At 37.1% G+C, this 113393-nt stretch overlaps 14 protein-coding genes across 15 annotated transcripts; 5 read left to right on the top strand and 9 right to left on the bottom strand.

Annotated features, from left to right (window-relative positions):
- Positions 1-345: 345 nt before the first annotated feature.
- On the bottom strand, positions 346-3286 carry LOC137722296 (cytochrome P450 714A1-like). Its single transcript, XM_068461263.1, has 5 exons — positions 2989-3286; positions 2450-2676; positions 2022-2272; positions 1145-1544; positions 346-774 (listed from the first exon to the last, which is right to left on the bottom strand). Exons 1-5 carry the CDS (start codon positions 3284-3286, stop codon positions 346-348), a joined length of 1605 nt encoding a protein of 534 aa, XP_068317364.1.
- A 9760-nt stretch (positions 3287-13046) lies between these two features.
- On the bottom strand, positions 13047-14443 carry LOC137723494 (calcium-binding protein CML42-like). Its single transcript, XM_068462686.1, has one exon. It carries the CDS (start codon positions 14158-14160, stop codon positions 13531-13533), a length of 630 nt encoding a protein of 209 aa, XP_068318787.1. The 5' UTR covers positions 14161-14443; the 3' UTR covers positions 13047-13530.
- Positions 14444-22456: 8013 nt separating this feature from the next.
- On the top strand, positions 22457-24137 carry LOC137723196 (uncharacterized). Its single transcript, XM_068462367.1, has 2 exons — positions 22457-22676; positions 23075-24137. The coding sequence occupies exons 1-2, from the start codon at positions 22501-22503 to the stop codon at positions 23826-23828; spliced, it is 930 nt and encodes a 309-aa protein (XP_068318468.1). The 5' UTR covers positions 22457-22500; the 3' UTR covers positions 23829-24137.
- A 962-nt stretch (positions 24138-25099) lies between these two features.
- Positions 25100-25708, bottom strand: LOC137722120 (uncharacterized). Its single transcript, XM_068461099.1, has one exon. It carries the CDS (start codon positions 25706-25708, stop codon positions 25100-25102), a length of 609 nt encoding a protein of 202 aa, XP_068317200.1.
- A 5146-nt stretch (positions 25709-30854) lies between these two features.
- LOC137722121 (uncharacterized) lies at positions 30855-31475 on the bottom strand. Its single transcript, XM_068461100.1, has one exon. The coding sequence runs from the start codon at positions 31473-31475 to the stop codon at positions 30855-30857; it is 621 nt and encodes a 206-aa protein (XP_068317201.1).
- A 969-nt stretch (positions 31476-32444) lies between these two features.
- On the bottom strand, positions 32445-33053 carry LOC137722122 (uncharacterized). The gene has a single exon (XM_068461101.1). The coding sequence runs from the start codon at positions 33051-33053 to the stop codon at positions 32445-32447; it is 609 nt and encodes a 202-aa protein (XP_068317202.1).
- Positions 33054-49026: 15973 nt separating this feature from the next.
- Positions 49027-55572, top strand: LOC137722612 (mediator of RNA polymerase II transcription subunit 33A-like). Its single transcript, XM_068461652.1, has 12 exons — positions 49027-49708; positions 50107-50217; positions 50517-50870; positions 51078-51394; positions 51530-51621; positions 51708-52089; positions 52259-52469; positions 52550-52664; positions 52850-53011; positions 53176-53818; positions 54001-54207; positions 54394-55572. The coding sequence occupies exons 1-12, from the start codon at positions 49455-49457 to the stop codon at positions 55488-55490; spliced, it is 3945 nt and encodes a 1314-aa protein (XP_068317753.1). The 5' UTR covers positions 49027-49454; the 3' UTR covers positions 55491-55572.
- Positions 55573-58865: 3293 nt separating this feature from the next.
- Positions 58866-62907, top strand: LOC137722490 (uncharacterized). 2 transcript variants are annotated; one of them, XM_068461504.1, is made up of 9 exons: positions 58867-59013; positions 59095-59308; positions 60115-60262; positions 60616-60766; positions 60863-60988; positions 61079-61159; positions 61328-61520; positions 61605-61875; positions 62455-62907. In XM_068461504.1, exons 2-9 carry the CDS (start codon positions 59111-59113, stop codon positions 62703-62705), a joined length of 1419 nt encoding a protein of 472 aa, XP_068317605.1. In that variant the 5' UTR covers positions 58867-59013; positions 59095-59110; the 3' UTR covers positions 62706-62907. The 2 variants fall into 2 exon arrangements, with proteins under 2 accessions (XP_068317604.1, XP_068317605.1); XM_068461503.1 differs by having other exon boundaries at positions 58866-59308.
- Positions 62908-64788: 1881 nt separating this feature from the next.
- Positions 64789-65794, top strand: LOC137722123 (F-box/kelch-repeat protein At3g06240-like). Its single transcript, XM_068461102.1, has 2 exons — positions 64789-65546; positions 65677-65794. Exons 1-2 carry the CDS (start codon positions 64789-64791, stop codon positions 65792-65794), a joined length of 876 nt encoding a protein of 291 aa, XP_068317203.1.
- A 3967-nt stretch (positions 65795-69761) lies between these two features.
- Positions 69762-71093, top strand: LOC137722124 (F-box/kelch-repeat protein At3g06240-like). The gene has a single exon (XM_068461103.1). It carries the CDS (start codon positions 69762-69764, stop codon positions 71091-71093), a length of 1332 nt encoding a protein of 443 aa, XP_068317204.1.
- Positions 71094-71366: 273 nt separating this feature from the next.
- On the bottom strand, positions 71367-73022 carry LOC137723723 (serine/threonine-protein phosphatase PP1-like). Its single transcript, XM_068462916.1, has 3 exons — positions 72719-73022; positions 72024-72583; positions 71367-71774 (listed from the first exon to the last, which is right to left on the bottom strand). The coding sequence occupies exons 1-3, from the start codon at positions 72885-72887 to the stop codon at positions 71598-71600; spliced, it is 906 nt and encodes a 301-aa protein (XP_068319017.1). The 5' UTR covers positions 72888-73022; the 3' UTR covers positions 71367-71597.
- Positions 73023-74842: 1820 nt separating this feature from the next.
- LOC137723430 (cell division control protein 2 homolog C-like) lies at positions 74843-76742 on the bottom strand. Its single transcript, XM_068462628.1, has 4 exons — positions 76031-76742; positions 75856-75925; positions 75605-75743; positions 74843-75205 (listed from the first exon to the last, which is right to left on the bottom strand). Exons 1-4 carry the CDS (start codon positions 76641-76643, stop codon positions 75113-75115), a joined length of 915 nt encoding a protein of 304 aa, XP_068318729.1. The 5' UTR covers positions 76644-76742; the 3' UTR covers positions 74843-75112.
- A 6658-nt stretch (positions 76743-83400) lies between these two features.
- On the bottom strand, positions 83401-87078 carry LOC137722484 (2,3-bisphosphoglycerate-independent phosphoglycerate mutase-like). Its single transcript, XM_068461493.1, has 10 exons — positions 86926-87078; positions 86563-86745; positions 86303-86430; positions 85984-86134; positions 85683-85886; positions 84877-85301; positions 84521-84713; positions 84341-84436; positions 84039-84194; positions 83401-83897 (listed from the first exon to the last, which is right to left on the bottom strand). The coding sequence occupies exons 2-10, from the start codon at positions 86722-86724 to the stop codon at positions 83733-83735; spliced, it is 1680 nt and encodes a 559-aa protein (XP_068317594.1). The 5' UTR covers positions 86725-86745; positions 86926-87078; the 3' UTR covers positions 83401-83732.
- A 4311-nt stretch (positions 87079-91389) lies between these two features.
- Positions 91390-92586, bottom strand: LOC137723669 (protein LURP-one-related 8-like). Its single transcript, XM_068462867.1, has 2 exons — positions 92230-92586; positions 91390-92105 (listed from the first exon to the last, which is right to left on the bottom strand). The coding sequence occupies exons 1-2, from the start codon at positions 92494-92496 to the stop codon at positions 91713-91715; spliced, it is 660 nt and encodes a 219-aa protein (XP_068318968.1). The 5' UTR covers positions 92497-92586; the 3' UTR covers positions 91390-91712.
- Positions 92587-113393: the final 20807 nt, after the last annotated feature.

A 113393-nucleotide genomic window follows, 5' to 3' on the forward strand; every position in this document is an offset into this window, starting at 1 on the left:
GCATCACATGTGAAAGAGATTTGTAATGATTTCGATCATTTATCGCATTTATCGATCATGCTGCAGACAAATAAGCTTATAATTAACATTACATTTATAAAATTTATTGACCACATTGCATATTGTAGAACTGGGAATAGGTTTCACTTTTGTTTACAAGTAGTTTAATATTGTAATCTTTGTTGATGCCAAAAAATGGTTCAACTGAGGTCGATCGGGTGATTGGTCAATTGGGAATGCTAGCTGCTTTCAAAGGTATTTTAACATTTCCGATCGATCAAGCACTTGACATAAATGGAACATTTTTTTTTCTGGCATCAACAACCTTTCTTGAACCAGCTTCCTTCATTGCACACGCCTAACAAGAAGTTTGATTCCATGTTCAGGCAACAACAACATTTTGTAAACAGGAGAGTGCTGGTAGTTTGGGGAAAGGGCAAAGGAGAACTTGGATAGAATAAGAGAGAGTACTATCTTGAGCTGCACCATGCTAAAATTCTGGCCTATACACAATCGGCTCCCATAACCAAATGGCATATATGCTTGGGGATATTTGCATGCTTCAGAGACCCCATTTGCAAACCTCTCGGGCTTGAACTCATCAGCATCCGGACCCCAATTTTCGGGGTCACGGTGCAGTGTCGGAATAAATGTCCATATGTGGACGCCTTTCGGCACATCCAAGTCCCCCAACCTCACCTTTTCTAGAGCTTCCCTTGCCACTAAAACTGAAGGTGCATAAAACCGCAGGCTCTCTTGAATCACCATTGTCAGCTGCACATACACAAACATTGTAGCAACAATTTTAAATCACTACTACACAAATGGCCTTTTCACATAGACATAGGATTTATGTGTATTGCTTTAACACACCAAACCGTGTGAAGGAAAAAGAATAATATTTATCAAATACCTCAGAGAATTGTAATTAGCACTATAAAAGAGTGTGTGATGGCAGTATTGTCAATAGCATTGTATGGTAATAACACAACAAATGGGTAATGTTAGCTTGTCAGACAAGACAATGAATATTGTTCATCCAAATTCACAGTCCAGCAACAAAACATCTTATGTCATCATATAGTATGACAAGAAAACAATTTCCCACAGTAAATAAAACAAGATGAGAAATCAACTTACGTACCGTTTTCAATTTGTTCAATTTATCCGTGTCTTTCAAGCAATGATGCAGTTGATAATCATCTCCACAGACTTCAGAAATCTCGGCACGAATACGTTCTTGCCACTTTGGGTGTAATGCCAATAGCATCAATGTCCAGGAAGCTGTAAGAGCAGTGGTCTCAGAGCCTGCAAAGTAGATACTTCTACAATTGTCTAGAATAAATTGGTCTGTTTTGTGAGTGTTTTGATGCATGTCACTGCTAGTACTTGCAGCACTTTCCAGTAGCATTTGTAATAGGTCCTTTTTACATATGCCACCCACTTGGCTTTGTTTTTGGCGATCCCTCACTAATTTGAGCAACAAAGCGTCCACCTCTTTCCTCAAAGTCCAAATCTTCCTGTCATTCTCTGTGGGAAAGAAGCTGCACGGAGGGCAGCAGATGTCAAATTTAACATTTACTTTGATAAAAACAGAATAGAAGAAAAAAAACAAAGGATATATACTTCCTTCCTTCCTTGCCAGTAAGGAAAGTCCTCCCTGATTTGACATTATTTCACGGTACAAACGGGTCATAATTAGAATCTCTAAAAAAAATTTCAATTTGGAGACTGTTGAATCTTTCACATGAATCGTCAATTTCTTCAGTTCGTATAAATGATTAAACCATCTCCAAGTTAAATGAATTTTTCCAAAAATGATCTTTAGATGATAACAAAAATAATAAAAGATTTTGATTATGACTTTTCCTACTTTATTAGAAATGAGGGAAGTATAATCCAAAGCCAAATATTTGTCCACGGCACTCAAAGACTAAACAACAAGAAGACAGCAAACAAAAGATGAAAAGAAAATTACAAAAACATGCATGTCGAAAGAAAAAGGAAAAAAAAAAACGAACCCAAAATTGATAACCCCAAAGAGCAAAATTGGATTTGACAAGGCCTCCTGGAGGAGAGCGATCTTTGAAAAAATCTGGTTGCCTTGGGAGTAAGTGCTACCAAAACAAGCTCTTGATATGATATCAGCAGAGAGGGTCTTCAATTCTTTATCGACTATTATCTCCAGAACACCTCCCTCACTTTTTAGTAAACGTCTTTCCCATGTCTTAAGAAGTGCCACTGCAGATTCCTCCATCATATCCATCATGCCCTACAGTACTCTCCAATATTTGAATTACCAAAACATGCCTTTATAGTTTTTAAAGAACAAGAATTTAGACTGCTTAGTCTACTTCTTTCATCACGTGATACTCATATGATAGGAGAGGTAAGCACATGGATGTATACAATATGTGCTACCTAGGGAAGCTCATTGAGTATATATTACCTTGACCTTGTTAAGGAAGAATTCGGGAGCGATGAGTTTCTTCTGGTAGGCAAAATCTTGTCCGTTGGCCCGAATTATGCTGTTGCCTATCAAGGGCAGGAGTGGCTTACTCAAATATTTCGGTACACCCAAATCCATGTAGTTTTGCAGTTTCAGCTCCTTTAACAACTTGGGATCACTCACATACATGTGTTGTTTGCTCCCCGTTGAGTACCTGTATACTGGACCTGCATATATATAATTGCATTCATCAAATTATATTATTAACTTTCGTTCTCAATCAATTTGGTCCAAATCCAGTTGCTCTGAGTGGTAGGAGGGTACGCTGCTGTAGCAATCAGACGAGATCCTAATGTGCAGTTATGCTCGCCTAATTCTCATCATACGTGTCTATAAAGAAGAACCTAATAATTAATGTAAAAATTGAACCCTTTGCTGTATATATACATATAGAAGTTATCAGAAAATATGTTTCCTGTAATTTACTTATTGTACTGTACAGTACCTACTGGGTTATGCAAGTATAATTAGTTTCATACCGTACTTCTGCTCCCACCGCTGAAGATACGGAAAGATGGAGGGAACCCAATTGTGCTGGAAATCTTTAGGATCAGAAGGTTCATGGATGATGTTGGTGGTGGATTGAATCTTTTGCATCTCTGTCATATTCCCAACAAGGAATGAAGGTGGTGGCCCTCCGATGCCTTGCTTCCGAAGCACTGACCGGATCCTTGCAGGTTTTAGCCACATCTCCTTGAACAATCGCATCACCACACTCAAAACACCGATCAACACAAGTGACCAACATATCATTGCTACCTGAAGACCCTGTGCCATGATCTCTCACTGCTTATGAGTTATGAGTGCATGGTTTTATATAGGGCCATTTACATTTAGGCCCTCACAACTCTTAAATTCTGGACATAAACTCACGTATATTAAAACTTTATTAAAACTTTTACAACAATGCCATGTAAGGTAAAAGATGTCCATAAATTTTATTTTACAAAACAATGCGATGTCTGTTACGTTTTTTTCTAGACATTAAATTTTGTTTTTGATGGTCAACAACATTTAATTTGTTTTTAAGTTCTTGTTTTTTTTTTTTTGTAAAATAAACTATTAGATGCATTGTTTCTAGTAAAAATTAAACAATAGCGACACTGTTTTCATAAAAATTAAACAGTAAGTAAAATATATTCGTTTCAAACAGTAGGTAGATTAAACAGTGATAAAATATAGGAAAATTAATTTTGAATCAAGGGACTAGCTATAATATTATGTATTTATTACAATTATTGTCTAACCATTGAGATAATGATTGTATTAGATACATGTCGAGATGGTGCTCATTAAAAAATGAGTTCAACCATCAATCGCCACATCATTTATAATTTACAAAAGATGATTTAAAATTTTGATTTCCCTAACATTTTTAACATTTATTAAATCAGTGACGCTAATAAAACTGTACATTAATATTATACACTTTTTTTTTCTTTGCTCTTTTAGGTTTTTCCCAAGCACCAAACACATTATATATTAGCTTGAGTAATTATATATTACGTGGACATGGAGGAATCCATTGACGTAAGAGTTTTTTATTTGCTCAAATGCTAGTGCTATACTGAGCAGCCTTGATTTCATTATTTGGCCGACGTGAGTTAAGCTGAAATTAAGGAATTTTTTATTCATCTTACCTCCTCTTTCGCTCGTTCTCAAACAACGTTGGGCTAACGATACACTTAAAAAAGCTCGTTCTAAATTTTCATGTATCCGTTGCTTATATTTTGAAAAATGTTAGGAAGACTATGTTTTTAGACTATATTTTGTAAACAACATGATGTGGTTGTTGAAGGTTAGATATCTTTTTTAATGATTTAAAAACGAATTCAATTCTCAATTGCGTGATCATATGATCTACAAAATATTATCTAAGTACATGAGATCTCTAGCATCACTTCTATATTTGAGTCACTTCAGATTTAATATGTCGTCATCGTAGGGTTGTTGTTGGTTACTTTAATTATTTTAGGCTAAATAGCCAAAATGATCCATGAGATTTGCATAATCAATAGAAATGGTCCCTGAGATTATCCACCGTCCATGATTTTGGTCATTCCGTTAAAAACTTTTCGGGCAAATTTCAAAGCTTTGTAACTCAATCGATTCTTAACCAAATTCAACCCATAATATATCAAAATGAAGATAGGAAAGTGTAGAACAAGATTATACCATTTGGAAGCCCAATGTTTGCCGAAGATAGCCGGAAAATAGCCTGAAAGGTAACTGGTCCGCGGAAAACTGGAAAACTCGCCGGAAACTAGGTAAACTTTAAGCGTTCATAACTTCTTCAATACTCAACGAAATCGTGTGATTCACAAATGAAAATTATACTTCTCGATGAGACGAAGAGAATGGTATCTTTATCGATGGCTAACTCGCAGTGTTTTGGCCGGAAAACGGCTCGAAAGTGGCAAATCATTTTCGAGTTAGCCACTTTCGAGCCGTTTTCCGGCCAAAACATGGCAATTTAGCCATCAATAAAGGTACCATTATCTTCGTATTGTTGAGAAGTATGATTTTCGTTTTTGAATCACTCAATTTCGTTGAGTATTGAAGACGTTATGAACGTTTAAAGTTTTACACAGTTTCCGGCGAATTTTCCAGTTTTTCCACGGACCAGTCATCTTTCAAGCTATTTTTTGGCTATCTCCGACAACCATTGGGCTTCCAAATAGGTATAATCTTGTTCTGTACTTTTCTATCTTCATTTTGATATATTATGGGTCAAATTTGGTTAAGAAATGATTGAGTTACGAAGCTTTGAAAATTGCCCAAAGAGTTTTTAACGAAATGACCAAAATCATGGGTGATAGACAATCTCAGGGACTATTTCTATTGATTTTCAATCTCAGAGACCATTTCTATTGATTATACAAATCTCAAGGACCATTTTGGCTATTTAACCATTATTTTATTTTATCATAAAGATTCAAAACTCATTATTTTATTATTTTACTTAAAACGTTGTATTTCATTTGAAGAGTCATAATTCTTTTTTAAGGGGGTATGAGGAGTTCTTTGAATAAGGAATCTCATATAGAAAACAACATACGTTAAAAATACTCTGTTTCCTTCACCCTTCATATTTCTATCATCATCAAATTTTCAAACCTACAATTCATGTGTTTTATCTTTGGGTAATTAATCACTATTTGGCAATTCCGTTTGTCACTGGCGTACATATATAGCAAATCAGACATCTTGTGAGGCTTTATGTTGTATCTTGGAGTTGTAGGAACCGCCATAACCTGCACGTGGGCAGACATCTACGACTTTAGGGCAGTAACGTAGCGCCTCTCTTTGGTTCACAGGCTAGATTTTCTAATTCTCTTTTTCTCATTTAATTTGTCATAAAGCTAATCGTAATTATACATTTAATTTGCTATATTTGATTATATAAATTGTTAGCATAATTTTGCAATATATTTCACAGTTGCAAGGGGGAAGAGGCCTATGAAAGAAAACGTAGCCCAAAATCCAATGAAAGAATAAGTTGTCCATATCATCCCCAACCATATTCATCTTTCTATAAATATGCTTGATCTCGCAATGACAAAGTTTGAGATAAGATCTCAACTAGCCAAAATCAAAGTGTACAAAAGCGTATGAAACTTAAGTAGCTGCTATAGTAGAATCTGACTCAATAAAATATTTAACGACCCCAAAACTCCATGCTAATTGAAGATAAAAAAGATGGCCACATCTCAACCACCAAAATTTCACTATCATAAAGTTGAATCTTTTCCGTTTATATCCATAATAAAAGTCTGTCAATAAGTGTCTACATATTATTTTAAAGAAATTTGGTGACTAGAGTTTTACAAAAGAAAATTTTGAGAATATATCCTTGGCAATCTGACGTTGTATTATACTTTTACTAAAGGTTGCTCGTAAGAGAAAGAGCTGGAGATAAAAATCTGATCGCAAATGGAAATAGAAGGTTAATGCATTCACGGTTAATAGAATTATAGAGGGGTTTGAGTCGATTTATAGACTAAAGGTATATTTGTTGAATATGAATGACACATCAAGTAGGCTGCAGCAAGTTGTCTTCTCCTCTCCGTCTCTTCTTCTCTCTTTTTTTTTATAAGATCTACCATCTGTTTATTTCCCTTCTTCCTAAAGCTTTTTTATCTTCTCAAACTCCAATTAGCTTCGTTGTCAGCAAAGATAACGATTGACAACTACAAGAGAGACACCTTGAGTGTTGTGAGCGGGGAGAGCGAGAAATTGAGACCTAGGGTTAGAACAAAAGGGGTTTACTTGTAATTGTAGAGTTGATTTGCCTTTGCTAGGTGTATTGATATTTTTCTTGTGGTTGATTTGGTTTGTTTGCATCATCATAGAGGCCGACAGAGGGCTGTTGTTGTTGCAAAAAATTAGGGTCTAATTGTTATAATAAATCACATAGAAAATCAAGAAATATTTTATGCAATTATATATCACAATAATGCATGCACATGAGTAACTAATGATAAATGAACATGATATAATGGATTAGAAAAACCTATAAAATACGGTCGAGGCAAGTGTTGGACACTTAGTCCTTAAGACAAGTTTACGTCCCACTACGGTGCTCATGGTTGATCAGCGCATGTCTTCCAAGATACATCGACCACGTCCTTGTAATAGTAGCACTCCAAATCACAAGGCTCCATGAACCACGGTTGTGTTGAAAACTCTCTTATATGGACTCAATGAGACTCTCTAATATTTAATGCACTATAAGTATGTATGATGAAAAGTTATCTTGTGATTATAGGGGGGCTTCCCTATTTATAGAATGTGAGATACCTCTTTGGAAAGCATATGACTATTTATGAAGAGTCAAAAGTTGCAACACTTCATTTAAGTAGACATATCTTTCTACCAAAAGGCTCTACTTCTAATTTCCATTCAATTAATACATTTAATATAATAATAATATTATTAAATTTTCTAACAGTTGTAAGCATTCATACTATTGAGGTATAAGAAATGATAAAACCACTTCCAATTGGCACTATAAATCGTTTTTTTTTTTTTTTTAAGGTGTGTTTGCTTTTGTTCGGTATTTTGATAACAAGATCTATGGAGAGATTTTGTACGACAAGTTCATTCCCTTATTTTACATAGGTTTTACAATATGTATGGCCTCACATTATGCCAATTAGGCCAGAAAATGACTTCTAAAGTATTTTTTGTTCCTAGACAAGTCCCTTCTATATTATTTTATGGTTATCATCGTACATACCAAAAGTGCAGGGACGATCGGTCGTTGGTTTTGGACGAACCGTTGTAACCTAAGCCTATAAATATAAATATAATTTTATGATGATTTTATTCTTTGTACGTGAAACACAAGGAAAATACTTTGAGAGATCGTGAAGGGGCCTGTGAGATATCAAGTAGGGTTTAGAGGAGCAAAGAGGTTCTTGTAACCAAAAAGACTTTTCATAATATAGTGAGGTATCTCAAGTAACACCAAAATGGACGTAGGCAGAATCGTCGAAACATTATAAATTCTTGAATTCTTGGTGTGCATTTGTGCCCTTTTATGTATGGCGTTTTGTTTGTTTTGTATTATTCTTCTTACTTGTTCGTGTGAGTAATGGGACATTTTGGTTGTTTATTAATATTCTTCTTACTTGGTTGTTCATGTAAGTGATCAAAGTCCATCGAAAACAAGATCTTGTTAGAAGAGTTTGTGCATAAAAAAATATTCATGTGAACCAAAACTAAAACCACACTACAACAAACATGTGTATACGTCAAAAGCCAAAATTAATCAGGACATGGATGTTTGTTCAAATGAAGTTTTACAGTGAGCAATTGCAGCCTGAATTGAGGTTTCTCTTGTATGAAAGCACACTTTATTACTATGGTCATCACCTGTAAATCCTTGGTGAATTGGGGAGGACTTAATAGAACTTGGGCAGCTCCTTGTTCTTCTTTGTTTCCGACCAGTACCACCTGTGCTCATGCTATTTCCTATAGCTTCTAAAATCCCTCTAACTGCGCTCAAGTTTATCTCCAATAATACTCTGGACTTGTCACCTCCTCCTACTGCTTCTGAAGAGTTCTTGGTCCTGCTGCTTTTCCCTTGCTTCTTTTGAACCGACCATGGAAGAGCATTGCTGCCACTCTCTTTCGATTTGTTATTCTTGCGTCGACGATTAATGTTTTGGGATCGGTGAGGATCGTCATCGTCGCAAGCAGCTTGGCGGGGTTTTGCAAATGAAGCTACCAGGGCTCCAAGATTCATGGCTCGGAACTTGAAGAGCAACTTCATGATGCCACCTTTTCTTGAGGTTCTTTTGTTTGATGTTTTCCTTTATTAGTTTCATGCAAACACATGCCATCTGGTAATTAGTAAAGGGTATTAAATCTATTTGTAAGCGGACATTGATTAGCCTTTTTCTGGAATTGACTTATTTTTTATTAATGCAAATTACATGTTGACAACATATATATCTATATGCAGACAAAAAAAATTATGCAGTGTAAAAGTGTGATTGAGCTAAATATGTAAAAATACCTACTTAAATTTAAGAATACAGCCAGATATCGGCCTCGTTACACATGTTGTTAATGATATGACTGTTGCACAATAACAAGTACATATTTTATAGTTTTGGTGCATTCACACTAATTTTCAACGAAATGAACAACTATTATAATAAAGACATGGGTTAATTAAGTTGTTTATTAGTATCGCATACCTGCTCCGTTCCAGGTCAGCGTCGTCCGCAGGGGTAGGTGATTCCGATGATGACCGGAGACCAAACAGCAGCGTGTTGACTAGCCGGTTGACTCTGGGCAATCTTTCTTTTGTACTAGTACTTCTGTTGAGCCTTGAAGGCTCATCCGATCCTAGCGGACCCCTACAACTGCCTTCCATGGAAGAAGAATCGAGAGGGCAAGAATATGATACTGTCGGTGACGACGGAATATGGTTTATTGGGTGATCAGAAGCAGGCTTAGAGACGTGATTGGGAGAAAGGGTGGTGGCGGAGAGCTCCGGGAGAAGACTAGACGAAAACGATATGCGCAAGTAATCCGCATGGTCTAATCCTCCACGATCACGATCTTCATCCTCATCATCATCTTGGTTTGATGGTTTAGGATGATCATGGTGATGATGGTCAAGCGCTATTTCGATGTACGATTCATCGTCGTCATCATCGTCGTCGGTGTAATGTGAGAGGGAAGAAAAGTTCATGTCGGACTCGGAGCAGCTGAAGGAGAAACTTCCTTCATGGTTCATGATTTCCATCGCACGTAGCTGCTAGTTAAGGCCAAATGTTACGTACACAATATACATCTGTAATTATTTATATATATTGGGATCACGGATCATATATATATATAAAAGAATAATAACAGCATAGAGATCTATAGATATAGATAGAGATATGATATTGCATGTGCATGGCCAAACCAAAGAGTGGGGGAGGAGGTTGGAAAGTCTCACTCCGAAATCCATAAATTAAGCTAGGAAATAAAATTTACAAGTAAGAAGTTAGGGTTGGTCCAAATAAGTACACTAGTACTAGCCGGTCACATAACGTGAACCGTCCAGATTCTTGTTTAATGTTTGAAAACTCAAACCACGCATATACTAGAAAACCATTGGCAAGTGGTCCAAAAGTTGGTTGCTTGCATCAATCGACCAGAACTTGAGGATCGAATCCACAAATTCATGCAATTTTTTTTTTAAAAAAAAGTTAAATGTTAAGAGGACTCTCTCAAATTAAAGTGAGATTTTTCATGAATTTTCTAATATATTTGACGTCAATTTTCATGTTAACATTGTAAAATATTATATCAAAAATATAAAATGATAGATAATACGTAAAGAGTTTCACTTTTGAGATACTCCCCGTAGCATTTGTCAACAAAAAAAAAAAAAAAAATATTAGTCGTCCTTGGATTGCTCTTGAAACTTTAACTTCTTGCTCACGAGAGATTATGAAAACTATGATGACCCCACTTTTTGGTTGGTCAAATAAATGACATAAGATGAAACCTATTGGATGGAAGCTTCTAATCTCGGTTATATAAAATCTTAAGCAATTTCCGAAATTTGAGCGAAGTTGCCTCTTATACAAAAGGAAAATATATAATTTATCAACCTGCGGGACACCATCTTGTTCATTAATTGCGATTAGCATATTTTCTTTGATCGCTTCTTCAAAAAAAATTATCAAATTAGAAATTGTTTAGTCATTTATATATATCAAGCAATGAAAAATTCAACATGACTACGTTACTTGATACTAAAATCGTCAATTTAATTAATATACATGAATGACAAAACGATGTGCAATTTTATTAATTTTTTAAAAATAATCTTTAAATGATGATTAAAAGAATGAATTGTCCTAGTTATATATAAAACTTAAAAAACAAACATATGCTGATCATAATAGATGAATCGGGCTCGATTACCAGCTAGTGCATTTGTTCGTTTCTTCCTACTGTCGAGATTTTCTAAAAAAATTTAAAAAAAAAAGATGAATAGGACACAAAAGAAGTTAAAGGACAAAGAGATCACAAACAGTTATCCTTCAATAGATTTCTGGAGCTCCAAAGAATAGAGATAAGCTCTCAAAATTTGATTAATAATATGAAAGATTACAAACCTAATTAACATCAAGATGACCTATTTATAATATAATTTAACCCTAAAAACTCTAGGAATCTAAATAGGAAAGGAATTAACAAATGAAGAAAAATATTAAAAATGAATTGTTTATAAGCATCCAGCAATGACGATTGAATGCATTATCAAGTGTATTTTGTAATGAATATTAACGATGAAAATGGCATTTAAACTACAAATTTGTCCCCACATTATTGTATAGTCTAAAGATTTACATAATCTAATTAAGATGAAATTAACCAACCCCTGGATTCGAGGATTTTATCAGAATATTTATTTGTATGTACGTGTGTGTGAAATAATGTTTGGAACAAATTCCAGATCCTACCAATTGGCATACAACCCTAAGCGAATATTGGAGAGGTTTTTTAGTGTGTTGGGAATACGGTCCGGTACAATGAGTGTCATAAGATAAGTGGCTGAAATTGTTTTCTAAATATTCAACCATTTATATTATAACACTTGTTTTACTGGATTGTATTCCCGACACACTGAAAAATTTATCAAGAACATGGACTTGTAATTATATCAGGATATTATTCCTCAACTTAAGGGATTGCGAACTTGCGATTGGTTTTTAACAGAGGCGACATTCTATTGTCATAGTGAGCAAAAATTCTGGAATAACAAGGAGAGCGTATAAAATAGAAGACAGTTAACAGCCAAGGGAAATTTATCAATGGAATTAGTTGTCGAATACTGGTGGAGACAGCAACAGTAAAACAGGTTCACCACCGACGTGTATCTCAGGCTACTAATATAAAGCTATGAGACTATTCTCAGTGGCGGATGCATTGAGGGTCAGGGGGGTTAGCTGACCCCTCGAACTTCGGTGAACGTTCATGGATGCCTTAGGTGCTGACCCTTTGAATTTCGGTGAATGTCCATGGATACCTTTGGTTCTGCCCTTTTGATAAAATGTTTGAAAGAAGAGTGAATGAAATGGTGATCTCAGTGAATAACAAAACATCATCATTCTTGGACAAACATATTAATGGGATGCAATGATATCAAACATTGTTAGTGTGGTCAAGATAAGTGTGTTTCTTTGTTAAGCATTCATATGGGAGCAGCCTTAGAACATGTTAGTTACCCTCTCAAATGAGGCATTAACAAGTGTGCATTATGCTTTTCCAAATGACTTCAGACCTACCAAGACTTTATGAAATGGCGATACGCGTGCTATTTCTGGTAAAAAAAATTTGCGCTCTGTGTGCACTATTCTTACTGACCCCCCTAATATTATTTTCTAGATCTGCCACTGCTTCTCAGGTGGCTTTGTATAGGAACACCGTGACAGTGGTGAACTTGTTCCAAGACTCTTCCTATGATCTTGTGTTAGTGATTTTAGACACCACAATAACATTAATCTTGTTCAAGTAAGTTTTTCTCTTCAAACTAACTAGTGGGGCGTTGCGTCTGTTTCAATCCTTCACAACAAGAGACAAGAGCCAAGCCAGCGAACTATTCAATTTTTAGTGATCAGACGACCTTTCACTTTGCTTGAAAGTTTACTTGCATTCATATAAAAGGAAAATGAATTGTTAAAGCCACTGCTAACGTTTATTGACTTGTTTTTTAATTGATCTACTAGAGACCACATGGAATATATGTGATCACTTTTCGAAAACACAATAATTTATCTATTTCCAAACGATAATAGGCATTCGTGTCAATAGCATACATGAAGGTGGACGTCCCAATTATATTTGATCAATTAATATACAGACTATTTCTCAATCATTCTTAATTTAAGATTAATTACTTTTGAATATAACCGGTGAAATATTATTGAATTAATCAACAATACCTCCAATACTATGTATTTAATTTATTTAAAAATTAATAACTTTCTTTCGTCGACATTAGCCAATCTAACTCACGTTGCATTATGTAAACATAAACAGGTTTTAAAAAAAAATCGCATTATATAATCATAACAAGGTTTAAAAGAAAACGACAAAAGGTAGAAGGAAGCGAACATTTCATCATGTATGCATAAATGTACACAAGAAAAGTTTAATGAAAGGCATGAGAGGTTGAGTACAATAGCCAATGGCCCAATACCAATAGGGATATACACTCTAATCACTAACTAAAAAAAAATTTAAAGAGGAGTACTTGTTAATCAATGCCATGAAAATGGAATTAAACTTGAGAAGCTAGCTAAATTACATGATCGAACCACGCATGTACGTAGGATCCATAAGCAAATGCATGTTGCATGTCAATGCATCGAGTCTAGTAGATTAAGAATATATAATTAAGTAAAAAACATTCAGTATACGAGAAATACAGCCGGATATACTAAATATTATAATATACTTAGTGTACGAAACCGTATTTCAAACACACTAAAAAATTTCTCTAATTAAGAGGAGGGAACAAGAACGGAAGTGCGCATCATGTGCTTAAACTCGAACAAGTCGACGAGGCCGTCATGATTATGGTCAACGGAGGTGATCATCTTCTGAACTCTATCAATCTCATTGCCTTCCTGGAATCCAAGCTTGGCAAGAACCGTCTGCAACTCTTTAGCCGATATGTACCCGTCGCCGTCCTCATCAAACACCTTGAACGCCTCCGAAAGATCCGACTCCTCTTGCGACAACATATTCTCCTTTGAGTTTCCGTCGCGTGCCGCTGTTGATGCTCCCTCAGCAGCGGAAGCAACAACCTCTTCGTCGTTGTTGTTATTGTCCAAATAGGTGTCATAGAGGGATTGGTGGAGGGAGAGGAAGTCGTCGAAGTTGAGGCCGTCGTTTGAGGGTTGGATGAAGGATTTTATCGTGGAATGGAGGTCGGAGATTTCAGTGTCTAACCCGAGAAGTGCTAGGGCTTGGCTGATCTCGTGGACAGTGATGAAGCCGTCTTTGTTCTTGTCGAACATATCAAAGATGCGGCGGAGGCGGAGGGAGTTGAGACTCGTGCAGCGGAGGCGAAACGACGCCGAAGGCCGTTTTAACGAAGGAGCACTAGTCCCTGAAACTGTAGAGGCCATATATAATTGAGTAATTAACTAATTATGTAGTAATCAGTAGGATAACGACGATGACAGCAACGCCGACGACGGTAACGAAGAGGATGCAGATAACAAAATGTACAAGAGAAGTCTGGTATGGTGGGATGATCAACAAGTGGTGGTATTATTATAGAGGGCTGGTGCGCGTGTGGCCGGCGTTTTGGTATTATTTTAGTTTGTGTGTTTGTTTAGACTTTGTAAATTGTACTATTACATGATGCATTTTCCGTTGCCAGTGACTATTGCTCGGTACAACTTCCAGATGTTTGCCATTGCTTTTACATGGTAGAACAAGCAACTGCGTGACAAATTCTCCAGCCACAAGTCGGTCGTTGTTGACCCAAGGCAAGAATAAAAGTCCGTGGTCGACAACCAATAAAATTTAAAAGTAAAAAGAAAAAAGAGAGATAGAAAATGACCTGAGATTGGACTTTTTCGGTGTGGCTATACTAGAGATATTAAAATTTTAAATTAAATTTTATGAATTAAATAATATGATTATTGATAATATGATTATTATTTAAATATTGATTAATATGTTTATTTTCTATTGATGATATATATTTTGTTTTGCACATTTGGTTGGTCTCTCTGGCATTATCCAATTTGTCTAATTAGAGGTAGACCAACATGGGTTGGTGAATCCTATCTCTATTAGGCATGTGGTATAACGTGATATAAAAATAGGGAATTTTAACGAAAAGATTACAGTACTGTTCATTTTAATGAAAAACTACATTTTTATACTAAAAAATCACTCATATTACTATTCACTTTACCCTTTATTTTGTCCTTATCGTTAAAACTCAAAGTTTTCAAACTCTTTTCATTAATTTTCCTATAAAAATATGGTAAGTGTAATATTACTCTTCCTTATGTTGCACAATGATCTAAATTGTTTACTTTTTTAATTTATTCTTTAAAAACATAAGCAAATCAAAAAACGTTTAACTGTTCAACTAAAATTGTTAACGTGATTTGTCTATTTTATTTTACTGAATAACCATAAACGACTAAACAATTTTAAATTTATTTTTGAATGGTAAAAAATTGATCTTAGAGTACAACTCAACAAATAAATTATTCAGATCAGGTGTGTAACATTGTAAAATAAAAAGAACACTCTGCAAATAAAACTAGAATGTTTAAATAAAAATGTCGGTCAATATAGTCGACAACGAATCTAGTTGAATAGTTGGGCCACGTGGCGCACATTGATGCAAGATATGGTCTAAGATACATGTCTGGCCCAATTGGGACAACTCGATTCGACCCGTACCCCTGCCTATACCGCACATGCTCAGGGTATTTATTTTAGGCGCGTTTGATAGTTGACTAGTCTTTTTAGACTGATATTCACATTTTTTTTTTTTACTTCTCACATATTCGGTAGCGACACGTCTTAACCTCGATATCCTCAAATATCAAGATAGACATGTGTTGGCCGACATCCGAGTCCGAGGATGACGAAACCATTAAAAACATGCATACCGATAAAATATTTAATTAGAAAGATATAAACCGATGCAGAATCGTGTTCAGAGCATACAACTACTAAGAATAATATGGAATGAATTATTATGAAAATGTACGAACAAAGAAATGATACTTATACTAAGAAGACTGGAGAATATCTATGTTGTAGAGTCCTGACGCCAGGATCATGTTCCTCGAATTTAAACCCTGAAGGGGGCGCAAAACCAGAAAAGGTGAGTAGTCCCTCAAACTATCGAAAATGTGATCACTTCCCGCCAACACGTCTAAACATAATTAGGGACCTTTTAGTAAAACCCTACTAAAACGTTATAATTTTGAAAAACAGATGGCAGATTTGGATTTGGCACGTCAAGGAAACTCAGGTTTTTCCTTCACGCGTCGCTGCGCGTGGCGGTCGGCCGTCCCTACTCGCCAGAAAATCCAATATCTCCAAAAATTCCCAAATTTGACAGGAATAAAGATCTTGATAAGTGGAACAACTTTCATACCTGTGACCAAGGCCAATTTTCCCGGAAAAAGCCCCAATTTCACAAAAACCCGCAAGAACCCTAGATTTGGGTGTGCTTTGATTCGAACTCCGACGCCCCCAAACTTGTTTGGGTTTTGTTCCTGGGTTCAAGGTGAGTGGTTTGATGGTGGTAATGACTATTTTGTCTCTATTTTTACTTGCCCATAACTTCTTCGTTATAGCTTCAAATCACGTTCTGTTTGCGCTACTACCTGAATACGCCAAGAAAACAGATTTTATGTGACATGACAAGGTGGTCAACAAAAGTTAACGTATTTGCCTCGAAAGGCAATTTTGTAATTTCACATTTTAAAATTATAAAAACTATAATTTTTTTGGAACGGGTCATTGCGGGTAGCCTGTTCTTTTAAGGCTTGGGAAGGCTCATAGAAAAATTTCAACCTTATATCATCATCGTATGATTTACCAACATTGAGAATCGAGTCAAAGATGTAACGTGTGAAATACGAGTTTGTAATTCTATTGACCCCAAAAACTACCAAGTGTACGTAGAGCGCAGGCAAGTAATTAATAAGCTAATTACATCCTTCGGTTGTCTGCGGGGTGTGCCAACTTATCGACCGAGTTTGATTGGGGAGTAAAATATATTGATGTGGCATTAGGCGCTATTGACTTCTTAATCTTGTGATTGTAGCCGAGGAAGGAACACGTCTCGGCCTTCGGGTTCTAGAGCCTAAAGACAAGGCTGCTAGTTCTGCGAAGTTCAATATCAAATTCAGCTGTCAATGTGCCGAATGTAGTAACCCGTAAGACCTTACTTTGCCGAGAAGGCTGATAAAATGACCTCTACCAATAAGGATTCAAAAATCCTTGTTGACCAAAACTTGGATAAATAACTAGTCAGTCTTGAAGCAATGCTGTTTATCCAAACTGAAGATGCCCCTTGATCGATTGATTCTACGACTTCAGTGTTGTTTATCCAAACTGAAGATGTCACCGGTTGCCTTCACAGTGCTGTTTATCCAAATTGAAGATGTGTTGGCGAGAAGAAAGAGGGAGAGAATAAAATCTCAAAAGTTGTTGAGAAGTTTTACATAGGGCAATTTGTGTGTTGAATTAAAGAGGGGGTTCTCCGTCGCAAAGTATATTGTATTTATAGCATTCTTATCTTTTTCTTGGCACAGCCAAATAATAATTTTGTAGAGTCCAATTGCATCTCTAACTCATGGAATGAAAGACTGACATAAGCTAAAGCCTATCTTCCGGATGGCTATCCGTGCTTTTCAAACAAAATAAAAAACCTATCCAAGATTATCACAGACCAAAAGCCAAGCCTACCTAGGCTTCTTATCTCATCATCTTTAGTGGAATTATCACATCATGACCAAAGGTCTAGCCTACCTAGGCCTTTTATCTCATCACCTTTAAACCCGTCCATGCATGCATCTTGATCCCCTTTCTTGAATATAAGTTTGCTGCATATCCAATCCACACGTCCACACACTAGACATCCCAACTCAATTTGAACTGTACCGCTTGCTTAGGGATATAATTCGCATCCTATTTATCCTGCTTAAAAATATGTTAAGATAATTCATATTAAAAGATAATTATTATGATAAAAACCATAATATTATCCTTTAACAATAATAAAATTATCTTCACTTTTCCATCCGATGGTTGGAAGCTATGCTTATTTAACAGCTTTGATTGCACGGGCCGATAATGTAATTTTGAGTCCAAACAAATTTGTAATCAATCAGTGAGCTACTTGTGGTAGTGCCTTTTTTTTTTTTTTTTTTTTTTTTTTCGGTCATACCTGTGGTAGTTATTAATCTCCCATCTTTTGCATGTGTACATTGTGTGGTGCCACTGCCAATCTATTTCCAAATACCTTTTTTTTATCAGTATTTCCAAATACATATATATTGAATTGGTGAGGTAACAAGTGAGCGGCAACTAATTAACATTTCCTTACTTATTTCACAAGATAAGTTTGAGGGAAAATCAAATAAAGGAAAGAGCGCTCCTATATGGTAAAGTTTATCTTTTTTCCTAATTAACTTTCTAAAAACTTTTATATTACCGTGTATTTTGTTGCGCCATAGTTTTTATTCATACAATAATTTTAGAGTGATGTTATTTTCATCCCAATGTCTTATCCTCCCACCCACTTTTCAATGAAAATTTTAATTACAAGTTTGTTCATTTGTAAAATGACCGATAAATACCTTAAAAGATAGCTCTCTGTTCACATACTATTTATCTATCCTTAAACCCTCACCCAATAAAATTCCAGTGCTACTCAAATTGAAATTGTTTTGATTCCGCACTATTTTCTATATTTTCTACAAATTAATTCTCATTAAAATCTTGAAGACGAAGACGAACCCAAAAACCAGGCAACCAGAGTTTGCTTCTTCTTTGATTTCTCCGGCTACTCTCTAGTTCAAATTTAATGTTTTTGTTTTGGTTGGATGTTTCGACAATGGATATCAGCATGTGTATAGATGCTGATATTTACCAGAGGGGGAGTTGAGGGGGTGCGAAAGGTGCGGTCGCATAGGGCCTCCAAAATTTTTGTCACCTAATATTTATATGTAATAATATTCTATATTTAAAATTGCTTTTGTTATGAAATAATGTTCTATATTCAAAAATTGATTTTGTTAGCACGTTAAAATCTCATCTTACACTCCTTATAAGAGTAATTTTTTTTCTTTCTAAATACAAAAATTTAGAGTACAATAAGATATTTTGAGTGTCAATAATACACCATAAAAGACGGTATTTTTTCAATCTTATTATATAATAATGTTACATATTCAAATGAAACTTTAAAGTTAGAGTTTTTGAAGTTCGTTTTCTTCTTTGGTTGTTTAAGATTGAACTGTTTTTTATTATTTAGTGAATGTTATGTTTATAACTCCTGTTACTTATTATTAATGATATTTTTAAACTTGCAATTAGTGAGTGATAAACTTTGTTTTGATTTAAGTGATTGTTTTCTAGCTTCAATACATTGTCCTACATTTTTTAAGACTTATCTTAAGGAGGGGCGCTTTTATAAATTTCGCACAGGACCTCCAAAATCTCAGAGACGGCCCTGATATTTACACAAGTGTGGAAGAAGAATTGATGAAGGGTATTCTATAAAGGGTATCGAGTTTGAACAGCAGAAAAAAAAAATGGTCCAAGGTCTATCACTGAGCTCTCTAAAATTATTCTTTACTAGTGCAATAATTTTAGAGACAAGCTCGGAGCGGAACGAGAGTGCTAATGAGGATATTTTAGGAATAAAAGTGGCTGAGGAAAGAGCATTTTAATTTTTTAACTTTTTATGGTGGAAGATTATGATGTAGGTGGAGAAATATGACAATGAAGTGGGTCTAGTTCTAGTAGCTCTCTAATTTTATTACCATGTATTCATTCGTGCCAATTTTTATTAGCATGTAAAATTTCACGCCATATTTTTCCCTCCAAAACTAATTTCCCACCATATTTTCCCCTCCAAAACATATTTTCCTTATATGCTTCTGTTTGGACTCGATTTTACACTATCGGCACGAGTAATCGAGACCGTTGGATGAGTAGAATTTTAAACCGTTGAATTACAAAGTGGTTGAAATGATTTTCAATTATTATTGAGAAATAATGTTGTGATTTTAATCATGATATTATCGTAGTAGTAATATGTTAAATTATTTAAACCTAATTTTTGTCTAAATCCCAACTAATTTGACCACATGAAATATTGGGATATGCACGACATCAATTGGATGAGTGCATGTATGGTTAGATCATGCAGAAGCCTAGATAGGCTTGGCTTTTGGTGGTGATATGACAAGTTTAGGATTTGATGGTGATGGAGTTATGATGAGGTAAGAAGCCTAGATAGGCTAGACTTTTGATGATGAGGTTTGAAAAGTCATGATGCATGGATGGGATGAAATTATGAGATGGTGATAATTAGAAATGAATTTAATATTCATTTAGATAAAGCCTAGGAACATAGGTTTTCTGGAAGGCTAGGTTTTTAATGCATGTTTCTCGGGTTGGTGTTGTGAAGATGGATGGAGGAAAACAAGTGGTGAAGCCACGTCACCAAAGATCAAATGCAATCCTTTAAAGATCAAGTCGCGTCAGATACATGGAATTTGAAATAGGACTCTACCGAGGATTAGGCCATGCCAACCAAGTACATTAGTCCTATAAATACAGATGTAATGGCAACGGAAGAAGGACCTCCAATTCAACACACAACTGCCCTGCGTAAACCTCTCAAACACTTTGAGATTTTTTATTTTCTTTTTCTGCCAACACACCTTCAGTTTGGATAAACAGCACTGTGAAGGCAACCAGCGAACATCTTCAGTTTGGATAAACAACACTGTTACCGTAGAATCAGCCAATCCCGAAGCACCTTCAGTTTGGATAAACAACACTGCGTCGAGGCCGACTGGTTATCTATCCAAGTCTCGGTCGAGAAGGATTTTCGAATCCTTATTGGTAGAGGTCATCTCATTAGCCATCTCAGTGAAGTGAGGTGTTACAGGTTATTACATTCGGCACATTGAAAGCCGAATTTGATATTGAACTTCGCAGAACTAGCAGCCTTGTCTTCAGGCTCTGGAACCCGAAAGCCGAGACGTATTTCTTCCTCAGCCGCAGTCGCAAGATAAAGAAGTCAGCAACGCGCTCAACGCAACATCAACAAATTTTACTCCTCGGCCGAGCTCGGCTGACGAGTTGGCACGCCCCGCATTCAACTGAAGGACGTAGTTAGCTTATTAGTTACTCGGCCTGCGCGCTACGTAGGCTTTGTGATTTTTAAGGCCAATAGCTTCTCACCAAAATAGATTTCCCAAGACATTAGTTTCTTTCCAAAATGGGTTTTAATATTCAAACTTATTGTCTAATTCATAAGAGATTGATGATAAATGGCGTGAATTATAGTATCATAAATTATTATTATCCGCTACTTAATAAAGTTTTACGTTTTTACATGACGATCGTATCATAAAATTGTCTCAAATAAACAAAATTTTAATAAAAAAATAATTACATAAAAACAACTCTTAACATGAAAATTCAAAATCCTATGTAAATCAAACTCTGACAAAGAAAAAATAGTGACAAAAGAACATGGATAAAATTGTATCCAAGGGAGGTTGGGTATGTATTGAGTTGTTTTAAATTTTATTTATTTTTTAGGAGGATTTAATGTCGATTTTATTAGAAGAAATTGTAGCAATGATCCTTCAATTTTAACCCAATTATAGTAATAGTGTAACATCCCACATCGCTCAGGGGAGTGGATTCTGTAAACCTTATATGTATATTCTCATCTCTATCTAGCACGAGGCCTTTTGGAAGCTCACTGGCTTCGGAGTTCATCAGAACACTGAAGTTAAGCAAGTTCGCGCGAGAGGAATCCCAGGATGAATGACCCATTGGGAAGTTCTCGTATGAGTTCCCAGAAACAAAACCGTGAGGGCATGGTAGGGTCCAAAGTGGACAATATCGTGCAATGGTGGAGTCAAGCCTAGGATGTGGTGGGGGCCCGGGGCAGGATGTGACAAATAGTCCCTCAACTAAAAATTCATAACCATTGATCCCTTAATTCCTTAAAAAGTGCAACTATGATCTTTTTCATCAACTCCGTTTGAACTTTCGTCAAAAGAAAAAATAATAACAAAAGAACATGAATAAAATGGGATCCAAGGGAGGTTTGGCATGTATTGAGTTTTTAAATTTTTTTTTTTTTTTAGGATGATTTAATGTCACTTTTATTAGATGAAATTGTAGTAATGGTCCTTCAACTTTAATATAATTAGAGTAATGGTCTCTCATTAAAAATCCATGACCATTGGTCCCTTAACTTCTTAAAACATGCAATTATGGTCATTTTTATCAACTCCGTTAGAACTTCTGCCAAAATGAGTCACATGTCACGCACATGAGACTGAATTGAGGGGTAAATATGAAAAATCAATGAGAAAAATTGTAATAAGGGTCCTTCAACTTTAACCCAACTAGAGAAATAGTCCCTCAATTTTAACTCAACTGAAGCAATGGTCCTTCAACTTTAACCCAACTTTAGTAATAGTCCTTCTAACATAACTACTTTAGTTGCACGTTTTGATTAGTTAAAAAACCAATGATCATGAATTTTTAGTTAAAAATTATTTCTCTAATTAGATTCAAATTTAAAAACCATTCTTACAATTTTCTCATTTTATTATTAGGCAAAAAAGGAATGCTCAAGGAGTGAGTCTTGCAAACCGCCAAAAATAAGGTGGGGGGAGTGAGTTGCGAGGAAAGTGGGTACGGACTCCTATGTAAGTTTTAAGATGAACGAGTCGAGCCACTCAGATCTAACTGGAAGAACCAAAGCACCCAACTGGAAACAAAAACGACACACTGACTCAGTTCACATTTCACAAACCACTCTCTCTTCTGCTTGCGGCTGCTCCAACTGCTTCTTCTGTTCTCCAACTCTCTGCTCTCTCTCTATCCTCTTTCTCAGGTTACTGCAACTTTCTCTGTCTACTTTTACTCGTTTTTGTTCTGAACTGGAAACTCGATGAGTCTTACTTGGCTGCTGTTCTGGGTTTTTATTTATTTGTTTATTAGTTTCTTGAAATCAGGGTTGCCCGGTTACTTTTTGGCTGGGAAGATTGAAATCTTGAGTTTTCATTAGGAGTTTAATTCAAAGTTCTAATCGTTAATTGTGTATCATATTCAGAGCATATGGTTTATCTTTTTAGATTTAATTTCTTTAATAACTTCTCTGCAACCCATTAATTTATCGATTTCTGTTAATTTTTTTCACCAGTTTTTAATGTAAAGTTCGATTCTTTGACATGGGTTTTATCTGAATTTTGCTGCCAAATTCTAATTTTAATAATTAATTTACCATTTCAGCTGCTACCCTTTGTTTGGATTAATGGGTTCTGGAGGTTGTACCAATGGACTGGAAGAATGCAAACTGCAACCTCCGAAAACTGTGGAAAAATCGGATAAAGCTAGTGTTTTGGGGCTTCATAAGGAAGCTGCAGAGCCACCGGTTGAATTGGTTGCTAATGGGGTGGCTTCTCTAGAGCCTGTTACTCCTAATGCAGTCCGAGAGAACGGTGACTTACCTGTTGGTTTGAAATCTCCGCCCTCTGTTTGCAAGAAATCATCCAATGTAACTTGCTTGAATCCGAATGCTATCCGAAATGGGGACGACCCATTTGGTTGTTCTGATGATAGCAGCCCCAGGACACCGGTGGATGATGTCTTCGATCCTTTTGCCCCTGCTCGGGAAGACCTGGTTAAGGCGCCACAGTGCAAAAAATATGTCAGCAAGTGCAGGGGCATGGTTGCTCGTCAGCTTAACTTTGATTCTCCCGTCCAAATTTCAGAAGACGAGGTTTTGACTGATGTGGAATCCATTTCGGATGAAGAAATGTTTGAAGCTGTGTATAAAAACCTATTGGAAGCTATCGTGTCAGAGCAAACTGAGGGAGCTATTGCTGACCGCTTGAGGAAAGATTGCGTTTCTGATGACTGCGTAACACCTCGTCCAGAACCGCGTCAAACTGGAGCAGCTGAAACTTGTCCTGGGGCACCCCTGAGGCCATCAGGGAAGTCAAGGAACATCGATATGCGGTTAATCAGAAAGCTCGAGTTCTAACTCCAATTGACTCATGCGGGTTACGTGGTGGTGAATTTGCAAGAATTCTGGTACTTCTTTCCAAATTCCAACAGCTTACCTAGATTATACACAGTAGTGCTAGCTTTGTATAGTAGTTATTGACATTATTTATGCGTTTAGACACAGGGAAAGACATCGTTTTGATATTAAGTTAGTATCGACTCGTGCTCTTTTGGTTTAAGTCAGAATTTTAGACACAGGGAAGAAATGAAACAGAAAATTCTTCCAACCTCATTGATCATGTACTGAACTTATTCATGTTCAATGGTTTTCTTATCAATTTCCATATGCTCGAAATCTCTGCACTTTAGGATTTGGAGTTATATTTTGATGATTGGGAATGTTTGTCTGCGTATTTTACACTTTAAATGTTGTTGGATGATAACTTTAAGAAATCATGTTTAATGTCCTGTGACTAAAATTATGGTTTTTGTTTGTTGCTTTTGGCTTCTATTTGAATAGAAACAAACCTCTATGAGGCATTGTTTTCACATGAATATTTGGGTGGTGTTGTTCCTAAGAAGAACGCTTGTTCTTTCAAATGAAATAGATCTGAGTTTATATTTTCCTTTCTGTTTACATACTGAGGAAATCTAATTTTGGTAAATCATATATTCTCCTCAAAATCCAATGTGGATGGAGGAGCATTGAAAGTAGGAGAAATAACTTACAACAGAAACGTAAGGGTGACGATATACCAAACCAATCATATAGACTATAATACCATGTGGCCACATGAAAGCACATGGCAGTGTGTGACACGCTTGGAATACCGTCACTACTTTGGCATCCCGATTCCTTTTCTGTTTTATAAGCTTTTGAGGTCATGGACAGAAAGTTCGCACGAGTGTTGTATGTTCAGGCTGGTGGGTAAGCTTTAGAAACTAGAAAGGCTTGTGCCTGCTTATGGATCTTATGTCGTGTTATGCTTTCCAGCACAGCAGATTGTGTATGCAGCAAACCAAGTTGTGCCCGTGAAGTCACTAATCAGAACGTTGGCACATCAAATATAATATAACCAAAATCTAAACGAATTTCCATATATTTTTATTCTGTTTTCGTACATCAAATTCTATGATTAAGATAAAAAAAATTGTAAAACTTGTATCCTAAAATTCATCCTAATTAACTCCCTCTGATTAAAACCCTACAAATTTACATGCTATTCTCTCCGTGTTTTTGCTACAATCTGCACCTTCTTCTCAGGAATCATTGAGAAGCAAAAGCAAAGCAATAAAAACTCACACAACTCACAACTTGGCCTTGCTCTTGCAATCTTGCCTCTTCACCTTCATGTCCGGAAACCCAATCGTCAGTTGGCATTCTGAAATCGCTACAGCGTGCTTCTTGATGAACCCCAAGAACGTAACCCTACCTGGAATCCTTGTTTTCGTTTCGACCATAATCTCACCCCCCATCACATCACTGATCAATTTGCTCATGTCGTTCGCCAGCTTGTCCGCCTGTAAAGTAAGCCGGCAGGGCAGCATGGCGTTGCCCCTTGCAGGGATGTTACCCGGGTACAAGTTTGCATCCCCAACCTGTGTGCCTTGGTAAAGAAGCAAAGTCTTTCCCTCGCCGTGCCTGAAGCTTGCGTGGTTTTGATTCTCGACATTGATCGTGAGGTAGAGGGTAATGTTGAGTTCGATCCGGACAGCTGGGAAGGTGATGCGAGGAGCCACACCGTCCACGGAGGCGGAGAGGATTTCGGTTTTTGGCTGTTTGGGCTTAAAAACGGTTAGGGCAAGAATCAGGGCGATGATGAAGAGTAGGAAGATCAAGAATAGGATAGCACCAATGGCAATAAGACACGAGCGTTTTCGCTTGTTGGGTTTGTTGTGGTTGCTATTTTCTGGCATGGTGTGATATTCTTTTATGAGAGAGAGCGCACAAGAGAGAGATCAGGAGAGGGTGAGAGAGGGAGAGTGACTTATAGAGAGAAGAATATTTAGGGTTCCAAGGTGGTTGGGGTTTGGGACTTTTGATTTAATGCTCAAATCCAACGGTCAGCTAACACAACTTTGAACTGTATTGAACAACTAGCTTCAGCTTTCCTCGGGTCACCATCTTTAAATTGCTCCCCACACCACCTATGTTTTACTTTATAACTTTAATTTACAGAGAAAGGGTTCGAACGTATATTTTGCCTAACAGATTTAATAGTTTATCTTTTTAAAAGTACAGAGAGAGAGAGATTCTAAAATCAGGTAAAAATAATAACATAATGTTCTGTCTTGACCAACATGCTTAACCGGCTAACCGATATCAGATCAACATACCAAATTTTCTGTTTTGCAGTTTTATCAAAACCCCTTTTGATGGAATTTTAGTATTTTGCTTAATTTCTCTCATTTCCTTCGCATGTTTTCCTTAATTTGTGCATGCAATCCTCTTAATTTGTTATCAAATTACTGAAATCTAACCGTCATTTGTTGTAACAGCAGCATATCTTAAAGACTTTTAAGGCGAGATTAAAGACAAGGGTAAAGATTGTGGTCAAAGCAAAGAGAGGGAAAACTTCAGACACGATCTTATTTGACATGAAAAACGACAAGCGCATGTCATGCATTGATTCACATTGCATAATATGTGCAGATTTCACGTAAGCAAGGAGGACTTTTGGGGCAGAGAGTGCATTTTGCAACAAAATCCACCTAAGCAATTTGAGACTAGTTTGGTATTACTATGTTTTTTAAAAAAAATTGTTTTTATTGTGATGTAAAAATAATCAGCTGTAAAATAAAACAGTTAAGTGTTTAGTAAACTTTTATTGTAAAAGTGTTTTTAACAAAACAAACATGTTTAAGTGTTTGGTAAACTTTATGTAAAACTACTGTAATTATGTTAAATGACTAAAAAGGTCTAATGTTAAATGTGATATAATAATTTATTTTATTTATTATTTATAATTTCATCTTCAATCTTCATCATTTTCGGGTCACAGCTCAAGATCCAAATCCCTCCCCTCCAACCCTCTATTCTCTCCCCTTCCCAATCAGCAAAATCGAACGAGACCCAATTGTTAAAACCTGAAATACCTGACGGGTGACAGTGATTTCAGAATGGGCCACGTATCCGAGGGGACTACGGGCGCAGTCAAAATTGTCGAAGACTATGGAGACGGTGGCCTTGGTTATTCCGCCCTGGCCCTGCTTGTAGACGAGCTCCTGGAGGTTGGTGGCGCGAACTTGCTGCAAATTGGTAATCCCCAAGACAAAGCAGATGGAGTCGAGGATGTTGGACTTGCCCGATCCGTTCAGACCCGTTATGGCTTTGAAAAATGCGTCGAACCCGAGCACCACCGTCCTCCTTGATGTACATAATCGGGACGGATTTCAGCACGAAGACGGAGAATTCCCATTTGGGTTCTTTTTCCTCCGTCTTGTCTCAGTCGCCGGAGAAGAAATTGATGTTCGAATCCGCATGCTTCGGGCTCGAGATGATGAATTCGACCTGTGTTTTCACGAGCTGTCTCTCTGTGTCAGTGAATGGAGTTCTCTGAATTCGACCGTGTCAGTGAAATGGAACTCTCTGAATTCGACCTTGGTAATCAACAGTCATTCCTTCATCCCGGATATCTTCAGCTTGCGTCAAGTGCCGAACTTGACTCGCTGAAGGACCTTGTCCTCCCAAACAATCGGATTCGATGATTTGATACGATGAGGGAAGCGAGATGGAGAAAGAGGGTATAATTGGGTTTAAGAAAGTTTCATTAAACTTCACTATTCATCCGTCTACTTTGAAAAAAAGTTGGTTTTGAGAAGCAGCAAAATGCTACTTCCATTTTTCTGCTTATTTTGGCTGAAACTTTGAAAAAAAACACTTATTTTTACATTTACCAAAACATTTTACACCCCAACTTTTTCTCATAGCTGCTTTTTTTTATAATTTCAGCTGTACCAAACTGGTACTTAGATTTCTATGTATCATGCTCGAAAATAGCACATCGTATGGTTTTAAAGTTTGTATGCACAAGGTAGTTTTGTAGGATAAATTGTGTTGTTCGAATCTTAACAAATGATATCAGATCGTTTATTGTAGCACACAGATACACATTGTGGTCATACTTTATAGAATGGACGAATTTAACTAACCTTGGCAAAGAGAAGAAAATAAAACAACATCTTTAAAGCCTACAAAATTAGAAACCACTGAAAAGTTTTGGGTATATTTTGAAAACTGATTATAAAACGATAAAAGCGATATTCTCAAAGTTATTCATTTATTTTGTTTAGAAGAAAAGCTCCTCAAAGCTTAAAATGTTGTTTGGGCTAGTAAACAATATAATTCGGCCGAAAGTATCCATATGTTAGGAAAAAGCAACGAATCTTATCCGTTTTCTTCAAAGCGGCAATTCATTGAAATAAATTAGACTACGAAGTTCAAACCTGCAAAACTTAAAACTTCGCCAATTGTGCTATCTGCATACATTAGACCTGCCACAATTCACAGCAAAATAAAATTGATCATTTGGTTTCAAGGATAATTAAGAAGAAGAAAAAAAACCAAAACCGAACCAATCTAATGAATTTTGTTGGAGTGTGAAAAATGGCGCATGACACAAGTTTGCTGTTACTTGCGGTGTTGGTTAGAATGCGATACTTCCACCTTTTGTTTTGTCTTATGTGATGGAATTATGTTTTTCCTTGTAACTTGTATAATGCAGCAAAGAAGCAATACCAATGTCACAAAATATATTCAAAATCTTAAGAAACTCGAAGATTATAGATTTAGGTAACTGGCACGAGTAAACAAATCATATAAAACTAGAATTTTGTTTTCTTTGTGCAGTGCTTCTTTCGAACAGTTTTGATACAGACGTTGACGTTAAAATTGCAGGAGCTGGTAGAGACCACGTCCACATGAATATTTGAACAATTTGAGCAGAGTTTAACCTGCCAGAGATTTTGATTTACATGTTGAACTGCAAGGTACCAGCCAACACATATCTGAACGAACTATTCGCTTGGATTTTCCGTGCAAAACGATCAGCCAAATAAATAGTGAAGTTAAATTAATGAATTTGTTCGCACCCCTTTATACCACTCCTGCCTCTATAAGAGCCTTTCCCACCACCACGCTCCTGTACGGCAACTATGCCGTGCTGTTGGCATACTTGAAGGCCACATTGTTATGGTTCAGGACGGATAGATTCACTTCGAGACTAACCTAGATGTCTTAAGGCCACGGAATCCACCATAATTAGGGGGCTGTTTCCATGTACACCGTCATGAATAAGATCAGTATTGTAGCAGATATTACAACAAGAATGGAGGCCACTGCCAGGGCTATGTTTATGAGTCGGACAATTTTGTTTTACAATCACTTCTTGCATACTATGAACATCTTTTTTGGGGCCTCTTCATGAAAAGACATATTAACTTAAATGCTTAATTTATCTCTTCTTCGTTGCATGTCTTCCTAAACTTCTGCATGCCCTTCATCCCTAATTTGTTATTAAATCATTCAACTCTAACTGTAGCTTGAACTGAGCAGCATGCTTAAATCTCATTGATGTAGCATATACATACGTGTTTGGGCCCAAAATATTACTTTAGGCCGAGCTTAGAGCCGCTCTCAGCCCAATAATCTTCTAAAATTATCATGAGCCGTTCAGTCATCATGGGCCATCCAGTGAGGATCGGCCAAATCCTATCATGAGGGGGATTGGTTTACATAAAAGTGGGGTATTCAAAACCTAGTGTACCAAGGAGTCTTTAAGGCTAAGACCTAGGAGATGAATCTGGTTTGTTAAAGAGCTTGGCTCAAAGTCCTATTGGAGTTAGAATTGGCCGAGACCTAATTATATTAGGATGAGGAGTTCTAATCCGAGTAAAATTTTTGCTCAGCTATGAGGGGGTTTGCTACTATAAATAGAGAAGGGAGTGCATCATTCAAAAGCCCCCCAATTCAACACACAAATTGCCCTGCGCAAAGCTTTTCAACAACTATGAGATTTTATCCTTCTCCCCTTTCTTCCCGCCAACACATCTTCAGTTTGGATAAATAGCACTGTGAAGGCAACAAGCAACATCTTCAGTTTGGATAGACATCACTGGAGCCGTAGAATCAGTCGACCGAAGAGCACATTCAGTTTGGATAGACAGCACTGCTTCGAGGCAGATTGGTTATTTATCCAAATCTCGGTCGAGAAGGATTTCCAAATCCTTGTTGGCAAAGGTCATATCATTAGCCTTCTCGGCGAAGTGAGGTGTGACAGATTACTAGGCTTGGCACATTGAACGTTGAGTTGTTTTATGATTGGATACTTGCAAGTAAGTTTCAGAGTTTGGCATTCCGATGGCCGAACAACATTTACCATTAAGACATACATCTCTTTCGAGTATTTGTGTCCGTATAGTCTGGTGTCAGTTCGACGTGCTTATACTCTCACGAATATAATCATCGTGACCGAACCTGGTGCTGACGATTTGTGAACTTCGCAAAACTAGCATCCTTGCCTTCAAGCTCTAGAACCCAAAGGTTGAGACGTGTTCCTTTCTCAGCCGCAATCGCAAGACGCAGAAGTTAGCAGTGCATCCAACGCATCAACACATTTTACTCCCCGGCCAAGCTTGGCTTACAAGTTGGCATGCCCTGCACATAACTGAAGGACGTAGTTAACTTATTAGTTACTCGGTCTGCATGCCACGTAGGCTTGGTAGTTTTTAGGATCAACAATACACTAGGCCAGTTGATCATAATAGTGATGCTCGTCACCTTCACATTCTGTTTAAACTGCTACTTCCCCAAAATATAGTATGGTTGCGTATGCTTAAAAAGTTTAAGGTGCTATCAAAGGGAAACGTAAAAGTTGTGTTCGATGTAACAATGCAGAGACTACTATAAGAGAAAATGATCTTATAATCTTATTTGATGTGAAGTACGACAACTCAATACTACAATTATTTGTAGATCAAATTTGAAGAACAAGAATAAATTGGAACACTAATAAAAACATGTCTTGACACGAGAACTACAAAAGGGATTGTAACTTTTGTGAGTCTATGTGCACCTATAGTCCCCAACAGTCTTGCTACGGATATCGATGTCAAAACCGCACAAGTTGGTGGAGGTCACAGCAACCTTATCCATTCCAAAGATTTTCACTTTGCCGGGGACTTTGGTGAAAGTGTTGAAAGCCATGCTACCCGCCAACATATCATAACTAACAGCGGGGTTGCCCATCAAACGATCAGCCAAAGCGGTGAGCGTGACATTCGTGCTTATGGTGGCTCCCGGCGCTACCTTTCCTACCTCTATAGCAGCCTCACCGACGTTCACGCCCTTGTAGAACAAGATTGCAGTGCCCTTGGTGGGCTTGAAGGCCAACTTGTTGCCGTTCTTGATAGAGAGAGACATTACCATAGTGATGAGTTTAGGCGCACGGTGAGAAATTTCTAGGTTTCTTAAGACCAGTGCATCCACCAGGGTTATGGGGTCCTTCGGCTTGAAATTCGTAAGCTCTATGATCAGCATTATAAAAAAATTATGGCCACAAGAACTACGATCGCTGCCAGGGAGGCGAGTACCAGCTTTTGTTTCAGCATCGTTTTTAGCTTGGATAGCTCCATACTTTGTTCTTGTTCTTGCTATATTTTCAGGGCGACTTTGGTTTACCTGCATCCTATGGTTTGAACCCTTTACTTTTATATACTTCTCTCAATTCGCTTGCATGTCTTTCTTAAATCGGCATGCTCGACCTCTCCCCCTGTCATTAAATTCTCAAATCCCACCATATCTTGGATTCAGCATGCTTATATCGACGATCAATCTGAGCGTGCTTAAACAATTTCAAGCCAATCGAGCTAGAAGACACTATTGAAGAGACGGGTAAATATCGTGCCCGATGTGTCAATGTAGCGGGGTGAAAAAGTTGTGAACTTATTAGCTATAAGAAACAACTGCATGTCATGCAGGAAGGAATGAGCTCATATAATTATCTCATTTTATGAAGATCTCAAAGTTTTTCTTGTTTGGTCCCTTTAAGATTTTATTTGGTCAACCAAAAGAAGAGTTTGGGATTTGAGTTGAGAAATGCAATTTATGTTCAAAATATGAAATCCCACATCGGAAAATTAAGTTTACAACTTGAAACAGAGAAGTGATGTTGCACATCTGGTCAGAACTCTTATGAGTTATGAGCAATTTTGGAGCGGATTGTTTCATTCTTTCACAGACTTGGTTTAACATGAAGAAATTAAAGGAATGACAATTATTGATAGGGTGAGTCGTACGTTGTATAAGGTTGATTCTGACAGTTTATACTTATTTTTATAAATTCAACAAGCGTGAATAGTCACACTCGTACTTTATAGTTTCACAAATACGAATGCCTAAGATTAGTCCCTGCACCAGCACGACTCATCTTAACATTTCTCTCGAAGAAATGAAATGAAATATATTTAATCGCAACACCATTAGAATCAGCAGAAATCCAAGACTCATACAATAAAATGTTTTGGGAAATGTCATGTAGCAAATAATTCAAAATACACTACAAGAGTGGCAAATCAGTAAATTCAGCTCGCACAAGCAGACAGACCATAAAAATCCAGAAAATAAGAAAATCCGAGGGCAAGCCAAAAACAAAAATCATAGTTTTATCTTGTATGTGCAGTGTTGCTGTCCGACAGTGATGTTACCGACATCGACACTGAAGTCGCAGGAGGAGGTCGAAACGACATGAATCTTAAAAATCCCCAAAACGCTGACTTCTCCGGAGACTTTGGTCAAAGTGTTCAACGGCAGCGTTCCGGCCACCACGTCCGAAAAGAGCTCCGACTTCCCCAGCAGCCGATCCGCCATTATTGTCAGTGTCACGTTCATGGACTTGGTCCGGTCCGCGAATATCTTGCCCGACCCGATTTGGGCCTCGCCCACGTTGGTCCCTCTGTAGTTCAAAAACGCAGTGCTGTTTTTGTACTTGAACCCGACTTTATTCGGGTTATTCACGGATAGGTCCACGCCCAGAGTCAGGTTCACGTCCACGCTGAGACGTGGAATGTTGAGTGCCAAGTCGAGGTCTTTCAAGACGACGGAGTTGACCGTCGTGGTGGGATCCTTGGCTTTGAACACCGTCAGGCAGAGGATCACGAGTACGATGGTTGCGACCAACACAACAGCTGTCGCCGCCAGGCAGACGTTTCTGCAGGTTCGGGAGCGGCTGGGGGGGAAAGCATCTCCACCGTACACGGCTTTCATTGATCTCTCTGAAAATGCTCGATTGCCAAAAGATAATCTTTTTGTAACTGCCTTCTGTATAAAGGTGGAAGCTTTTGGTGGTGGGTTGATATTATAGTGGATGGAGTGTTGGGAGTATGCTAACGTAGGGGTTTGAGCCCAGAGAACCTCCAAGACGTGTTAATGGGGTTGTGAGACAAGTAATGTTATTCATGTTTAATATCATATTTTTATACCATATCATTTGAAAAATTTACAAAATTCAAAGAAATGAAGAAGAAAGACTTCTCGTATACTACAATCATTATTTAATTAATTAGTTTTTCTTAATTATTAGTTTATTAAATAATAAACTATCAAATGCCAACTAATGTGGTGTGAAAATGTGATACAAAAATATGGTATAAATAGTATTAGTCGGGTTTGAGACTTTTTCGGAGCCAACTAACCTAAATGGTTAGATTAGGGTTTATTGGTGAAGTTGATTTTTGTGTACTTTAGCATAAATCTCTCATTCTCAATTCGTTGTATAAAAAAATTTATTAGCATAGATAAATTGAAAAATGTATCTAATTTGTGCATCTCAACACACTAACAAAAAAAAAAAAAAAAAAAGCGGAAAGACCAAATTTATGTACAAAAGATTCATTTTCAAAGACTAAATTGATTACTATTTTTTGTGATTCACATGTTCTTTTTTCGTTGTCTTCAAATTTTTGTAAATCGGACTAAAGTTTTTAAAACACATCAATTCATGTTACTAACAAAAAATTTCATGGTTTTTAATGGTTGTATAGACTCATTGGTTGTTCACCCATTCGTCGGGGCTCGAAGAAAAGGAGAGTTGAGAAAGTCTATTTTTGCCATAAAAGTCCTGTTGGCAATGAGCCTTGAAGAAAAGGAAAGGTGAGAACAGTGGAAAAGGTGGCTTTTGCTTTTGGCAACGACTTATTTCCAAAATTTCCCTTAACCTTAGCATTGCCACTTTGCGAATGTGTTTGCATTTTATGATACAAATTCCTATGTTATACATGCAAATAGTTATTAGAACATTTATCTGATGTTTTCTACCTCATTCAACAACTTAATTACACTCCCAGTATTTTGGTTGGAAGTTGATTAGAAGAGTCTTCATTCCATCTACATCCTTTCCTTTACAATTTATGCTGAAAATTACTTCCAAAATGTAATATGAAAAGTTTAGTTGGCATGTTAACTTTCAGAAGCATGAGATGAACGAATATGTCCTGTTTGTACATGATATTTTATTTTTTTATCCTACAGCCTCTGTGTTATGTTTAACTTTAGCCTCAAAAGCCTTCCTTAACTTCTCTTTATCTATCTCAAATTCATAGCATAGTAATAAAAACATACTGCAAACAGTTTCACTATGCATTAAAATTTAGCAACACAATTCCTTGAGCTCTCAACATTATAAATGAAAAAAAAAAAAAGAAGGTGTTAATGCAAAAGTCAAAAGATATAAATCACTTTCAATTGATAGAACTAAACGATCACCAAAAAAAACAAGGACATAGCATTGATACCTAATAAGAATGTCCAAAGTCTATTCCTGTTAACTTAGCATGGTCTTCTCTTGGCCGATTCTCCACCAACTCCTCCTGCTTAACCTCAATTATTTCAGTTGGCACCTCATTCCTCCCCCTCTTTTTACTTACTATAATGTCACTTGCACCAGTAGTGGGATGGCTGGCACAACAGTTCCCGACCCACCAAACCAATCATTCCAAAATTTCCCCTAAACTTAGCGTTGGCACTTTCCGAATGTGTTTGCATTTTATGAATGGCCACCTATGTTATACATGCAAATAGTTATCAGAACATTTATCTGATGCTTTTTTACCTCATTCAACAACTTAATTACACTCCCATTGTTTTGGTTGAAAGTTAATTAGAAGAGTCTTCATTCCATCGACATCATTTCCTTTACAATTTTGCTAAAATTACTTGCAAAATGTAATATGAAAGGTTTAGTTGGCATGTTAACTTTCAGAAGTATGAGATGAACGACAATGAATGTGCATGATATATATATATATATTTTTTATCCTACTGTGTCGTCTTCATCTTCTGTCTCAAAAGCCTTCCTTAACTTCTCTTCATCTATCTCAAAAACCCTCCTTGCATGTTTCAGCTTTTCAGTACAACTTTTAACTTTTGGATATTTTTTTGCAATTTACCACATATTTGGCTGAGTGGAAAATAAGTTAGTAATCATGTATGAGTTCAGATTCCTTGAATGCTCAATATTTTAGTTGGATTCGAGTGGTGTGCTTTGTGCTGTGTGATGTGATTCAGAGATAGTTGGAATAGATTCCTTGAATATTTCTCACTTTTCTTTTTCCAATTTTGTAATGGAGTGGTGTGTTGTGTGCCTTCTTAGTAAAATAATTAAGCTAAGTACCATTTGGAATTGAGCAAAATAATTGATAGAAACATAAACTAAATCCTTTGGAATGTATTGTGAAGATTTATGCATCAATTTTTGGTTGCAGACCTATTTGTTGGGTCTCCGACAAAAGGGAAGGTGGGGAAAGTGTATTCCTGGTAATGAAAAGAAAAGGGTGAGCCAGTGATAGAAATTTGTGAGGATCCGATCTTTCAAAACAAATTCTTCCCTAAAAATAAAAAATTCCATTGGATTACTAATTCATGTTTACATTTTCATTCTCTTCCCCTTTTAAACAATCTTTTTTAGTTGTGTATGAATTGTTGCCTTCACTTTGTTTCTTTGATGACTCAAAATTGTAATATGAACCTGTGCTCTTTTATACATGCATTAAGTTCCAGTTCCAAGTTCATATGCATCTCTAGGTTCATTTCTTTCATTTTTAGAATCCTCAACTCCAATGGTTACCGATTTTCTTTCATTTCTATTTTTCTTTTGGTAATTTATGTTTTAATTTTTCGTTCTCTTTCAATTCTCATAAATCCGAGTTTTTGAAACCACATACAATTCATGTTACTCTCAAAACTTTTGATGCTTTTACACACTCATTAGTTGTAGACCCATTTGCCAAGGCTCGAAGAAAAAGGAAGGGGGGAAGTTGTATTCTTGCCATAGATTTTCTGTTAGCAGTGAGCCTTAAAGAAAATGGAAGGTTATAACAGTGGAAGAGGTGGCTTTTTGCTTTTGGCCTTTTGTTTTCTTCATTTGCTAAATGTTGAGACTTGAGAAAAGAACTTCTAACGTTGAACACCCCAATTCAATGTGAAAACGTAACCTAATCATGTTAACATACAAACTTGACTTTTAAATATTTGACAATTATATAATGTTCATATATAAATTAGAGGCATTCACATTAAGCTAACTCGATAGGAAACATATCTCACTGGTGCAATAGGAAATGTTAACATTAAACAATGATGATCTTTTTCCCCATCCGTTGCTTGACAGAGCTCATAGAAATTTTTTTCACCCTGTACAATGGAGAACAAACTAATCAACACATAGCCATAATCACTGCAAAATGACACATATTACTGTGTAGAAAAAGAGAACGAAAATTAGTTGAAAGCTTCATATATTTCTGTCTATTTAAATCATTACTTTACGCAAAGTGGAAACAAAAAACATAACTTTTTAGGACATGCATGGTAAAGAAAAAGTTTCTCTTTGCACAATACATTTAAAATATATCTTGACAATTACAATGAAAATGTAATACCCTGAAATTTTAAATATATGAATATACGGAGGAAAATCGAAAATAAATCGATTTAGGGTTATGGAAATAGAATTGGGAAATTTTAAAATTTTGTTCCGGAAATTATTATAATTTTCGTATTTGGATTATTGAGATTTTATGTTTTTTTTTTTTTGAGGCATTATATTAATTTACTTGCATTTAGTTTTAAATTAAACTAGTTACGAAGTTTGACGCTCGGAAATTAATTAATTAAAATTCGTAGACCTTTTGAGGTCACAATTTATATTTTTGAATATAGCTCGATATCACGAACGCGTAGTCATAAACCGTTCATGAAACGGAGTTATAACGAAGAAGTTATTAACGTTTAAAGTCAGTGATATTGGTAATTTTAATTCCATTTAGAAGACTCTAGAAATCTGGAGCAATAAGTTGTGCCACGTGTGTGGCTGTGATGAAAGGAAAATAAATGATGGACGGCTGAGATTGAAAGAAAAAGAATAGAAATGAGGGAAAGGAAGAGGAAAGAAAGGAGGGAAAATGAGAGAAAGGGGGTGCGGGGGACCCCTGACTTGCGAAAGGGGCGACCCGACCTGGTTGGTGTTCTTGCCATTTCCGACGGATTTTAACCCTTTTTCCAGCGAATCCCATCAAACCACCACTTGGGAAACTCTCCATAAACTTCCCTCTTCCTATTACACCCCAAAAATCATGAGATTTGACCTTAAAAATTGGGAAAACACACCGGTGGGTGCACGCGGTGATTGTTCGAAATCCACCAAATTGTGAAATGATGTCATCGAATTACCACTACTAGTAGACTCCCCTTGAGGCCTGGAACAAAGCCCACGCATTGGTTGGGGCCTCAGAGTTGTTTTGGAGTCGAATCAAGGACACCCAAAAACAAGGGTTTCCAGCGGTTCGTGGCCAATTTGAGGTGTTTCCCGGCCAAATTGGACTTGACCGCAGGTATGAAACTTGCTCCATTCATTGAGATCTACAACCTTGTAAAATTTGGTAGTTTTTAGAAATAGTTGAATTTTCCAGCGAGTCGGGTCGATCGACCTCCGCCCGCGGCGGCGCACGGCCAAGGAGCTGATATTGTGCTTTTATGCGAATTTCGTTATTCTAATTATGCTTTTGAGGTCTATCTGATGTGGTTTGAATATTAACACAATTGTGGTATATATATTGGATTAATTGAACATATTCGGTTTTGGTTTGAATTTTGGAAATGTGAACTACGAAAGGCTTGATCCTACTCAAGAGTACGTAAGCAGTCTAGCAGAGGTTAGATGCAGCCTTAAATAATCGAGAATTCATATTTAGATGGAATTTTGATCTAAGAGAAGGAAATGGTTCTAAATTGGAAGTGAAATTGTATGTGTTGCTAAGTGATTAATTGTTATGGATTACGTGGGATGAAGGAAATTATTTGGAGAATGATGACTAATGATAGTGAATTCAAATGTTAATTTAAAGATATGTTTTGACATTTAAGAAAATATGGATAGCTTGTAAGAATTTGAATTATTGACTTAAAGAAATGTGATTAATGGAAATAAATTAACTATGATTGTAAGTTGGGCCTACTAATACTCCCGAAAACATATATTTCGGGGGCGGGGCATGATAGAAAAAAAAAAAAAACTAACACAATACACCTTTAGGGGTACATAGCACCTGTGATGCAAAAATACCTCTCGCACGCACATTAGTGCGTGTGGAGAGGCTAGTAGGTATGAAATTGTGATGGCATTTCTTAGTTACGTTTGACATGGTATGTATGTTCATCGTTTCTTCATCTCTAAAAAAAGTTATATTAAATAAAATTGATAAAAGTCACAATCTATGTGTGTGTTTAAATTTATGACAATTTAAAAAAAAAGAATTAAAATTTAGAATTAAAAAAAAAAGAATAGTAGGAAGTGGGAGAGAGAAAGGAGATGAGTAAAACTATAGTTACGTGTAGGTGAGAAAAGGAAAGCAAAAACAAAAGCTTGTTTATGCGAAATTATTTTAATGTCCATATTTATCTTGTTAATTTTCTTTCAATTAAATATAAAAAGGTATAGTAATAATTTTATTGATTTTTGGTTCACAAACAAAGCTCCATAAATATGCAGTTTAGAAGTTTAGGTTTGCAATACGTTAGGTTGCGCTCAAACGATGAAATAAAATTTGTAAAGGATCAAGTGTTTGAAAGCTATATATTTAACGACTGAAGCTCGGATTGTGACATGTGTAAGATTATTATTCAAGATATTTCTATGCTTTACCAAACTTAAACTTTATCAAGATATTAACTTGTAAGTAGGGGGATGATATCATGATGGTGGTCTTAATATTTATGTGTAGTGTATGTAGTTAGGCCATCATGGGAGATTTTTTTTTTTTTTTTTTTTGAACAAACGATATTATTTACACTAAAGGGGAGGGGATGTGCTTAGCCTCACAACGGGCTAGTAATAATGTAATTACCTAAGACCTCTCACTTACAAGTGAAGAATAATACTATTAGACCGTAGTACTAAGTGACAGACCATTATGCGAGAATTAGATTTGTTAGTAGTCAATTTCATGTTGATATAGAGGCATTCATCGTTAAGAGTTGCTTTTGCCTACCGTGTTGATATAAAGGTCTTTATCGTCGAAATTTGGTTTAGTGGCTCTTTTGTGTCATAACTAGTGACATAAACGTTCTATGTCACATCCCGGCCCGGGGGCGGATCACTTCCCGGACCCGCTCCATCACTATAGCACGATATTGTCCGCTTTGGGCCCTGACCACGCCCTCACGGTTTTGTTTTTGGGAACTCACGAGCAACTTCTCAGTGGGTCACCCATCATGGGATTGCTCAAGCCCCCTTCTCGCTTAAATTCGGAGTTCCTACGGAACCCGAAGCCAGTGAACTCCCAAAAACCTCGTGCTAGGTAGGGATGAGAATATACATATAAGGATCATTCCCTTGGACGATGTGGGATGTCACATTCTATTTGCTTACAATAAAATCATATCAACACAACATACATTAAAACACCTAAAAATGGTCCTGCCAACTAGCAATGCCACCAAGCAATGGAAAGACAATAAATTTAGTAATGGCTAATTGCTTTGGTGGAACCAAAATAGGCAGTGCAGTTGTCTTCTCTAGCACTAGGGCTTAGCTTAGATGTTCATATTTCAAATGAAAGCTTAAATAACGTAAACCACACGTTTGAAGGGATTTATTCATCGTTGAAAAATGACCAAGAAAAAAAAAATAAAAATGATGAGAAAAAAATAGCATCCTCAATGAGTAAGACAAATAAAAAAGAATAATGTGAAGAAAAACAAATTGCTTTACAAGAAAGATAAATGATTTAACAACTACAAGATGATCTAACGGTTAGGGACAAGCTCGAAGAAGCATTCAGAACAGGTTATGGGTCTATTTTGTTGGCAGAATCAATCATATCCATTCAAGACTTCAGGGATCCCAAAAACGTGATGACAAATTCCACGATTACGAGAAATATAAATTAATCGTTCGATGTCGTCTAGTGGTTGTAGATGAATTTCAGGCTCAAACTTAACATGAAACGTCTTGAGTTTGATTCGTGGCGTGTGTGAATCACACAATAATGTCCAATAGGAAGCTGAACTGCCTTTGTATATTGGGTACCCGAAAAAGGTGGACTAATTTGATGAAGTTATCAACTGGTCGCTTTTTAAAAAAAAAAAAAAGGTAAAATGAAAGACTTCCACTTGAAATTACGTGTCTAACTGTGTTTCTTCTTGTTTTTTTTTCCATTCATTAATCGTCAATTCTGCACACGCAATACAATATTTTGGAAGCTTCTAAAATACCAATTTCATGGAATCATGGCATATTTGTATCTGCGGTTTGACTAATCATGTGTCCTTTGGCACTGTTTTAAAAAGTGCTAAAAACCCTAATCAACATTTCTTAAATTGAGCGTGTCATAAAAATACTAAAACTCCTCTCTAATATAGAGATCACTTATAAATGTAAGCGCTTTCATTCGACATATATAAAAAAGTTATTAAAAATCTAAAAGCTTTTTGAAAAAATAATTTGAAACACTGTTGCAACTAAGCACTCACAACTTCTTATGACAGTTGTTGGTAAAAACGTTTTTGGTTTTTAGAAAATATTTTTAGCTGTTTTAGCAACATGTAACTTGCCATTATTCAAGAAGTACTTTAAAATGCTTTTAGGTTTTTAATAAGAATTTGGTTTTGCTTCATTGTAACCAAAACACTTTCCTGCACAAAACAAAAAAAAAAAAAATTGTTGACAAATATGCATCCGACATTAACGATTAACAAATGGATCGTTTGCTTGTGATCCAATATCCTAGTAAATAAGGTATTAGGTTTTCACACATACATTTTGGATTCGAAACTCTCACTCCTCTAAATTATTATAATAATTTTGAATTTTCTCCCTCTTTATCAATAACTTATTATTAAAAAAAAAACACTAAAGAGCCAATGTCTTTTACTTTTGACACGTACCCAACCCCTACATGCACATAAAGACATTGACAGTGACACATAGCAACATGCCATGCAGAGGTGGCTTTTTTTGGGGGGGGGGGGTACAAGGGGAGTGAAAGTTGCAGTTGCAAAGGGCCAAAATTTGAAGGGGATCCCAAAATTTTGCGATCTAATATTATTATGTAATAATGTTCTATATTTAGAAAATGGATCTTGTTAGCATTTTAAAATCTCATTGCATTCTTTATAAGAGTAATTTTTTTTCTTTTTAAATATAAAAAGGTAATGTTAGAAAAACTAAACTAAATGATGTGTCACCAATAGGAAATGAGCACGTATATCAACATTTAAATAATAATCCAATCATCAATTCATATGTCTAATTTACAAAATTTTATCTACAAATTTAGTCTCTCTAACATTACTCAATATAAAAATTTGGAGTATAATGAGATATTCTAATTGTCAATAATAACACCCCAAAAAATGATGGTTTTTCAATTTTATTATAGAATAATGTCATATATTCAAGTGAAATTATAAAGTTAGGGTTTTGAAGTTTTTATCCATGTTTTGTTGTTTAAGATTGAACTGTTTTTGATTATTTAGTGAAGGGTATGTTTGCAGCTTTTTTATTTATGATTAATCACATCTGTAAACTTGTAATCAGTGAGTGCTAAAGTTTGTTTTGATTTAAGTGATTGTTTTCAAACATCAATACATTGTTCTACTTTTTTTTTAAACTATCTTAAGGAGGGGTCTTTTTATAAATTTCGCACAGAGCCCCCGAAATCTTAGAGACGGCCCTGATAACATGCAACGCGAATTGCAGTTGTTATTTCATATAACCAATGACACCAACCTCTCTAACTCCCTTTGCCTTTGCCTCTGCACTTTGCTCATTTTTTTTATTAAATGGTCGTGCAGTTTGGTAAGAGTAGCTCCAGCGTATGCTGGAGCCCGATGGACCAGCGATCAACACAGGGCCAAATCGCCCCAGCAAGCAAGTCCAACCCATGCTGGCGATTAAGCCCGAGGGAGAGGCCCGACATGAGTAGCTGGCCCGAGAGCCCGATGGCCAGGTGACGCAAGGCTGACGTTAAGGGGACATCAGCCATGTTTCTGTGTTTTTTGCGTCAAGCGCGTGCACTTCAAGCGCGCATGGTGGCACGTCTCCGACACGTTTTCAAACGTGGGGCCCGACGGCGTAATTTATGAAAGTTACCGTTGGGGAAGCCACGTGGCTTCTTCACATCCGTTGGATTTCAACAATTACATTTTATGGACCGTTGGATTTCGAATGGTAGAAAAAAAAAATAAAAACTTCATTAATTTTAGCCGTTGGATTTGAGATCAACAATCCATGTTATTCGCCTTTATAAATTAAAAAATAAAAAGTAAAAAAAATCTGAAATTTTACTGTTGTGCCACGTGGCACAATCTGGAGGGCTGGAATTCAAAATTTTTTTAATCCAACGATAGAGATTAATTATGTGAATAAAAAAATTAATTAAAAAAATCCTAAAAAAAATTTAAAAAATAAAAAAAAATGATTTTACTTTTCTATAAATACTTTCCTATTATCTTCTACCTTACACCACAAGTTCATATTTTCTCAAATACTTTCAACCATATTCCAATCTTTCTCTCAAAGTTTCAATCCAATTGGTTTCCAGCAAAATGATTAATGATGCAGGTACGAATTGGACGCTTAATAAAGATGTTACGTTGTGTTATAGCTGGGTTGAAGTTACTCATGATCCGATTATGGGTAATGAGATGTAGTTGCGAGAAATGTGGAGTCTTATTCATACCAATTATCTTGAGAAAATTGGTGGGAAAAGAACCAAAGAATCAATGTCCAGACATTAGAGAATACTTAGCCAATCGTTTAGTATGTGGAGAGACGGCTTGGCACAAGCTAGTAGTAATCTTCGAAGTGGGGAAAATCTAGCGGATCAGGTAATAATATATTATTTATTTGTTTGTACTATACCCAAATTTACATTAGCTACTTTGATTATAATTATTTCTTCTCCTGCATTGTGTAGACACTTCAAGCACAAACTTGGTATAATGCCAAAATCAAAAGCAAAAACAAATCATTCAACCGGTGTGAATGTTGGAATATTGTCAAAGATTGTCCTATTCAAAGGACATAAACACACCAAATAAGATTAGATAAAATTACAAACACACACCTAAAAAAAAAAAAAAAAAACTCACTAAATGAACTTAAAAAACACACCAAATAACAACAAACACCATAAATGAACTTAAGTTTCTTGAGATTGTTTCAATTCTCACTGGTGCTCTATCAAGTCAATTTGTCGGACATTGTGCATATATGGGTCCTGAATCGCAGTATATCGTCGCATGAGCGTTTCATTGTAACGTCCATCCTTTTGTAATGGCTCGTGTTGCACGGGTTCTTCGGTGGCTTCATGAGCACAATATATTTGTGTTATGGAATTGTTCATCATGTCTGGATTATATTCATCAACGACATCATAATTGTACTCATCTTCCACAATCATGTTGTGAAGAATGATGCACGTCATCACCCCTGACAATCACCCAACGAGCTTAGAGGATACCAAAACAACACTCCACATTCTTCATACACCCATCTTGACAGCTTGCAAAGTGTTTTTCCTTTGCACTTCGCAGACGTGACATTATTTTGACAAACGATGACCACCTTGGGTAAATGTCGTCTGCTAGGTAGTATGGTCCGTGGTACTTATGTCTGTTGACCCAGTACGTGACTTTTGCTGTTTTTCCTTGCAGGACATTGTTGAATATTAGGGATTGGGCAAGGACATTGAAGTCATTTTGAGCCCCTGGAACATCGAAAAAAGCGTAACAAATCCATGTATCAAATGATGCCACTGCCTCCAAAATGATACTTTTTGCTCATTTTCTGTCTGCATAAGCTCATTGCCATGCACTTGGACAATTTTTCCAAGTCCAGTGCATACAGTTGATGTTTCCAATCATCCCAGAAAAACCTCGCATCTTGGCCTTCTTCAGAAGCCTTTGCAAGTCCATCTCAGTAGGTTTACAGAGGTACCCTGCGGTGTAGAGAGATTCGATTATGGTGCAAAACCTCATTAGGGACTCAAGAATGGTTGACTTCCCTATCCTCGCTATCTTATCCACTTGGTCTGCAGATGCTCTATATACAAGTATCCACAAGACAACAGTAATTTTTTGCTCAGGAAGGAGAACCATAACACCAAAAACATCATTCTTTTGCACAAAGTAAGAATCATGGTTGCAAACAGCAATCGTGATTTTGTTGAACAAATGTCGTTCCATTACAAAACGATGTCTAAAGTACGTATCAGGAAATGCACTGTTACGGACAGAATAATCGTCCAAGAGATATGTACCTCGTCATTGCCTACTTCAATCAAGGTTTGTGGAACGACTGGGCCTGCAGATCTGAGCCACAACTTAGATGACTCAATGAGAATGTGAGGCACTTTGGCTTCTTGCTTCGTCATCTCTCATTCTATGCTCCTCATCCTTTTCGTCTTCCATCTTATTTTGAGCCACCTGGAGATTGAATATTTATTTCCCTTGCTTAAACAATTCTTTCTCTTGTTCCTCAATTTCCCACAACATCCTTAAAGAATAAAACATTGTAAGAAGGAAGCATAAACTATGAATAATGACAGAAATTTTAATTTTGGTGAAGAAGGAAGCAGAAACTATGAATAATGATAGAGATTTTGATTTTGGTGTGTGATTTTTGGTTTGGGATGATGGGTTATATGGAGGAAAAAGAAAGGATTAGGTTGTAGATAATGCCACGTGACATGCCATCATTCGTTAAAAATTTGATCGAAATTCATCATCAAAGGTTGTTTTCAGATTGTGACATGTGAAACGACGTGATTGGTTAAAAATCTTATCGGAAACCTATCCTTAACGATTCTGAAAAGCTAACGACACGTGGCACGAGGGCGTTGGATAAATATCTTATCAAAATCTATCATAAAAAATTATCTTATCGGATAATAACATGTGACACAACGAGAACGATTGAAAATCTTATCCGAAATTACAAATAAAATTATTTTGTATTATTTTATAAAATAAAAAAAATACTAATATTTTATTGCTTATTGTCATGGCTATTCAGTGTAGAGGTGTAGATGCAAAAGACAGTTATTGTTCATTAGAGGCTATTCAATAGTGACTTACCCTAAGGGGCATTTGCAACGCTGGAGTTGCTCTAAAGGCAAAATCTTCATTGAGGGAAGGTCGAAGATTTGGAGGCGGTAGGTTGCACTGCCTGGTGGGTTCATTTTATTCGACAAGCAAAAGAAAGAATTGGTAAGAATCTTTTTTATTGAATTGGCAATTGGGCTTGAAATTTGATAAGGTGACAACTTTTACAGTACAAGTATAATATAAACGTACGTATTAACTATAGAATTATCAAAAAGATGGGCCAAATGTCCACTTTTAACAACATTGATATTGTTCTCAACTTGGTAATTACCACTTGCATAATCCGTCAGGTGTGAGGTTTAATCACAAAGGTGTTAGTTGGAATGGGGTTAAGATATTTAAACTCTTCTTTTCTCATTGATACGGTCGATGTGAGACATCTCATTGATACGGTCAATATGGAACATTTCAACACCCCTTCATGTGAGATCCAATTAGTGGGTCACACATGGGAGATTCACACATCGACAACCACGTGGAGTCAAGGGGACTCACCCTACACGTGGGGTCAAGGGACCCACCATCATCGCGCGATGCCAAGGGGACTCACCCTACGTTATTGTCCTTAACTTTTTAGTTGTGATAGAAGACTAATTAATTTTTTCAACATCTTTTGGTTGACAAAGAGGGTTCTATTAATATATAGTTTAGATTTTTCTTTACTAACGATAGTTAATAAGTTAAATTGTTAGTTGTTAGGGAGAAGGGGTTTTAGTAGAGCTCAAACACACACCACGGTGTATGTGTATAATTGTTTTCTGCCACATGTAGGTGAAGAACCAAAAAAAAAAACAACAAAATTTAATTTATGTGAAATTACATTACTACTCATGATTTATTGTGTAATAAAAGATCAAATTATCTCTTTGCCCTTTTTTAATTGACAAAGAAAGTTATAAGAAGTTTAAATAAAATAGGATTTTTATCGCAAATGGTCCATAAAATTGACCCACCCATCAAGATGGTCCATAAAATTGAAAATCAATCAATATTGTCCCTGAAAATGAGTGTTGCAAATCAATCTAATCCTTCTGTTACAATTCCGTTAAAAATTATGTTATGTGATGACATGACATATAACTGGATTCCACAAGTTTAATTAAATATTGCCATGTGGATTAAAAATATTTAAATAATTAAAAAGAATTTTTATCTTTTGTATAATTAAATACTTAAAAAAGGAAAGAAAAAAAAAGAACACATCTCCTAGTCCTCCTTCCACCTGAACACAATCACATCTGCACTAATTCCTCCTCACAATTTTAATTGCTAATGCATCAACAACTTTGAGAAGTTTGGTGATGGAATTGATATAATAAGCCAAAAAATTAGCTACTGCTTCTCCACTCCCGTCATTACCTCCTGCAGCATCGCGACCACCTTCTACACCAGCTGCCTGTCCTCCGGCTACGTAAGAACCCCCACCAGATGCTTCCCCACCACATCCATCAAAAGATTCTCCCCCTCCCTAATCTTCCCCAACACCTCCAGCAGAAGCCTCACCGCCACCTCAATCCACGGAGTCCCCATCTCCTCCAGCTGATGTCCTGTCCCCTTCGTCCGATTCTTCACTAGCACCATAAGGAGAAGCACCAGAATAATCTCCTCCATGCCCCACCGTCACACCTCCTCCATCTGGTCCCAAATATGGTCCTCCACCAGCTGATAACTCACCCCCTGCACCCACGGTGCAATCACGAGCTCCTTCGGTCCCTTCACCTGCTGTTACTTCTCTCCTTTCATTTCCCCATTAATTGAGAAATTAATTCAATGAGAAGGGATTTGGGCGTGGTTGTGTTCGGTTGGGAGAGAAGAAAATGAACACATCTTCCTTTTTTTTTCTTTCCTTTTTTAAAAGTTTTTAATAATACAAAAAATAAAATTATTTTTAATTATTTAAATATTTTTAATCCACATGGTAATATTTAATTAGACTTGTGATACTTATTTATGTGCCATGTCATGATTGTCATCATATAACAAAAATTTTAATAGAACAAGATTGTAACGGAAGGAGTAGATTGATTTGCGATATCTATTTTTAGAGATAATTTTGATTGATTTTCAATTTCAATAATCATCTTGATAGAATGAGGTAATTTCAAAGATCATATAAAATATAACCGTTGTGCTGCATTTGTATTGTAAGAGTCTTTCATTGGCAGTAGATTTGTAAGAAATGATTTGATTCATTGGCATTTGGGCTTGAAATTTGAATCAAATGATGCGTTGTATAGAAAATTTAATGGTATACAACTTAGTTTGACGTCTATGTCGATGATACAACGACATATAACGTTAAATAATAGAAGTAAAACTGAAAATACTATTAAAACTGACTTTTGCTTCTTTCCTATCGACCCTTTCTATTTGTTCTGCTCGCGTCTGTGTGCCCGTTGCACCACCTATTCAGTAATTGATTTTAGCCCTAGAGACGAATAATTGACGAAAAAAGAGGATTACGAAAGCAGATGTAGAGCAGAGGTGATAAAATTTGACGGAGAAGATAAGGGAGAGCTGAGATGAGATTGGGCAGAGAACATATGGCAAGGAGAAAAAGTAAAAGAATTGTTTTTAATAGAGATAACAAATCAAAATATTACGTTGTTAATGAACACATATTAAGATTGATTTAATTTGATTTCATTTTACATAATTATTATCATTATCAATCTTACCTCTATATCATATTATAATAATATCATATTAAATAGTTTTAATTGATACCCATTAACAACATAATTGATCGATTTACTACTTGTACTTTTAGAGAGAGACAAAAGAGAGTCCCGAAGGATGGGTGGAGAAAAAAATGGAGTGGAGAGAGTAAAAAATTGCTTCTAGAGAAAGATGGAGGAGAGAGAAATGGAGTGGAGAGAGAGCAAAAGAATTGCTTCTAAAGAAACTGGGTGGAGACAAAATGGAGAAGATACGAGTATAAGAATTGCTTCTAGAGAAAAAAGATGGAGAGAGTAAAAGAATTGCTTCAGCGATGACAAAGAGATGAAAGAGTCTAGAAGGAAAATAAAAAGAAATTTTAACAAAAAGTTCTCGATACTCTTCATTTTAACGAAAAAATTATATTTTTAAACTAAAAAGTCAATTATAGTACTATTCATTTTCACTTTTTTTTTTTTTTTTTGTCTTTATCGTTAAAAATTAAAGTTTTTAAGTTATTTTCATTAGTTTTCTTAAAATAAAATGATGAATAAATTATAATCAAATCTAAAAGAAAATAAATTTGTAAATAATAAATACACTAATGTATGTTAAAATAGAGAGTTTTTGTTGAAGATATTAGCATATAGACCCAACTAATCGATGAACGCTCGAACCGAACTCTCCCAACTTTTTGGGTACAAGGAAGCAGGAACCAATTCGAGTAATCGATCACTTTGTTTAGAAAATCTGCCTCTGCACAGATTTTTTGCTTATTATTTCGTGTGAATTAAACAATGAAAAATGTTAAAAGAGATTTTTTTTTTAAGTAAGATTTTTTTAATAAACTCTCCGTCATTTTATATTTTTATTCAAATATTTTATAACGTTGGAACGAAAATTGTTTGGCATTGCTGTGTCATTTTGACCCTTACTTTCTACGCGTTTCAACAGTCAAGCTAACGTGCTTTTAACGAAGAGTTGGGAGGAGGAGTCTATGAATTCAAAGGGGCAGCGGCAGCGCCTGGTCGTTGAAGAGATTGGTCAATAGCACCAAATCTTCCGCTGGCTTGGGGTAAGTGAGGTATTTGCTCACGACTCAACGGTGCCGAAAGTTGTAGAAGCTTTTCTCATACGTGGAGAGAGTTTTAGTTTGATTAGGGCGTGGATGAGGTAGGTGCTCCTACATCTTTGCACACAAAATTGTAAATACCAATATTTTATTATTATTTATGTTGCGTGAGCGACTGGGAATTTTTAACTATAAATTTGAGAAAATCCAAAACAATATGAATTGGATAGAAAAGGGAGGAACTTTGCTGGTGGGGTCTACTGGAATTTGGAATGGGGAGTGAATTGCAGCGTCGGGTGGCGGAGCTGGTGACGGCGGGGAAGCAGAGGGAGACAGAGAGCCCGGTGGAGTGGGCGGTGGAAGTGGGGAAATGGGTTGAGGCAGCTCCGAGCATTGAGTTGGGGGAAGTGTTGGTTTCCCAACTCTGCTTCCAACACAACCGACCATCCCTTTGGAAGTTTCTTGACATTGCTCTCTCCTCCGGCCTCCTCTCCCCTCTCCATATCCTCTCCATGCTGTCTTCCAGGTACTCACAAAATGTACTTCTAAGTAATTGCTCCATAGATCCTATATCTATCGATATGAAGAAGAAATCATGTAAAGAAGGGGATTCTTATTTGCACAAAATGGTAATTCGAACTTGGAACGAGCATGAAGAAATTAACGATACTTCTTTATCTTTTGAGTTGTTTTGCCGGATCGGTCGTGCTCCTCACTTCCCCCACTCGCTCCTTTTTTTATTAGTTTCGTCTAGCGATTTTGACACTCAACTTTTAGCCGCATTCGAGTGCAGAAAAGATTATAAAATATTCAATTTGGAGCGCATATGGCTAAATGGGGTGAAATTCGCTACCCGATTAGCACATTGACGTTGTTATCATGGTTTTGTTTGATTGCTTCTTTTTGTGTGCTTTTATGTTGCAGGGTGATTCCTCATAGATGGTCGCAACCAGAAGCTTATAGACTTTATCTTGAACTCCTAAGGAGATATGCATTTTCATGTGGTCCACTTTCTGGTGATGTTTCCAAAGAAAAGTGAGTGTGCCAAGCTTATATTATGCTCTATTTTGATTAATTTTCTGTTTGCCTAATGCCATTGTGGTTTAGATGGTTTAATTTTGGTGGAAAGTTTGCATCTTGGTTGGTTAGATGGTTTAATCTCTATGCATTTTCGAAACTAGGTGAAAATTTTCTGTCTTGGTTTAGATGGTTTAGTTTGGTTTCGTTAGCACAAGTGAAAATGTTTGGGAAAAGGAATACCGACATTGTTAGCATGGTTTTTGCACTCAATCAATTAAATGAACTGCTGAAATTTTCATTCTTCTGTCCTTCAGGATAACGGAATCCATTGATGTTGCCCTTGAGCTTTCTCAGACTTATAAGGTTCATGTTGTGGAGCTTGGACATGCCTTGGTCTTGTTCTTTTTCAGTGTAATCAGTAGCTTGATTGACAGCACGTTGGATGATTGGGGATTCAAAATGACATCCCGAAAGAGGCCGAGATCAGATTTCGGAGGTGCAGACTACAGAAATATGGAAATTGATTCCAGAGAAAGTCAGAATCTCAAAGTTGAAGAACATCGTGAACGGATAAGGAAAATGAATTCTTTTTTGGCCATAGAGGTGCTGGCGAAACTAACTGAAAGCAGAAAAGCTTTGGTTCTGCTTCGACTTGTTCACTTGAATATGTAAGCCTCTCATTCATAATATTTCTCACCTTCAGTTTGCAGATGCTGTCAGAATCCAACCGTGCAATATTGACAACTCACACTGTTTAATAATTTTCTTACATTGCTGTGTCAGTGAACCAAAAACATTCATATGAAAAAGGATACATGTTGATAGTCGAGAGACTAATAATAATTTTTTTTTGTCTAATCCACATCTATTCATAGGCCTGAAATATTCAATGGCCTCCTGCAGAGGCTACGATTTCTCGAAGGACGTCATCGTGCATCGTCAGATTTCAGATCTGCAGTGGAACCGTTGGCAAGATTGTCTGCCAACATCCAAAGAGTCTCTGGTTTTAAATACCAGTTAAATAAGCACCAGCTCATTGGGGTGCTTCTTGATAATGGATCTCAGAAGCCAGTATTCCACTGCAACTCAGGATTTGGTCATTCCACTTGTTGGGTCCGTTTCGATATATACATGGAAAATGCAATGGATGGGAAGCAACTTTCTATTAAATCAGTTATTGATATACTTGCAGGTAAAGTCCTTTTGAAGAGTCTCAAATGAATTTATATGTATGCATGCCTGCATGTCTGACTTTAGTTCCGAGTGAATAAAGAAAAGAAAACTGCAAGAAATTCAATTAATTCCTAATTTCACTGACCCAGCGCAGAAGGAATCAAGACGCTGCAAGTATTTAACCAGGCAAGCTGGCAAGAAACCTTCCTAGCACTCTGGCTCTCAGCCCTTCGACTTGTGCAACGAGTTGAGACTACTCCATGTCAGCATATATTTAGAAAGGAAAAAAACTAGCATAGATACTTAATTTCTCCTTCATTCTTCTTTTGCAGGAACGTGACCCTGTTGAAGGCCCTGTACCACATCTTGAGTCCCGTCTTTGTATTCTTCTGTCTATTGTCCCCTTGGCCATTGCTAACATTTTGAAGGATGAGACCAAAATGAATTCCTCTTCTATTCAGGGAGATACTGTATCTGGGAATACGGAGAATGGATATGGACACAAAATGGGTGGTAAAGCTAATTCGTCAAAGAAACAGGGCCTGATTTCTTCTCTCCAGGCCCTTGGAAACTTCTCTGGCCTCTTGTGCCCTCCTTCATCAGTGGTTGATTCAGCGAATATTGCAGCAACAAAATCAGCTCATTTTGTACGTAACTCCAAGAATGAAAAGGATACAACAGGAGGCAGTGGTGGTGACGTCTGTATCAAAGCAGGTTTATTTTAGAAATCTGTCTCACCACTCATTTTGATTTGATCATGATTAATGGATGTTTGTTTTAGGCGTGGATCTCATATTACAGAAAAAGTGTAAACATGCATCCCTCTACTGTCTCTGAATTTGGTTCCGGTAATAATTTTGCCATTGCCTCCCATGTTTTTCAGGTGGTGACATGAGGCATCTTATTGTGGAAGCTTGCATTGCAAGAAATTTAATTGACACATCAGCATATTTTTGGCCCGGTTATGTGTCTGCGTCCACGATGTCACCATCAAACACAACACCAATTCAAAAATCCCCTTGGTCAACATTCATGGAAGGAGAACCACTGAGGGATTCCCTAATAAACTCCCTTATCACGACACCAGCTTCAAGGTAAAATGAAAAACATCTGAAATTAGTATAATACGAGCTGATCTTTAGCTGATTATTTTCTTCTCTTTCTCCTGTTCAAGTTTAGAAGAGATAGAGAAGTTATATCATATTGCACTAAATGGGTCTGATGAGGAGAAGTCAGCCGCTGCAAAAATTCTATGTGGTGCATCTCTCAGAAGTGGATGGAACATTCAGGTTGAAAATTCATGCAGTAATGCTGGAGATTTTACATTTGACTATTTTTCAAGTCCTATTTTTCTCAAAGAGCCTAATGGTGCCTTTTAACTCATGTCGTTCTTCAAATTTGACAATGGTTTGGCTTTTAAGAAAATTATTATTAAGAGAATTACGTTTGGATCCTTGAACTTTGCCGCTTTCAGGAACATGTTGTGCGCTTTGTGGTGAAGCTTCTTTCTCCTCCTGTACCTCCGAATCATACTGGACCAAGAAGTCACTTAATTGATTATATGTCAATGCTGAGTGCCCTCCTTTTCGGAGCTTCCTATATTGATACAGTTCACATCCTTTCTTTGCATGGTAAGGTGAGTGAAATAGTCTCATGGTTTGTATATTGATATCATAGAATTACTTAAACTTGGCATGTGTTTCTTCTCGTAAAGCCGTTCTTTGTATTTGATTTCAAGTAAGTCATATGAAGTTGAAGTTCTGGCGTTTTTATGGCTCCAAAAAATCTCTATTCATACAGGTCCCGGAAGTTGCAGCTTCTTTAATTCCGCTTTGTGAGGTCTTTGGATCACGTAAATCAAGCATGGGTGACGAGTCCTCCATTTACATGGTCTTTTCTTTGGCATTTCTTTTTCTATTTCGTCTATGGAAATTTTATAGACCACCTCTTGAGCAATACATTACGGACAGAGGAGGACCAGTTGGAGGTGTGCTGACGTTGGAGTATCTTTTGTTATTGCGCAATGGCCACATTGCACCTGCCCGGAATGAGACAAACGGCAGTGGGGATCAACTTGAATCGTCATCTGTGGAAGCTATGTACATTGATTCTTATCCAAAATTACAAGCCTGGTACCGTCAACACAAATCTTGTACAGCTTCAACACTTTCCAGTCTCTCTAGTGGAAATCCTGTCCATGAAGTTGCTAATAAGATATTAAGTATGATTTACTGGAAAATAACTAGAAGTGGGGCACCATCAAGTAACTCTTCTGGACCATCAAGCGCCAGTATTAGTGGCTCCCCTGCAGATACTAGAAAGGATGCGTGTCAGAGACCAGTGCTTACTGCTTGGGAGGTATTGGAAGCCATTCCTTTTGTCCTTGAGGCCATGTTAACTGCTTGCACCCATGGCAGGCTTTCATCTCGGGACCTGATAACAGGTTAGTCGGATGCTACTGCACTTGTCAGTCGAAGCTCATTAAATGGTTTTAGCTTTTGTTTCTAAATTCGGCTTCTTTCATACAGCTGATGGATATGTAACTTTATGGAAATTAGGATGTCTAGTTTACTTCTTAAATTTTAGATGAAATTCCTTCTAATGATCCCTTAAATGCTTTTGCAGGCCTGAGAGACCTCGTTGAGTTTCTGCCCGCTTCTCTTGCTGCCATAATTAGTTACTTCTCTGCAGAAGTTACTCATGGTATATGGAAACCAGTGCCTATGAATGGAATAGATTGGCCTAGTCCAGCAGCGGTTCTTCAATCAGTTGAGTCTGAAATAAAAGAAATACTCGATGCTGTTGGTGTCAATGTTCCGAGCTGTGCCTCTGGTAATTAAACTTCGTTTGTCTTCATATTCTTAGTAGGATTCATTCTGATAATCCTATTATGGTGCTATAGCTCACACACAGATGCTCATAGAGATTGATAATGATTGGTTCAACTTATGTAAGGTCATACTCACCGAAGGATATCCTTTGCATTTCCAATACTAAAACCCTTTTATTGCCATGCAGAGCTTTCAACTGCAACACTCCCACTTCCACTGGCTGCTCTTGTGAGTTTAACCATTACTTTCAAACTTGAGAAGAGCGTTGAATACATCTATGCTGTTGCTGGGTTAGCCTTGGACAGCTGTCCATCGGGTTGTGATTGGCCTAGCATGCCTATTGTAGGCTGTTTGTGGGCTCAAAAAGTCCGCCGCTGGCATAATTTCATTGTTATAGCAACTTCTCGCGCCATATTTAGACAAAACAAAGATGCTCTTGCGCAGCTTCTGAGAAGTTGCTTCTCCTCATTTCTTGGCACGCTCCATGTTTCAACCTCTTCTTTGTCCAGTCAAAGTGGTGTGAATGGTCTATTGGGTTTTACTGTCACAGATATTAATGCTCGTCCTTTCGTGGCACCTGGGTTTCTATACCTGTGCTCTTGTCGGACAATACATGTTGTCCAACATGTGAGTGATGTGATTGTAGGAATAGTAGCAGAGTATGCTGTGAAATTAGCCACCAGATGTGCAAGCACGGATTCCCCTCGCTTGAATTCTAGTCAGGTATCACAGAGCCTATCCATTGTAAAGATAAAGGAAGTGGCCTCACTTGGTGCAAGTCTCTTGTGCGTGGCAGGCGGAGTCCAGCTAGTTCAAGAACTGTACCGGGAAACCATCCCAAACTGGTTGCTCTCATCAAAGGAAGAGAGACTCGGGGAGGTGAATGCTGTGTCTTGTGTAATGGAGGGGTATGCAATGGCATATCTGGTGATTCTGTCCGGCTCAATTGAATGGGGCATCGGAGACAACTTGCCGTCATGGGCACACTCTAGAAGAGCCAGGGTGGTCGGGATCCACATGGACTTTCTGGCAGCGTCATTGGAGGGGAACATATCACTTGGTTGTCATCCAGCTACTTGGAAAGCTTATGTTTCTTGTTTGGTGGGTTTGATGGTGAAATTTGCCCCGATGTGGATACGAGAAGTGAAGGTGGAGACGTTGAGGAAATTGGCCGGCGGATTGAGAGGGTGGCATGAATCTGAACTGGCCATTTCGCTTCTCGAAAGAGGTGGGGCGTCGGCCATAGGATCTGCCGCGGAATTAGTAGTAAATGTACTGGATTGAGTCTGAAATCAAACTTTTTTCAAGATGTAGACATTTTTATTCACTCAGTAACATTTTTATAGGGATTTAGCCCGGAGTACCACCACAACATCGCCAACATAATGTTGTATTGGTTGGACCCGTTCATGATCGAGAACACTGATAGTGCTAGCTTCTCTACTACAAGCAGTAGAGCTCGTTAGAAATGTTGTTTCAGTAAACGTGATGAGTCAATAGAGTACCCAGTCGGGAATGGGTGTCCGTGGCTGTGTGCGCACAACCCGTCCACCCGCACACTGTCTATCTGGGAGTTGGACGACGAACAAGATGTTCAAACGGTCATGATCCATGGAGGAGCTGCCAATTTGTTATTGAAACTAAAGTGATTGGTCCAGAGATGGTACTGTTGTTACGCTAGTTTTTGACCCGAGCAATGAGGATATTTTATTTGTGCTTATGACAACAGACCTTATCGAGAGACACATTGTCAGGTACAACATTCGTACCTGACAACGTGTGGCCGACGCCAATCCCTCGACCACCACATCATGTTCAGCGGCCGAGCCCAAAACTCCCCCGCCTGATGGTCATTTTGTTCTTGCACGATGAATATCCATGGTGCAACAGTCATTTTGTCCCATCATTGGCGTCGCCGTCCTCTGCCTTTTTTTCTTTTATTTTTAGTATTGTTTATTCAAGCGATAGTGGGAAGATAAAATCGAATAGAGAACATCGATTGCAATAATAAACACTCTTAAATCTTAATCACTTTGAGCTATAAGTTCATTGCATCTTAGTTTGCCTAAAACCTTTGAAGTTGGGGGGCACCAGACCCCCATATGGAACCAATGCTCAGGGCCAACTAAATTTTGCTCCAACTTTACAAGGTGATTTTCGAAATGAGTTGTTCTCCGTTGAATTTATGACATGGTAGATACGCAACTCGTTTGTTTTTTTTTACTGCCTAGAAGCTACCCTTACAACATTGAGATAAAATTGTGCAACTAGTTTACGTTTTGGGTAGGAAGCATCGATTGAGGAGAAGCTGAAATTCTGTGAAGATTATTTTTGGGGGATCCAGAAGGGGAAGCCTTTAAGGGAAGGGATTTCTATTTTTTTAAAAAAATAGGAACATCCTCTTAATCGTTAGATTTGACTTTATTGAAATCATGTGATTGAGATTCTGTGGCCTGTGATTTAATCTCAATCATATAATTTCATTAAGATCAAATCTAATAATCAATAAAGTGTCCTTATTTTTTATTGAAAAATGAGAATCTTTTCCTTTAAAAGGTCTGATCCAGAAGAACTGTGATTTTCATGTCAATTTATAAGGTATTATGTACGGCATGTCGTCAAGTTAACCAATGACCAAAAAGTCAAACGTCCAAAATGCAAAAATTCATAGTGGAATCTGAGAAAAGTAAACCTTGTAATAATTTCGACTAAAAATGTGGTCGTCCCAAATGCACGCACTTAGATTTCGTTTGGCAGTTTGGACTGTACTGACTATTTTAATAAAATAGGATAATATATCATTCGATAGTACTGACTATTTAGTCGGGCGTACTGACTATTTAGTCGGGCGTACTGACTATTTAATCAGGCATTTGACGCAGTACCAGATTAAAAACAGGATTTAAAAAAAAAAGTCTATATACTTTTTAAGAGAATAAACAAATTAAAGAGCACTGATAAGATCTATTCTCAGTTAAAAAAAAAAAAAAAAACAAACTCAATTCATCTTGGACTTGTTTTTGTCAAGGTTCTAAAAAACGTTAGGCGCTAGTCGGCGGCAGGCTGGCGCCTAGCGCCTCAACGGCTAGGTGCATATTGACACTTATAAAAAATTATACTTATATGAAATCCATGGATAAGATAATAAAAGAATGATAAAATGCAAAAAGAGTATCTAACAAGTCCAAAATTTAAAAACACATTAAGCATATATGCCATATAACCATAGCGAGCAGTATTGTACGATGATACATGCACAATAAGTTCACAATTTAAAACCACATAAAATGCAAAATAGGAGGAAAATAAGGAAATATAGTAATGTAGATAGGATTTTTTTTTCTAATTTCAAAAAAAAAAAAAAAACCACCTAGCCTGCTTAAAGCCCAGCCGATTTTTCTAACCGATTTGCAAGAAAACGCCTCGGGTCATCACCGCCTAGCGCCTAAGCCTTTTTTTAGAACATTGGTTTTTGTCCATTATTCTTCCTCCTATTAATAAAAGTTGCTGATGCACAAAGAATCAAAGATTATCATGTTCATTTATTTCCTCAAAAGAAGATTGAAGAACATTTATGGCACTGAGTTTCACAATTTAAAACCAAATTTGGTATTAGAGCCCGTTGATTTGATGGGAAAAAACTAAAAACTACCACCTCTGATCCAAACGAAAACGTTGCCACCATGGATGTTCACCATGAGCATCTGCAAATACAGGTCGATGGCCTGTTCATCGATTAGCCCCAATTCCAACTTATTCCACCACCCAATCCCCATCCCTATCAACCATATACAGTCGCACACTCCAAACTCTGGTTCCTTCTTTGTCGAGAGAGAGAAGGAATATTGGTTGAGAAGATGGATTGGGAAGGCGTTGGAGTAATTAGCAAGGGAGAGACAGAAAAACAGTCAGCTTGATGTTGTTTCCAACGACCCGACTAATAATATCGACGATTTGGAGTGTATAAGTTGTCCGGCACGCATCATATAAAATAGGTGGGACCTCATAAATAATCCAGTACTAATTTAATACGAAATAACACCAAACACCAAATATTATTAAATAGTACTATTTGATGTCGAATAGGAATGCGCAAACAAGACCTTAGTAATTTTAATTCTACTACGTCCTTTGACATTAAAGAAAAAAAAAATCTATTACTTTCCGTATTTAAACTCTTCCCGCAACATAGAATCATTTAGAGTAAATTATTGATTGTTTGTAAAAAAAAAAAAAAAAAAAAAAAAATAAAGAAAAAAAAAACCCAAAACAATGATGGTAGGGCATTTGGCGGTGTCGGATTGGCGGGCCACATTCAAAATTTCGAGAGATTTTCAGAATGATTGTCACACGAGATGGTAGAGCACGTGTTTTTATAGAAATGATGAGTTATGTATGTTAAAAGGTTAATAACTTAAAATTAAAACTTTCAACCATTTATATAAAAACACATGATGTACCATCCGTATTCCTATCATAACTAAAAATTTCTCTAAAATTTCAGAAAATCTGGAAATAGAAATTAATAATTTATTTAATTGTAATTACATATCTGGAACGTGCCCATCTTTTTCCATTTTTTTTTATTTATTGATAATTATCGTCTGCTATTTTATTCTGATTATATTAATACATAATTCTCTCCCTCTATCTCTAATTACTGGTTCTCGGACCCTTTATCAAAGCTCTCCCAATTTTCAATCCCTCTCACAAGCGCTCTCCAGATGATGGACAAAATTAGGGTTCTTGGGGAATTGTTGTGATCCAAAAGGCTTCGATTTCATCTATATTGAAGGGAGGATATTGGGTGTGTGTATATATATAATATATATATAATATTTGAATTTGAATTTGAATTCGAATATATGTTGGGTGGTGTATGAACCAGAATCTGAGGGTTGAGAATGGAAGTGGGAAGGAGGATATCGGCGAGTCCTCGGCCGTGCTCGGGGCGGCGAGTGGTGGCGAAGAAGAGGAGGGGTGGTTCCGATGGGTTCGTTAACAGCGTGAAGAAGCTTCAGAGGCGTGAGATTTCTTCGAAGCGTGATCGGGCTTTTGGGATGAGCAATTCCCAGGAGAGGTTCCGCAACATGCACCTCGTGGTTCGTTTTCTTCTCATTTATTTAATTTCCTCTTGCTATTATTAATCCAATGCAATTGAAAATTTTCAATTTTTTCACCTGAAAATTTGTTTATATTGATGGGATTATTTATTTCTGTTTGATATTTTGCTGGGGATTCAACTTAGAACAATTCTTTTAAGCAAAGTAAGATACTTGAAACTTGAAATTGAATTGGGGTTCAGTGGCCATTTTTGACATTATAGAGATGTTTTGAATTGGGGTTCAGTGACCATGTTTGATATTTCGCTGTCGTGTTGGTTTCTGTACTTTTTTATTGTCTAGGGTTTGTTTCTGTAGATTCTGCTGAAGTTGGCCTTAGAGTAAAACTTGCGGTCTTATTAATTAAATTACCTACTAAATTTGCCCCTCTGAGAACTTTGCAATGGGAAATGAATTCATTAATTGTCTACTCCGCGTATTATGGAGCATTAGAAACTCAAGTTATGGAATAATTTTTTGTGTGGCAGTCACGTGATGTTGCTAATCCATGTGTTATGATATGGGTGCGTGAAGGGGTTCATATATTAGGGACCTAGGGCATAGTGTTGGTAAATAATTAGTGTGGTATAACATAAGTGGATTGGTAACAACACGTGGGGGGTATGACGGTCACTCTAACAAATGTCTCCAACTTATGACCCAACATTTTTTTCTTTTACTGTCGAAACAGTAAAGTTGATATTCACGGTAATCCTTACTTTATATGTCAAGCATATCATGGTGGTTATCAATGACATGCTGTGTTTCTTTTTTTTGGGTATCTAATTAGTTAATTTCTGCTTCAGGAGCAATATGATACTCATGATCCCAAGGGGCATTCTTCGGCCATATTGCCTTTTCTGATGAAAAGGACAAAGGTCATTGAGATAGTTTCTGCACGTGACATCGTCTTTGCTCTTGCACACTCTGGTGTTTGTGCAGCTTTTAGTAGAGGTAATAACATGCCAAACTGTATTGAATATGCAGAACAGTATTTATTATGGGTACCCATTTGTTATACATTTATTTCCGTATATTTTTCCCAACGTAGCAGATGTTACAATAGGTTATGTTAGTCAGTCGTTGAAAGATAAATCCCAATAATTGTAGGAGGAGATACGCAATTTAAATAGTATAATTGAATTTAAAATGACTAGAATAGTAGAAACAAGACTGGATTGAACCAAGCATTAAGACCCAACCGTGGGTGAATGGAATTTTATACGTAAGTCAGTTGATAAAACAATTGAAAAACTTCTATCATGCCTGTATTGTTACCTATTCTCAGTTGGCTATTCATATTGCAGAGAAAAACGAGAGGATTTGTTTCATGAATGTTAGTCCTGATGAAGTTATTCGAAGCTTGTTCTATAATAAGAACAACGATTCACTCATCACAGTTTCGGTGTATGCTTCAGACAACTTCAGCTCTTTGAAATGCAGATCCACAAGGATTGAGTGGGTAGATCGAACTCAGTATTTATGTGTTACTTTTTCAGCGCCATCATAGGTTATCTGTTTCTTATGTTCTGTTATTGTTTATTCATTGGCTAGATATATAAGGAGGGGACAGCCAGAAGCTGGTTTTTCTCTTTTTGAGTCTGAGTCTTTGAAGTGGCCTGGGTTTGTAGAGTTTGATGATGTTAATGGCAAGGTGCTGACATACTCAGCACAAGATAGGTAGGTTTTCATTGTGTAACGTTTCTAATATATGTTTACCAAATTCAATAGGATACTAACGGACATCCCCTTTTTGTGGTACTGGGCCAGTATATACAAGGTGTTTGATCTGAAAAACTATACCATGCTGTACTCTATATCAGACAAACATGTCCAAGAAATCAAAATCAGGTATGTCTTTGTCATGTTCCCGACCCTCAATCTCTAGTTGAAAAACGGCTGTGCTTACTTCGCATAGTTTGTTGTTAATGTCTCACACAAACCAATGGGTGATGCTTAAGTTCTTGATATAATTCTTCTGCATTCACTGCACTCCATGATTTCGGTTGTTTGTAACAGTCCAGGCATCATGCTGTTGATTTATAACAGAGCTAGTAGCCATGTTCCTCTGAAAATTCTGTCAATAGAAGATGGCATAGTTCTCAAAGACTTCAATCATCTACTTCATAGAAATAAGAAGGTGGACTTCATAGAACAGTTCAATGAAAAGCTTCTTGTCAAGCAAGAAAATGAGAATCTTCAGATTCTGGATGTAAGTAAATTATAGCAATTAATGGCAGTTGGTTTTTTGCTGCCTTGATTATCCATGCCTGAGCAACTTTTAATTATCTTGCAGATTCGAAATGCTGAGCTGATGGAAGTTAGCAGAACAGACTTCATAACTCCATCAGCATTTATCTTTCTGTATGAGAACCAGCTATTCCTGACATTCAGAAATCGATTGGTGTCTGTCTGGAACTTTCGTGGAGAACTTGTCACTGCGTTTGAGGATCACTTGTTATGGCATCCTGACTGCAATACCAATAACATTTATATAACAAGCGATCAGGATCTTATCATATCCTACTGCAAGGCCGATTCTGATGATCATTGGTCAGAAGGAAATGGTATTTCTTTCCACTCCCTGTTCAGTTTTTAATACAACCAGTGGTTTTATAGTTCTTGGCTGCTCTCAGAACAATTATCTTGCCTAATGATCACGTGTGTCCACTGTCTGGTTAGTAATAAATCTGTGGGAGATATACACGGTCAACTGGGACATCCTTTTCATGTCTAGTTTTTTGAAGTTGGGTACAGAGTTAACCTTGTTCTCTTCCTGCTCATGCTGGCTGTAACATATAGTATGGGGTTTAAACCTCAAAACCGAAACTTAATTTGGTTTATTTTTAAATGGCCATAAAAGAAATGTAACTTGATATATCTTGTGACTGTTTAATGAACTTCATTACCTTATCTTTCTGCTCAAGCAATAGTTCCTGGCATCTTTCTAGTAAATACACACATGCGAACAGCTGATAGATCAAAAGATGGTCAATGTCATTTTCTAAAAACCTAACACTGAAACTAGTTTGTTCCTTTAAATTGCGAGCTGGTTGTTTTTATGGATGCAAACAGTGACTAAGCTTTGATGTTATGAAGAAAGTTTGGAGGATATTTTGTCATCTCATATTTGGTTTTTGTTGCAGCTGGATCTATTCATGTCAGCAATATCTTAACCGGAAAATGCCTGGCCAAAATAAATCTGAGCAATGGTGGTCCCAAGGTCGATGACACAGAAGGCAACACTGGCTCCTCAAGGAAGCTAAGCAACTCATCTCTGGTGAGAAGCACAGTCGCTGAGGCTTTGGAAGACGTAACTGCTCTCTTCTATGATGAAGATCGCAACGAGATATATACCGGAAATAGGCATGGTCTTGTTCATGTGTGGTCAAACTGAAGTTCAGATTATCTTTTTGCTTTTAAGGGCCATGAAGCTGCTCTTAGAGAAATAGTTTAGTTGGGCAGCCTAGTGAGTGGATGTGCGATATCATCAGTGGCTTTGTATCATTAGGTTTCTTGGAAGTGCTCTTGCTTTGTATCATAAAATGATTTCAAATTACTAATGTTGCTTTCCATAAAGCTTGATTTTTGGGTTTGTATCTCATCTTCTCATTGTTATGGTGGAAGTATTATTTGAGATGGTGACATGAAAATTTCACGGTCTCGTTTGGAAGTGCTTTAAAATGACTAACAGTGCCTGTGATGAAATGTTTTTTAAACCAATCCTTGGTAAATCCCAGTGGATTCTAGAAAAACACTTTAAGTGATTTTTGCAAGAATCATATATATGGTTTCTTTCAAAAACCATTGCTTTTGGAATCCTAAATTAATTTCATTAGAAGTGGTTTCAGTTATTTTAAAAGCACTTCTAAATGAGCGTTTATATTTTTTGAACTCAAAGGTGCACAAACTTAAACAATCAACATTGTCACTAGTACTACGGTTTAGTACTCGTTCCCCACTAAAGTGAGGAGGTTTGAAGTTTGTCATCTGTTGATGGCGAGTGCGATATCACTTCATTATTGTGACTCCATATTGTGGAGTTATTGGATGAGATGTCCGGTGACAAAAAAGCATAAAACCGGCCCTTGAAAACAAATCTCTACAGATTTTTTATAACAATGAGTAACTTCACTACCAGTAAAAAGCAAATCAACTTCACTCGATCTTCTAAAGTTCATTGAAAATCAAAAAGATATCTTTCTTGTTTTTAATTCTCTTTTTTTTTTTTCTATTTGTTGAGTTCATGGATTTTTTTTTTTTCTTTTCAAATTTCACATGTGAGGTATGTTTTCTTTTTGGTTTACAAGCGTGTAAGATATGTTACTGACACCTGAAAAGGAAATTGTTATTACGCTCCAAAAAATTCTCGGAAATTGTTACCAACACTTTGAAAATTTCATAATACACTCCTTTTCTCTCTTATTTTTAATTATAGAAGAGTGTGTGATGATTTTTTTGACGCGTCATTAGCAACTTTCCTTATCTATTTGTGAATCATATTTTATGGATTTTTAACCAATGACCGTCTCAAAATGTCAGCTTTATCCCTTTACGTTAAATAGGTTAGACATGCAGTAGTTAAGGCGATCTAGGCTGGTGGCAATATAGGTTATCTAGGCTAGCAGTGATATAGGTGTAGCTCTCGGCAATTTAGGTGATCTAGGCTCTCAAGTTTGGATCTAATATAAGACGGGCAAATCTAAGCGACATTAGTAAGTTCTTGCTGAGAAATAAGGTACGATGCCTCTTCATAATTTTTTGTGCAAGTTGTTTTTTCTTTGATTTTAGTTTTTTTGTTATGTGCCATAATAAGTTGCATCAATTCATTCTGATTTTTTTTGAGAATTTGTTATCTCTCTTTTTAGAGTCGTAGTTCTAATTTTATTTCATGCTGTAAATTCTTTACTTATCTAAGCCTAATTTATGGTTGCAAATGTGTCGATCTTTTATGTGGAGGAATATTTTATATTTAGATGATATAGATCTACCCCTCATGTAATTACCCTTTGTAACTATTGGTTTTTGACTGAAACATATGAATTCTCACTTGATACGGAAATAACATAATATAAAACATTAACTTTTATGCTTCTTGTTTATGATTTTTAAATTCTCAATCAATCTTTAGATTCTTGTACTTATAAAGTTAATGTTTTATTTTGTTCTTTTGCTTGATTAAGGAGGACTAATGGAGACCAGGAGGATGAGGAGGACGAGGCAAGGACAAGGCAGGTGCAGCAACAGGAACTCAAACTTGATGGACCTCGACAACGATATCCTCGTCAACATTTTCTCTAGGCTGCCGGTGAAGTCAGTTTGGTGTATCGGATGCGTGTCGAAAACCTTATCGAACATCGTCGACTGCCCCTTATTTGCTAAGCAACAAATGCATTTTCTGATTTCAACCAAACGCCGCTTCTAATGTGCCTCAACTCATGGTTGTTGCGCAATTCAGAAATAAGTCCACAGAAAAACTCATGGCCTTGCAATCACTGCAATACGATGGCAATTCACTGGAAAAGAGCAGACATAACATTGTATCACAGGTTATGTTTCGCCGGCACAAATATTCTTTTCATCTAGATTTTGTTTTCTTCAACTTGATTTGCTTGAAAGATGGAACTGATGGAAGCCGCTGCTTGTTGCTGAATCCGCTGAAGGGAGAAGCTATGATGCTCCCAACTATGCTCCCAAGCGTCCAAGTTCCGGAAAATCTGAATCCCAAATCATTTGAATATTGGTACGGTATGGGATTTGATAATACGACCAATACATACAAGATTGTTCGTGTTTATGGATGCAAGATTGCTGGTATTTTTGGAAGACTCGTTTCCGAGTATTTGGTTTATGTTTTGGGAACAAGCTCATGGAAGGAGATAGACTCAGTTCCTTCTCGTGAAATAATAATTGATAAGAAGGTATCTGCTTACAGAGACATGCATTGGTTAACTCTTCGCTTAAGAAGAGTTCAAGCAGTTATTGGCCACTCTATAAGCATACTGTCTTTTGACTTAAAAAAAGAGAAGTTCCGTTTGAACATTCCAAATCCCCCATTTCGAAAAAAGCCGGGTAGCTTCCCACCTATCGAGCGCTTTCAGTTGATCAATCTGAGTGGATCTTTGTCCCTTGTTGATGCTTCATCAAATAAGTATCTTGGCATCTGGATGTTGAAAAATTATGATGAAAAAGGGTGGATTTTAGGGTATAGTAGAGGGCAGTACACTGAGAGCAGAAAGTCCCTATGAAAGTTTTAGGCTGTGGACATGCTGTGAATGGGAGCACGGCATATTGTTCAAAAAATCCGATTGCAGCAAAACCCGCTATATTCTTTTTGGATCTAAGAAGTGCTTCCATGAACTGTGTAGAATGTCCAGTATCGAAAAGGGGATTGGATACGAGCGTGCTCAGCTATACCGGTGGCTTGATTTCCCTAAGAAGTTATGGGAATCTGGTGGAACCGAAAACAAGTACGAGGGATCTTAATGCCTTTACAAACATATGGAAGTTTGACTAGAGGAAGTTCCTTATTATCTCATTTATATGCATATTTAGTGGATTCAATTTTATATTTTGAATGTTCTCTTGCTATAAACTTAGTTGTTTTGTTTCCTTTAAATTTTTCTAATCAAACTGAATGTACCGAAACAATCTGTTCATCCATATTTCCTTGAATTATACTGCCAAGAATGAAAAGGAAGACCTTGGTTTATCTAGGTTCACTTCATTTTTCTTTTGAAGAGGCAACGAACGACAATTCGTTTTCATTTCTTTTGGTTTCGAGAAAGATGAAATGAGCCGAAAGAAAATCAACCCCATCCAGAAAAAAAAGAAGCAAGACAACAGAAAGTTCTCAACATTTTTCTTGCCAAAGTCATACGGAGAAAACAATGGCATAAAGGCCTGAATTTATACAAAACAAATTTGCATTCCTTTCACCATGGTCAATATTTATTTATTTGTCTTAGTGAACCTCGACGGTAAAAGGGGAGCATAATTTATTCATTAATTAATTGATAATCAAGGGGAGGGCTTAATAACTGGCCCCAAGTACATTTGTCTTCCAAAAGCACATTCTGAATAATGTCAGGTGGCTCTTCGAACCACTGAAAATAACTCGCACAACCCAGAGAAAATCTAGCCGAACGATGAGCTACACCGTTGGCCTCCCGAGGAACGTATCCGCAGTAATATTACCAGGAACTCTCCTCAACAAACATTTCACATCGTCAACAACTCGTCCCAAAGAGAATTACCCTCTCTCAGAGCTTGAATAGCATTAACCACACCCAAAGAATCTCGGTCGCAACATAGCTGCGTAGAGCCCAAACGAACAGCAAAAGCCACTCCTTCACCTTGCCTTTGCAGCCACAAACTTGCCATGGTCATCACGTAACACTATTCCCACCCCACCAAAAATCAGCTGCCATCGCACCATCTACATTAACTTTTCTCTACTCTTTTTTATTATTTTTTTTTAATTTTTTTTTTCTGCTTTCCAATATTCGCATCGCATCAACCAATCCTTCAAAGAACAATCGACAGCTTCTCGAGATCGTATTCTAAAGGGCTTATGAACCAAACTGCCGCGGCTAGAGGACATGTCACGGAAACATGTAAAACTGACTGTTCCACTCCTACGTAAACACAACACGCAGTTTGCACAGGGGAGACCGGCTGAGAAAAAAAAATAAAAATAAAACTCACACTTTCAAGCCATTTCTTTCCTGAACTTGTAGGGTTCAAGATAAAAAAAACAAGAGAGAAAACGTTTGGGTTATAGGGGTCACGTGAACTCAATGACTTCAGTGTGGCTCCGCTACTGGTTTAAAGGATTAAAATGGGATGAATGTTCAGGAATCAACGCTCACGAACTTTCAATTCAGAAAGTAAAGCTCTAATTAGACTAAAGTTCAGGCACCATTATTCTAATTGTTGCTACAAATTTATTTTCCCTTCCTTTCACCATGATCAATTTTTTTTTTTAACAAACGATATAACTTATACGAGTAATGTTAGGGAGACTAATTTTGTAGACTAAATGACATAGAAGTTGATGATCGAGTTATTACTTAAATATTGATAAACGCGCTCATTTCCTATTGATAACATTTAGTTTATAAATTTTGTTTACAAATTTAGTCTCCCTAGCATTACTCTTATCTATACTAAAGGGTGAGAGAGTGGGCAAAGTCTCATAATGAGTTAGCAATAATGTGGTTCAAATTCACCTTTGGCGAAAATCGAATCTAAAACCTCTCATTTACCAGTAAAAAGTTATACCACTAGGCCGTAGTACTAAATAACTATATATTTTTATTTTTAAAGAAAATAAAAACATTAAGTATATTTTGGTTGGCGACTCTCAAATTTTAGTCACCGTTTTTAAGACATTGTGACAAATGGAAATGACTAAACTAGACATTAAAAACTCCAAAGGCCCCTCCATTGGCTTTTTGCACAATACAAAAAGAAAGTCATAGACAAATCTCTACATTAAATAATTAAATACTACCTTCACTACTCACGAGTAGTGACTAGTGGCAAGCAAATCAACTTCTCCGGATAATTTTAAATATGAGCATATATAAGGTATTATGTTACACAATTTCTAATTTTTGTTTCTTTCTATATTTATCTTTGAGAAATTTTAGGGCTATCTGAATATTGTTATTGTTTTATTTATTGGTATAAAAAATTGTTATTTGCACTTTATGCAGCTTTTTTTTCCCTTTATTTTTCTACCAATGCATTATAACTTGTTTGGAATGTCAATAACACCTCACATTATTGTGGTAGCAAAAATTTGTTGTCTTTGATATTGACGAATTTGTATCTGCAAAACAAATAAACACATTTGATCAAAGACCAAAGTCATGTGCCCAAAGAGTTGGGTTGGTGGGGTTGGGGAGGGGGGTGGACAATGGATCTACGATGCTTACGTTAGTTTCTTTGAAAATAGGGAGAATTTAGAGCTTAATTGCGTAACAAAAGCTTAGCCAAATTTGGTGGAGAATGAGGAGAGAGATTCTCGCGTTATGTGTCATCATCCAGTTGGCCAAGATATGTCATTCGTAGTATGAAGAAGGAAAGAAGTATCCCGAAGATATTATTACTTAACTAATATCTTGGCATTATCTTGTAATATCCTTGATTGGATGTGATTGTGATTTTTTACTTGAATGAGTTGATCTTCAATTAGGAAAGCCTAAATGTAAGATTTAGTAATTAATCATATTTTTAATACTTACGAATTTTCTCCTTGTTTTGAGCAAGAGAGCTTGATGAGGTCATAGTCATCTGCTCAAGTCTTTAAGAGAGTTGAAATGGCCATGGAACAAATGTGGGCCTTACTAATTTAATGAGGGCATTCTCATCATTCTCAGATAAAAGTCTATGTGTCAACTTAAAAAAAAAAAAAAAAAAAAAAAAAGGGATTTTTTTGCTCCCCAATTATCAATTGTGAAATTACACTTTAATGGATTGGTGATTAACAAAGGTTTCAAATTGTCAATTCTACCCTTTTATGTTTTATTAAATAGGTTATGTTTATTTATCTTATTACTCTTCACTAGGCGCCGATCTAGGCTTGCAACGTTTTAGGCTCTCAAGTTTTGATTGATTTGAGACATGCAGATCCGATTTGTGACAGAGTAGAGCGACATTAGTGACTGCATCTTGATTTTTCTATTAGGTAATGCATGATGATTTTCTTGGGTGTAAATATCAACTCTCATTATCAATTGTGAAATTACACTTTTATGAATTGTTGATACTTCTCAAATTATCAAGTATATCCTTCTTTATTAAATTGCGTTTGTTTATCTCATTGGACTCTTCACTAGGCAATTTAGGCTCGAGGCGATCTAGACTTGTGGCGTTCTGCGCTATCGAATTTTGATCTGATCTGAAACGAGCCGATCTTATCTGAAACGGACATATTGTATGTGTGATAGGCGGATCTGAGCAACATCAACATTAGTAGTGCTGGTTGAGAAATAAGGTATAATGGCTTCCTCTTGTTGTTCCTTTCGACATATCTTGAGTCAGAATTGGTTGTGACAATTCATTCTGAATTTATCATGCGAATTAGCCATATCTCATTTTAAAGTTATAGTTTTAATTATGCTTCAATGGTGTTGGTGTTTTGTTTATCCAAGCATGACTTTTATGTTCTATATGTGCCTTGGCCCTTTGTGAGTTGTAACACGTTCCTGATGATGTAGAGTACCTTGCTTTCTTGTATTTTTATTGGCCTGATTAAAATTAATGAACAATTCCCATTTGATAAAACATAAAACTCTCAGAAGTTTAATTCTCAAATTCTAGACCCTCCTCTACTGGTGTTTGTAAGTTGAAATTCTACACCTCTTCTTCTCTTTGTTAATTGAATTTGTTTATCCAGGTGAGTCAGATTATTACATTTTCGATTTTGTTTGACTGAGTAGGACTAATGGAGACACCGAGGACTAAAAGGATGAGGCACTGCAGCAACAGTAACAGAAACTTGATGGACCTGGACAACGATAACCTGGTCAACATTTTCTCTAGACTGCCGGTGGAATCAGTTTGTTCCGTGGGATGTGTCTCGAAAGCCTTGCACAACATAGTCAGCCGCCCCTCGTTTCTTAACCAACACATGAGTTCTCTTGTTACTACCAACGCTGCTGCTGAAGTACCTCAACTTGTGATTGTTTCTCAGTCCAAAAAAAAGTACATGGCGGAGCTAATTGCCATGCAATCATTTGAATACGATGGCAATACTTTAGAAATGAGAAGAGATAAGACGAGGATTGTCTCAAAGATCATGTCTTGGTGGTACGAATATTTTTTCAATGTACATTTTGTTTTCTGCAACTTGATTTGCTTGAAAGACAGACACAATGGAAGCCGGTGCGTGCTGTTAAATCCGTTGAAGGGCGAAGCTGTGATGCTCCCGACTTGTATCGTCCAAGTTCCGGAACATCTAAAAACAACAGTATTCTCTTATTATTGGTTTGGTATGGGATTTGACAACACGACTAGTACACACAAAGTTGTTCGGGTTTGTGCAGATTCGGAGTACAACTATTATGTTGCTCATGTTTATGTGTTGGGCACAAGATTATGGAGAGAGATCTGCTCAGTTCCTCCCTGTGATTTAACGGTCAAGAATTTATCAGCATATGGCGATATGCACTGGTTAATTCGTCGCGCAACAACTGGAAGAGCTCAAGCAAATATTCGCCACTGTATGAGCATACTGTCTTTCGATTTCAAGAAAGAGGAGTTCGGTTGGAATATTCCTGATCCCCCCTTAAGAAACATGCCGCGTAAGTTCCACTCTGTCCAGCGCTTTCACTTGATTAATCTGAGAGGATCTTTGTCCGTCGTTGATGCTTCATCAGATAAACACCTTGACATATGGATGTTGAAAAACTATGATGAAAAAGAGTGGGTTTTAGGTCACAGAATAGAAGCCAGAATGATTAATGCAGAATGTCGGTATAGAAGTTATAGGCTTTGGACTTGTTGCGAATGGGAGCATGGGATTTTTTTCAAACGTTCGAGAAAGAGCAACAGCACTGTAGTCCTTTTGGATCTAAGAACTGTTTGCATACATCGAGTAAAATGTCCGATATACCAAAAGGGGTTGTATACGAGCATCTTTAGTTATACCAGTAGCTTGATTTCCCTGAAATGTTATGGGAATTTGATTCCGCTAAAACGTTATGGGAAGCCGATTGAAGCAGAAGAAAGTCGTCGCAGTGGTTCCTTTATGAACATTTGGCATTTATGTAACTGAAGCACAAGGCAAGACTCTAGTTTTCCACCAGTTTGATAGAGGAAGTTGCTTTGCTTATTATTTCAATGTTTAGTTAATTGTATTTCCTTTTTTGAATGTTTAATTTCTTGCTAGACTCTTCGTTACCTTCGAATTTATGTGATCAAACTGAATATATCAAACAACCTTGTAAGCTGTTCATCCATCTTTTCTTAAATTTCAAACGAAGATCTTGGCTTAGCTCTCGTTGATCACTCCATTTTCTTTCGAAGAGGAAGCAAATGAAGACTCGTTATATTTTTTTGATTCCAAGAAAGATGAACCGAGCTTAAAGAAAATCAGCGAAATCTGGGAAAATTATGTAAGCAAGATACCAGAAAAGTTATATGTATATGACGGTTTTATATACACAGACAGCTTTTTAATGCTTTTGCTTGCAGGAAAATATGCAAGATTTCTTTTGGCATGCAAATTTGCCTTCTGTAAATAGTATTCCAATTCCAGAGCTCCCCAATTGCTTTAGAATCATTCTACCTGAGGAGCTTTCCCTCTCCAGGGTTTCACTATTTGAAATGAGCAAAGCAAACTTGCATCCACACTCATCAATGCACCTGCATTGTTGAACTCTCCGCAATAGTTTGGCGCCGAGAATATGGTCACCAACTGCCGTTCTGCAAAGAACTCATATCCATCTTCGACAACCTGTCAACAAAGGATTAAATCGACGGAGATTCAAATGACAGAGAAAAAGGTTTGCAGAAGGATAAAAAGGGAACCGCGGAAATCATTTCCATAAAATAATTCTTGAAAACTTGATATTCTTCTTTCCTATCACCAGTTGCATACAATCAAGCGGCGTACCTCTCTCATTATGTGACCTAAAACATGTTGGGACATATTTGTATACAACCGGTGAACTTTATAAAATATAAAAAAGGGAAAAACAGAGACCTGGTGAGCCCGGCATATGAGATCCATATCATGTTTCATCAAGAACTCTGCAACCTTATCTGCCCCAAAGGTATAAGAAACACCCCTATCATTCTCACCCCACCCTTTAATGTCCCTGTCCGGATCCGACCAAAGTAGGTCACACAAAAGCCCTTGATCCGGCACATCAACCGGCCTTTCGATGGCTCTGAGTTGTTCCAAGCTGTTCAATTCAGGAGACAGGCCACCATGCATACAGAAGATCTTGTCATCTATGACTGCAGCCACAGGTAAACAATTAAAGCAGTCTGTGAAGAGCTTCCATAGCCGGACGCTGAAGCGGCGTTTACACTCATCGTAGAATCCATAGATTCGGTTGATGGAAGCACATTCATGGTTCCCTCGGAGGAGGAAAAAGTTGTCCGGGAATTTGACTTTGTATGCAAGGAGAAGGCATATTGTCTCTATGCTTTGTTTTCCTCTGTCTACGTAGTCTCCAAGGAACACATAGTTGGCGTCCGGTGGGAAGCCTCCATACTCGAATAATCGCAAGAGGTCCGGATATTGCCCGTGTATATCACCTGCAAAATCCCGGATCAATAAATGTTGTACAAATATCAGCGTTCTGAAACTCGTTGCTTGCATTACAAGTTTACATATTACCAGATCAACAACAAACAAATAATGCAAGCCGGAATCATAAACATTTTACGTACCGCAAACGTTGATGGGGGCTTCCAATTCGAGAAGATTAGGCTGCCGGAGGAAGACTTCTTTGGCAGTGATGCAAAGTTGCCGGATTTCGGATTCAGTTAGCTGAATCTTTTTACCTCTGTTAACCCTGCCTTCCAACAGTCTCTGTATCAGCGCATCCAATCCTTCCATCCCCCACTTCCTATCTTTTTCCCTATTTTGTTTTATGATTTGATCCTACAGTTTCTAAACAATAATTATGTATTAATTTTAAATAAAAAGGGAAAAAATAAGGGAAAAACAGAGAAGGTGATCAAACAAATGAAGAAAAATAATGAGAAACAAAGTAGGGGGGAGAGAGAGAGAGAGAGAGAGAGAATCGGTGGAGTGAGTTTATATTTGGTGGGAAATTTTGATGTGGTTTTTCGGTCAGAGGATTTGAGAGACTTGTTCTGTTTTGAGGTTTGTGAGTTGTGACATAAACCTTAATTTTATGGAGAGGTTAAAATTTTGCCAACCAATTAGGACCAGAAAATAAGCACCCCACAACCTTTCCCCGACTTAGATGGGCTGTTTTTTCCATGGAAAATGGGATAAATAGGCTGTAAATGATCTTGATAATGACATAGATCATAACCAAATTGACTACCTTCTTGTTTAGTTTGGTCGGTGCGATACGCAGAAAATTCTAGCATGATGATCACACTGTTACCCAACAATATCTATTTATTATAATACACCTTAGGTTTATGAAATATCAAAATTGTCGTCCTTTAAAACATCAGACATGAATTAGTTAGCCTGGTGTGATCGTCACTTATAATTTTTCCTATAAACGATGTTTTCCACAGTATTAGCTTTCTTAGGTCAAAAACCAAATCACATGGTTAAAACTATTAATAGGATATCCAAATTACCTAATCACATGGTTAACATTATTAATAGGGTATCCGAAGTACCTAATCATCTATGATTTTTCCAGTTTGTCGGCCCCCAGTTGTAAGTTCTTGTTGATCACGGCCTACAGGAACTAGGCTATCTACCGCTTTTAACCTCATATTCACATATTTACATTCAATAATTTTAGGAGCTTTCACTTCGACACATCTTCACTCGTGATTGTTTTTAGAGCCCCTCTTTTCAATGTTTCAGCAATACAGGAATGATTCTTAAATGGGTTATTATACAAAATAGTCTCTGAGATTTGCATGATCAATAGAAATGGTTCCTAAGATTGTCAACCATCCATGATTTTGGTCCTTCCGTTAAAAACTCTTTGGGCAATTTTCAAAGCTTCGTAACTCAATCAATTCTTAACCAAATTCGACCCATAATATATCAAAATGAAGATAAGAAAGTGTAGAACAAGATTATACCTATTTGGAAGTCCAATGATTTCTGAGGATGGCCGGAAAATAGTCCGAAAGATGACTGGTCCACAGGAAAACAGGAAAACTCGTTGGAAACTGGGTAAACTTTAAACGTTCATAACTTCTTCAATACTCAACAAAATCGAGTGATTCAAAAATAAAAATTATACTTCTCAATAAGATGAAGAGAATGGTATATTTCTTTACTACTAACTAGCTGTGGTTTGACCGGAAAACTGCTCGAAAATGGTTAGCCACTTTCAAGCCGTTGTCCAACCAAATCACGGCGAGTTAGCCTTCGAAAAAGGTACAATTCTCTTCGTCTCGTCAAGAAGTATTATTTTCGTTTCTGAATCACTCGATTTCGTTGAGTATTGAAGAAGTTATGAACGTTTAAAGTTTACCAAGTGTCCGGCGAGTTTTTCAGTTTTCCCGTGGACCAGTCATCTTTCAGGCTATTTTCCAGCCATCTCCGGCAACCATTGGGCTTCCAAATAGGTATAATCTTATTCTACACTTTCCTATCTTCATTTTGATATATTATGGATCGAATTTGGTTAAGAAACGATTGACTTACAAAGCTTTGAAAATTGCCCAAAATTGTTTTTAACGGAATAACCAAAATCATGAATGGTGGACAATCTCAATGATCATTTCTATTGATTTTCAATCTCATGGACTATTTCTATTGATCATGCAAATCTCAGAGACCATTTTGTATAATAGCCCTTCTTAAATCGACAAAGGAGATTCATAAACAGGAAACTTCCATTTTTATATCTTCTTCGCTATCGTCAACCGCGGTTGCGAATTTGCTTGATTAGCATTACTCAAATAACAATACTTAACAACGATGATTTTTCTAACAAGGATAACCACACCGTGATTTACAGGGATGCAAACATCATACAATAATTTCGAATCACCAAGATGATGACGGCTGACTTCCCCCGACAACAGTTGAAAAAAGGCAAGGCAGCACTGAATTAAGGGTGGTCAAGGTATGAGAAAGCACTTCATAGCATCTTTGTGTTCATAAGTGAAACTTCAGAACTGAGACTTGTCCAGGGTGTCGAAATAAGGGTGGTCAAGGGCAGCTTTCGCGGAGATTCGCTCAGCTGGATCATATTTAAGCATTTTCTGCATAGTCCAAAAGCAAGACGGTATTAGACTGATCCAATGACGACACATTTTGTTAAACAACTTAACCGTTACAAGTTTACGGTACTCATTCATCACAAGACTTGAAAACAATCTGTCGCATATGGACCAGACAACCAATTACACAACAAATCTACACGTTGATTCAAGCTCCATGATTTCTAATTGACGTTGAAAAATGAAAATAACCTTGGAGAACACCATGTTCTTGAAAAGAAATCAGAGTTAAGAAATGAGATTAAGCATTCCAAGAAACTAGTACGATGCATAGATGGATGCTGGCTATGTTCTTGAAGAATGCTGTTGAGAAGACTAAACACATCGTTGGTTTCTAAGCGACAAGTTAATCGAAGCATTGAATGATCGAAGAAAACTTACGGCTAGGAGGTCAACTCCTTCAGGCTCCAAAGCAGGAACAGCACGAGCCAAGTTCTGAGGCTCCCACTGCGGATACACGTGCCAATCTCGCAGAGAAGAAACTCCTGGCCACTGCTTGTCAGATGGTGTTCCTAGCAGCCTACACATATAGTAAAACAGTAGCAAGTAAAGATTTGATCTTTTCCTTCTTCACATTCCCAAAAATTGGATTCGAGAAACGCGAAAAACGAGGGGAAACATAACACAAACACCTGAAAATGTGAAGCAACTGCTGGAACTCAGAATCTCCCGGAAAAAGAGCCTGCCTCCTCGCCATCTCCGCTGCAATTTAGCATAATCGATCAAATTAGTTAACTAATTAATCAATTAAAGCATTGAATCGAAATGAAATTGAAGAATTCGCGAGAGGGAGTAAGAAAGGAGTACCGAAGATGCATCCTACGGACCACATATCAACGCCAGTGGAGTAGTGAGCCGAACCGAGCAGAACCTCGGGCGCTCTATACCAGAGAGTAACAATCTCGTGCGTGTAGCTCTTGAGAGGCACAGTGAATGCGCGGCCGAGTCCGAGATCAGCGATCTTCAGAATCCCCCTTTCCTTGTCAAGAAGCAGATTCTGCGGCTTCAGATCGCGGTGGAGGACGCCGTGGGAGTGGCAGTGCGCCACCCCCTTGCACAGCTGGTACATAAAGCTCTGCACCAGCGACGGCGGCATCGGCCCAGGATTCGGCCCCTTCCTGTGTGAATCGATGAACTTCTTGAGATCGGTGTCCAAATACTCGAACACCAAGTACAGGACGGGCTTCCCCTCTTTGCTGTCGACGTGTTCGACGCAGAGCAATCGAACGATGTAGAGTGACTGAGAGAGCATCTGGAGGAGCGAGACCTCGCGGAGGGCAGTGGGCGGCACGCCCTCCTCGTCCATCTCAAGGCGCGTCTTCTTCAGCGCCACCAACTGCCCGGTGGCTTTGTCTTTCGCCTTGTAGACCTTGCCGTACGTGCCTTCGCCGACCTTCTCGAGCTTCTCGTACTTCTCCATTTCTGAGAGATCGCGGAATCAGAAACCCTAAAAATTTGAATTTTCTGGTGTCTCGTTTTTCTGGATCGAAATCGGACCGTCCGTTTTCTGTTGGGGGTTTAAATTTTTAAATTTAAAGGAGGGGCGGAAAGGAGCGTGGGGGGACGATGCCAACGGAACGGAAAGGAAAGAGGGCCACGCGTCCCGCCGTTGCGATGTTGTTAGAAATTTGAATTCGCTTGCCTCCTCGTTTTTCAATGTTTTACTATATTGACTTTTTTTTTTTTGGAAAAACAGAGATCGGTCTTTGGCCTCACTACATCAGTGATCGAAGACTCGCAATGACCCTAGCCACCATCGTGGCAGTCACCAGCATCAGAATCGAACCAAATACGTATGATGTAGAATACAGACCTAAAATTCTTCTTCAATTCTGAACCATCCCGTGATGGTTGAAAATATGTTGACATTTTGATTACCAAAAAAATAACTTTAAAACATTTAATAATTGCATCAACTATAATTCAAATTGATTAGTGAAACAAACACCGAATTATAAAGTTTGATTACCGCATAATTTGATACAACAAAGATTTAAGAGTCCATGAAATATCCCATTTTTTAGAATCCCCTTCTTAAAAATAAATTTCTCCGCCGCGCAGCAACGAGCCAGAAAATATTCGAGTGCGCTGACTGTTGAAACGTGCCAAACTCAAGGTGTTATTTTCATGGCCTGCTACTATTGACATGCTCCTAAAGCATCAATTTATTTATTTTCTGTTTTTTTTTAATTAAAATTTTCATTTTTTCCTTACCATAACACCAAAATGTCATATCCATGTTCTATTAATGATTTTTGATGAAAATTTTCTTAGAAGTCATGTCAAAACACTCAAAAACAAGGATACAAGTATAAATCTAAAGATATTTGAATGTAAATAAAGTACGGTAGGAAGAAAAAAAATCAATGAAAAAATATAAAAAAACAGAATATAAAAATATAGAAAATCATATGATTGGTACTTCTCTACCGATTGTTTGTAAGAATAGTCGCTAACAAGGTAGTGACTTTATCTCGTATAAGTTGCTAGCTTCATACCGATCACCCTTTTCAATTTTTTTTTTCTTCTTTAGTTTTATTTTCATATGTTTGTCGATTTTTCTTTTATTTCTCTTGCCATAGCAACAAAATATCATGTTCATGTTCTTCAAAATATTTTTTTTTCCGTGAAAAATCTATTATATGTTGCAATCCTATTGTAATAGGACTGTGATTATGTAAATCCTAATAGATATGTGAATATATCTTATATTCTTATTAGGAGTAGATTACCTATTAAATGTTGTAATCCTAAAGGGTAAGGAATTAACCTTCCCTACTACTATAAATAAAGGCACAATGAGGTGAAATAGAACACAGTGCACAATTACACATCTCTCTTTCTCTCTACTATTGCCGCACCCTCTCTCTTTATATGGCCTCCATAACGTGTTGTAGACATAATTTACTAAACAATTATGGAGGATAGAGAGAGGGGTGCGGCATAGATAGAGAGAAAAGAGAGATGTGTAATTGTGGGTGTGGTCTATTCCACCCATTGTGCCTTTATTTATAGTAGTAGGATAGGTAAAAACCTTTCCCTTTAGGATTACAACTCTTAATAGGTAATCTACTCCTAATAAGAATATAAGATACATTCTCATATCTACTAGGATTTACACAATCACATTCCTATTCTAAATATGACTACAAGTCTGCAACACTCCCCCTTGAGTGTGTAAATACTCAACAAATCATCGCATCAGATTCTTCAGCAGATAAGGTAGAATAGTTGATGAAGTCATCAGCACAACGAGTGATTGCAAGTCTCAAATTTACTTTGAAGTATGCATTTGTAAAAAAACTCACAAAAACCTTGCTATGGTAAAACCCAAGGAATAGGGAAAATCCATAGACGAAGGAGAAAAGTAAAAAAAATATGCATAATGTCTAAAACGCTCGTCAAACTGGACGAAGGTAGTGAACTCAATGAAGTATGATCATCCCGGGATGGGTGCCTCATTAAAACCTAGTTAGGTAGCAAAAACCCAGTGGGAAAAATGCTCCTAATAGTAGGGAAAAATATTACATTAAGATCATCTGAGCATGCTTCAAGATATTGAATGTAAATAAAGTAAGGTAGGAAGAAAAAAAAAATCAATGAAAAAATATTAAAAAACAGAATATAAAAATATAGAAAATCATATGATTGGTACTTTTCTACCGATTGTCTGCAAGACTAGTCGCTAGAAAGGTCGTGACTTTATCTCATATACGTTGCTAGCTTCATACCGATCACCCTTTTCAATTTTTTTTTCTTTTTTAGTTTTATTTTCATATATGTTTGTCAATTTTTCTTTTATTTCTCTTGTCATAGCAACAAACTATCATGTTCATGTTCTTCAAAATATTTTTTTTTCGTGAAAAATCTATTATAATATATATTTAAACACTTGTAATCAACGATTTAAAGATCTTCAAATTTAATAGTGGTTATTCAAATAAAATAAATAATTAGAATAGGTAAAGATCGGTACCATGCTACCGAGCCTCACCGTGAAGTTTTGAAAATTAAGGCAAGAATTTTCGTTGATATTCTTGAGGATAGAACCACATTTGACAATATTTTGAGATTCCTTACTATACTTTTCACTTATTTTTCTAGTTTTGGGCTTAAATATTCTACTAAACATACATTTGTTGCTCAATAAATCATAAATCCGTTTCCAAATGCTTTAAAAATTTATCCTTAATGCTCATGGAAAATATTTCATGAAAATAAAAATTTGCATTTTCAACCAAAGAACGTGGTTAACACACTCGATTTTTAGTCGGTTTTGTAAATTCGTACATAAATCATCGTTCAAGCTATTTATTTCACTTTTGCCTCATCATGAAATTTTGAAAACTAATGTTAGACTTTTTGTTGATATTCATGAGGTGAAACCCCTTTTTGACAATGTTTTGGGTCTCACCACTATATTTTTCCCTACTTTTTTAGTTTTTGAATTAAATATTCTACTAAATATACACTTGTTGCTCAATAAATCCTAATGTGGGATGTCACAATCCACCCCCCTTAGGGGCCCGACGTCCTCGTCGGCACACCACGACCAGGGTTGGGCTCTGATACCAAATTGTCACATCCCAGCCCGGGGGGATCACTTCCCAGGCCCGCTCCACCACCATAGCACGATATTGTCCGCTTTGGGCCCCAACCACGCCCTCACGGTTTTGTTTTTGGGAACTCACGAGCAACTTCCCAGTGGGTCACCCATCATGGGATTGCTTAAGCTCCATTCTCGCTTAACTTCGGAGTTCCTACGGAACCCGAAGCCAGTGAGCTCCCAAAAGGCCTCGTGCTAGGTAGGGATTGGAATATACATTTAAGGATCAATCTCCTGGGCGATGTGGGATGTCACAATAACACTCACAGGTTTTAGTCATTTTTAAAATTTCGTTGCAATTTCCAAACAGGCAATGCCCACACTATCCTCTTAACTTTCTACACGCTCCGGACACCTCACATGCAGAACAAGACGAAGTTAGACACACAAGACAAAGTGGGCTCTAAGCATGCAGAACGAGACGAACTCTTGGGTGCTCAGAAAACGAGTCGGGCTCCATGTACGAAAAAATATATTTTGAAGAACATGAATATGATGGCTATTTGTAGTGGAAAGAGAAATAAATGAAAAACATATACATTTTAAAAAGTAAAATAAAAAAATATACATTTTAATATCTCTATATATTTCACTTATTTTATTACTTTTGGGCGTGTATATTCTACTAAATGTACACTTATTGCTCAATAAATCATAAATATACCCTTTTTTAATGCTCATGGAAAATATTTTGAGATAATAAAAAATTTTCATTTTTTACAATAAACGTGGATTAACACTCACGAGTTTTAGTCGATTTTAAAAATTCATACTTAAATTATCGTTCAATTTATTATTTTTACCTTCGCCTTGCTATGAAGTTTGAAAATTAATGTATGTCACATCCCGACCCGGGACGGATCACTTCCCGGGCCCGCTTCACCACCGTAGCAAGATTTTGTCCACTTTGGGCTTACCATTCCCTCACGTTTTTGTTTTTGGGAACTCACGAGCAACTTCCCAGTGGGTCACCACTCATGGGATTGCTCTAGCCCCATTCTCACTTAACGTAGGAGTTCCTACGGAACCCGAAGCCAGTGAGCTCCCAAAAGGCATCGTGCTAGGTAGGGATGAGAATATACATTTAAGGATCACTCCCCTGGGCGATGTGGGATGTCACAATCCACCCCCCTTAGGGGCCCGACGTCCTCGTCGGCACACCACGACCAGGGTTAGGCTCTGATACCAAGTTGTCACATCCCAGCCAGGGGCGGATCACTTCCCGGGCCCGCTCCATCACCGTAGCACGATATTGTCCGCTTTGGGCTTACCATTCCCTCACGATTTTGTTTTTGGGAACTCACGAGCAATTTCCCAGTGGGTCACCCATCATGGGATTGCTCTAACCCCCTTCTCGCTTAACTTCGGAGTTCCTACGGAACCCGAAGCCAATGAGTTCCCAAAAGGCCTCGTGCTAGGTAGGGATGAGAATATACATTTAAGGATCACTCCCCTGGGCGATGTGGGATGTCACAATGTAAGAGTTTCTGTTGTTATTCTTGAGCGTAGAACCCCATCTTGACATTGTTTTGGGTCTCACTACTGCATTTTTCACTTTCCTTAAGTTTTCAGCTTAAATATTTTGTTAAATATATGTTTATTGCTCAATAAACCGTAAAACCGCTTCCAAATGCCTTACAATGTTTTCCTTAATGCTCATAAAAATTATTAAGAGAAAAAAAATTGCATTTTTTACAAAAAAAAACGTGGGTGTTACTCACAGATAGGCGGTGCCCACACTATCTTTTTTACCTTCCACACTACTTAAAAAGGGATATTTTGATATAGGCGTCTCAGTTTTGAATTTTCTAGATCAAACATCCATGCCTTTTAGTGATTTGATTAAACTTTTTTGGTCATAATTTTGGTGTTATATGCACATTATATCATAACAAATTTCCTATAATATAGCCTTTTAATTACACTCTCCTCCGTTAGATATAATTGTAAAAAAAAAAAAAAAAAATGGTTAGTTTCAATTTATTTTCACAATAATGCTACTATAACATCCCACATCGCTCAGTGAAGTGGATTCTGTAAGCCTTATATGTATATTCCTATCTCTACCTAACACAAGGCCTTTTGGGAGCTCACTGGCTTCGGGTTCCATAGGAACTCCGAATTTAAGCGAGTAGCGCGCGAGAACACTCTCATGATGGGTGACCTACTGAGAAGTTCTCGTGTGAGTTCCGAGAAACAAAACCGTGAGGGTGTGGTCGGGGCCCAAAACGGACAATATCGTGCTACGGTGGTGGAGTGGGCCCGGGATGTGGTGGACCCCGAGCCGGGATGTGACAATTTGGTATCAGAGCCAATCCCTGGTCGAAAGTGTGCTGACGAGGACGTTGGGCCTCTAAGGGGGTGGATTGTAACATCCCACATCGCTCAGGGGAGTGGATCCTGTAAGCCTTATATGTATATTCTCATCTCTACCTAACATGAGACCTTTTGGGAGCTCACTGGCTTCAGGTTCCATAGGAACTCCGAAGTTAAGCGAGTAGAGCGCGAGAGTACTCCCATGATGGGTGACCCACTGGGAAGTTCTCGTGTAAGTTCCGAGAAACAAAACCGTGAGGGCGTGGTCGGGGCCCAAAGCGGACAATATCATACTACGGTGGTGGAGCGGGCCAGGGATGTGGTGGACCCCGGGCCGAGATGTGACAGCTACAATTTAGTAATAATTATCTACGATTTAAGATATTTTCTTTCCAAAATAGTTTAAAATATTTTTAAATCCCACAAAATCAAATGTACCGAAATAAGTTTTTCTTTTAGTACATTAAGAGAAAATAGGATTGAGAATAATATAAACGTACCAATACATAATGTGTACAAAATAAAACGTACCAAAATAAAAATAATTTACCAATATTAACAATATGTATCAAATCAAACGTACCAATTAATGATTTTTGTAAATTCAAACGTACCCGCAGATAATATATACGTAATGTATTGTACCTAATATACATAAAAAAACAGCAAAAAAAATATAATTTCACAAAAAAATTGAAAATTTACATGGAACTTTTATGTTGATTACCAACTATTTGAAAGAAAAAAAACCATTTGGAAAAAGAAATAATATTAAATGTTTGTATAACTAAAAAAAAAAATGTAATCGAAAAAACATATTTGGAAGAAGAAAACTTATAGTTTAATTACTAATATCTCCACTAAATAAGGAAAAGTGCATCATGCAGATAAAATGATAAATTCAAAAAATATATTAATTTAAAAAAATATAATAATGACATGTAATTTAACTTGAGATGGCTATTGGTTAAAGCACTTTAATTAAATTTCTTATGCAATTTCTGAGTGGACGGTGCCCACACTATCTTTTTTACCTTCCACACGCTCCCTTAATTGTTGTCATTGCTCCGTTCAATTTATTTAATTCGTCAACCAAAAATTAAGAATGGTGTTTTAATTAAAAATGGCATAACACGCTCCCTTAATTGTTGTCATTGCTCTGTTCAATTTATTTAATTCGTCAATAAAAAATTAAGAATGATGTATTTAATTAAAAATAGTGTGTGGATAACACGCCTTTTGTGAATCTGTAGGAAGACAAAAAAATTATAAACTGAGATTTAAAACCTTCAATCCGAAAAACATTGTTCTTCATACACTGATATTTCAAGACAACACAACCTCAATGGTAATTGGTAGAGCATAAAATAATAGCAAAAAAATTCCATTTTTTATCTCTCTCTTGTTCTGTCATTCTCATGAGACAATGATACAATTAGCGTACTCGCCCACGGAAGCTACTGTGAGCAGGCATCGTTCGAACTTATTTAATAAACAAACCGTAATCGACAACCCTCCTTCTATGGCGTTCGTAAACCTAAGTCAAAATTTAGGAAAAACTAGAGTGCGTTCTTTTCTCTGGCCTTCCTAGTTGTCAGCAACTTCGATGAGGGATGGCTCGTAGTCGCTAGGAGCCTGGAATCCATGCAGGTTCATCACAGTTGCAGCAACATTGGCCAGCCCGCCGCTAGGAAGATCCTTGCGGAAACGGACTCCGGGTGCAAGTCCAGGACCTCCAATTGCAATTGGGACCTTCAAGAAAAACCAAAACAATCAATGACTGAAAACCTGTGGAATTCGACAATGTTCTATACTATGAATCTATGGTAAATCGACAGTGGCCGCTCTTGTCGTTTGTTATAAAAATGACAGAAAAAATTTGGGAGAACTTACTGGCTGTAGAGTATGGGAAGTAAGAATTTGAATGTTGCCACTCTTGTCGAGAAGAGGTTGCCCGGTCTTATTTCTCTTCACCATATCCTCAGCGTTACCATGATCAGCAGTGACGACGTAAATTCCACCAACCCGCTCGATTGCATCAAGAATTATCTGCAAGTACACAATAGCAACTCAGTAAGAAGATGTGGAACTTTTTCACTACAGTGAGGGGTAAGGGGATTACAAGGCAACAAGCACCGGCTTTTTGATCAAATTTGACTACATACAGGAATACCAAGCATGTATAGCAACAGTACCTTGACGGCTTCATCAGCAGCCTTGCAAGCAACAATTGTGGCCTCAATGTCGCCTGTGTGCCCCACCATGTCGCCATTTGGAAGGTTAACACGAACCTAAGCAAAAACAAAATATAAAATCTGAAATATTTTCTTTGGATACTAGAAATTCTTAGATCGCATGACTGGCCTATCCATTACCTGCTCAAACTTTCCACTAAGAATAGCATCCCTAGCCTTTTCAGCAATCTCGACTGCCTTCATTTTTGGCTGGACGTTGAATGTGATTCCACTATCGCTTGGAATTTCTACATACTCCTCCATTTTATCGTTAAAATAACCAGAACGATTGCCGTTCCAGAAGAAAGTGACATGGCCAAACTTAACAGTCTCACTGTGAAAGCAAAGATTTGGAAGCAAAGAATTTATGGGTCAGAAGCCAAAAATTCAACCATGAAAAGAAAATTCTGGGCAAATTGGTCAAAATGATTTGGAGAAAACACAATCCTAACGCTTGACAGCAACACAGATAGTTTAACTTGGTGAGAAAAACAAACCTGCAGGCAAAAGTGCGGACACCGTTGTACGTAAGATATTCACCAGATGTTCTATCAATCTCTGGGGGTTCTACAAGGTAACGGCTTGGAAGCTTCAGCTCACCATCATACTGAAGCATACCGGCATAACGGATTTTTGGGACTCGAACTCGATCAAACTTGTCAAAATCGGCATACTCAAGTGCCTTGGCAATCATAACCATACGGTCAGCACGGAAGTTGAATGTAACAACAGCATCACCATCCACGATCGGGCCAACAGGCTTTCCACTGTCGTCAACAATAACAAAAGGAGGTAGATACTGGTCATTGGCGTTTGGTTCCGCCCTCAACGTCTTGATAGCTTCAACTGCATTCTTAAATTTATAGGGAGCTTCACCAAGAACTTGGGCATCCCATCCTCGTTTTACGACGCTCCAATCATTCTGCAAAATCTAAAATTTATTCATTCTGTTCCAGAGCAACAATTCAGATAAGTATTAACCATAAAGACAAATCAATCCTATAATTCTTGGCATGGGAACTTTACCAAATTTTGGGAAGGCTTGTAGTATGTTTGAATAAAAAAGCACGATAATTCTGGGAACATAAATAAAACAAGCTAATGGAAACCCTAATAAACCCTTCTTAAGACATAAGAGGGGCAGCACCATGCAGAGCATCAGATTCAGAACACTTCGTAAAAAGGAACGTACTTTAAACAAACTGTTATATACAATATACACACAACAGTAAAAAATACAGAAGGAAGAATTAGACCCAATCATGCCTGCAGAACGAGCTTAAGAGTTGGCTTCATTCAATACCTCATAACGATCCATGGTGACATACATACGACCACCACCAGACGCAACCTGTGCATCCACACCTTTCTCACGCAATTTCGCAAGGTCATTTTCAAGGATTTCTGCAAATCCCACACTTGAACCGTCCAGAACATCACGTCCATCAGTGAGAACATGAACACGGATCTTTTTAGCACCATGTTCACTAGCTCCTTTAAGCAACAACTACACCAGGAGAAAAGAATACATATGATAAAGGCGAAATTTGGAGGAAAACCAAATCCAAAGAAAGAAAAAACAGACTAGTGCTAAAAAAACTCACTAGCAATTGATCAAGCCGAGAATGAACTCCACCGTCACTCATTAAACCAATGAGATGCAATGTGTTAGTCGCAAAGGATTCCTTAACATACTTAAAACCTTCTCCCTCGAAAATTTTCCCGGAAGCAAGTGCAGCATCAACAAGCTTAGCACTATATCCATAAAAAAAACAACCATGATTACTCATCACAACTCACTACGAATCCAATTCTCTTAACTGACATTCATAAAACATATCGAAAACCATACAGCAAACAATACACACATCAAATTTAACATACGGGAAGTAAAACAAACGAAGGGGAAAGCCTAGAACTCACCCCTGGGCAAAAATACGCCCGGCGCCGAGGGCATTGTGACCCACTTCACTGTTGCCCATATCATCCTCTGTGGGAAGTCCCACGGCAGTTCCGTGTGCTCTCACTAACCTCCATCTTTCAGGAGCACCCTATATCGACAACACCACACACACGCAATCAGTACGAATCGAAATTCAAATCCAACAACAAAAATCTGACACTTTAAACGAACAGGGCAATCGAAATTTGAAAAACCAGATCTTTAAAATTACGAAAGTCACCTTCTTGAGCGAATCCATGACGGGGGTCTCGGCGACATGGATGCAGTTGTACTGGTCGGCGTTGGCCTCGCCCCACCCATCTAAAACGATGAGTCCGATGACCTTCCCCTTCGGCAACTTAGGGTGGTCCGGCAATTTCCAGTCGAATCCTGAGCCCCCCATTTTCCTTTTTTCTCGATTTTTCTGCTTCCAACGCAAATCAAAATTCAATCAAAACCCAATGACCCACCAATTTTATGTCACAAAAATACAAATAATTCACACTCAAACTATCACAAAAATACAAACAAATCGCACTCGATAATTAAATAAAAAAAAATTTAATTAAAGAAAAAATCTTAGGAATTATGAAAAATATCGAACCTTGTAGAACAGAAGAGCTGAAGAGAGCGAGAAAGCAACAGCGAGCTTGATCTCCCTGCGGCCGGTATATATAACGGAACCCAACGGACGGAATGGAGCTTGTTCTCGCTAGGGACTTGTTTCCAAATCTGACGCCGTTGATTTTTTGTCCTTTTGACCTTTCCAGGATACCGCTTGGCGTAGGGGAATAGGCCCCGCGGTATTTGACACGGTGATTTGCGGTCCACGGTTGTAAGGTGATCACGAAATCTTGGCGTTACACTTGGTGCGTAGAGGTGGAGAAGTCGCGATCATTGGCCAAGCAGAATCCACGTGACGTCGAAAACCAGAGGCGTGGTGATACCGACCGTTTTGACCTTTCGGCTGCGGGAGAAAGAAAGTTTGGTTCAGATTATTAGAAGAATACTCTAGAAGAACCTAATTTCGTTCTAATTATGTAATTGACTGATATTGATTAAAAATAAATAAATAAATAATGAAACGAGTTTGAAAATTTTGAGTTTAAACTAATGTAAAGTTAATAGTACTTGTCACATCCTGACCCGGGCTCAACTCCGCTGTAGCACGATATTATCCGCTTTGAACCCCGACCACGCCCTCATTATTTTGTTTCTGGGAACTCACACGAGAACTTTCCAATGGGTCGCCCATCCTAGGATTGCTCTCGTGTGAACACGCTTAACTTTGGAGTTCTGATGGAACCCGAAGCCAGTGAGTTCGCAAAATGCCTCGTGCTAGGTAGATATGGGAATATACATATAAGGCTTACATGATCCACTCCCCTGGGCGATGTGGGATGTTACAATACTAGGATTTGGCTTTTTAGTGTAAAAATATGGTTTTTCGTTAAAGTGAACAGTACAGAGAGTTTTTCATTAAAGCTCCCCAAAAAAATCATCAGTGAAAATTTCCTGAATTTGACTGTATTTATTTACTTAGCCAGGCAAAGCATATCTTCAATCGATTTTGTTTTTTGTTTTTTTTTTTTTAACAAACGATATTATCTATACTAAGGAAGAAGATGTGGGCTTAACCTCATAATAGGCTAACAATAATGTGGTTCAAATTCGTTTTTGACGAAAATCGAACCTAAAACTTCTTACTTACAAGTGAAGATGATTTTATTCCTACAACAATAGGAGAGATTTTCAGTGTGCATGAAAAAAGGAGTCGGTACACTACATGTATAATACAAGTGAAGATAAACTGAAAAATATATATTGTCTTTATTTGTATTTGACACATAGTAGACCGCCTTGTGTTCCAAATTTATGAAAAAAAAATCTCTCAAATATGAGCACAAATAAAACCAACATCATAATATACGATTTTTATCTGGTATTAATCGACAATAACAAGTGACTAATAATGATCAGCCTCTAAAATTATATGTACGGATGTTGTAAACTCATACGTGAAACTCAAGTATAATTGATGAGCTTATTTCTTTTCAGTTGCATGAAGCAAAGTATTTTAGATTCAATTCACATAAATAGCCAAATCGAATTCAAACTTATTCAACCAAACAAAAAGAAAAATATACTGTGATGTAGTTTATTCAACTTTTGGTGCTGCGAGCAGGTGCATGCGTCCAATTTTGTATATAAAAATTGAACCTTATGTGTGCCTACTTCATGCTCTTCTGCTATTTAATTCATGTTTTTCAACTACTTAACAAACATACTTTATATTTCAATAACGTCGAGGTCGTCTTCCACATTTTGAATTTCATTTTGGAAAAGGGCATGCGTGCATTTAGTAATGGCATTTGAATAGAGCACGATATTATTAACGAAGCATCAACTCAAATACAAGAAGAATCTTGGAAGAAAATATTCCGTACCATGTGGTGAGCATGGTGTTTTATGTGTGCAGCTGGACGACTACTTAATTGGGTTGTTCGCACCCTATTGTGGATTCCTCCACAAAAATAACGAGTCAATTTAATATTAGGCTTGTATAAGACTTAAGCCTAATATTTGTAACTGGGATGACTTCGTGGCAAATCTAGTTTAAGTGGACTAAATTTCGTAGTGTTCATTAATTTCCGAGCATATCCCTATCACCGATACCAGTATAACTGAATACCTGTTTGACTTCAGATGTAACACAACGCCAACATGTTACTAGACAACCGGGGGAAACTTTCCCTAACCTTTGTGAAACATTCGATCATCTTTTTGGCATTTGACATGACAAAAAATTGTGGTTTTGCTTGGGCTGAAGTTCTTTATTTAGAGTTATCAACAAATAATCGTTTCTTCTCGGACTTATACGGGCCTTCAATCCTATAGGAGCTTCAATTTGGGGACCCAAGGATGCTGCCTCAAGGCCCAATATGGCTTTGTAAAATGATGACGTCGAAGGCTTCTTCTTCTATAATCTTTCTCTTTCTTTCCGCTCATGGTTCTTTGATTTTACTCTTAATTTATAGAAGGAGGTGAATTCGATACAAAAGTAGGTTGTTCATTGTCTGGTTTAGTTGAACTTTCTCTCTTATTATTGTAACATGTATCGTTGTAATAAAAAAAAAAAATTGGACTAAATATAACAACTCAAATTAAAAATATAAAAAAAATTATAGGAGGAGGTACAGTTACATATTAAAACCATCGCTTAATTGTAGCATTGGTTCTTGAACTTTACTCCTGATTTAAATTTCGTCATTTGAAATTTCAGATTAGTTTCTTTAATCTTTGAACTTAACAATGTGTCGTACCATTGATCATTTTAACTAATGTGGTCTATTTTTTCATTAAATTTAAGGGTATATAAGGAACTTCCAAAATGAATTTAGATGAGAAAGGATTTTTTGTGTAAGAAAATTGAATACATAGGATTTTTTTTTTTTTTTTTTTTGAAGTTTAATATGTGATTTGTTAGTTGTCGAAGTCCAACCACTGTTCGATCTCGTACCAACTTTAAAATCGTATTGCCTAATATCTAAAAAATGTTAAAGTCCAACCAAATCATTTTATTTTAAGTTTTAGATATTAGTTATAAATTTTCATTTTTTTTTTTTTTAGTTTTTCTATTGTATTTTGAAGTTTTCAGTTGAAGTTGCTAATATATTTCTAAATATAACGGAAAAGAAAAGGACAATGTTAGTGAATAGTACAACATAAATTTTTTTTAAAATGAATAAACGATAATATTTACACTAAGGGGGTGGATGAGTTTGCTAAGTTTCATACTGGGCCAGCCATGATAATTGATTAAACTTCGCATTTGACGAGAATCGAATCTAAGGCTTTTCACTTACAAGTGAAGAGACATATCGCTAGACCGTAATACTAAGTAGTTGGTACAACACATTATTAAGTTCAAGGACTAAAAAAATAATATAAGAGTCCAAAGCAAAATTAAACTAAGGGTAAAATTCAAAAACTATTTGCTACAATAATTAAGCCTAAACCAAGTTAGAGCAGTTCCAATAAGCCCGTCAGAGCCGTAAGGTCACCAACATTGTTCTTCAAAGGCTTTTAAATGCCTTGATTTGGTGAGCCACATCAACCAAATCAGTTCTAACTCAAGAAGCAAACTACTCACCTTACAAATATGTGACCACTTTCTCTCTCCATTAATTGGGTCACAACTTTCTTACCATTCAACTCAATTTTCTTGATTAAAAATAAAACGTTGAGTTCATTGGAGGAACATAAAAAATTAATTATAATAATGAATATAAACGTTGAGTTCATTGGCACTCTAAAAATCTCATTTTGCACTCCAAAATTTCTATAATTAGGAAAAAAAAAAAACACTTGTGAGGATTGTAAAATGTGATTTTTGGAGTGTTAATAACAGTTCCCATAAATTAATGTTATAAGAGTGTTGAATTCGACTTGAAGGGTAAAATTTGTTTTTTGAGTTGAAGATGCTTTTCGTAGAGTAACTTTATACTCTTTGATTGAATTTGAATCATATGGCTGGATATACCATAAAAGACTTAAAAGTTATATTGTGAAAATTGCGAACAAGTAAACTTAGGTTTTCGAAGCCAAGTTGTGTTTGAACTTTGAAGAGCCAATTTTAAAGAGTCTTGTAGAAGTGATATCAGAGTTCATAGAGAAATTTCGATGCACCAAGTGTAATATTATAATTGATTGAATTCTATTTTATAAATTTCTAACCAATTATACTATCACAGTTTGGTATATAATGTCGTATTTCCAGTACACTGATGTTGATGTACCACCAATTCAAAACATGATTTTGTCTGATTATTAATCACTAATCAATCTTTAATAATTGAGTTACTCCATCAAATCAATCAATTCTAATATAAGCCATAGTCTAAATTACTCTAACAGGAGAGAAAAGTGAATTGAACTCAACGAGAACAATTAAGTTTTCGTAACTAAGAAGAATACATAAACTCAAACACAACGTCCAACAACAGATATAGCAGAATCAACTTCCAAAACAGCAACAAGATAATTACTGCAAAAATATATTCACCGTATCAACTTTTCACACATTACCTACGTCCGATAAACTTTGTTGTTTCCAAGTCCTATTTACATCCCACTAAAAGAAGCTTGGTTTTTTATATAAAAGGAAAAAACCAAGCTTCATTGATTTTTTCCGATTTAAAAGAAGAAAAAAAAAAAAAGGAAAGAAAAAGAAAAAAGATAAACGCAAGTGGGAATATCGGAGAGACAACCAGAGATCGACGAGATCAGACCAAAAAAGAGAGATGGAACATAGAATTTATAGAGGAGGAGGAGATGTGAATCCACCAAGGGGAAAAAGGTGGGTGACGAAGTAAAAGGAGTTTTAACTTTTCACCGCCTCGACGTCCCGTACATCTGGTCAAGCAAGATGACGAGGGACATGGCCACCGCCGTGTCCATATCGGGCTGCACGATGAGGCGAAAGACGTCGACTCCCAACGCTACTCCGCCCACTGCCTCCTTCCTCTTGATCTCGGCCACCCCCCTCCTTTTGCTGTCGTACACCGCGCAGCACCGCTCCGCGTACGACCCTTCCATCTGATAAAACACCGCGTTCTTGTTGTCGTAGTTTTTCGGCGAGCCACTACCTTTGCAGCTGTTGGCTGAGGTCATGTGCGCCAAGCACTTGTTCTTGAGGATGTTCACGTGCTTCGTCGCGCAGAACCGCGGATTCACGTCGGTTTCTCCGTCGTACACCACCCAGTTGTCCCCCAAGCTCAGCCGCTGATTTAACACGTACAAAAATTACGTACAACCATCAGCAACCAAATAAATAACACCAACAAAATGTACGCAAACATAATTATTGTCCGACAAATACTCAAGTTAAAATTGTGAGCATATATACCTTGCGACGGATGGTGAGGAGAGGTTTGCCGGAGGCGTCCATGAGGACGATCTCGCCCTTATGGCCGGCCAAGTAGTTATCAACCCTAAAGACCAAATTGCCCTTGGAGTCGAACACCGTGAACCCATTGCAGCTCAACAGCAAGGACTTCTTCCACACCGTCAGGATCGTCGCGTTTTCGTCGTCGGAGCCGGAGCTCTTGAGCCTCTGAGGCTCGCAGGCGGGGACAGTGTTGGCATTTGCAGTGTTCGGGTACACCTTTGTCATCCCTGACCTTCCAAAATTGTGAACGCCACAAGTAGTAGCAGAAGGCAAGTAATGTTTTTTTTTTTTGTTGGGAAGGCTTTGTAAATGAATAAGTTTAAGAAACAAGTTGGGATTCATATATATACCCGGAAAAGGAGATTCCGGGGTGAGGGGTGGGGGGTTGGGTGGGTGTGGTGAGAAATTTGCGTGGTCCAAATTTAATGAGTGCATCATGAGCGTTGAATTCGCAGGAATCGGGATGGCGCACCAATTAAAGCACAGTCGTTTTGGGGATAAAAAGTCGTAGCACGAGTGCTCCACCGACGTGTGACGTCACACAATTTAGGAACAGGAGGGAGAAAAAAACAAAAAAATAAAAAATAGTAAACAATGAAGGGATGGGATGAGAGAGGTGGCTGATATATCGTATTCCTGCCGTCGGATGAAAGGTGACAAGGAATATATTTTTATAATATACTTATTCTCATAATTAGCGTAGTGGAGGCCTAATCTTTACTTCTAAGCCAATGTAAAATAAAATTATTCCAAATTATTTAATTTTATAAGTTTTGGTAAATAAAAATAATATATTCGTGTGGCTGTCGACTGATTTGTGGTGGAGTGGGGGTACGCCTGTCCCTTTGCTGCGTAGATATTTTCTAAAGGTCATTTTTTTAATTTATCATCTTAATTCTCTTAATCATGGAAGTAATTAGTTTTAATTAGTTAATCAGAGTGATAGGGATGCTATTGGCTGGGGCGGTTTGCGCTGGCTTCCCCAGCCAATTAAGAAGTGGAAGACATCTGACTTTTTCTATTAGAAGTAAGTCTAAATAGCTAAAATGGTTTTTGAAATTTGTATAACACATTATTTTAGTTTTTGAAATTGAAAATCAATAGAAATGGTCCATAAGATTGTCCACCATCCATCATTTTGGTCATTTCGTTAAAAACACCATTAAGTATCCCGGAGCTTTTGGCCGGAAGTTGAGGCAATTTTCAAAGCTTCGTAACTCAATCGTTTCTTAACCAAATTCGACCCATAATATATCAAAATGAAAATAGGAAAGTGTAGAACAAGATTATATTTATTTAAAAGCCCAATGGTTGCCGTAGATGGTCAGAAAATAGTCTCAAAGTTGACTGGTCCGAGGAAAAATTGGAAAGCTAGCCAAAAACTGGGTAAACTTTAAACGTTCATAACTTCTTCAATACTCAATGAAATTGAGTGATTCAAAAACAAAAATCATACTTCTCGACAAGACGAAGAGAATAGTATCTTTTTCGATGGCTAATTCACTGTGGTTTGGCTGGAATATGGCTCGAAAGTGGCTAACTTCGTCTCGTCGAGAAGTATGATTTTCGTTTTAGAATCACTCGATTTCTTTGAGTATTGAAGAAGTTATGAATGTTTAAAGTTTACCCAGTTTCCGACGAGTTTTCCAGTTTTCCTGCGGACCAGTCAACTTTGAGGCTATTTTCCGACCATCTCTGGCAACCATTGGGCTTCCAAATAGGTATACTCATGTTCTACACTTTCCTATCTTCGTTTTGATATATTATAGGTCAAATTTGGTTTAGAAACGATTGAGTTACGAAGCTTTGAAAATTGCCCAAACTTCCGGCCAAGAGCTCCGGGACACTTAATGGAGTTTTTAACTGAATGACCGAAATGATGGATGGTGGACAATCGCAGGGACCATTTCTATTGATTTTTAATCTCAGGGACCAAAGTGATGTGTTATGTAATTCTGAGGGACCATGTTGGCTATATAGCCTTAGAAGAAATTATCTATTTATTTGAACAAGATAAAATTAATAAATCAAAGAGATTCAATAGACTAATTTTTGCGTACGTCATAGCTAAGTTTGATTTGTTCCCATTCTACTTGGAGCATCTATATCCCCGATGCTTATGGTCCCCAAAATTATAAGAAAAAGGAAAAATTAAAACCCTAATTATTCCAGATGTCTTCTTTCTTTCTTGCATGATTGCTTCTACGATTTAATTTTGTTTTCTCCTCGGTAAGTTTACTTTGATTCTGTTTGAGATAAACTTATATAATGTATTCTGATCATGTTATTCGCAGGGCATGTATTCTGGCTCTCTACAATCACTGAAGTTGTTTGTACTCATGTTCGTTGCCAAGCCAAAGCCGATATTAATCGTCTGGCTCGTTATAGTTTGAATATTGGCGATCAAAGCGAATGGCTTGATTGTCCTCCGTCTTTCATCATCGACCTCCTCACTGAGGATCTTTAGTGATTTGGTTGTTTTGTTTTTAAGACTGTGGACTATTTTGTACTCCTTGCCTTTTCGTTGGGTTTGGAATTGGTTTCAACTTCTGCCCTCTAATGAAATACGTATCGTTGCATTAAAAAAAAAACAGTATGAGACTTTGTTATTTTGGTCTTACTCGACCATACATAAGAGTTTGAGATATTCGGTGTGAAAACTATCATAATAAGGTAGTTGTATCAAAATTTTTATATAGGTTAGGATGGAAACTCACTTTACATCCCAATTATTTTCTTCCACGCATGATGTGATATCCAATTTGACCAATGACAAATGTAAAAATTCACACTTCTAAAACATAGATCCACAATATAAAGAAACATTTCTTACTAAATATCCAACTATCTAGCTAGTTACTAAATCGTTAATTAAACAAAAAATTGTTCAAGTGCATTATTTAGATTAACAGTTTACGATATTATTCGTACGACCATAAAATATTACTCTCCTCCACAGAAACTGACGTTAGTTAAACCATTTTTTGCCCTACAATACGCAAGTTTTCCTGTTTTATTAGGCCAGTAGCAAGTTTCTTTGTTTGTAATTGGAGCAAGTAGTAAGTTAATTATTTACTTTTAGGCTGATAAAATAGAGTCGTAAGCTATATAGTTTATATTATTACTGAGCTTTCTATGTTGTTGCTGGCCGTCTCATAAATTTAAAAATAATTACGATGCAAAGCAATTGGATATCTCACCAGTTTGTCCTAACCAATCGCACATAACTTTGAATTCATTTTGTTTTATAAAAAAATGACAAATAAAAATAGAAGGTATAGGGCAAGTCGTCATCAATCCAAAGACCGGGGGCCGCCCATGCAAGGGGTTTCTAGACCAACACCACAACCCTTCCTAATTCCTTAAAATGGTTACCTAACAAGCATCGAAACCATCTGCTAGCTACTAGCTACTAGCTACTAGCTACTAGCTTAGCTAGGATATGTAAAGATCATACGTACGATGAAAACTACAACTACGTCCCAACAACAAACAACAAGATAGAAACTTACTTATAATCGAGCGATTATAGTGACGATATTTCAAATTAATTACCTACTGTTATGTGTTTTAACTATTTAAAAAGTAAGACAAATGACTAGTTTTAGAGAAAAAGAGCACTAGACCTAAGCGTTCCTATATTTCAATGTATGAACAGTAGCACAGTGCTAGAATTTTATCAAGATGGAGACACGATAATTAGTTCAAGAAGCTTCTAACCTCCCAACCTCCAACTACGTGCCATGCCCTACAACCCTTAGGGATTAAGACTCAACATTGGACAATATTAGTAAAACGCAAGGCAATTGGGGTGATATGAACAAATTGATCCCTTCCTCTCCCTCTCCCCCTCTCTCTCTCTCTCTTCTTTAATATCTCTCGCCCAACCTTGATACTGTATGATTTTCTTAGAATATGGCCACAAAGATTAGTAAAAGGTAAAACGTAAGCATTCAGGTCATTTGAAAAATTGACCCACTTTTACTCTGCAAATTTTGCTTGAAATATCACTATAATAACATTCTGTTGCATGAAAGTCCGTCTCTTACAACAACTCCACACATTCAAGACTCCATATCACTGGATTCCATTTGCAACACCAAATCATGAAAATAACACATGGCTGTGGGGACTGGCGATCAGTAGAAAGTTAGAAACCGTGCTTATAATCATGGCTGGCTGGCTGGGGTTGGTGGTTGTAATAATTAGCAAGTTTGGTAAAACTTTGTAATGGAACTTTAACTCATCAGTATCCTACCGCGTAATGTTAGGTAGACTAAATTTTTAAATTAAATTTGTAAATCATATGAAGTATCACCAATATAAAATAAACACGTTAATTAATACTTAATTAATAATCCAATCATAAAGATGTTGAAACTGATGAAAATAAAAAATGGAGATAGACGACGAGCTCACGCTGAAAACAACGTCGCATTTAGTATGGTATGTGTGGTGGTGGTGGGACACTTGGGGGTTTTGAGTGCAAGACCTAATATTCTAATTCCTCCACTTCGACCAAGTATTGTTGCTTTACCTAATAGCCATGAATCAATTCTGATATTCCATTCCCAAATATCACTTAAATTCCATTTCCAAAACATGAATCGACCTCTCAACTAGACCTGGCAATTTCTTACACGACCCGTTAACACGACACGTAAACGACACGAAAATAACGGGTTTCGGGTCAACACGATAACTAATCGGGTCATTATCGGGTCACACGATAATAACCTGTTAATAACGGGTCCTTAACAGGTTTACACGAGAGTGACACGCGGGTAACCTGTTTCGACACGATAAGAAAAATGTTATTTTGATGATTTTAATTTTTTAAACTACTAAAAAAAACTTACTATAAAATGCAATAGATATAATGAATATGTATATATTGTTTATTAATTATTATTCTATATAAACTTTAGATTTTAAGTTTTATTTATTTATTTATTTTTATAGTATATTATAGGCAAAGATTGAGATTAAAAATCATAAAACACATTAAAAATAAAAATATCAAGTAATATAAAAATACCAAACACATAAAAAAATTATAATAATTAATTTCCCGCCTAATATTTCAAGAGTTTCATCCATTTCCCGCCTAATGTTTGGGAAATTTTGCAGCCTATATCCATCCATTTCCCGCCTAATATTTAACCCAAAGAAACTCTAAGTGTTAGTTAATGTATCGTTTTGATGGGATACGCATCCTATGAAACAAATTTCAATGATCCAACCGTCAAACTTGTTTATATATGCTTCGAGATCGCATACGCCAAAATTTGCAAAAAAAACATATTCAGAGATCAAGAAACGAGACAAAACCTTTCAACGGTTATAAACGAAAAATCACGATTTAACGGTTGTTTTAACTCTGATTTTGATGATTTTTTTACAGCTATACTCTTTGACCCTATATGAATATAATGAATGAATTCGATCTTCAATTTAAAATATTTACATTGGTGGATACCACAAAATCTTATGTTATACTTGATAAAAGTATAAATAAACTCTCAAGTGTTAGTGAATTTATCATTTTGATGGGATACGCATCTTACCAAACTAATTTTAACGATCCAACCGTCAAACTTGTTTATATATGCTTTGATATCGCATACACCAAAAATTGCAAAAAATAAACATTCAGAGATCAAGTAACGAGACAAAAAATTTTGACGGTTATAAACGAAAAATCACGATTTAACGGTTATTTTAACTCCGATTTTGATGATTTTTTACAGCTACACTCCTTGACCCTGTATGAATACAATGAATGAATTTGATCTTCAATTTAAAATATTTATACTAGTGGACATCACAAAATCTTATGTTATACTTAATGAAAGTATAAATAAACTCTTAAGTGTTAGTAAATCTATCGTTTTGATGGGATACGCATCCTACGAAACTAATTTCAACGATCTAACCGTCAAACTTGTTTATATATGCTTCGAGATCGCATACGCCAAAAATTGCAAAAAACAAACATTTAGAGATCAAGTAACGAGACAAAACTTTTCAACGGTTATAAACGAAAAATCATGATTTAACGGTTATTTTAACTCTAATTTTGATGATTTTTTACAGCTACACTCCATGACCCTATATGAATACAATGAATGAATTCGATCTTCAATTTAAAATATTTACACTAGTGGATACCACAAAATCTTATGTTATACTTGATGAAAATATAAATAAACTCTCAAGTGTTAGTGAATCTATCGTTTTGATGGAATACGCTTCCTATGAAACTAATGTCAACGATCCAACCGTCAAACTTGTTTATATATGCTTCAAGATCGCATACACCAAAAATTGAAAAAAACAAACATTCAGAGATCAAGTAATAAGACAAAACTTTTCAACGGTTATAAATGAAAAATCACGATTTAACGGTTATTTTAACTCCGATTTTGATGATTTTTTATAGCTACACTCCTTGACCCTATATGAATACAATGAATGAATTTGATCTTCAATTTAAAATATTTCCACTAGTGGATACCACAAAATCTTATGTTATACTTGATGAAAGTATAAATAAACTCTTAAGTATTAGTGAATCTATTGTTTTGATGGGATACACATCCTACGAAACTAATTTCAACGATCCAACCGTCAAACTTGTTTATATATGCTTCGAGATCGCATACGCCAAAAATTGCAAAAAACAAACATTCAGAGATCAAGTAAAGAGACAAAACTTTTCAACGGTTATAAATGAAAAATCACGATTTAACAGTTATTTTAACTTCGATTTTGATGATTTTTTACAGCTACACTTCTTGACCCTATATGAATACAATGAATGAATTCGATCTTCAATTTGAAATATTTACACTAGTGGATACCACAAAATCTTATGTTATACTTGATAAAAGTATAAATAAACTCTTAAATGTTAGTGAATTTATCGTTTTGATGGGATACACATCCTACAAAACTAATTTCAACAATCCAACCGTCAAACTTATTTATTTATGCTTCGAGATCGCATACACCAAACATTGCAAAAAACAAACATTCAGAGATCAAGTAATGAGACAAAACGTTTCGACGGTTATAAATGAAAAATCACGATTTAACGGTTATTTTAACTCCGATTTTGATGATTTTTTATAGCTACACTCCTTGACCCTATATGAATACAATGAATGAATTCGATCTTCAATTTAAAATATTTACATTAGTGGATACCACAAAATCTTATGTTATACTTAATGAAAATATAAATAAACTCTAAGTGTTAGTTAATGTATCGTTTTGATGGGATACGCATCATATGAAACTAATTTCAATGATCCAACCATCAAACGTGTTTATATATGCTTCGAGATCGCATATGCCAGAAATTGTAAAAAACAAACATTCAGAGATCAAGTAACGAGACAAAATGTTTCGACGGTTATAAACGAAAAATCACGATTTAACGGTTATTTTAACTCTGATTTTGATGATTTTTTACAGCTACACTCCTTGATCCTATATGAATACAATGAACTAATTTGATCGTCAATTTAAAATATTTACAGAAGTGGATATATACCACAAAATCTTATGTCATGATGATCTATGAAAATTGAGGATTTTGTAAAAGGAATAACATGTAAGCTTTGAGTTCCATTGGCAAGGTTACATGGTCGTTTAGATTTTTAAAACCCTCCAAATCTCATGAACAATGTTATTTATTTTAGTGAAAAATTAATAAAATTAATAATAATTATTGTAGAAGTGTGAAAAATGTAATCACTTGTAATAAAAAGCTTTACAACTTTCATTAAGGGGTCAACTCCGAAATTTAGTATGCATATACTGATTTAGTATTATGTTTTACATTTTTTGGGGTCAAATTATGTTTTTCATTTTCATTTTTATTGATTTAAAAAATATTTTTCTTAACGGGTAACGGGTCGGGTCATATTACCTGAAAATATTAACGGGTTGATTTCGGGTCGGGTCATATTACCCGTTTACTTTAACGGGTACTACACGACACGACCCGTTAAGCTATCGGGTATGACACGAAAACGACACGAACACGAGAAACACGACACGAATGCCAGGTCTACTCTCAACCTCCAATAGCCTTGTGTTTGTGTGACACAAATCTACCTTTCATTGCCTTTGTGTTTATATATATGCTTTATGTACTTGGACATGGATTTGACTTCTCTACATGATGCATATTCCTTTGTTTCTATGACATGCTTGCAGCACAAGTAAGTGATTTTTGTACTCTCTCGTTTTTCTCCTACACTTCTTAAAGAAGAATTAACAGAGAAAAGGAAAAGATGGAATGCAGAAGAATAATGTTTGCACATAAGGTTCAATTAAATCTGTGGGATGTTGAAGTGGAGAAGGTGAATGAGGAAATATGTCCGTATCAAACTAGATCAAAGGTTCGATTCCCTTTTCTATTTACAAAATACCAATTAATTAAGAGAATGGCTAGAGGGTTGACAATTATTTGTGTTCGGATTTACCCTTTTATATCCATGTAGTGTTCATATCAATCAATCAAGTTTAAAAGCACACCAAATGATGATGACATAATGGGAGCTGCTATTAACACTAAAATCACATGCACTCCTCCCTAATAAAATAAATATGGAATGAAAGCGAGCATAATGGTGCTAATAATCATTCTCTAGCACAAATAACTCCTATTCATTAGAAAAACAATAAAAATATTTGGCCTCGTTAGCATTATTTGCATAAAAATAACTCATGCTTAGGTTAACAACTCATAATATTAATCCAACACTAGAGTAATGCTAAAGACATCACATTTTTAAACAACATTAGTGTAATATTTAATGTGACAAATTATCTATAAAATCAATGTCCAATAAGATAAACTCAATAATTGACATGACATGTATTTCAAATATTTTCTTTAAACATTGTTAGTTATTTACATAATCTCCTATATTTTTGTGCCAATTTTCGAGTCGTGTTCGAATTCGCAACTCCTACCCTAGATCTCATGCCAATGGATAGACATCCACATATTCAATTGTAAACGCACACAGACTGTCATAATTTTGAAGTTCTCACTATCTTGGATCATCCAAAAGAACATAAAAAAATAATAGCCCGAGTTATCGTTGTCAATGATTTATTATCTTCGCAACAAATATAGTACCGGGTAGCGTGAGTCATAAAGGGTGTGTAAAAATTATGTAGATATTATAGGGATTTTTTTTAGGAAGGTTACAGATTGTGTCATTTTATGTTTTCTTGTGCAATTAGGACTAGATGTATATATCTTAGACTCATGAAATAATAGAGAGGATTTCCAGCCATATAATTTCAACTTGGCATCCGAGCCTGGTGTGCTATAACCCTAATTCTTAAAAGAAATAAAAAAAAAAAAAAAAAAAAAATTTCTATCGTGCTGCTGCTGCTGTGATTCTGCAAGGGCTGTGTGGTTTCTGCTCTTGCCATGCCTTTGCTGTTGTGTTGCAGTGAAGGAAGTGGTTGTCAGGTTTGTGAGACGTGTTGCGTTGTTGTGCGTAACATATTAGGAAGATGGTGAACGTTGAAGATGGGAGCTCGGGGCAGAAGCCTGGAGTTGGTGTTGGTGGTCCAACCAACAATTTTGTTCTGAACTCTGTGGTAATCCAAAATGATGCCTTGCCAGTGCCGAGTGCGGTGAAACTTAACGGATCAAACTATCATCTTTGGTCCAAAGTATTGGAGATGCATATCGCAGGACGTGGTAAGAAGGGTTTCGTGACAGGGAGCATCAAGGAACCTAGTGAAGATAGTACCGAGTTTGAGATACAGGAGGCTGGGAATGCAATTGTGAAGGGATGGTTGATTAATTCCATGGAGCCGGTTATCATGAGTTTTTTTCATTCACCTTCGTACTGTTAAAGAAGTGTAGGAGGAGGTTGCTCGAACGTACTATGATGGCTCTGATATCTTTCAAATTTATGAGTTAAAGGTTAAGTCATTTCGACTTTGTCAGGAGGGGCGTCTGGTTGGTGTGTACTATGTTGATCTCAAATCCGTGTGGTAGGAGTTGGATCAACGAAGGCCAATTAAGATGGAGTGTGCTCAAGATTTGAAGACGTTACGAGATGAGGTTTAATTGGACCGAGTGTATGCCTTCCTAGCAGGTTTGGATGATGTATTTGATAAGGTTCGTAGTGATATCTTACGAACCCAACCTCTACCGTCCGTCGATGATGTGTTCTCTATGGTTAGGCGTGAAGCACAACATCACACCACTATGATGGGTGGTAGTCATGTTGGCAGCCAAGGAAAGGGACCTGCAGCAACTATGGTGTCACGGTTTCCTGCCAGTTTTCCTTCCTGTGGTTTGTCAAACCTATCTTTGAATTCTCATCCATTCACCCGAGAAAACAAAGATAATTTGAAGTGTACCTTCTGCGGTCAAACCCGTCATACTGAAGATACATGCTTTATGAAACATGGAGTACCCGAGTGGTTTCCGGAGTTGAAGAAATGGTTGCGTGCAAAAGAACGTGGGAACAATAGCTCTAGTGGTGGAGGGGCATCCTTAGCTGCTGCCACACTGAGCAACAATAAAAAAGCCAAGGTGCAATCTGGTGAAACGAGCCAATCTTTATTGACTCGTATTACTCTTGGTGAACCATCTTCAAATACAGGTACTGTAGGATGTGTTCTCTTAGCCTCCAACACTGCTCATCATACAAGTTGGATTCTAGACTCTGGTGCAATGGATCATATGACACATAATAAGAATTTGTTTTAGTATATGACAACGCCCTGTAGAACATGTGTGGAGACTGCTAATGGTACTACTGCTTCTATTACTAGAGCAGGCACCGTGTGGCTTACACCATCTCTCTCTTTGCATCACTGCTTATTTGTTCCATCATTGTCTCATGACCTACTATCTATACCACAAGTTATGGAACAATTGGATTATGTTGTATTAATGTATCCATTTTTTTTTTGTCTGCTTCATGATATTCAGACCAAGGAGATAATTGGGTGTGGCACTAAAAGAAAGGGGTTATATTATGTGGATGAGCTGCTGCGGTTCAGACGTCCACTACTAGTAATTTAAAAGACGTATGGATGTTGCATCGCCGTTTAAGCCATGCCTCTTTTGGTTATTTAAGGCGTATGTTGCCTCGCTTATTTCATGGAATAAATGAAACAGACTTACATTGTGAAGTATGTATTCTTGCTAAAAGCCATCGTGTTTCGTTTCCTCCAAGTATGAATAAAAGTTTGTTTCCGTTTGATCTCATGCATTCTGATGTTTGGGGTCCCTCCCCTGGAAGTACGGCTTCTGGAGTTAAATGGTTTGTTACATTCATTGATGATTGCACCCGTATGACCTGGTTATATGTGATTAAAAATAAGAGTGATGTTGTTATGGTATTTCAGTCTTTCTCTCAGACGATTCAGACACAATATTCCTTTATTATTAAAGTTCTCTGCTCTGATAATAGAGGTGAATATATTAATTTTGAGTTGTCTCAATTTCTTTGTGTTTATGGGATTCTCCATGAAACGACGTGCTCTCACACTCCACAACAAAATGGGGTTGCCGAGAGGAAAAATCGTCATATCTTGGAAACTGCTCATGCATTGATCATAGGTGCCTCCGTTCCTCAGCGGTTGTGGCCTGAAACTATCACTTATGCTGTCTATATCATAAACCATATGCCATCAAGGGTTGTGGGATTTCAAACACCATTTCAGGTGCTTAGTAAACATGCCCCCGTGGTGTCCACAGATACTCTCACCCCTCGTGTGTTTGGTTGTGTGGCGTATGTTCATATCCAAAAAATTCATCGTAGTAAGCTTGATCCATGTGCACTTCAGTGTGTCTTTGTTGGTTTTTCCTCTCAACAAAAGGGAAATAAATGTTATCATCCTGGAACCCGCCATATGTATATGACTATGGATGTTACATTTTTGGAATTCGAATATTTTTATGCTCCCACCCGGTCCACTTCAAATTACCAGGAAGAGAGTGAGAATATATGTGATCTTGGTTGGTTGGATTGTGATTTAGGGGGAGATATGGGTGGTAAACCCAAGACTGGTGATGCTGGAGGAGGGGCGAGCATCAGAACAGCACCTAGTGCCATGTATTGCAAGGACGAGCAACATGTTGTGATTGCCAAGAATAGTGAACAGGTTCAGCAAGTCAGTGCTACACCACAGCAGGCTACTGCCGAGGAGAATAATCAGGTTCTACAAGCTTCTGCTGAACCCAGTATTGAACAAGAATAGCTTGCTGCTACCGAACACAGTGCTGAGTTTAGTAGCGTATTATCCCCTTTCTCTAGTTCCATATAAGTTGCCACTAAGACAAAATCGAGGTGTGCCTCCTGACAGGTTTTCTCCGGAAGGAAAAGTGAAGTATCCAATTGCCAACTATGTATTATGCAGGAACCTTGCACCTGAACGCAAGGCTCTGGTAAATAACATAAAGTCCATTAAAGTTCCAACTCAAGTGGAGAAAGCTCTGAAAGATCCAAAGTGGGTGAAAGCAATGGATGAAGAAATGATGGCTCTACAGAAGAAAAAAAAACTTGGGAAGTAGTAGAACTACCTAACAAGAATAAGCCTGTTGGATGCCACTGGGTGTTTACAACTAAATACAAAGCTGACAGATCTATAGACAGATACAAAGCAAGGTTGGTAGCAAAAGGGTATACTCAAACGTATGGTGTAGACTATTAGGAGACTTTCTCTCCAGTAGCCAAGATGAATACAGTACGTGTTCTTATTTCTTTAGCTGCAAACATGGATTGGCCACTAAAACAATTCGATGTGAAGAATGCTTTCCTTCATGGAAGTTTGGAGGAAGAAGTATATATGGTTTTTCCTCCTGGATATGATACAAGTAGGAAGACGGGGGTTTGTCGATTGAGTAAGTTACTTTATGGACTTAAGCAGTCGCCTTGTGCATGGTTTGACAGGTTCACTCAAGCCATGAAGAAGAATGGATATTGTCAGAGTCATTCCGACCATACGCTGTTTGTGAAGCATAAATTGAATAAAGTAATTGCGTTGATTATCTATGTAGATGACATGATTATTACAGGGGATGATTCTGATGAAATATTAAGGTTGTAGATAAACCTTGTGGCAGAATTCGAAATGAAGAACTTGGGAGACTTAAAATATTTTCTGGGAGTTGAAGTTGCCTGTTCATCCAGAGGTATTTTCTTGTCTCAGCGTAAATATGTGTTGGATTTGTTGAAGGAAACTGGTATGCTAGGGTGTAAACCAGTAGACACTCCTATTGTTGAGAAACATCATCTGGGCATATATCCGGATCAGGTACTGGTTGATAAAGGCAGATATCAAAGACTTGTAGGAAGATTGATTTATTTGGCTCAAACTCGTCCTGACATTGCCTATGCCGTAAGTGTTGTGAGTCAGTTTATGCACTCACCAAGTGCAGACTATATGGTCGCGGTCATGTGTATTTTAGCATATTTGAAGTTCACACCGGGAAAAGGAATATTATATGGGAGACACAGATATATGAGAATTGAAGGTTTTACTGATGCAAATTGGGTTGGTGATGTAACTGATAGGCGATCAAGATCTGGATACTTTACTTTTGTTGGAGGTAATTTAGTTACGTGGCGTAATAAGAAACAAAAAGTGGTCGCACAATCATTAGCTGAAGCCGAGTACAGAGGTATGGCGTAAGGAATTTGTGAGATTCTTTGGTTGCATAAGCTTCTTTGGGGACTTGGGTTCAAACCAAAGGATACTATGAAGTTATATTGTGATAACAAGTCTGCAAGGGATATAGCGGACAATCCAGTACAACATGATACGACGAAGCACGTGGAGGTTGACAGACATTTTGTCAAGGAAAAACTCAAAAGAAAAATTGTATCTCTTCCGTTTGTGACTTCCAAGGAGCAACTTGCAGATGTCCTTACTTATGCAATATGTAGTAGAACGTTTAATGACTCACTCATCAAGTTGAGCATGTGTGATATTTATGCACCAACTTGAGGGGGAGTGTTAACGTGAGTCATAAGGGGTATGTAAAGATTATGTAGATATTATAGGGGTTTTCTTTTAGGAAGGTTGCATATTGTGTCCTTTTATGTTTTCTTGTGTAATTAAAACTGGATGTATATATCTTATACTCGTGAAATAATAGTGGATTTCCTGCCGTATAATTTCAACTGTACCCAAGGTTGTACTTACTAAATTTATATACATTCTTAATGTGCTACCCCAAAAATAGTTAGAAGATGACCAACCTGAGAAAATATCAGACCGACCACATGAAATTTATAGAAAGAAAACGTGTGTTAGCTTTTGACTTACGGCCTCATGTTTCATGTGGTCGAAAGGTCCAACCGACTCGAACCACAACGTGCAGAACCCGGACTACTAATGTCAATGATCCGGTGGAGACGCGTACGTCTAGGGTTTGAGTCAAATTTGAAATTAAGACAGTCACAGATTTTAATGCACTGAGAAGGACTGCTGGACTAATTAGTCCGTTCCGTGTTGGAGACGAGAGAGCATGTTTAAATCTAGTCTCTTGAAAAAAAGACAGTATCAGATTTTCATGTGCTGAGAAGGATTACTGGACTAATTAGTCCGTTCCGTGCAGGAGACGAGAGAGCATATTTAGATTAGTCGTTTCAGTCCATTGTCCTGAAATGATAAACGATGTGACTCTTCCTAATTATTCCAATCCCAAGCTAAATTGCCATCTACCAAACAACTAATAAGCACTTGAAAAGTTAAACATCCCGTCAACATCTGCAACAAGACTTTGAGCACAAAGTGCCTTTAGACGTTGGAAACTTAGACGTGTAGAAAGGTTAATGCTAGATCGATAATGTTTAGACCAAATTTTGTAAATCATATGGCATGATTGTTGATGATTAAATTATTACTTAAGTGTTGATTGTATTTTTTTTCTTCTTATTGGTGAGACATCAATGATTTGTAAATTTAGCCTAAAAAGTTAATCTACCTAGCTAGCATTACTCTGTGTTAAAATATACACACGTGCACATAGGAGTCCGTGTTATGTATTATATAGGTGGAAATATGAATAAAAGCATGGAGAACAAACTGGAGCATTTTGGGCTTCAATTTGTATTGATCCCTACTATCTTCAAAATTCAATTGTGTGAAAACACTCTTCCAACAATCCAAATCTTGGCATTGGGGCATATATTTTTGTAAAGAGACTTTCGGACTCTTTTTTTGGCATGCATTTCTACCTCTTGGACAAAATTGAAAAAATGAAGGAGAGTCGAGGGATGAAAACTAGAAGAGAAGTGCTTAAAGAGAAAATAAAAGTGCAAAAATCAATATCCATACAGTTCGTTATGGTCCAATTGGAAAATAATTTTCAGCCATCCATTGATTCTCCTTTAAATTTTTGCATTTGTCGGCAAAATATGAACAAACAAAAGTGTGCAACGGGAGAAAATGAATGTTTTTGGGCCAGGCCGGAGCACAAAAGAACGATCAAAAGGGCCCAACACAGAGAAAATAAAGAACATAACCAAGGGAAGGTTTCTTGATTTTGTTTAGATTTTTTTTATTTCCTTCTCTAGTTTGGTATGTCTTTTCTTTCCTTCTAGAAAACGGATTTTGATTCACTTCTTTCAACTACGACAGGAATTATATCTTTCCTATTCCATCACGGTTTTCTTACATTTCCTATTGTCCAATTTTATCATGACAGCCAAAATTGCTTGGTTGAAGAAGTTTAGACTGAGACAACGCCGTAAGAACACCGAGTTAACTGACTTACCTTTTGACATCCTCGTTAACATCCTTAAGAGACTGCCTGTAAAATCACTTTCGATGTGTATCCGAGATCTTCAAGAACATAGTTGACGACAATTTGTCAACATGCAGTTGTCTCAGAGCTTGAGTTCAAGAGTTTCAGTACTTGGGGTTGAGCAAAAATTGTACACAATATGTAAACAATTAATTCACTTGACACAATTTCACTCTCGTTCATTTTTCGAAGAGGGTTTTATTAAATTGAGTTCGACCTATTCTAGGCAACGCGCCTATTAATTACAACCCTTCTTTTGGGAAAGGAATACCCTTTGATTCCAATATGAATAAATCGTAACTTGAGGGTTTGGATGTTTATTTGATTTTGTGACTGTAACTAGGTAGAACCCTAGATTGCCTACGTACCCTCGTTGAGGGATCAAGTCACTCGTAGTTCTTTATGTATTTGTTGGGGTTTGATGCCTTGTGTAGTTTCAGCTCATGCAAGCAAGGAACGTTTGATGCCTTATGCAGTTTAAGCTCTTGTAGGTGAGGACTTCGAGTCACTTGGGGCTTTTGATGCCTTGTGCAGTTTTAACTCATGCAAGCGATGACTTTGAGCTAGAGGTGGGCAAACGGGTATAGGAACCGTGGGTCGAGGCGGGTAATCAAGGTTCGGGACGGGTATGGGCCTATTCCTGGAGTATAGGAACTGTGGGTACCCAGACCGGCCCATTTGTAATTGGATGGACCGACCAGATTGATGGGTAAGCTACCATCTCTAATCTGAACTGTTAGTTTTAGTTTTACCCTAGGTTCTCTATCTCTCTTGCCTCGAGCCCTCAATTGTGTCACTGGAGACTAAACCTCGAACTCTCTCTCGCCGTCAAGTGTGTGTCGTCCCCTCCCCTCTAACACTCTCCGTCAGTTCAATGGGATTTGGCAGCTGGGTGAGAATCCAAATGGGTAGTAAACCGTTTTGGCGGATTTTCTCGATCCGCATGTCGGTATGTGGGATCTTCTCGACGACATCACCGTCGTCGGACTCAGACTCCGAGTCACCGACTCCACCTCCACCATCACCTTCGGAGCTTAACAACCCTCAAGAACTGACCCCTGCGCTGCTTCCACCTAATCTGTCACTTCTCGACTGCCCCAATTCCTTCGATAATCTCCGATTCCCATCAATTTTCTATCTTTTAGCTTTTTATTGTGCTGGCTTTTTCCAATTTGCGCATCAAGTGTTTGATATGTTTTGCCTCTGAAGGCTGTTTCTGTTGTGATGGCTTTTTCCCATTCCCATCAATTTTCTATCTTTTAGCTTTCTATTGTGAATGTTGTTTCCATGATTTTTTTCTCTCACAAAAGCCAGCTCTTTTTTCACCCCAAAAATGGAAAAAATAAAAATATAAAATATATAAAATATAAAAGCCCAGCTTTCCTCATGAATTCATGCAACAGAGCTAATCGGTGGGTGGAGGAATTGAAGCCCCCTTCACCTTACTGCCCTCAATTTCCATTACAGATACCACAGTTGACTGTAAATTTTGCTTCCCCTTCCTTCAATTTGCTTTTGCTTTCTACACAATTGTCCAAAGAACCTTTTTTTTTTTTGCATGTGGGATCTTCTAATTCCCCGAAAATTGCAGTTGCCCTTGATAATGGCTGCATGTTTTAAATTTCACTTCTTTTTGTTACAATTTGATTGGCCTGTAGTAGCTTACTAGATTTATTTTTGTTCATTTTTTATGCTGTTAAATAGAAAAATTGCATCAAAACTTTTAGGAATTGAGGTACCACCTTGATAAGTCCTTCTTAGATTGAAATTTGAAGCTCAGTGGAAAGATCTTAAGAAAGATCTTAGCAGAGAAAACGAGCAGCGGCAGGTTCACCTGCAACAAATGGTATCTAATTATTGTTCTCTCAACATAAATCAAGTTAGCTTTGGTTTTGGATATGGTGCATTTTCGTGTTGGTTTGAATGTGATCTGAATTTCAAGTTAGTGCATTGCCATTGGGGTTCTTCAAGTCTTACATTTATTCTAGACTTCAAGTTGTTCCAGTACTTATGTGATATTCAACGAAATAAAAGGGATCTATCCGATACTCCTATCTCGCTTGATTCTGCGTAGTCTTTCCAATTGAAAGCCATGTTTAAATTGAAATTTAAGGAATTTCCAAACACAAAAGAAATAAATGATTATTGTTCTGAGATTTTTTTTGCAAAAATTTAGAGATCACGCACACTTTCAATGCAAATTTTATCTGAACGTATTTCGTATACAAGGCATAATTGAATATCTGAACGTATTCCGTTTAATTTTTTTTTTCTTTTCCACAAAAAAAAAAAAAAAAAAAAAACCAAAGGACCCGTGGACTCGGCTCGAACCGGGCCGGGTAAGGTTCGGTTCCTATATTGGAAAATGTCATCCCTAACCTGTTTCTTTTAAATTCAGGTCCGGTCCAGTCCCTTCAAAATTAGGCCCCGCCCAGCCCTACTTTGAGCCATTGGAGCAATTGGCGCCTCATGCAGTTTAAGCTCGTGCGGACGAGGACTTTGAGCCATTGGAGCATTTGATGCCTTGTGCAGTTTTAGCTTGTGCGGGCGAGGACTTTGAACCATAGGAGCATTTGATGTCTTGTGCAACTTTAGCTTGTGCAGTTTTAGCTCGTGCGGGCGAAGACTTTAAGCTATTGGAGTGTTTGATGCCTTGTGCAGTTTTAGCTCGTGCGGGCGAGGACTTTAAGCTATTGGAGCAGTTGATGCCTTGTGCAGTTTTAGCTTGTGCGGGTGAGGACTTTGAGCCATTGGAGCATTTGATGCCTTGTGCAATTTTAGCTCGTACGGACAAGGACTTTGAGCCATTGGGGCTTTTGATGCCTTATGTAGTTTTAGTTCGTGCGGGCGAGGACTTTGAGCCATTGGAGCTTAATACAACTTCGTGCCATTTGAGATTTGATGCGGCTTTGTGCCATTTGACCACTTCAGTAATTAAAGGGAATTTGATCCATGGCGTGAGTTTCACTAATTTGAAGTGGTGAGTCCATCGAGTTTTGTACTTTGAGATGGTTCGCATCCACATTATTGAAGTGGTTCAATGTTGTCTATATTTGTATTGCTTTTGTCCTTCATTTTGTTCCGTGTCTTGATTTGATCTTGGCCCAACGATTAACAATGACCACCCAAAAAATTTTGAAGACAAGTATTAATTCAATCATGCCCATGAATTAATTCAAGCCATAAGTTGCGCGGGTTTGTCCTTGTGGGATCAAACCAACCTTCAACTAAAGTTATGACAAACTTTGTCTCTTCACCTACTTAATTGCTTGCTGGAGATCTTTATTCCAATTCTTAACTTAGGAATTTGAGAGAAACTTGATCAGCAACTACACTAATTTTGGTGCACCTTGAGCCTGAGCGTATCCTTCAATGCTAGCAACAAGCTTCTTTTCCGAACAATTATCTGGTCAACTTTGTGCGTTAGTGCAACAGTGGGCTTCGAGCTTTGTTTTCGAGACTTTTGTTATGATTTGGAGAGGACCATGAAATTAATTTGTTGCGTTCTTCGTTTACATTTTTCTATGCATGTGACTAGGTCATCATTTTCAATTTCTCCTTTTTCTTAGACTCTCATCCTAAGTGGGTTTTCATGGAATTTTATGCAAAGGCATCCTCCATGTCTTGTACCCGTGAGTAGCAATGAAAACACCAAAGATTTACAAACAATTTCTTTGCTCTCGAGTTGCATGTTGGTATATGTTGCTCTCTTGTTTTTCTTCACAGAGACCAAGCATGGGTCGGTCAAGGGGAACAAAAGTTGCATTTTAGCTTCTTTTGGTCCATAAATGCATCTATTTTCTCATTGGACCGCAAAGAATGACTTTGCATATAAAACTTGGCTTCCAATGTCTGCTTCCTTAGCTTGATTTTTGACAAATGGCATTTAGAATGATCCCTTGTTGTTTTCAAGTCTCCTTAAACATGATAACCACGTGAACGGAATTCATGTTATCTAGAAGACTTTTCTTCCTTCTCCTTCTCTAGAGTAATCTTTTAAGTCTAGAACGCCAACAACGTGTTGATTGGAACTTCACGGGGTCGTTTAGACCATCCCGAAGAAATTCATGGGATTGACGGCAACGGCGGGGAGCGGAACTCTTGTGTGTTTTTGTTCTTTTTACGAATGGTTGAACTCCTTGTTCTCTTTTCTGGCAGCACTTCATTGCTTTTGGTATTTTCTCTCAAAGTTTCTCTTATTTTCTGCAGAGTATCTCCTCTCTTTTCTGTGTCTACCCTTCTTACTGCAACTGATGCCTATTTATAGACATCTTAGGAGGGCTCTAGAGCTTTTACGTGGGAGGAGATAGAGGCCATGTCTTCCTCCACTTTCTCTTGACCTCTCTTACTGACTCCACTTTCGTTTGTTGCAGAAAATGGGGAGCCCCTATTTTGCACGCTACTTCCCCCTTTTGTAGGAAGGAATTCATATCTTATTTATTTTATTTTTTTTTAATTTATTTATGGATGTTTGATTTGTATGCAAAGCCCATCCTCATTTTTTGGGTTGTATTACATTTTTGTTTTGCCTTGTAGTTTGACTCAATTTGTATGGACTCTATTTTTTTTATTTTTTATATATGTATATATTTTTGTTGTTCAACACTTGTGGCGTGTTTACTAAAGAGGAATGGAGGGGACGGTAATGGAATTGCACGCACTTCGATGGATCCATGTGTTTACTAGTTGGGCAGGAATCAGGTTTCGTGTGGGCCCCACACCGATTCCGGAATTGGACTCCTGAAATTGGAGGAGTGGGATTCTCTAGATTAAGCTAGGATTTGAGTTCCGGATATTGAAGGCCATCCGAAATACAACTTTTCTTCCTAGATTGCCCTCCTATAATTTTGCTTATTACAAAATAATCTACAATTTCACCACCAGTGGGTAGACACTAAATCCGTCTTCTCCAATCCCACCAATTTCCATTGGAGGACTCAGGCTCAGGGCAACGAACCCTATTCTCTTGGTTGCTTGCAGAAACTATTGACAAAAACGATAATTGATTGAGGATGATAGGAGGCGTTGTGAAGGTTTATGCATCTGGGCAAGTGGGAGGGCTGTTGGAAAAGAAAAGACGAGAAAAAGAAGTGATCATAATGAAAGGGGAAGGCGTGGGGTCTATGCATTTGAAACAAGTGAGAGGGTAGTTGGGAAAGAAGAGGTTAAGGATGCATATGGGCAAAGGGTTGGAATGAGGATGATGAAAATCGGGAAGAAGAAAGAGTTTCTTATCAAATAACAAAGGGGTGGGAATGGATGAGGATGCATCTGGGCGAAAGGGGCGGATAAGGATGGTATAATATTTTTATTT

The sequence above is a fragment of the Pyrus communis genome, chromosome 17, assembly GCF_963583255.1.
Source record: "Pyrus communis chromosome 17, drPyrComm1.1, whole genome shotgun sequence".
Taxonomy (NCBI): Eukaryota; Viridiplantae; Streptophyta; class Magnoliopsida; order Rosales; family Rosaceae; genus Pyrus; species Pyrus communis.

What these genes read in the sequence shown, in the direction of transcription:
- LOC137722296 (XM_068461263.1), bottom strand. Translation starts at nt 3,286, where the DNA reads ATGGCACAGGGTCTTCAGGTAGCAATGATATGTTGGTCACTTGTGTTG. An exon ending in GCGGTGGGAGCAGAAGTACG is followed by an intron (nt 2,677 to 2,988) that starts GTATGAAACTAA and finishes ATATATATGCAG; the next exon opens with GTCCAGTATACAGGTACTCA. An exon ending in TCTTCCTTAACAAGGTCAAG is followed by an intron (nt 2,273 to 2,449) that starts GTAATATATACT and finishes AGAGTACTGTAG; the next exon opens with GGCATGATGGATATGATGGA.
- LOC137723494 (XM_068462686.1), bottom strand. Translation starts at nt 14,160, where the DNA reads ATGGCCTCTACAGTTTCAGGGACTAGTGCTCCTTCGTTAAAACGGCCT.
- LOC137723196 (XM_068462367.1), top strand. Translation starts at nt 22,501, where the DNA reads ATGAACGAGTCGAGCCACTCAGATCTAACTGGAAGAACCAAAGCACCC. An exon ending in CTCTCTATCCTCTTTCTCAG is followed by an intron (nt 22,677 to 23,074) that starts GTTACTGCAACT and finishes TTACCATTTCAG; the next exon opens with CTGCTACCCTTTGTTTGGAT.
- LOC137722120 (XM_068461099.1), bottom strand. Translation starts at nt 25,708, where the DNA reads ATGCCAGAAAATAGCAACCACAACAAACCCAACAAGCGAAAACGCTCG.
- LOC137722121 (XM_068461100.1), bottom strand. Translation starts at nt 31,475, where the DNA reads ATGCAGGTAAACCAAAGTCGCCCTGAAAATATAGCAAGAACAAGAACA.
- LOC137722122 (XM_068461101.1), bottom strand. Translation starts at nt 33,053, where the DNA reads ATGAAAGCCGTGTACGGTGGAGATGCTTTCCCCCCCAGCCGCTCCCGA.
- LOC137722612 (XM_068461652.1), top strand. Translation starts at nt 49,455, where the DNA reads ATGGGGAGTGAATTGCAGCGTCGGGTGGCGGAGCTGGTGACGGCGGGG. An exon ending in GGTGATGTTTCCAAAGAAAA is followed by an intron (nt 50,218 to 50,516) that starts GTGAGTGTGCCA and finishes TCTGTCCTTCAG; the next exon opens with GATAACGGAATCCATTGATG. An exon ending in TGTTCCGAGCTGTGCCTCTG is followed by an intron (nt 54,208 to 54,393) that starts GTAATTAAACTT and finishes ATTGCCATGCAG; the next exon opens with AGCTTTCAACTGCAACACTC.
- LOC137722490 (XM_068461503.1), top strand. Translation starts at nt 59,111, where the DNA reads ATGGAAGTGGGAAGGAGGATATCGGCGAGTCCTCGGCCGTGCTCGGGG. An exon ending in TCCGCAACATGCACCTCGTG is followed by an intron (nt 59,309 to 60,114) that starts GTTCGTTTTCTT and finishes TTTCTGCTTCAG; the next exon opens with GAGCAATATGATACTCATGA. An exon ending in GTCCAAGAAATCAAAATCAG is followed by an intron (nt 61,160 to 61,327) that starts GTATGTCTTTGT and finishes TGTTTGTAACAG; the next exon opens with TCCAGGCATCATGCTGTTGA.
- LOC137722123 (XM_068461102.1), top strand. Translation starts at nt 64,789, where the DNA reads ATGGCCTTGCAATCACTGCAATACGATGGCAATTCACTGGAAAAGAGC. An exon ending in CAGTACACTGAGAGCAGAAA is followed by an intron (nt 65,547 to 65,676) that starts GTCCCTATGAAA and finishes TGAACTGTGTAG; the next exon opens with AATGTCCAGTATCGAAAAGG.
- LOC137722124 (XM_068461103.1), top strand. Translation starts at nt 69,762, where the DNA reads ATGGAGACACCGAGGACTAAAAGGATGAGGCACTGCAGCAACAGTAAC.
- LOC137723723 (XM_068462916.1), bottom strand. Translation starts at nt 72,887, where the DNA reads ATGGAAGGATTGGATGCGCTGATACAGAGACTGTTGGAAGGCAGGGTT. An exon ending in AGCCCCCATCAACGTTTGCG is followed by an intron (nt 72,584 to 72,718) that starts GTACGTAAAATG and finishes GGGATTTTGCAG; the next exon opens with GTGATATACACGGGCAATAT. An exon ending in TCATATGCCGGGCTCACCAG is followed by an intron (nt 71,775 to 72,023) that starts GTCTCTGTTTTT and finishes CTTTGTTGACAG; the next exon opens with GTTGTCGAAGATGGATATGA.
- LOC137723430 (XM_068462628.1), bottom strand. Translation starts at nt 76,643, where the DNA reads ATGGAGAAGTACGAGAAGCTCGAGAAGGTCGGCGAAGGCACGTACGGC. An exon ending in GTCCGTAGGATGCATCTTCG is followed by an intron (nt 75,926 to 76,030) that starts GTACTCCTTTCT and finishes GCTAAATTGCAG; the next exon opens with CGGAGATGGCGAGGAGGCAG. An exon ending in CAGTTGCTTCACATTTTCAG is followed by an intron (nt 75,744 to 75,855) that starts GTGTTTGTGTTA and finishes CTATATGTGTAG; the next exon opens with GCTGCTAGGAACACCATCTG.
- LOC137722484 (XM_068461493.1), bottom strand. Translation starts at nt 86,724, where the DNA reads ATGGGGGGCTCAGGATTCGACTGGAAATTGCCGGACCACCCTAAGTTG. An exon ending in GGGCGTATTTTTGCCCAGGG is followed by an intron (nt 86,135 to 86,302) that starts GTGAGTTCTAGG and finishes TTATGGATATAG; the next exon opens with TGCTAAGCTTGTTGATGCTG. An exon ending in TCACCATGGATCGTTATGAG is followed by an intron (nt 85,302 to 85,682) that starts GTATTGAATGAA and finishes TAGATTTTGCAG; the next exon opens with AATGATTGGAGCGTCGTAAA.
- LOC137723669 (XM_068462867.1), bottom strand. Translation starts at nt 92,496, where the DNA reads ATGACAAAGGTGTACCCGAACACTGCAAATGCCAACACTGTCCCCGCC. An exon ending in TCCTCACCATCCGTCGCAAG is followed by an intron (nt 92,106 to 92,229) that starts GTATATATGCTC and finishes GTGTTAAATCAG; the next exon opens with CGGCTGAGCTTGGGGGACAA.